Raw genomic sequence first — 144179 nt, 5'->3', positions numbered from 1 at the left:
CACCACAATTTACAACAAGACACGAACTTCTTGTCACCGATGTTTCATCCTCGTATTGTTTTGTTTCCCTTGTAAATGTAATCAAGAAACCATTTTCTATGGATGTATTTATACTGGCCAAGCGTTTTGACATTTTTTCCGTAGGCCTGTTAATTACCTGCACCGTTTTATCTCCTTCACCGAAGGGCTAGAGTTAAACTTTTAATTTTATATTTAAATGTAGACTTTGACACTTTTAAAAAAAGACAGAGAAAGATGAGACGTTTGATTATTTTCTCAGTGTATTTTTGTAAAAAATATAAAGGGGGTGTTAATCGGTGTTTATTGCTGTTTAGATTTTCTGATAATGAACAAAGAGGCCGATCCACTGCCTTGCCTCTTGTTTCTAATTCCACATGTTTACACTTCAATGTGCAGATTTTGTAATTTAAGGCTGCAGTTACCTTTACATTGGCTTCGGGGCTATATTTGAACAGATGTTTTTTAAAAAACCCACAACGTACCTTCCTGCCCACTGTAGCCTCTTACCACATGCCTACCTGATAGTATTTAAAAATGGAAACCCATTTGAACACTTTTTAACCCAGAAGCAAATGACCATTTGAGGCTTCCTTTTAAAATTGCTAACGGCTACAGTCATCTTCCACGTATATATATATATAAATATTAGCGAGATGCAAGGGGAGTAGGTGAAACTGATATTTGTAAGTGCTTCGAACCTTCTGAAGTTGAGCACCAAGGCAAAAAGGGATGCTGCAACTTTGCACCAATTACTTGGCGCTCCTTAAATTGTGCTCCACCACTGGACATAGAATATGATTTGAGTTCGCGCTGACACTCCGCTGCGCGCCTTATTCTGCAACGATGATAAAACCATTATTAATTCTTATAACTTGTCGGCTAAATATTTTGTTTTGGCATGAAGCTAGCCTTTGTAATTCCCAAATCAGATTTAGCTGTTGTGGGTATCTTTTTGATTGGGGGAGAGGGTTGGAGGAGAAGAGCGAACGCCTTTTTTTTGTATATTTAAATCTGTATTATATAAACCACAAGACTGTTCCTTGTATGTGTCCAGACTACCGTGACAGGCACTAAGGCAGCAACCGGGAATCAAAGAAAAAAATCTCGGTAGCTGCCCGATTGTTAAGTTTTTTTTAAAAAAAATCTTTTATTTTAACTATTTTTAAATTCTCATCCTGTGCAATATGCTGTGTATAGTCTGTCAGATGATCATGCCTCAACACAATTTTTTTTAAATGTCATGCCAGCTAATCGTGTCAAGTCACTGCCTGTCAGATTGTTGATATACTCTTGTAAATAGTTTCTTTTTTTCTGAGAGAGAAGGAAATAAAATCAGCTGGAACTGAACCCTAACCACTGAGTCCCTGCTTTACTGGAAAGGAGAGCGGGGGGGAAAGGAGGGGGGACAAAGCGTCGATCTGTTAAAAAAAAGTTTACGTACACTAAACGTGGACACGCAACAAGCGTGACTAAAACAACATTCAACAAATACTCCAAACAGGCTAGCAAAAAAAGTTCCAGGAATCCAAAAACAAAAGCACTGTCTATGTTTATATGTGTGTGAGGGGGGGAGAGGGAACAAAATAGTCAGTAAAAATGTTAATTTTCACTTTATTCTTGTCAATTTGAAATAAACAAGCCACGCATCTCTCTATGTTGTCTGGTGTCTTTAACTCTTGTGGCATAGAGAAGAGTTGTTTGAAATGGGATAGATTACAATCTTAACCAGCAGACCGACTCTCCGTCCAGAAAGATGCAAAACCTGGGCTGACACAGTTTTCCAGAACAAGCTTTTTCCAAAAAAATAAATATCCGCCACGTCTCGCACAATCTACCTTCCGCTTCCGAATCCAAAACGCAAATTCTCCTTTTCCTCTCCCTCGGAGCAGATGTGAAGCCAAGAAGTTTTTTTTATAAAAACATTCAGGACGGGAGTTCAGTTAGAGGCACTCGGGGTTAGTTTCCCATCCGGAGGTTTTCCCAATCCTGTAATTTAAATCCTCACTTGAGTGTGAACGCAGCCTGATTTTCCCAGGAAGTCCGCGATTAGACTGGCGGAGGAGGGGGTGGGGGAGGGGAAACGGTATCGTCTGGACCAGAAAGAGGTACTGCAGACTGAACAACGCGCGTTCTGTGCACTGCAATTGGATATAGGGCTATTCACAAAGCTTCATAATATAGTTAGGGCTACGGAGGCCGGAAGGGTTTCTGTGGCTGTGAAAGGCAATACACATATTCAGAATTTTAAAACTCTATATCCTATTTAATCATAATCATTGTCTGGCCAGACCCCCCTCCCAGAATTGTATTTTGAATTGAACATTAACACTAGCAGTTGTTATCTCCACTTTCTTAAACCCATAAGGGAAACATTTCAACCAACTCAATCACAGTTCTCTTGTAAACCCTCCCCCCACTCCGCATTGACAGGCAAAACCAACTCCTCTCCTCGCCTCCCTCCCCCCCCCAACCCCCCACATACAATCCATTACAAAGAGTCTGTGCGCCCCTTGACAATTGAGTGTTAGGGGGTCTTTTACGCGAATGCTAAAACCTTTTGAGCTAAAATCGTGCTAGCCCCAGCAAGCGACAGTTGGTGAATTAATGGTGTGTGTGTGTGTGAGAGAAGGAAGGTGTGGGGGAGGGGTACCAACCATCACGGCAAAACGGGATAGGGCAAGTTATTCCAGCTTGGGGAATAGCATGGGAGGGCAGGATTCCATTCTCCACCATCATAATGTTTAAAACCTATTCAGAAAATACGCCCCGCAATCCTAAGATTGCGGCGATGAAAGTTTTAAACAAGATGCAAAGTACCGCCGAGCCGGAACATATATCGTCATGGAGATAGTACGTTTTGACAAAGAGATTTCTTTTGACCTCAGAGGGTCAAAGCTATAGGTCAGCCCTTCAGTGGCATAGCACAGAGTCGAGTAGGCGGTATTCCTGAGCCAGACTGTGTGTGTGTAGATCAGCCCTCAAAGGGATCGTGTTAGCTCTGATTTTAACGTGTAAAATGAACAGATTTTGCTAGCAGACGGGCCCCTCCCCTCTTTTACAGGACTTGCGAGATTTCAAGGGGGAACCGGAGGAAACCTTCGGAGGAACATTTTCGTTAAAATAGCATTTGTGGGAAGCATCCATTACGAGAAAGGAGAAATAAATGGCAATAGCTTTAAAGTCATTGTACCCGTTCCTAAGTGAAGATGGCGACCACTTTTCAGTGCTGGTACCGTGTCTTCTGTTGCACTTAAGTGAATTCTGCGCATAGAGACTCGAACTATGTGGAGTGTGTGACTTACAATGGTAAATCCTACAGAAGGCCTGTAAATCATTCATATCGTACACGCACGCCAGAGGTTCAGCGAAAGAATGAGACTTTAATAATGTATATATGTGTGTGTTTGTGGGGGGTGGGTGGGGTATTGTCACGACTGCTGTTCTGTGGACACTTTCCTACTTAGGGAAACGTTAGCCGAAACTTCTACCTTAGGGGTTAGAAACGCCAACTGTGTCACGGTTGAAGTTAGTGGAAAGAATAGGCCAGTTTTGTTCAGTATGGTGGCAAACAAGAATCTCATAATGTTGGCAAATTCCAAAATAAATCGCCTGGTTGCCGAGCTGGGTGAGGTAAACTCAATTTCCCCTCACAAAAATATTTGTAAATTCGTCCTACTCAGTTTTATTCCCGCACCCCCCCCCCCCTAATTTTGTGCGGTGTAATTTCTTCATTTTATCTCCTTAAATTCGCTCGTCATTAGAGAAATTGACAGAATTTGGGGCCGAGGATTAGATACACCTTTTGTTTTCGTAAAAAAATGAGAATTAAGAGAAGGTGGGGCGCAATCAAATAATGAATCTTCCTCGTAGCTTTGTTTAATAGGAGTGATAGGGGAAAACACAATTTTCTTCCAAATTGACAGGCGCTAGCTTTGTTTTTACGTCGCCTTTCTTTGATAAGGTTGACAAATAAAACACAATTTTAATCCCGAATCAGGTCTCGATTGGGGTGAGGGGAAGCTGCAATATTGTCTATGGTTTGGAAAATATCTTCGTCAGGGTTGGTTGAAGCGGCTGGATTGTTTAAGTTTAAGGTTATCACTTGGTTAGAGCTGGTTGAAGCGGCCGGATTGTTTAGGTTTAGCGTTCTAATTTGGTCAGGGTTAGGTGAAGCTGTTGGCTTGTTTAGGTTTAGGGTTATAACTTGGTTAGGGGAGAGTTGAAACACTGGCTTGTTTAGGTTTAGGGTGATAACTTGGTCAGAGCTAGCTGTCGCCGCAGATTTCTTTAGGCCGAGGGATGGATTAAGGTGAAGATGGCGCCTACAGGCCTGTTTAGACATACGGTTAGGAGAAACTGCCGTCTTTGAGATTAAGGCTAGGTTTTGTTTAGATATGGGCTTCAATCTTGTTTAAATTTAGTTTTAGTTATATAGATTCATGATGAGTTGTTTAGGTTCCGTGTTAGGAGAATCTGTAGTCTTCATGTTTATTGTTAAAACTTGTTTAGGTTTCTGGCTAGAAGAAACTGGAATCTTTAGCTTGAGGTTAGGTTTTGTTTATGGTTAGAATTTGCTTAGATCACCGTTAGGAGAAGCTGACATCCTAAAGTTTAGGGTTAGGTCTTGTTTAGATTGATGATTAACTCTTGTTTAAGTTTAGGCTTAGGAAAAGCTGAAGTTTTTAGGTTTAGAGTTACATTTTGTTTAGTTTTAGGGTTCAGTATTGTTTAGGATTATGGTTGGATCTTGTTTAGTTTTGGAGTTAGGATAAACTGCAGTCTTTGGGCCTTGGGAGTAGCTCTTGTTTAGTTTTAGGTGTCAGGAGAGGCTACAGTTTTTTTAATGGGAGCTAAGGTTGACAGATGTGAGAGTGCTGTCTACAATGCTAGACTGCCAGAAAGGCAGATATTAAAACAGTCTCAACATTAAATGGAAGTGGGGGGGATCATGAATCAATGCACACTGTCTCCTCAGTATCTATATAGTCAAATACTGGCTATCGATTCGAGTTTAAAACAACCCGGCTTTTTAAGTAGCAGTCCATTATGTGGGAGCCTACTGAATTTTAAAGAAGCAACTATCTTATTTATTGTGACGTAAAGACAATAGTACTTGCACGAATTCTGCATTGATGGGCCTCATTTTAAGTTTTGCCCCGCAGTCACCTTTATTGTTTGCTGTGGACACAGCTTCAGCACAAAATTTGCTGGCGAGACCACTCATAAACGTGTGTCCAACACGCATGCAACTTTAAAGCAGAATCTCTCTTTTAAAATCGGATTCTTTCTTCACGGCGTCCAGCCATGTTGGTGAAATCACAGCTGGAACGCCTCTCTGGGTCTTTGGGGCCTGTCTTTGGAGACATCAGTCCATTGCTGCTCGCCTCGGAGTACGTCAGGAAACGGCTTTTAAAAGGAGTGTTTTTCTTGTACAATTTTCGCACTGGTTCGGCAAATGGGTCAATTTGTCTCACTTATACTGCTCTGCTTGCCATCAGAGATCATGGCGGACAAAAGTACAAACCTCCGTCCTCCAAAAAACCCAAACGCTTCTCAGCGATGTCTTTGCTGAGTTTGGCGACGGGGGCTGAAGTGTTTAATTTTCAAACTGCGAAGGTTCTGAATCCGAATGGTTTGTTTCGGATATAAACTCATATATTGAAATATAAGGCACATCTGTAGGGGCTATTGATGGACAGTTTTGGAAATACGTCTATGTTAATACGCAGGGATGTTCGATGTTTTTATTACATGTACTGGTAGAGACGCTTTTTTAAAATTAATTGTGTTCAGTCACATCAACTGTGCAAAGTTTACAAAAGCGTCCAATTTTAACGTATTTCAGCTAAGACTTATATGAAAACTGTGCTCAACTTTGCTATAATCTGTTTGAATCCCATCCAAACAGACTCCGATTCCTGAAACGCCATTGTCACTGTCACAAATTGCATCTGCTTTGAATGTCCCGTGTTAAGCTGTCCTTCTCCACTTGCCTGTGAGCTTGTGGACCAGCTGTCCTCTCCCAACGCCTTTCCTCTTTTGTGTAGATGAGTGGGACCGCCCTCACCCTGTTCCATTCCTATTTATCCAATAGTAAGCGAAAGAATCTCCAATGTTCTTCTTTCTCATCCGTATCGTTTTATTTGGAGCCCCCCCAGAGACCTTTCATTGCCCCCTACCATTTCTTATCCATGCTACCATTCGGCAGTATCATCCAAAACATGTCAAGCCATCTTTCTCCTCCTCCCCCCATTCCCACCTCCTTCCCTATTACCTTTGATTTGTCGCACTGCTTAGCTAATGTTGGACGGGCAGAAGTCCCCCCCCCCCAGTTAAGTATTGGGAAGACTATAACCTGTGGCTTTGATCCGCAGTATAAGTTCCATTCAATTGCCATTGACTCTGTTCTTTTCCCAATCATGATGTGGGTATGCCGGCGTTGGACTGGCGTAAACACAGTAAAAAGTCTGACAACACCAGGTTTTAGTCCAACCTATATATTATCAAATAAATAGGTTGGACTAAAACCTGGTGTTGTCAGACTTCTTGCTGGCTTTTCCCAATCCACAGTCTTGACTAAACCAGGTAATTTGTAACCATTGCCTTTTCCCACCGTGAACTAATCATTCAATTCCATCATCACGTTCATCTCCATATAATCACCCGTTTCAGCCCCTATCCCTCATCAATGACTGTTGTAGTTCTTTTATGTACCCAACGAGTAAACGAATTCAAATTAACTTAGAGACAAACTAAGAGGGGCAGCCCCCCAAAAAGGAAGGGGGGACGGCTCGAACAGAAACCAAAGTCCAAAGGAAACTTAAAACATTAAATCAAAATGTGATTGTAAGGGTCTATAACACCCCCCACTCCCTGTGGTCAACGACTGTTGTATCCCTGATTGACGTGTTTGATGCATACACATTCAATGCACTCCTCACTGACTTCCTACCTGACGCCCTGTATACATATAAATCCACCCAAGACACTGTTGTCTGTACTTTATTTTGTTCATAAAATCATAGAATGGTTACAGCATAGAAAGAGGGCAATCTGTGTAGCTTGTCCATGCTGGCTCTCTGTAAGTGATTCTAGTCCCATTCACCACCTCCCCCTGCCCCCTCCCCACACCCCCCCTCCTCCACAAGGCCATGTAATTCTCTTCTATTGCTGAAAAAAGGAATATGGTGTCAAACATTTTTTGTCTTGCACTCATCAGAATAGTTTGCAAGAATACTAATAGTAAATGGAACAATTATTTATACTGCATGAGAAGAGAATGCTTATTGGTTGTGGGGGTCTGACGGGTAAAGAAGTTGCCATGAAGAATGCACCAGGGAACAGTTAAGTGCCAAACTTTTGTTCAAATTCAAACTGCACAGATCGACTCTGGCTTGTCAAGGCATTGCCTTGGGGAATGAACCAGGAAATGGATGTCCCCTCACAAGCTTTTATTCAGTTGGAAAAGGACACACTCCTTCTGTCTGCAAATGACAGGATCCTGTTTGTGAATATATGTAGCTTCTAGCATGCCTAAGTGAACCACACTGTGGCCCCAACTGATAATCCTCAAAGAGTTTTCAGTGTAATTTAGAGCAGGATTGTTTAGCAAGTGCTGTCCAATTGCAGAATCACATATAATGTTCGACACTATGAATGGAGATTTTTAAACTTGGGCTGGTTGGGTAGTCTGGAAAAGTTCACCATTACTCTGCTTCTGTTATTCAGTCAGTCTGGTGTCTATACTTGCATAATCCTTTTCATTCCATTAAATTGAGCTTTGCTCACAAACTTTAAGTTTATTTATTAGTGTCACAAGTAGGCTTACGTCAACACTGCAATGAATTTACTGTATAAATCACCTACTCACCAGACTTCATTGCTTGTTCAGTTACATCAGAGCTGAGGAAAGCCATTCTGACACAGGGAGATTGTGCAGACTCCACGCAGACAGTGACCCAAGCCGGGAATTGAACCTATGTACCTGGCACTGTGAGGCAGTAGTGCTGACCACTGTGCCACCAAGGCTCATATGTGGCAGTCTATCAAAAACTTCTTTGAAAGTTCATGTACCTCAACCAACCACATTATCCTCATCAGCCTTTACTGTTACTTCATCAAATAACTCAAAATAGTAAAACAAGATTTGCCCTTCACAAATCCACGTGACACTCCTTAATTAATCCACTTTTGTCCAAGTAAGATAATTTTGTTCCAGATTATCATTTCTAAAAGCTTTGCCAACACAGTTGTTAAACTCTGACCTGTAATTGCTCAGATTATCTTTACTCCCTTGTTTGAAGAAGGTTGTGATGTTTGCAATGTTCCAGTCCTCTGGAGTCCCCTTATGTGAGGAAGATTGGAAGATCAAGGTTAGTAACTTCAATATCCACCCTCATTTCTGATTGGGTCCTGGTGACTTACAAACTTTTAAGTACAGCCAGTCTTTCTATATCTTTCGTTTATCATATTGGCTGCTCTAGTGTCTCCTGTTTCACTACAACTTGAGCAGCAGATTTGTTTTCCTTGGTAGAGACAAGTACAAAGCAGTACTTCGGCCGTGCTCCCTTCCTTCAGATGCATGACATCTGGTTCCTAATCCGCAATCTTTTTTTACACCCAAATTCTGTTCAACCAATAACCCTTTGCTCTTCTAAAAAGAAAGTCGCTCCATGTCTTTGCCCCTCCATGTTTTTGTAATCTAGCACTGCTCTACAAACCCCTGGGGTGTGCCTGCAGTTTCCTGCGGCTCAAATCTGGATCTCCCTCCTTAAATTCCCCACCTCCCACAGCCTTTCTTCTCCCCTGGGAGACTCCTTTAAAACTCATATTTCTGGCCAAGCAGCTGGCAATCTGCCCCGATATCTCTTTATGTGGTAGGCTGTCAAATATTCTTTGCTCATTGCTCCCATGAAGCATCTTAGATCATTTTACTATTTTAAAAGTGCTATATAAATGCAATTTTTTGCCGTTACTTAACGTAATCGTATATAAATGAGCAGGAGGGTTGGGGTGTTTAATCCGATTTGTTTCCAGACTAATATTCTAACCAAGCTTCCCATCTTTAAAATTAAAGTATAAATACAATGCAGCATACTTGTCCAAATGCTGCCCGCCGCCACGTTGTTTAAGTTGCTGTATTGCATTTGAATGCAGCGCGAAAATATGTTTTTTTCTAAAATCTGATAAATTTTGACGCATATTTCACCATCTGTTTTTTGTTTCGTGTATATTTTGGCGGGGAGGGGGAGGGGAGGGGAAGACAAGTGTCTTCTGGAACTGTCTGGAGGACTGATGGTCTTCCTGCTTCTGATCTCCTCCCCCCACAAAGGTCAAAGTGGGCTGTGGGGGGGCGGGGGGGAGGGGGCGGCCAGCCCACTCAGACTTGGGGAGTGAGCAGCACAGAGCTCGGATGTCCCAGACACCCTCCTCCCACGTTACCAAGTGGATGAGATTCCGAGACGTGTCAATCCCTGTGAATCGTTTCCAAAGGGCGGCCAGGCGCGCCCATATTCCATCGTCGCCAGAAACAACACTATCTCAGAATCTGAAGCTCCTGGTATCACGCGTTTTAACATTATCATAATAGTATTCTATCAAAGACAGCCTGGAGGTTCAAGGCGATGTGGAGGTTAGGGATAGGGGGAAATTACAATATTAAGCAGAACTGGAGAAAGATACAGCCACCGGGATGCTTCTAAACGCATTATTGCGCGTAGCCAGTGGAACATCCCATGCGATAAATGAAATAAAATCCTCTGTTTTTAAATGGTTAGATATTGTTGGAAGAAATAAAATGAAACATGCTATTTGCAATGAGTGTGTCTCTACATTGTGTGTCTGCTGCAGTGGATATATAAATATCACTCCATATGATATATGCGTGTCTGTGGGTATTTCTCGAATAGAAATTAAATTCTCTTGCTAGCGTTTCTTGGTCAATCTGAAACAGTGAACCCTTGTTAAATGCAGCATAATCAACCAGCCCCTCGCCTCTCCCCCACTCCCCATCCCTTCCAATCTACAAAGAGATGGGGGGAGAGGTCTGTTAAATCTCTAAAACGTCACACTGCAATTTAATTTGTACCACTGCCTGTTTCATGGGTCTTCAGCAGCAGTAGAAATCTGAATGGGACCCATTACACGGGTCACCTCTGTGTCCGCCCGAGCCACGAAATTCTCATGAATCGTGACGGCCGTGTCACAAAATCCCGGCGCGGAAATTGTTGAACTCTCCGGAAGGATTCCGGTCGAATTTCCTCGTCTTCTGCGAGAGGCACGAATTGTTACAGCCAGTTTGTATTCCCAAACGCTCACCGTCCCCTGCTGCATCAACGTTGAACAAAAACCAAAGTGCCTCCTCCCCCCACCCCTCATATTTCATCCAGAATGTCTTCGCCCTCTTAATGACGGTATTTCTTAACCTTTTCCGCCGTCATGTGCTTAATGCTACAATGGACAATTGCTTAATGGCTGCTGGATTCTCTGGACAATCACAGCGGTTACAAAGAGCAGGGGGTGTTAGGGATTTGACAGGATACATGGAAACCAATTGTTCACACGAGGGTGTAACCTTCATGTGAAACCGCGGCCGTTCAGCAGGGGTGATGTAAGGAAACATTTCTTCACACAAAGGGTTAAACACTCCTTCACACAAAGGGTTATGGAAATCTGGCTCGGGAGTCAATTGAAAACATTCAAAGCTGTGCCTGATAGATTTGGTGCGGCGATAGGTATTAGGGGATATGGAACCGTCGCAGGAGACATCGGATTTAGATACCGATCAGTTATTATTTCATTTATTTATTTTACCCCATCCTTAAAGTTACAAAGCCAATGTTCAGAGAGGACCGGGTAAACCCAAATCCATTCCTTGCTTGCTCCAAACACAAATCAAATTCAAATTGAATCCTATTCACCGTCCCCACAAGAGACAAACAAGATCCAAGCTGACAAGATAAAGGCATTGCACCCCATCTTGGACTTGATCCGACGCTTGGTCTTAGTCAAAAGGTCGAGAAGCGATTATCCAATTTAATGGCAGAGCTGGGCCCCAGGGGTTGAATGGACAACCTCACTGTTCCTCTGTTCCTTTACAATAAATAGAAACTGGTTCCACTTGAAGGAGGATCCTGCTAACCACAGAGCACAGGTTCAACACGGTTAACAAAATAACCAGAGTGGTGATTAGGATTTAACAATGCTCTGTCTGAGAGGGTGGTGGGAACAGTGGAATGCATGGTCACTTTCAAAGGGGAATTGGATACAAGCTTGAATTGATAGGAAGTGCCGGGCTATAGGGGAAGAATGAGAGAGGGGCGGGCCTAAGTGGATAGTTATTTCAAAGGGATGGCACAGGCACGATGGTTCAACGGCCTCCTGCGTTGTGATCTTCTGTGATTCCCTCGATGCTGGACAGGGGAGAGGGGAAGCATAATAAGACGGGCTTTTACTTTGAACACTGCCGCCCAGCCGCCTGTTCACAGCAGAGCAGCGGGCGTTCGATAAACCACTCACCAACCCACCATAGCAGGAAGGAGCGTAGAAAATGATAGCGGAGAAATAACCCCGCCTCTCCCCCCCAAACAAAAATCGATTTGGAGCTAAAAACGAAGAGGCATGTCAGTGCCTTGGGGGTAATTCCTTTACTGGAGAGGAAATCTGCTTTCTTTCTGGCAAGATTGTTAGCAGAATTTCACAAAACGTGTAAAGCGCGAATATTCTACTCAGTGCCCATAAACTTCCTAAACACACCAAGGACGAGCTGTTTTGCTGACTCTGGCCATTGGGTCGGCATTTTTACAAGGTTCTGATCACCCCCTAGCCTGACTCCAGACATGTGCATCTGCAGGGGATCTCCGACAGGGCGATACACTTAATAACGGATGAAACAAACGATTCGTTCCTCTGGCGTCCAACAGAGTAATGCTACAGTCGCCGGCGAACCAATGAATCTCTTTCAGAACCCAATGCCGCCACATCTGCTGTCTGACTAAATGAGTATTAGCTACGTCTGCAAAATTAATAGTTATCAAATGTAACTTGCAGAATGTGTAACGTTTTTAATCTTTCGAGGTGGCGTCGCATTTCTGCTTCGTGTAACCCTGACTTTGACCTTTGTGTGGAAGTTTACTGTAGGATGCCTGTTAACTAGAAAATGAGGAACTACCGAGCGCGCTTTAAAGTACGATTGCTTAAATTAGTGGTTATAGATTGGGTGGCAGGGTAGCACAGTGATTAGCACTGCTGCTTCTCAGCGCTGGGGACCTGGGTTCAATTCCAGACTTGGGTGACTGTCTATGTAGAGTCTGCACGTTCTCCCCGTGTCTGCGTGGATTTCCACCGGGTGACTCCCACAATCCAAAGTAGTGTGGGTTAGATTGGTTGGCCATGTTACATCTGGTGGACTAGCAGGGTAAATATGGGGTTTGTGCATCCACTGGGCCACTTTGAGTCAAACAACTTGGATTGGAGTGGTGCAATTGGCCTGCTTAAAACTGTCTTTACACTTGTGAACTCAAACTCCATCGGTAAGTGACTCCAGCATTTCACCCCACTTCCCCAAGTCCATCACCACCATTACCCCGACTCGACCAGACTCAACAGATATCAGCAGGAATCAGAACTACTGTGGATGGGTTTCAAACTCAATAACTGGCAGGAGTGTGAATTTGGGAGAGTATGCCTGGCTGATGGAGAGTTGGCAGTTCCTTACCGCCCATCAATCCTGATACAAAATTGTGAGCTGGAAGCGGCGCTCCTGCAAGGCACGGCCGATTAGTTCTTATCCTTTGATAACGGCTCAAAAAGACGACTGGGCCATAACGAGAATGAGCACACACTGTCATTGTTGACTGTGTGGAGTTTGCATGTTCTCCTGTAGGTATCTTCCAGTTGCTCTGGAAACACTCGAAAGACATGCGGGATAGGTTGATTGGCCATAATAAATTATATCTTAGTGTCAAGAGGATTAGCAAGGTAAATATGTGGGCTTACAGGGATAGGGCCTGGGTGGGATAATTGTTGATGCAAGCTCGATAGGCTGAATGGCCTCCTTCTGCACTATAGAGATTCTATGATTTTATATCCAGACAAGGAAACATGGAGTGTGCAGGATAGGTGAATTAGCCATGGCTGGTGCCCAATTGTGTGTTCCACTTAGTGGAGTCTCAGGAGAAGTTTGGCCGCTGGGGTGCTACCCAAAACAATCTCAGGTCTAAAAACTTACTTGAACGAGTATTACAGCTTTTTAAATTGAACATGCCAAATTCATTGCAGGTGGAAGAAGATATGCGGTATGAGGCAGAAAGATATAGAGGATGTTAGGAATTGATGAAGTGGGTGTGGCGGAAGCTCACGTGGAGCATGAAAACTGACATAATCATTTGGGAATATACATTCTCTGTACAACTACTTTGATTAGGATTGGATGCTCGCATTTAAATCTTCTAAATAAGGCTTGGGTTGCTAAATAACAAGTAATATTTACACCACACCAAGTGCCAGATAATGACCACCTCTAACAAAAGAGAATCTAACCAATTCCCCTTGACGTTCAACTGTACTTCCACCACTCAATCCGTCAGCGTGCTGCGGGTTGCCATTGACCAGCAAATTTACTAGCCCAGCCATATAAATATAGTGACTACAATAATAGTTATGCTGTGTTGAGTAGATCACCTCTTGGCTCCCCAGAGCCACCTACAAAGTATATGTCAAGGCTCCTCACTTTCTTGGATGAGTGCAGTTCCAAAACCAACATGCACCACCTTAAACATTCCCTCCCTCTATCATTGGCAGACAGCGACAGCAGTGTGCCCCATTTACAACATGCAATGCAGAAAAGTGCCAAGCTCTCTTTTGACAGGATCTTTCAAAACTGTGACCTATATCACTTGGAAATATAGCAGGCGCTTGGGATCACCGCCATCTGAAAGTTTCCTTTGAAGTGATACACCATCCTGACTTGGAGTTAACTCATCATGGTTGGGTAAAAATCCTGGAAATCCCTCTCTAATAACACTGTGGGTGTGTCTACATCCCATGGATCTTCCTGGAACTCCCTCCCCAACAGTTTTGGGGGTGTATCTACAGCCCATGTTCCTTCTAAATAACAATGATGATGAGCAATATGTCACATTGACAGCAATGCTCGTATCCTTTGTGGAATAAAAAGGAGAAAAGAAATGATAGACTTTTATAAATTACTGAATAAAACACATTGTGGGCAGAATTGTTTTATTTCTTCTGTATGTAGGGAGAGGAAAGAGAAAGAGAAAAGGTTCCAGGATTGTGATAAGGGATTTCTTGACTTGGGCGTGAATAAGGGAGTGAAGAATTGCATTTATATATAGCACCTATCACAACCTCAGGCCATCGCAAAGCATTTTATAATTAATAAATTACTTTTGGAATTGTACTGACCATTGTCATGCACAACATTAAAAAATAACAATCAGATGACAAAGCTAACAATGACTACTTTCAGATTTACATTTTGTAAGATGGATATATTTTGGAGGCCTTGTGGTGCAGTGGGTAAACTGCTCTGCCTCAGAACCAGAGGACCAGGGTTCAAATCCCACTCCAGGACTTGATGGACAAAGAAGGTGTGTACATAACACAACCTATCAGGCTAAGTATCATCTTGTAAACAGTGACAGGCGGTAAGAGTTGGAGAGATTCCATGTGAAAGAAATTGGAGCTTCTGTCATCACTACGCATAACTCTAGGTTACAACATGCATGTAAAAGTATCTGCTGCCACAACAACTTGGGGTGCTGGTTATTCAGACAGTTAGGTGGCCAGTGTGAATCAGAATGGTGCTAACAACCTAGGATCAAATCCCTGCTCCTTGCCCTACATTTGGTGGAGATTGCAGCGCTGTGGGTCAGAACTGCTTTTGGGCAGATACTTTGAGATGATTTAGGTTAGAACCCTTCCTAACAAAGCAAGTGTGAATTCTGCGTTGTGCATGCATTAATGTGTAATTTAGGGGCATCATTGATCTGGCCATTGAAGTTGATTCAAATTCTGCATTGTCTCCTATCTCGCCAACTAATACTGAGACAATTTTCATAAAAATGTGTGGGCAATTTTTTTTGAATGGGTTTGAAACATAAAACCTGACTCCCCTTCTGATGACTTGATTGGCCACCCTCTGAGCCTGTCTGCTCCCTGCTCCCTCCCAGCCATATGCAGGGGAGAGATGCGAAAGCCATTATTTCCAAATCTAAAATTTACTTTTCTTCCAACATGTTCTGAAGTTATTTGGGATACTTTAGCCCAATTCCTTTACAGAAAGTCTGCAGCAGTAACTTGCATTGATATATTGCCTTGAGTGTAACAGAAATGCCAGAGGAATATCATCAGGCACAATTTGACACCTAAAGAGATACCAACACAGAGGCCAAATGCTTGGTCAAGGAGAAGGTTAAATAAGTGATTTTAAGGGGTAGAGAGAGTCAGAGAGTCTAGAGAGGGAGTGCTAGTCTTTAGGACACCAACACCAATTGGGAAAGGGAATTGGTGATGGGCAAGAGGCTAGAATTGAAGGGACATTGAGATCTCCAACGGTTCCAGGGTAGCAGGAAGTTGCAGAAATAATGAGGGGCAAGACCATGGAGGGATTTGTTGTCAAATCAAGGAGGTGCTGGACTGATAACCAATGATAACGGGCTAGCACCAGGGGTGGCGGCTGAAAGACAAGGTGGGTTACAAACAGCAGAACATTGGGTGACTTGCAATTTACAGAGGATGCAGGGTGAGAGATCAGCATTACAATTACTCAGTGTGAATGTAACAGAGGCATGGATGAAGCTTTCAACTTGGTTGAAGTGGGTCAGGAGGGAGGTGGGTTGGGGGCAGGTGGTGGTGGGGGCGAGGCGCAGAGCCACGTGATGCTATGTGGGTGGAAGAGGCCTGTCTAGGGGCAGCGTGTACTGCCCTGGCTCTGTGAATTTGTTTCATTGGTGATTGTCATGCCTGAACATGATGCTTTCCATCTCCCCGCAGGCCTCGGTTATAATATGTGGTCTTACCCTTCATTCCTTAGCCACATGGTTAAACCAAGAACAACTTCCCTTCTGAGAGAAGTAAAGCATCGCATGGCACTATATTAATAAGAGCAGTGAAGTTCTCATGGTGCCCTGGTCAACATTTATCTCTTAACCAACATCTAGGTGGAACCTTGCTTTAAGGATGGTACGGTGGCACATAGCTCCGGGGACCTGAGTTCAATTCCCGCCTATGTGGAGTCTGCACGTTCTCTGTGTGGGTTCTCCCCGTATCTGTGTGGGTTGCCTCCGGGTGCTCCAGTTTCCTCCCACAGTCAGAAAGACGTGTAGGGTAGGTGCAATGGCCATACTAAATTCTCCCTTAGTGTACCGGAACAGACGAGGAGATTTTCACAGTAACTTCATTGCAGTGTTAATGTAAGCCTACTTGTGACTCTAATAAATAAACATTAAAACTTTAAATCTCTGTAAACAACTGGAGGTGTCAATGATTTCACTGCAGTCTGCTGGATCTTCTTCGTAAACTGAGAATGTGAAAGTCACTACATCAGCACACGCTTCCGTTTTGTATCTTAACCCTGTATGGAAAAGAATGCACCCGCAGTCAGCATCGACTTGCATTTATATAGCGCCTTCAATGTCAGCTTCACCAGGAGTTTAGCTAGGAGTCACTCAAATGCATTGGTTCAGAATGGCCAAAGGAGTTAGAGGAGGAGAGAGCTGGAGAGTAAAGTTTGAAACAGGAATTGCAAAGTCTGAGTGGCGGAGCGATGGAAACCGGGAAGCCATCAAAAAGGCAGAGAAACAGTTAACAAACACCAGTGTCACCACAACATGTGGTAAATCTCCATTCATCTCTCCCATTGTCTCATTAATACATCTCAGCCACAAAATAAAAACAATTTTTAAAGGGTAGAGGCGCGTAAAGCGAAAGGCAGAAGCTCAGAGGAATGAAAGCTTACAATCTGAAACGGGGGTTGGTGAGAATCAACGGAGATAGCATATATTCTACTCGATAATAATGGCGGGCAACCAAATAAACAGCACGCCCCAAAACACAAACAGGTATCGGTGATTGCTGTAAAAATACTCATTTGGAAACAATTAGTGGTGTTCCACTAATTAAAATAGCCACAAGGGTTTGTGACCCAGACTGCGCCGGTTGGCAAGCTCATTCTGTAATAGCTGCAGGGAATGTACAACAGGGCACCCTCCCTGCCTGGAGCGTTCTCTCTCACACATACACACTCACCCACCCGCTCCTCTCTTATACCAAATACACCCTCCCGCTTGCTGCTTTCAGCATTTTGGAAAGATTTCTCGAGTTACAAAAGATCTGCACGCTTCGGTTCGCGGTTATCAAGTGTGGAAGAGAGATTCGCATCTCCTGGACAGTGAGCGCATTCCTCAGTAACGCAGCACAACCCTGATTTACCAAACCCCATGTTGCAAAAAAGGGCAGCCAGTTTCTGATGCTCACACGGAGAGGGATTTCTGTGTAAGGTCTATGGAGCTCACCAGACTCCACTTAACTCATAATCTCAACACCATATCGAACGGTATCCACTTAAACCTTCAACTGTGAATGACCGCAAGATTTGATTTGATTTATTATTGTCACATGGATTGGCATACAGTGAAAAGTATTGTTGCTGCCGCTATATAGACAAGACATACCGTTCATAGAGTACAGAGGGGAGAAGAAAAGGAGAGAGTGCAGAATGTAGTGTTACAGTCATAGCTAGGGTGTAGAGAAAGATCAACTTAATATACGGTAGGTCCATTCAAAAGTCTGATGGCAGCAGGGGAGAAGCTGTTCTTGAGTCCCAAGATTTCAGGAGACACCAAGTAGTCCACAGGAGAAGAAGGAATGGAAGAAGGCATTGATAGCGTGTGGTGAATTCAGTTGAGTGGGATGAGGCTGGTGTGGAGCCGAATTGTCTACTTCGCTGCTGTAAATCCTGCTAACATGTTGACCTCCCCCCTCCACCTCGTTAAACGCAATTTAGTGCCGCCAACAGTCCCGAAATATTGATTTTAATGTTGGTTTTCTTTCAAATCAATCTGTGCCATTCCCAATGCAGCATGTAAAGTCTTCATTTGATGGTTATGGATTGCCCATTGGGGTTCAGGTAGCTAAGAGCACACACATGCACACTGGCAACATTACTGAGGCACTCATCTATACTCGCTCCCATCGCTTTCTCATATCCCACACTGGATGAAGCTCATTTGCGTCTGAGATACACCGATTGTGTTTGAAGGCAGAGTTTCAGTGAACGTTAACGTGCAAGAAATACAGGCAAGCCAAGTGTCACTCTGGATCAAGATTTCAGCTGAAGGTTTCACAAGCGAGTGAGATCATGCGAAGCACCGCAAGGAAATTACAAACTGCCATACTTGATTTGAAAGTGACGAGATACCAAGTCTCGAAAACTGACCGGAACGGCAAAACTTCACATCTGAACTAATCTCCTGATAATAAACGGTGTATAAAGCATGAAGGTGACACATCAAACAATTGCAATTCATTCCTCACGGCGGATAAGAGGCTATGCAGTCAAAGTGAAATTGTGCGACTTTCATGTTTGACCGCGGTTCTTGATCGGATCATCAGATAGCAACAGTTTCGAGAAGAGATTTCTGAGTGGAATTCCCAGTACCAAGTTATAGAGACAGACAATAGTAAAAGGACAATGGCTTCCAGCGACCATATTATTTGTTCGATCCCATGCTCTGCATTCCACATAAATGGAATACATAGGAATTAACAACCGGAGAAGGCCACTCGCCCTCTCGAGCCACTTCCACCATTCAATGAGATCATGGCTAATCTAATTGTAACCTCAATCCCTATAATCTTTCGGCCCCTTGTTAATCAAGGATTTATCTCACTTTGCCTTAAACATATTCAAAGACTGCTTCCGCTATCTTTTGAGAAAGACTCAATTTTTTCAGTTGCAACACTCTCGGTTCTATTTTTTGTTTCTGTTATGTCACTTCGGAATCATGTTCATTATCTTGCTCTGTGTTGAATGTAGCCTACTTCTGAAATCTGATCAACTCAGACTACGGTTAAACAACAACCGTAACACTTCCAGCGCGATCAGTATCCACCTCCCTCCATTTACTAACAGATTTTCTCACTCCTCGTCTTATCACTTTCCTTCAAGTCTGCCACGTTCTTCCTGATACCTTCGCATTCTCCCAGTGCATAATCCAATAATGGTCTCCTATTTGATAGTATCTGACACTATCCCCCAGTCAAGGTGGATGGTAAAGTGGTTAGCACCGCTGCCTCACAGTGCCAGGATGTGGGTATGCCGGCTTTGGACTGGCGTAAACACAGTGAAAAGTCTGACAACACCAGGTTTTAGTCCAACCTATTTATTTGATAATATACAGTGCCAGGACATGGGTTCAATTCCAGCTTTGGGTCACTGCATGGAATTTGCACATTCTCCCCATCTCTGTGTGGATTTCCTCTGGGTCCAAAGATGTGCGTGTTAGGTGGATTGACCATGCTAAATTACACCTTAGTCAAGGGGATACGTGGGGTCACAGGAATTGGTTCTGAGTGGGATTGTTGCAGATGTGGGGATGATGGGCCAAATGAACTTCTTCTGCACTGCAGGGACTCTATGCCTAACTGACTATTTTAGTTCTTCACAGAAGGTGGACACCGAGAGCATTTGGTGGTGTAAACTCATTGAACCAATCACTGAAATAGCATGTGCAATCCACACCACCATCCCAAACCCTGAAAATATATTTCTGTATATATTCAAATGTTAAATTTGCTCCCTAACAGGAAGCCTTTGAAAATCACTAGATACCCCCAGCATGCATGCAATGTGCTATTTTGAATAAATAAACCACAAAATAGAGGCTGATAGTTTTTAACCAACAGAACATTCTTGGTATGATCATAGTGTTATTCTCAGAATGTTGTTGGGTTTGATTTATCTGGCCAGGACAGCATAATAGTTTCAATATTGTAAGCCACTTCTCTCCCAATGTGTATTTTTATACAGGAGTAGAATCCAATGATGGTGTAGGGTTTTCTTTTTGAAAGCAAGTCTTTGTCCAATTATTGAGAAATGCAAGGGGAAAATCTCTTCTTTTCAGGCAGTTCCTTGAGATTGAGGGTGATTTGCTTTTACTCTGGTTCAATGGTTTCTGAGATGGCTGAAAAGTCTGATATGCCCTGCAGACTCTGCCATGTGTGGGATAGGTGATACTAGGAGGATCAGGTAGATGGGAGATTAGTGTATTCTCTCTAGTGTCTTGAATTCACCTCTGTGTATTTCTGATGAAGTCACAGCATGGTGGCACAGTGGTTAGCACTGCTGCCTCACAGTACCAGGGACCTGGGTTCGATTCCAGCCTTGGAAGACTGTCTGTCTGGAGCTTACACGTTCTCCCTATGCCTGCATAGTTTTCGTCCAAGTGTTCCTGTTTCCTCTCACAGTCCAAGGTTAGGTGGATAGGCCAGGCTAAATTGCCCCTTACATGTGCGGTTTAGGTGGATTAGCCATGGTCAATGCACGGAGTTACGGGTGGAGGGTGGTTAGGTGGGCCTGGGTGAGTTGCTCTTTTGGATACTCAATGGGCCAAATGGCCTTCTTCTGCACTGTAGGCATTCTATGGTAACTCCCTCAATGCATTCACTGCCTTCGTGAATTAACCTTTCTTTTAGTTGCTCATAGGTAAGAACTTGCATGAGTTAATTGAGATGTTTGATCTCTTCTGGGGTGCTTTGAGGACATTCCTAAAGCAATTCTGTTATCTTCTTGGGGGCCTCCTGCCACGACTGAATTCTGAGTGGAACATTGTTTCCAGAGTCTGGTGTCAGGTATATGAACAACACATCCTGCCCAGCAGAGTTGGTTTTGAGTGACTAGCATCTTTGATTTTGGGCAGGTTAGCTTGAGAGAAGATGCTGCTGTCAGATCACTTTTATTCTACTGTGCTTGGAGCACTTTGCAAAGATATGACTGGTGGTACTTCTCCAGTACTTTGAGGTACCTCTGCAGATTATCCAATTCTCCAAAGCATGTTGTAGCATTGGAGCACTGCTGCCTGGTAAACAACACTCTTAGTTCTGGCATTGAGATTTGGATCCTCAAATATGCTTTTCTTTACTTGACACTTCATTTTTTATGTCTGTCTTCATTGCGAAGAGGCTCTCAAGATATAAAAGAACAAAGAAAAATGAAAATTACAGCACAGGAACAGGCCTTTCAGCCCTCCAAGCCTACACCAACCAGATGGACCATATGGACAATGGTCCACAGTTTCCAGGATCTTGCTGCTGATCTGAATCAATGAGGGAAGGTACTGTGCTGTGGGGGCTGATCAAAAGGGAATTTTGTACATAGCAGGGCACATCAATTGACATAAAAATAGAAATATTGGGTGGAAGTCAGCAACAACTATGTCCCCTTCGGCATCTACCATCATGCTGGTGGAGCTGAAACCATGTAAAGCCATGCAAATTTAGTAAGCTTCCTGTTGCTTGTTCAGTTCATACGCAAAAAAAACACGGTAATAATCTCATAAAATTCCTAATCCAGATTAGTATGAGGTGTAAACCACTTGCGTAAATCACTTGTTTCTCAATGTGTATTGCCACATCTGAACATCACAACTTTAAAAGCACTTGCATGATACTGCCATTGTCAACAGAACTGTATAATTTCCACAAATTGGACACATTGTTTTCATGGTTCTCATGAGCTGCTATTAGATCTCTGCTATGCCCTCGAAACTGGATTCTCTCACTTCCAGCAGAGGTGTTATCAGACCTTAACTTGCAAAGAGCACTTGATTAGGAGTGACAAAGTTGAGGAGCAAAAGAATCAAAGATCCCCATTTTGAGCACTCTACCCAGGATGCCTTTTGAGATTATTAAAACTGTTTTACTATTTTACTATTATCAAGGACATTAAAGCACAAAAGGATTTGATTTTATTTGATTTATTTTTGTCACATGTATTTGTGAAAGGTATTGTTTCTTGCACTATACAAGCAAAGTATACAGAGGGAAGGAGTGCAGAATGTAATGTTACAGACTTAACTAGGGTGTAGAGAAAGATCAACTTAATGCAAGGTAAGTCCATTCAAAAACTTGATGGCAGCAGGGAAGAAGCTGTTTTTGAGTTAGTTGGTATGTGATCTCAGACTTCTGTATCTTTTTCCCGACAGAGGAGGAGAGTATGTCCGGGGTGTGTGGGGTCCTTGGTTATGCTGGCTGCTTTTTTGAGGCAGCGGGAAATGTAGATACAGTCAGTGGGTGGGAAGCTGGTTTGAGTGAAGGACTGGGCTCAATTCATGACCCTAAGTAGTTTCTTACAGTCTTGGACAGAGCAGGAGCCATACCAAGTTATGATACAATCAGAAAGAATGCTTTCTATGGTGCATCTGCAGAAGTTAAAGGGAAAGATCTCACGCTGCCAGCAGTCATGTATTGTATTTACTGGAAGTGACTCTATCCTCACAAGCCTCATAGTAACAAGGCATTAGTGCATTGATCAGGCAGGAGAAACAACAAAGAGATTATAGAATTCAGGAAAGCTCTGAAATACCATATTAATAAAGATTCTCGGCCTTTTGGCTAAGATCAAGTGTAGTATTGACATGCTGTGCTTGGTTGAAGTCATCAGGTTACATTTCAGCTTCATTTGAAGCAATTTTTAAAAGAGGCATCTCGGCCTTTTGGCTAAGATGCAAATGAGATCAAGCCTTGTAGGAGGAGCTATGCCTACTCCAATCAGCTTGGATCATGTAGATCAAGTCCAAGACAGGAGATGAGAACCCTGTCTTGTCAGCTTGGATTGGGAATGTCTCAACTTGTTGAGACTCTGAATTGGGCTTGATTGGATTGAATTAGAATAAAAACAAAAAAAACCCCAAAGATGTAGAACGTAAGTTTGGATAGGTAATCAGGATTTTTACTTTGTTTAATTTACAAGATTGAAACATAAAATGGGTTATGCTATTTTGAAATGTATGTGATAATATCTGAAATATGTATGAAGCAGATTTAACAGGCAAGATGATTGGTTTCAAATGTTCTTCACCTTCAATCCCTGGCTCCACTTTCTTCCATCCTATTTTGAAGGTGAGATTTATTTTGGGGCATTATTCTATTACAGCTTATCCAAAACTGGCATTTCACCTGATACCCCTTTTCATATTCCCAGCAAGTCGCAATGAATTGCAACTAGGTGGGAGAATACCAAGTGGCTTTTTTTCTTTTTCAACTTGTGGAGATATTATATACATTTGTAGTGTCTCAACTGCTGTTCATACTGAGGTAACTTGGAGTAGACTGCAAGAGGAATTTGGGACCTGTATTGTTGGTGGGAAAATCATCACCCTACAATCAGTAAACCTCCTAATTCCTTACAGCTAGATAGAGAAATGTAGACATGGCTAGGCTGCCCCTTGATGGCTCAGCTCAGCTAGTTTTGCCTCTGAAGCAGAAGGTTTGTGAAGAGAAGCCACCCCCCCAATCATAGTCACTGTCACCCCCCCACCCCCACCCCCAAGGGCTTTGGCATGAAACTTTGTGTTCTAGTGTGGAGCTGAGGGAGCATTGCATTGCTGGAGTTCAGTCATTCAGATGAATGATAAACTGAGATCCCGGCTGCCTATTCCTCTGGTGTGCAATTCAGTTGGGTGTTAACAATCCCATGATAAAACTCTTTGTTCAAAATGCAGCAGGAAGTCCTGCTAGTGCCCTAACCTTCCCCAGCCAAACCACAAAAAGCTCATTCATCTCATTGTTTCTTGAGGAATATTCTTGTGTCCAAGCTGTGGAATGTATCATTCCTTGAACTTCAAAATAATTCAGGGAATGCAAAAACTGTTTGAGATATGTGATGAGATAAATCCAAGCCTTTTCCCCCTGACAGAACTATGAATAAATAATATAGAGACTAGTCAACAACTGCTGAATGTGTTATTTTACTCCTCAATCACACTTAAGTTCTCAGTCCAGTACAACATTCTCCCCTAGAGATGAAGAGCCAAAGAATTAATTATATCATTGGAGGTGAGTGAAGCTAGTGATGATGCTTTATATATATAATGATGTAGATCCCATTTCTTGGTAATTTTGCAAATAGCATCGAAGTTGACACATAATTATAGCATTGGTAGATTCACAAAATACATTTTTTTAAATCAAGTAACACAGTATCATTGCAGTCCAATAGCAAAGTTGTAATAAAAATGACACTTCGAAGGAATTACAGATTTTCTGTAATAGTCATGATAACTCTATATTGTATAATATAAAAGGGTTTTCAAACTATAAGCTTCAAAAACAACAGTGCTATTTCAGTTAATGTTCTTGAATCCATTCTTTTGTTGAGGATTAATCATTTGCAGATCTCCAACCCATTACATTTTCAATGGAATTCATCATCATAGAATCCCTACACTGCCGAAGGCAGCCATTCGGCCCATCACTTCTGAACCAACTCTCCATCAGAGCATCTAACCCCTGCCCTACACCCATAATTCTTTATACTTATCCTGCTAATCCCCCTAGTCTGCACATCTTTGGATACTAATGGGCAATTTTAGCATCTGCACAGCTTTGGACTGTGGGAGAAACAGGAGCACCTGGACGAAACCCAAGCAGACACGGAGAGAATGTGCAAACTCCACACAGACAGTGACCCAAGGCCAGAATTGAACTTGGGTCCCAGATGCTGTGAGGCAGCAGTGCTAACCACTGTGTCACTGTATCAACTTTACAATCAAATATAATTTTGACTGCAGCTTCAGTTAGCAGCTGATATGTAAGAAATAGATGAAAAACTTTACCCATTTAAGATTTGGGCTTCTTTAATGATTTATAACTAATTCCTGGTGTGGTGCTGTGCTGTATGAGCAAGGAGGAATGGTTATGTTTCTGACTTGTGCTGAATTAGCTGATCTTATGTGAATGTTCTGCACATTGTATAATTCATCGCAATACTCTTGCTGAGCAGGAAGATTTCCAGTAGTATTTGCTGCCCACAGTCTCTTGCATGGAATCTAGTAGTTTTACAGATTAGTTTTCATAACTCCAATGACATTCAAAGTTTAAGCTCACAGCAAATGTGGCTACTTGATAATGTAGCAGTTCTCATGGAATCAAACCCCGTCAGAAAATGGAGGGAATGGTGTGGGGGCTGCTTGGGTGGGGGGGTGGGGTGGAGAGGGGGTAGTGAAAGAATTCAAAGTCAGCAGTAGGAGGAATATATGGTCATGTCAGTGTGTATATATGAGGGACGAGGTTGATTGTTGGGTTAGGGCTGGTGGGGCTGGATGAAAGCTTAGAGTACCTTATCTGGTATTCTTAATTCCTAATCATGGAAGGAAAAGAGAAAAGTTGAATTTACATAGCATTTTATAGGCATCAGAAGTACCTGGAACAGCTTCACACCCAATGGATTACATTGAAATGCAGCTACTGTTGTTATGTAAGGAAACAGGAGTGGCCATTTAATAAAACATGATCCCACAAATACCAATGAAATATTCAATCGATTATTATGTTCTTCATATTAACTGTTCATCAGGAATCGGTTCAGCCCAACCAGCATGATCCACTGTTACTTTAGTATTGGCAGCACATTATCATTTTAATCCCAGTTCTTTGCCCTATTTCTTAATATGCTTATTTCACAAATTGTTAAGGGAGGAATATTGACAGGAAAACTGAGAAAGCCCTTCCTCAAATAGCCTGAAAGAGATTTCCAATGTCTATCAAAGCCACATGATCAACACGTATGGGCAACTTGAATGTCCAATCAAATTATAGAATTTCCAACAGTGTAAGCGCCCAATATGATATGTTTAATTCATAATGCCTCTTGAGAGAAAATCTTCTATTCTAGGGAAGGTAATACCCCAGCTGCCAGAAAACTTCCTTTACCTCAAAAGGTGCATTGCCTGCACTGACTTATTGATTTAATTCATGTTGATTTGTGTTCTGACCCAAGATGGACAGCTTGGTGGCACAATAGTTAGCACTGCTGCTTCACAGCACCAGGGACCCAAGTTCAGTTCCTGGCTTGAATTTGTGTCTGGATGGAGTCTGTATGTTCTAATCACGTCTATGTGGGTTTCCACCTGGGATTCCTGTTTCCTTCCAAAGTCTGAAAGATGTGCTGGTAAGGTGCATTGACCATGCTAAATTCTCCCTCAATGTACATGAACCAGAGTGTGGTGACTAGGGGATTTTCACAGTAACTTCATTGCAGTGTTAATGTAGCCTGCTTCTGACACTAATAAATAAACATAAAACTTAAATCTTATATCAGAGGATTTACTTTTATACAAGTCTCCACTGATACAGGAGCTATTTATAGAACAGATGTAAATTTGGACATTCATGAATTGTCATTTGGACATCTGGAAATAATACTAATGCCAAATCCATGTTTATTTAATTGCTTACACTCATGTTTATGTGCCATGCATAATTTGTATAGAGGATATGGGGTTGGAAGCTCAGCTCAAGGTCAGGTAGTATGTCATTTCAGATCATATAGATACTTACACTCTTACTTGTGTATTTATCCTCAGTTTTCATGCTTCATCACATTTGCTTTATTGCATTGTGTTCAAAAGATCCTATTATTCTCCTTATTGTGATTATTGATGCTTGCGTTATGTTGATTATCTGTATTTGTGTTTGCTGTTTATACCTCTTGTGCGAAGAATTATTTATCCCTCTGTTCACTTGATTTATATCTGTGTTTCTATCATCATTTATGCTCATCTATCAGGCTTGTGAGACATTACCAGTAGTACCCGAGATTTATAGGGCTGTTTACTCCGCAGTCACGGTTGCTTATGAGTGTATTATTCTGAATACAAATGGGCGGTGGCACTGGGAATCTCACGGTCGATTGCTTTGTACGAGAAGCACATGTTGTTATTAGTGAAGTACTAAAAAAAAATTAACTTTATCAATCACAGTTCATGGGTGACTTCAGCAAGTTGGTGCAAATAACTAGTTATTTATGAACTCAGCGACGTGACAACAGTTAGTCTGAGAGATTGTTGACCTTTGACAATTGTTATTTGAGTACAGCTCCAATCCATGGCTAAGCAACACGACAATCTCCTGAGATCTGAATTTAAAAACTCAGTAAACCACCTGAGAACTGATTGTATGAGGTTAGCAATTGTAACATTAGCTTTGATACAAGCAAATTTATTTCAGTTCTTTTGTTATTAGATTGAGTCAGTATTTATTCCTTAATTAATTTCTATTGCCTCAGTCAAATGTTAGGGAAACTCCCTTTCCTAGCTATAGGATCTTCCCCCCTCCCTGGTAACTCTCTGTTGTTGATTCAGACCATGCAGAATCTTGGCATCCTACCTGACCCCGAGCTGAGCTTCTAACCCCATATCCTCACCGCCAACAAAGATTATTTACTTTCATCTAAGTATAGAATCATAGAATCCGACAATGCAGAAGGAGGCCATTTGGCCCATCACATCTGCACTGACTACAATCCCAAACAGGCCCTATCTCCGTAAGCCCATGTATGTACCCTAGCTAGTCCCCCTGTCACTAAGGGGCAATTTAGCATTCCAACACACTTAACCAGCTCATCTTTTGGGCTATGGGAGGAAACTGGAGCACTCTGAGGAAACTCATGCAAACATGGGGAGAACATGCAGACTCCATACAGACCCACAAAGTGACCCAAGCCTTGAATCAAATCCAGGTCCCTGGTACTGTGAGGCAGCAGTGCTAACCACTCTGCCACCTTGCCACTCTTAACATCATCCATATCTGCCTCTGCCTCAGAGCCTCTACTATTGGAATCTCCATCCATGCCACTGTTACCTCTGGAATCAACCATTCCAATGTTCCCCTGGCTGGCCTCTCCCCACTCCATACATTTGAGATCCAAAACTTTTGCCCATGACCTAACTGGCACCAAGTACCATTCGCACATTATCTTCGTAACTAATGGCTCCCAGTCCCACAGCACTAGGATTTTAAAAATCCCATCTTTCTTTTCAGATCCATTCATTCTCCCAATGCCATTGCTGAGTTTTCAATGCTTCACTGTTGGATATGTGCTTTCAGCTGCCTGAAAGCCCCTTCCTAAACTTCTCTATCTCTCTTCCTCCAAGAAGTTCATTCAAATTTATCTCCCTGGGTTTCGGTCATAAACTCTGTTCGGGGACTATTTCTAACGCTTGGAACCTACCCTCGTCACTCCATCCCTAAATCCATCTCACATGTTGTCGAATAATGTTCCCTCTGAAGCCTATTGAGATTTTACCGGGTAAAAAAGGCACTGCATCAATGCAAGACATTGAACAAACGGGGCTGGGTTAGATGAGTAAACGTGATCGGAATAGGCTTGGAGAGCCGAAGGATCTGCTGTACTATTCTTTGTTCTTTGCAAGTTGTTGTTGATGCGAGATCTGATTTGCGAACATCAGAGGTGGACATCACTGCTACGAAGTGCTTCTTCTCTCCTCCCAATGCAACACCCGAACAAGCCGTGTTCAATTGCAAATGGAAAACTCGGAACGATTGTTGGCACCTGCAGATCCGCTCAGTGTGATTGTCCAGGGAAGGTCTATTAGTCGAGCTGTCGCAGTCTGTCCGGAATGAAATGTTGACCAAAACTTTCAACATCCTTTTCTCTTGTTCAATTCCTATTTTAAAATTAGGCAGGCAGGGCTCAGTTAACCTGACGATGCCATAAATCCTGAAGAAAAAGGGGAAAGTTTCCGGGGGGGGGGGGGGTCCCGTTTCGGTCGACTTTGCGGGAAAATCACCCTGCCTGAGGACCTTTTAGACTGATGGCTAATTCTGCAATTTCTGGGAAATGCGGCATGACATACCTTGGGTATCTGTCAATGGTCCAGGCTGTTTGTCTTTGACCGGAGTGAGTTCAGACCCGTTACCTTTGTCAGTGCTGGAGTACATTGGCCGGCATTCTGAGTTCTTGTCTCACTCGGTAGAGGTGATGCAGAGATGTCCTTTACCGTTTGTTGATGGTTATACCTCCCCCCCCCCCCACCATGCCCCCCCCACCCCCCCACCATGCCCCCCCCACCCCACCCCCCCACCATGCCCCCCCACCCCCCCACCATGCCCCCCCCACCCCCCACCATGCCCCCCCACCATGCCCCCCCAACCCCCCCACCATGCTCCCCGCAACCCCCCCCACCATGCCCCCCCCCCACCCCAAGTCTTCAGGTTCTGATCTGAAGTTCACCCTTTGTTTTAAATGCCTCTCCATCTCTCCTGGGTGATGTCCCTCCCGGGGCGGCTACACAGCTGACAAAGGCGTGCCCTCCCTTCCAAATGAGGCCAAAAAGGCTAAATTGCTTCCAAGCTTTAAAGACAGACTAAGCTCCACTTAAATTTAAATGAAACTCCAGCATTACAAACCAAATCACAACGAATTCCAGTGAGAACGTCCTCCCCGTGTCTGCATGGATTTCCTTCGGGTGCTCCGGGTTCTTCCCACAGTCCAAAGATGAGCTGTTTAGGTGGATTAGCCATGGTAAATTGTTCCTTATACTGGATGGGCCGAATGGCCTCTTCTGCACTGTAGGGTCTCTATGATTCTGAGATGCGACAGAGTTGTTTCAGGGTATGTGCACAGATATGAGTTGTCTTAAGTGTGTGTATGGACAGTCTCAGGGCATGTGTACAATCTCAGAGTGTGTACAAATAGTCTTGGTGTGTGTATAGATAGTCTCAGGGTACAGATAATCTCAGGGTGTGTGTACAGAAAGCCTTTGGGTGTGTGTACAGATAGTCTCAGGGTGTGTGCACAGATAATCTCAGGGTGTGTGTATAGATAGTCTCAGAGTGTGTGTACAAATAGTGTCAGGATATGTGTACAGAATCTGAGGGCGTGTGTACAGACAGTCTCAAGGTGTGAACGATATTCTCAGGGTGTGTACAGATAGTCTCAGCATGTGGACAGATATGAGTTGTCTCAGGGTTTGTACAGATAGTTTTGGTGTGTGTACAGATATGAGTTGAATCAGGGTATGTGTATAGATAGTCACAGGATGTGTGTACAGGAAGTCTTGGCGTGTGTACAGATAGTCTCAGGGTGTGTACAAATAGTCTCAGTTTCTTTACAGATAGTGTCAGAGGGTGTGTACAGAGAATCTCAGGGTGTGTGTACAGACAGTCTCAGGGTGTGTGTACAGACAGCCTCAGGGTGTGTACACAGATAGTCTCATGGTGAGTGCACAAAAAGTCTCAGGGTGTGTGTACAGACAGTCTCAGGGTGTGTTTATACATTGTTTCAGGGTCTGTGTACAGTCTCTGCTTGTGTACAGCTAGTTTCATGGTGTGTGTACAGAGAGTCTGTGTGTGTGTGTACAGTTGGTCTCATGGTGTGTGTACAGATAGTCTTAGGATGTGTGTACAGACAGTGTCAAGGTGTGTGTACCAATAAGAGTTGTCTCACAATGTGTGTACAGATAAGCTCAGAGTATGTGCACAAGATACACGTTGATTCAGGGTGTGTGTACAGATATGAGCTGTCTCAGGGCGTACAGATAATCTCAGGTTCTGTACATAAATAGCCTCAGGGTGTGTGTACACATAGTCTCAGGTTGTGTGCACAGTTTCCGGGTGTGTACAGATAGTCTCAGAGTGTGTACAGATAATTTCAGTGTGTGTACATACAGTCTCATGGTGTGTGTACAGTCTCAGGATGTGTGTATGGGTAGTTTCCGGTTATATGTACAGATATGAGTTGTCTCAAAGTGTGTGTACAGATAGTCTCAGGATCTGTGTACGGATAATCTTGGTGTGTGCAGTCTCAGGGTGTGTATACAGATATGAGTTGTCTCAGGGTATTATAACATAGTTTCAGGATGTGTGTACCGACAGTCTCAGGGTGTGTGTACAGATAATCTCAGCGTGTGTGTAGAGATATGGGTTGACTCAAGGTGTGTGTACAGATGGTTTCAGGATGTGTGTACAGATATGAGTTGTTTCAGGATGTGTGTACACAGTCTCAGCATATGTGTGCAGAGAATGTCAGGGTGTGTGCACAGACAGTCTCAGGGTGTGTGTACAGATATGAGTTGTCTCAGGATGTGAGTACATATAGTCTCAAAGTGTGTGTAGAGATATGGGTTTTCTCAGGGTGTGTGTACAGATAGTTTCAGGATGTGTGTACAGATATGAGTTGTCTCAGGGTGTGTGTACAGAGAGTGTCAGGGTGTGTGCACAGATATTAGTTGTCGCAGGATGTGTGTACAGATAGTTTCAGGGTGTGTGTACAGTTATGGGTTGTCTCAGGGTGCGTGTACAGATAGTTTCAGGATGTGTGTACAGTTATGGGTTGTCTCAGGGTGTGTGCACAGATAGTCTCAGGGTGCGTGTAGAGATATGAGTTGTCTCAGGGTGTGTCTGTGTGTGTGTTGGGGTGGGGAGTGAACGCTACTTCGCTCACGGATGATGAGAAGTTGGGCTGTGAGCGCCTGTGAGAGGAAAGAGTGCGTGAGCGCGTCAGCACCAAAGTTAAATACAAAAGCCTTTTCCGCAGTGGCGAGAGGAGTTTCCTTTGTTCTAGTCGGAGAGGCTTGAAAGAGATCAGAGGGAATGAACCCTCAGACACGCACCGCCCTGCACATTGACGGAGGGCTTGCCATCTGAGGCTGCAGGTGATGTCCATCTCCATGCCTCTGGGGTAAGTTTAAACCTTTTTGTTTTAAGGAGCATTTTCCCCCTCTTCCCTTTCTTGACAGCGCTGCGTGAGGGTATAAAAGGGAAGATTTGAAAAACCGCGCTGGAGAGAGAGAGAGAGAAAGTTGATGGAATGGCCTCTTGTTGTTGTTGCAGGGACATGATCAGTTTAATGTCAAAGCGGCCCCTGATAAAAGTTTCCACGTTCTGACTTCGTCTTGGTTCCACGCTAGGCCGTTTGCGAAGACTGAGTGGAAATAGCAGGACACGTTGTCTGAAAATGCATACAGCAGGCGAGCAACAGGTAGGAAGTGAGTGGCGGGCTGCAGACTCCTTTGTAGCGGCTTGATATTGAACTCGGAAAGCCATGAGCAAGTCTTTTGTTCTCAGTTTGGGTTTAATCTCATCGAAACAAGCTCTCCACTGGCCTGAGGAGAGAGCCAAGGCTCTCAACAACTCCTCACGGGCATCGAGCAGGGGCTTGGCACTGTCTTGCTCTTGGGGATGAGTACTTGGTGATTTCTTCCTCTCCCCTTTGGGGTGGGGTGGCAATGTTACGAAACAAAAGATGAAATTGGCGGAAACATTGTGGAGGTTTTGTCCTGTCTTGGCGCTTTTTAATGAGTTTTTATTTAAGGAGTACAATTTTTTGTGCCTCTTTTGTTTTTCAGCTCGAAGATATCGGGACAATTTACTGGGAGAGAGAGAAAAAAATCTGACAATCAAACCCGAACTTGTTTCAACAAAGTATTTGATCAGGAGCGCTTGCGGGGTCGGTAGTCCCGTTTTCACAGCCGCCGCAATTTATTAAGGACCAAATATCACACCATTCCGGGGTTCTTCTCCCTCCCTTTTCCCCACCTCCTTCAGTGTGTGAGCACCAACATTCCCGCTATAATGTAGGGTTTGTGCAGGGTTTAGAAACTCTGGTGGGGGGGGGGGGGGGGAGGCTGGGGGAGCTGCAGAAGTTGCATTGTGTCCCTCTGAGCAACAGTTTCAGACTCCGGATTGCCAACACAGATTCATCCCCAAAACCTCCCAGCAGGAAACATTGGGGAAGGGAAGGTTGAAATGCTGGGTTAATATCAAGGATTCATGGAATTCGATACCATTCTTATCGATGATGGACCTCAAGTCGAGGTAAGAAAATCTTGTGTTATCACTTGGGGGGGTGGGGAGGGGTGGAGGGATGGGGGGGTGTAATATGAGGACATCTCTTTTGTCTGCGCTTTGAGTCCAGCGCTGGATATTTTAAGCGCAGGAATCATGCTAAATATGGCAAGTTCTTTGTTTAAGGTTGTAGGGGCGAACTGTTCCTTCTTGAACTCATCTCCCTGTCAGCCTTTGTCTTGTTACTCGCTTCCTCATTCTCTTTGTCCCCCTCCCGGGTGTGGGTTCTCTCCCTCTATTTGGACAAGGGGCAGTCTGAATAGTTTCACTGTTCGCACGAGAAGAATATTTGGCTTTTCATATGGACTACGCACCGAACTTCCAAACTTGCCCCAAATGGGTTATGACGCGACCTTAGGGAAGAGAAGGTTTGGCAACATGTTGATTTGCAGTCGCGCGAATTAACGAAAATAGTTTGCGATGCTTTGCGCTGCTCTTCGGATCACTGGAAGCAGGACAAGTGACTGCTCTTTTTCTCGCATTTTCGTTCAGGGATGCTTAATCTTGGTGTTTCAGATCAAAATCCAGTTGCAGTATGGAATACATTTTGTAAAACAGCCCAATGGTTACTGTACACTAGATTTCGAGTGCAGTTTACATTGCTGGAGTTCAAACAATAGATTATACTGACTCCGGCCAGATACATTGCATTATCCGACCAGAATTTCACAACACATTCTTAAGTAAGGACAAGTGAAAGTGAGTTGGAATTGGGGTAAGTCAGTTATCATGAATTTTCCGACTAAGATATGGAGATTCCTTACTTTCATCGATTTTAAACAGTGAGTTCAGCCACTCCCTGTTTCTTTTGTTAGTCGGGAACTCCTCGTGAGAGGGGGACCATTGTTTGGACCTGATTTCTCCAGTTAATAATTCGTAGATTATTTTTGTAGACTGGTCAAACATTGGATTTTTTAAAACCGATTCCTATTTGTCTCCTGTGTAACTCTATAATACCTTTTCCCCCAGAATTATTATTTAAAAAAGACAAAAACTTATTCCACAGCGAAAGTTTAATAAAAATAATCATTTCCTATGTGTCGAATGCATTCAACATTTGAATTCACACGAAATATATTCTGCCTTATTATTAACTCAAGGCAGGTATAACTAAGAAGTGTAATTGTGGAATATATTAAAACCATTCCAAAAAACAACTAGACTGATCACTGCGTGCATCAAACTACAATTCCATTGATTTTCTTTAATGCCAGCTTTACAGTCAAAGATTGATCACATTTTTAGCTGCTTTCCCGCCGCCGACGCGTTTTCCTTTCATAAATCGTGTGACATTTCAGTATTCGGCACAAAGAAATGGTTTGGAATGAAACGCAGTCCGGATCTGGTTACTTCAACCCACTGGCAACAGATAAAATCAGGACCTGGAAAGTGTATGTGACTACATTATTTTTGCATCCACATTGCACCTGCTGAAAGGCAGTAAACTGATTTTAAAAAGTTGCGAGGCAAAGTGAGATTCCATCCCTTTGTTTCAACTGACCAGGGTAAAAAAAATCCCTTTATCTTTAGGTAGCTTGGGTCAACATAAAAGTGCAAATTGTTTTCGTTCCTCCCGTTTTCTCTTTCGTTTCCCCCATTTCTTTCTAATTCTTTTCTGTTCTATTTTCTCTTTCTTTTCTCCCCCTTTTTTCTCTTGCCTTCAACCACAATTCAACGCAATGCTACCACTCTACTGACGGAATCTTCAATTGCTGGCTCTCACGGAGTCGCAGTAAGAAGTCTCACAACACCAGTTGGACTTAAACCTGGTGTTATGAGACTTCTTACTGTGTTTACCCCAGTCCAACGCCGGCATCTCTACATCATGACTCACCGAGTCACACAGAATATTGTTGAGATTTGGAGGAATATAAAATGAATGAATGCTTTGGAGGAATCAGGAGCGCAGGGGATCCACCAGGTAAATTCCCATATCTTAGAAAGAAAGGATTTAATAATTATTTCTTAGGAATTCTTGCAAGATCTGTAATGTGAAGTTTGACTTTTAACACGAAATGAGATTGCCAATTTAATGCTAACTTTACAAAAAGAATCATGGTAGATATGACTATTTAAATAAAGACACTCTTAAAAATCTATTTCAAGTTCCAGTTTTAATGGAATTAATCCCTTAGAGAGTCCATTTCAGTGATCAAGTAAAAGCTGTTTCTCAAATCAAAAATTAACTTATTGGAACAATTCTTTGGGAAGGTCATTGGAAAAGATTGTTTCGCTTTGATTAAAATTTCCCAATTCTTTGCAGAGTCTAATAGGAAGATGAACTGTAATTGGAAAAGTCATGCATTGCTTTCCCATCTAACTCATGAGTATCATATCAACATTGAATCTTCTTGTGACAACCATGTGGGGAGAGATAAAAATTGACTCCCCTAATTTACCATCTCCAGGTTTACCTGTAATAGGTCAAAAGCAAATTATTGTGGATGCTGGAATGTGAAACAAGAACAGAAAATGCTGGAAAATCTCAGCAGGTCTGGCAGCATTTGCAGAGAGAGAGAACAATATTTCAAGCCCGCTCTGACATAAAATCATCTAGGCTTGAAACACTGGCTCAATTCTCTCTCCACAGATGCTGTCAGACCTGCTGAGATTTTCCAGCATTTTATGTTTTTGTTAGTGTTAGCTGTAACAGGGTTTCGTTGTGAACATAATGAGGATTTGCCTGGATAAAACTGCATAGTCCCACTATCTCACTATTCAGATTATAAAGAATTATTCCGGCAGGTTTTCTGAGTTTAAATCAAAAAATAAAAGACATTTATTGGCCCAACTTCCTGAATTAAACAAGGTAAATTGTAACCCTCATTCATATGTCACATGCACTCCTTGTACCATCTCCACACATGTTATAAATACAAGACATAAAGATTTTTACAGATCCTGAAATAAATAAACAATCAAAGAAATGTGCGTTCAACTGTCCTTTGGCTGGTCTTGATGTAATGCTTCTACAGCTGTTTCATTCAGTTGTTTTCCTGGGTGTAGTTGTACAGAATGGATTTCCATATTTAATTCCCCAAAAATTCTTGGTTTGCCCTAGGTTTTCTCTTCTGCAATATCCATGCACAATATTTTCAAGACAGAATGAGACATTGTCCTTTGTAGCTTATCAGTATACTTTTCTGATCTCTGCCCTCTGACCTAGTAAACGGTTCTTAAAACACTATGTTGACTATATTTTTAGAGGAATTTGATTACATTGTCTGCTGTAGTCATTATATTTGATGTCTTATCTCAGAAACATTTGATGATTTTTAAGATAGCGTGAAAGCCTATAGGAGAAGAGGTCTTACATATTCCTCACAAAGGGGTAGAATGCCAATTCCCTTTGCATCCCGCTTGGGTGGAGTACAGTTTATTAAAATCCAGCCAGGATAAAAAGTCACTAGAAAATATATCTTTCTCTTCAAAAAAAATCCTTCTAACATTCTTTTGATCCATTCTAATTAACCCACCATGAGGAAATCCCTCTGTTCAGAGTATCTAACTGTTTTGTATCTATTTCCAGATCGTATGTTGAACTTTCACAATTAAGCTTAAGCAACAAACTTTTAAGTGGTGTTTTGTCTTAACAGCTTTCTGGAAGTCAAGGCACAGAACACCTTAATGCTCCCTAATGTCCATTTGAGATTTCACTTCTACTTTTTGGTCATATATTGGTTGCTTTCTTGGCGATTTGATTCTTGTTCAACAGAAAGTTAGCCATGGATGATTTTACAGGGCACAAAAGTGTTTACTTCATTGAGGATGCTTGATCTGATGTGAAATAAAAATGAAATTTGTCAAAATGTTGTCAAAAAGATATAATAATGAACTGACTGAAATGTTGTTTTCTTCTGCTAGGGAAGCACTCACTGGAACACGCCTGGATGAAAAACCTATGGATCTTTACAACTTTGAAGAGCCGAATGATAGTGGATTTATATGCTTAGGTGCAATTAAAGACCCGCAAGTTGATGGAGGAATTTACACGACATTTTTTGAAGGGTTCATCCTTTTATTGAATCATGAGAGGGCACGTGTAGGATATAATGAAGCTTGATTTCTCTGGCAATTATTTTTACAAATTGGATCTGGGAATTATTTGTTATGAAGATGATGACGTTTGGATAATTTAGTTGAATGGGATTCTTGATGACTTTCAGGTATGTCAAATTATTGCTCTGCATGTCTCAATATCTGCACATTGAAGTCAGCTAAAATGATCTAGTTTCTTAAAATCCTATATATTTTCACTATATAGTGATAAGGTAGAGAATTTAGGTGGAGAATAAGACTGCACAGATAAAAAGTAATAAAGTATTGTCTCTCTTTCAGGAATTTACAAAAAATCAGCAGCCAAAATTTTTTCATTTTTGTTCATGCTTTTCTTCAATTATCTCTAAATGGATTCAGCTACATGCTGGCTGCTATTTATATCTATAGTTCAACGACCATGGCTACAATATCTGTTCTGTTTGTGAAGCTTTTGGGCAAAATTTAGTTGAAAAGTAATTTGATACTGACATATTTCTCCAGTAAAGGTGGGGGGCGGTGCGGTGGATGGGAGAGGAAGTTAAAGTGAATTAAAATATTTTGGGTCAATTGCATTGGCCGACTATACATGCAGATAATGCATAGATCATCAAGAGACATGAGAGAAAATATCAATGTTATTGGCTTTCACTGCAGTGGAGCATCCTTGCTGTATGCAACACTGACATTACTTGAAATTTTTTGATGCACTATCAGAGAGGTGGGCAGATGTTAATCCTCCCACCTCCCCTCCCCCCGCTAGTGAGTTTGGTGATGATGGGTGGATGTTGGGTGCAGATCCTGCTTTTATCTTGACTAAGTCTGCAATGGGAAGATTTGTGAATGGAATTCCTGTCTGCTTAAGAGCCACATCTGCTACCTCTGATATTAACCCAGCAGTGGGTGCAGGGAGCTTCTTCATGTGGGTAGCCTGACCAGCGAATCCGTGTAGGGTTGCTGGCAGGTTCCCAAGGGAGGGTCCCTTGTGTAAAAGCACTCTGTGCTTGATTGAAGGACCCAGCATCAGGGAATGGAACCAACTGAAAGTCAGCTCCCTGTCCTTGTAGTTGACCACCACTGCCTCCTTGCCCATGACCTTCACCCTGTGGCTCTCCCTCCACTGTCACTTACCTGTGGCTTGAAATCCACTGACAATGCCAGGTCTTAGGTGTGTGCCCACTGTGTCTTCCCAAATAGAGGCGATGCAAGGCTCCAGCTGATGAAAATAATCTCTGTCTCCTGCATTAACTATTATCTGGTGGATGAGAGTAATGCAGTTGATGGACTTGTAAAAGGCATTTCAGAAATTGTTACATAGCAGGCTTGTGAACAAAATAGGAGTTCATGGAATGAAAGGGGCAGTGGCAGCATGGATACATAATTGATTGAGTGAATGGAAACAGAGGATAGTGGTGAATTTTTTTTTGACTGGATGGTCACTATTAGGAACTCTATTTTTCTTGGTATCAATTATATTAACCTAGATTTGGGGGTATGGGGCACAATTTCAAAATCAGATGACTCAAAATTTAGAAGTATTGTGAACTATGGATTGTGTTAAACTGCAAAAGGACATATTCAGGCTGGTTGAATGGATGGACAAGTGGCAGAAGGAATTTAATGCAGAGAAGTGCAAAGTGATATATTTTGTTAGGCAAAGTGAGAGAAGGAATCTGGTTATTTATCAGTGTCGCAAGCAGCCTTATATTAACATTGCAATGAAGTTACCTACAAAATCCCCTAGCCATCACACTCCAGTGCCTATTCTGGTATACTGAGGGAGAATTCAGCTTGGCTAATGCATCTAGCCAGCAAGCCATTTGGACTGTGGGAGGAAACACACAGACACAGAGAGAACGTGCTGACTCCACACAGACAGTGACCCAAGCTGTTGATAGAGTTCTAAAGACAGTTCAGGGCAGTGGCATCTTGGGCACATGTGCACAGATCACTGAAGGTGATGAAGAAGTTGGGGAACATGGCTAATATCACATGTAAGATCCTGAGCTTTATATATAGGGGCATGGAGTACAAAAGAACATTATCATAAACTTTTCTAAGACACTGGTTTGGTCTCAACTGGAGTAGTGTGTCCAATTCTGGGCATCACACTTTAGGAAGGAAGTGGAGGCATTAGTGAGGGTTCAGAAAAAAAATCATGAGGATCCTTCCAGGGATGAGGAACCTCAGGTATGTTGATTACTTGGAGAAGTTGGAGCAGGTCTCCTTAGATAACATCAAGAAACAATTTTATAGAGGTATTCACAATCATAAGGGGGTCTGAACAGTGTAAATAGGGAGAAGGTCTTTCCATTGACAGAGCGATTGTGAAGCAGTTGACACCAATTTAAAGGTGAATGCCAAAAGAAACAACAGCAGAATGAGCAAAATCTTTTTCACATAGTGAGTGATTAGGACCTGGAATGCACTGCTTGAGAGTGTGATGGAAGGAGACTCACTCAAAGCATTCAAGAAAGTATTACGTAATTAGCTGAAGAGAAAAATATCAAGGCTAAAGGGGAATAGGTCCAGATTAATTGCTCTTGCAGAGAACCGGCACAGACATGATGGGCTGAACAGCCTACTTTTATGTTGTAACTATTCAAGGATTGTATGATCCCATGATCCAGCACTCACAAGTTTTCAGAAATTGATCTGAAATTAACATGTGCTTAGTGTACGGGGAAGGGACAGTGATTGTGAAGTTCTAACTGAAAAACTGTTTAACCTGATAACAACATGAGAACATTTAAATAAGTTGATCTTTTCTTTGCTTCACAACATTCTGGTTTGTCATCTTTTTGTCAGATATTTTTTGTTATTTATACATCCTGTGGCTATCACACGCATAACATTGCTAGGTGATATATATATATTACTTGTAAGAAGGCAATGGTGTTGTTTGTGAAGAATCAGACAACGCAGTATTCTGTCTCTCGCTTGTAAAGCTCACATCTAATCATTGTGAAAGCCTCATATATCTCCCTCTTAAGTAAGTTTATTATTGAAAGGGTTTATCCAGTTCAAATTCCTTAACTGTTCAAAGTAACCTGTAGGTTGGGTGAATCAGTAATGGGCTGTGCTCCATTGACCATTGTGTCCTTGGCAAATAAAAAGTGGATGTGCTTACCATAAGACCATACGACGTAGGAGCAGAGGTAGGTCATTCGGCCCATCAATTCTGCTCTGCCAATCAATCAGACTTTGACTGATGTGATAATTCTCACCATCGCTTTCTCACTTTATTCTTACAGCCCTTGATTAGTTACTAATTAAAAATCTGTCTATCTCAGCATGAGATACTTACCTCAGGATAACACAATTTGTATGATGGTTGTGAAGTTTGGCATGCAATTGTAACATCATGCAATTCCAAGATTTCTAAAGTCCTGGAACTATCACATACTGTCATCAGCAACATATTTGTTTTCTATAATTGTGCCAGAAAGAAATTGCCTTCCATATTAAATTTATCAAGTTGAAGAGCCCTGACTGAATGGATCAGTTTATGCAAACAAAGTATTGATTACCTCAACCAAGATCCAAGTTTCAAACATTCATTTGCATCAGCCTTTAACAATGTGTTAGACGCATATGTCACACCTCTTCCATTGCTGAGTATTGCAGAGACAGTTGTGAAGAGGTCTGGATGTTTATGAAAGAAATGAAACCCAAGATTAGAGATGGCACAGTGGTTAGTACCACCAGGGAGTTGAGTTTGAATCCCAGACTGGGTCACTGTCTATGTGGAGTTTGCATGTTCTTCTCCTGTCTGTGTGAGTTTCCTCCGGGTGCTCTGGTTTCCTCCCACAGTCTGAAAAAATGAGGGTTAGGTACAATGGCATTGCAAACTTCTCCCTCAGTATGCCTGAACAGGCACCGGAGTGTGGCGGCTAGGTATTTTTCACAGTAACTTCATGGCGATGTTAATGTAAGCCTACTTGCAACACTAATAAATAAACTTAAACTTAAACTTAAGAAAGGCAAACTTGCAAGGCAAAGAAAGCAACAGAGAAGAATGCAGGGCTCCTGAGAAAGGGGAGGCTTCTGTGCCCAAGGCTTCATCGATTAACATGCTTATATTTCCAGCATGGGATGAAATTTAGTTTTGTTTTATATTTTAAGTTTTTATTTTTTACATTATAAATTTAGAATTGGCTATGATACCCTATCTAGTTGGAAGTTTTGTGTCTCATGTACGCCTGTTCCAGATACAAGTCTATTTGATATTTGATTGGCTTAGATATGATAACGGGTCAAGTTGCAATGTAGATAAATGCAAATTACTGTGGATGCTGGAATCTGAAACAAAAACAGAAAATGCTGGAAAATCTCAGCAGGTCTGACTGACAGCACCTGTGGGGAGAGAATAGAGCCAATGCTTTGAGTCAGTTTTTTTCTCTCAGAGTACCAACATGGCTGTTTTCAAAGTTATAAATAGAATTCCCTCCCCACACCTTGCTAGCTCATTTTCCTCCTTTATGACTTGAAACGTTGGCTCTATTCTCTCCCCAGAGATGCTGTCAGACCTGCTGGGATTTCCCAGCAAGTTGCAATGTAGAATGGTTAAGATAACAATCTGAGTTACTGAGAAAGCAAGATGGCAATGGAAAGCATTTTCAACAAGGCTTTCATGTCTTTGTGAGATATTGACTGGTGACAGTTTGTTTATGCATGATCCAATCTTTTACCTGCACAGTAACCTTATGGGAAGCCATTCTTTTCAGTTGCAGTTATTGTGATTTGCTGCTTACTTAATATTCATATTTGAGCCAATCAAGAAATGTGACATGGTGGATTTTATGTACATCAAAGTGTTAAAAGATGAGACCAGATGCTAAACCTCTGTTTGAATAGATTGAGTTAAAAAGTTTGTGTGGGACACGTTATAAATTTGTTATGGTTTCACTGAAAACGTGTTACAAGTTTGGGAATACATTGGCAATACAGCTTTCAAATAACCTGTCATTGAAGAGTAACAAAACTCATCGAATCCCTACAGTGCTGAAGGACACCACCTGGCCCATCGAGTCTGTACTGACCACAATCCGACCCAGGTCCCACTTCTGCAACCCCACATATTTATTCCACTAATCCTCTGACACTGGGGTCACTTTAGCATGGCCAACCCACCTAACCCCGCACACCTCTGGACTGAGGGCAGAAACTGGAGCACCTGGAGGACACCCACACAGACACGGGGAGAATGTACAAATTCCACGCAGGCAGTGACCCAAGGCTGGAATTGAACCCGGGTCCGTGGCGCTGTGAGGCAGCAGTGCTAACCGCTGTGCCAAAGTGCCACCCTTTTCATCTTGTTATTAAAATTTGCCTCTCAAGTTTATAAGACAACTCTCTTTTTTTTGGGCGAGATTCCCCAGCTGTGCATGAGCCAAGATCGGAAATTCTCATCCAAGCTCAACAGACCTTTAAATCATCTGCCAAATTTCCTGTCTCTCTTGTTATGATTCCTGTGGCCAGCGAGACGGGAGAATTTCGGCCTGAGTGTGGACATTCCTCTCTGCCTGCGGTATGTTCGGTGTTTCCAGTCAAACCCACCCCTTGCTACCAGGAAACCCTGGCGTGGTGCGTGCCGTTAGCTGGTCCATAAGATCTCACTGGTGTAAACGGCAGTAGGATTTTGGTGCTAATTTCCAGCCAATGTAAATGATTTATCTGTATAAATCCCTGAGGCACACGATAGACTCATTCAAAAGATTTATGCCACTATGTCCCTATTTCTTTCCGGATCTTACATAGTAGCAATAAGAATGCACAGTCAACTTGGAGAAGCTGAACATTGCTAAATCTATTTGTGTTAGCAAGGGAAACAGGCATTACACTCAAATTACATAGTGATATGTTTCTATGTGATTTACATCAATAGAACCTGGGCAGAAACAATAGGAAGAGGTTTGCATGATGACAGCATTTCTTTAAGACAAACACATAATGAAATGCTTCATGTAGTGATGTTCACCCATGGCTCATTCAGAGACAATTTTTTTAAAAATCCAAAGTCCCCATTACAGATTACTGATCACAAACTTCTAAGATTATTCACTGCTCCCAGAATGAATATACTGTTGCTGCAAAGAAAACACTGATTATTTAGAAATGAAATGAGTGGGCCATAATTTTTGCATGGCACTTTTGGATCCTCAAAGGTAATCTCTCAAATCCATGCCCACCTTTCCTGGAACTCCACGTTTGAACTCCAGTCAGGTTTCTGTTTCTCTCACAGCACTGAAATGGCTGTTATCAAAGCCACAACTTCAATTCACTCCCAAAACACTTCTCAATCTCGCTTTGGTCCTTGAAGATACTCCTTAAATCCTACCTGGTTTGTTATCTGACCTAATATCTTCTTACGCGCTAGGTGTCATGTTTTGCTTTATCATGCTCCTCTGAAGGGCCTTGGGATGTTTTATTCCGTTGTTGTAATTTTTTTTAAATGAGAAAAAAGAGGAATCTAGACTTTTCTTGAAAGCTATGAATTTTTTGCCATGCCTAGCTGGACTGTGGGTCTGGTTCGATTACTTCTCTGTGCTGGCAGAACTGATCTCAACATGGGTGATGACAGAGATTTGGATATTTACAGCTGCCTTCTATTCCCCGGATTAGGATTGCTATCCAGTGAAACCCCCAGATTGACGTGAGCTTGTGTGTGTGTGTGTGTGTGTGTGTGTGTGTGTGTCATACAGCCACACAACTGGAGCCTTGCTGTGGTGCTTCTGTGGTTGAACAACCTGCTGACCAGGCTTGAGGGCAGAAAGTAACGACTATGATAATGGCCATAATGGAAATGGTATGACTTCTCACCCCCGAGTAAAATGATATGCTAAGTATTTCTTTGGGAAGATAGTAAGTAACATTGTTGCTTAAGACAGTGGTATTACTGTAATTAATATGGATTTAATCCAGTTACTGAACTCAAAATAATCATGAATTTCCCTCACCTCTCCACACACACAAACACACACCCACTCGTTCCCCAGACAAAGAAAGCTCGGCATTAAGTATGAAGACTTTTTCAGTAAGAAGATCCTCTGCGCTCGTTTATGAAGGAATTGTAAAGGGCATGTTGCTTCAATGTTCATTGATGTCAAGTTGAAAAGGCTCATTTAAGTGAAGCTCAATTACCATCAATTTCTTGCTGAAAAATAGACTTTCTGAGTTAGGTGAGGATTGTGGAGTATTTGGGTTTTAAACTGTTCTTAATAAAAATGGGATCAAAATTTCACTTGTGTGTCACTGAAACTGGTCAATGCAAAGATTAATAGAAGAGCTATATTTTACATGTAATTTTTTAAAATTTAAGTATGAGAGATGAATCTTCCAGCAAAGGCTGAGTGAGCTTTCTGTCCCTCCATGCCCAGTGTAACAACTTGTAAATGAGATCAGTTTTTTCAACTCCCTTATTGTTGTCTCCAATCACTGCAATGGCAATAATAACTTTGCAATGAGGTTAATTACTGCTGTTTGAAAGCGATTGAGTCTAAAACTGATTGAGTCTAAAATGGCCGTGAACTAACTTGAATGGCTGAGGATGCTGTTGAGCCCTGACAGGGTGTTTCCTCCAAGTGTCAATTCTTCAGGTTGCCACCTCTCATTGGTTATCTATAAACAGATGCAAAGTTCACCATTGTCCTAATGGCCAATGGCTGCTCTGCCCTTTGACGCGGAGGGCTGAGTATTAGTGTTTTAACCTGAGGTTCACCACACTCTCAGACCAGGTTGAGAAGGCAGGTCCATCATGAATAACATCAGCCAGTATTGGAATTGAACCCACATTGTTCTGCATCACAGTGTAGCAGTCAGCTGCTTGTTTGTGTTTGTACAAGATTTGATGGAACTCAATCTTGCTAATGTGCCTGGGCTGAAGCCTTCATCATACCTATAGTTAAATGGCCAAAAGTCAGATCAGCTGCTTGTTACATGTCTTTTCATTTTAATTTCCACTTAAGTCAGTGTCCTACAACAATTCACCAAGACTCCTTCGACAGCACCTTCCAAATCCACAAGGTCTACCATCTAGAAAGTTAAGGGCAGTTGATGCCTGGGAACACAACTATCTGCAAGATCCCCTCCAACCCACACACCATCCTGATTTTGAACTATATCGCAATTTCTTCACTTCTTCCCTAACAGCGCTGTGGCTGTATCTACACCACATGGACTGCAGCACTTCAAGAAGTTGGCTCAGCACCGCCTCCTCAAGGGCAATTAGGAATGGGCAACAAATACTGGCCTAACCAGAGATGTCTATATTCTATGCAAGAATAAAAAAAGATGTTCGATGAGTGGTTGATCTGTTATTGCCCAAAGTCAAAATTATCCGCAGTAAGTTTTATTTAGATTCAAATCTGGACCCAGAGAGGAAGGCTGATAAACTGCATTACACTGTCCGTTTACAACTCTTTAAAGAAATGTTTCCCATGTCAGAGATCTCCTTTCCTCTCTTGGAGTCATTGATTCCTTGTTAGGATACAGATTTAAATACAGCCATCTCCTGGTAGCTTGTCCAAATGGCACTCAGTCATTTCTGTTGGGTTAGAGTTAATGGCACTTGGTTATTCAAGGTAATCCTACCGACAGTCTCCTCACCTAGTCCCATCTCTGCATACTTCAAACAGGAATTGCCAGATAGTGATTAGATCCTGAATCCTGGTCAATTTTCCTCTCATACCACCAAGGATGCTAAACTCAATTTTCCACCATGTTTGCAGAGCTCTGCTAATTTGGCACAGTAAAAAGTCTGACAACACCAGGTTTTAGTCCAACCTATTTATTTGATAATATTCTCACAAGCTTTCGAGGGGACAGCCTCTTCGTCAGGTGACTGGAGAGTTGAACTCTCCATTCACCTGACGAAGAGGCTGTCCCCTCGAAAGCTTGTGAGAATATTATCAAATAAATAGGTTGGACTAAAACCTGGTGTTGTCAGACTTTTTACTGTGTTTACGCCAGTCCAACGCCGGCATACCCACATCAATTCGGCACAGAGCAGATATCGGATTTGGACCCTTGATTCAGCCACACAAGCTTCAGTGAAGTATGTTTAGCCAAGTATTTTGCAACCCTGTTGACATTGTCCAGCCTGTTCAAATGTTTGCTAGAAACAAAGGCATTGGCTGGAATTTCACTGCCCACCCGCCATGGGAATCAGAGTGGGCAAGGGGCGGACAATGGGAAGGTCCATTGACTTGGGTGGGATTTCATGATTTTAGGACGAGCAAGGCCAGAAAATCCTGCCCATGAGCTCCATGTTCAATTCAGCAAAGGTGTATTCCTATGAAGAACAGAAGTTGCTCTACCATGGGAGGATTAAGCAATCTGCCTGTTGTGTTCAAATGTGTGAAGCATGTGGGGATATTACTTCCCAGTGAGTATTAATAAGCGTCTGCATAAAATTTGACAGAATTGAATACGTGTGATTAGATGGACTGTGTAGTGTTGTCAGATGTAGGTGCAGAACTAGTGCTCATCAGATATTGAACCTATATCAATTCTGCTTTAGTTTGCTAAATGTTTTAAAGCAATTAGGGTTGACACTATTTCTATAACTTGCATTCTGTTCAAATGGCTCCAAGCTACTTTCTTTTCAGGACTTGGTTCAGAATAGACAGACATTTGAATTTCGCTCATTTGTTCATTACTTATTTATTATGACCACTTAACTAGGGTGAAATTCTTGGGCTTTTGAAGCATGTGTTGAAGGAATCCCTGGGGCTACCAAAGCAAAACTTAACAGAGCAGACACCTCAACTGTATTACCCAGGAAGAAGAGACGGGCTATAATTGAGTCATCAAACATGGTGACTGCTATAGATGTTAACATTTTGAACAGTTTAGTGTGGATTCATCGGCTGAATCAGTACAGAATGATTTTGTGTAAAATTGCTTCAGTGATGTAATATACATATAGAAACAGCAGCTTTTTATTATTTAATATGAAGGATTTAACTTAATGGAATGAACAAGGAAGCTAACATGGCATGACCAATTTCACTCTGTGGAAAACATTTTTTTAGGACAGCTCTTTATTCTTTATTCTCATGGGGTGTGGAGATAAGCTCACAGCCAGTTCCTCAAAATCATTGACCTTTTTTTCACAAGTACCATTAAGTAATTTGATTACTGTAGGTAATACTGCAGGTAGATTGGCCATGCCAAATTTGCCCTTAGTGTCCCAAGATGTGTAGGTTAGATGGATTAGCCATGTTAAATGTGTAGGGATACAAGGACAGGGTGGGGAGGAGGCTTGGATAAGATAATCTGTCAGGGAGTTGGTGCAGACTCAATGGACTGGATGGCCTACTTCTGCACTACAGGGATTCTGTGATACTGTGTTGGACAATGGTTCAAGTTGATGTCAAATAGATTAATTGATTTCTGCATTACTTTTCTCAACTAGAGATAGCAAACCAATGCAAACATTTGAGCTATCCTAGAACACGTATGTGCAGCATACCAGTGGTGATTAGCTGAATGTAATAGTGGCATAGTATGGTCACTGTTAATGTTCTATTCTATATGGAGCTGGACGCTGAATTTGGGTTATTGGTCCATATGATTAGGTTGGGTTGTTCGGGAACCAGTCTACATGCTGCAGCTCCTGAGCTGCTACACAAACACTGCAATTTATGTTATAATGCAAACTCAGTTCAGAGAGCAATTGAAGAATATGCTGAAATATTCCTTTACTTGAATTGTTCAACGTATGCTCTGATTTCACATGTACTTAACATTTCTAAATACTCATCATCAATCCATACTATTGGAAACTGAAAAATGTTTATGAATGCATACAGTTGTGCTAGAGAGATCTGTGGAGCATTGTAATTTATCATATGCTTATCACAATAGGTTTCTGACTTAGCATTAAGGATTTATCCATTGTTAACTTCATGTGCAGCTATTTTGCATATAAAAACACAAAAACAAACTGAACTTCAAAAATGTAATTAATTGTGTTGTGTTTCTTAAGACATTTTTCTTGTCATGCTTTGAACAATCATAATGATATTGAATATTATCAACTGTTAAGATCATACTTTGTGAAAGTGGGCACAAAACCTGTTCATGATCATAGAGTCCTTACAGTGCAGAAGTAGGCCATTAGGCCCATCGAGCCTACACCAACATCAATTCCATCCAGGCCCCATCCCCGCAAACCCACACCTCGCCAATCCCTCTGACACCAGCTGGCGATTTAGCTTGGTCAATCAACCTAACTTGCACATCTTCGGACTGTGGGAGGAAGCTGGAGCACCTGGGCAAAACCCATGCAGACATGGAGAGAACTTACAAACTCCACATGGGCAATCACCTAAGGCCAGAATTAAACCCAGGTTCCTGGCGCTGTGAGGCAGCAGTGCTAATCACTGTGCCATCAAGCCACTCATGTTGACATGTTGCTGTGGGCATTTAAATTGTGGACATCTTTGACCAATAGTTAGTTCAACATGGACTTGAATAAGGGTACATTGCAACCACTTGTGAAGTTTGCATGTATCATTGTTTAAGAATGAATCAGCATCTGAGGTATTGGGGATCTCTAGACTGTTGTTCTCCAAGAGTCAATTTGAACAAAGGAGAATATTTGAGTCCAAATTGGGGCAGAGATGAGAAGGAACACCCATTGTCAACTGCCATTGTATCATGATGGTGTGGACCCCAGAAACCTGTGATCATGTGACTGTAATTAGCCTTCAGACACTAAGTTTAAAATATTGCAGTTTCCTAATTAAAGCAAATCCAGCAGAGAAACAGCTGAAACACCCAACACATCTAAAACCTCTGAATCATCTAAACCATCACAGCTAAAAATCTTCTAATGCATCCAAAGCACTGTACTTGTTCCAGCTTCGGAGTCTACCTGAGAACCAATCTACAACTGACATTGCAGTTTCATACGAATCCTGTTTCTAAAAGTCCTTTACTTCAACTAAAGGATTAACTTAACAAAGAAGATATTACGCCTGTAATGACATAGAGACTGAGTTAAATCCAATTTTTATAATTACGGCTTTGACTTCACAAAATCCCTATAGTACAGATGTAGGCCATTTGGCCCATTGAGTCTGTACTGACCACATCCTACCAAGGCCCTATTCCCGTAACCACATGTATTTACCCTGCTAATCCTCCTGACACAAGGATCAATTTAGCAAGGCACCTAACCCACACATCTGGAATGTGGGAGGAAACTGGAGCGCCTGGAGGAAACCCATGCAGACATGGGGAGAACATGCAAACTCCCACAGACAGTGGCCTGAGGCCGGAATTGAGCCTGGGTCCCTGGCGCTGTGAGGCAGCAGTGCTAACTGCTGTGACTCTGTGCCTTATATGTATTTAGCCTTTGTGTGAGTGATGGGATGGGATTTTATGGCCTCACATGAGTGAGATGGAAACTCCTGCCCAAGGTCAGCAGCCATTTCCATTGTCCTCCCCTCGCCCGCTCCGATTTCCTGGTGATGGTGTGAATGAGATGAGTGATTGAGGCATTGGGCAAGATTCTTTGGTCTCCTCTCAGCGTTTTTCTTGGCGGAGGGAGGTGGCATATTGTTTGCTGGTGGTGGAATCCTCTGATCCTGCCAAGACCAGCGGGAATTCCCATTGAAGCCACCTCATGTGGGAGAATTCTGGTCTTTCGTTTTAACCACCTGGGAAAAGTGTGTGATCATAGATTTCTTTATTTTTAAAATAACAAAAAAATCTGCTGCTGGAATTTATTTTAAATGAGTAAAACTCACTGAGGGAAAGAAAATACATGTTACGTACGCACACACATCCTGATTGCAGGCTGTTGGGAATGCATAACAGTCTGTAATCAGGATGTGGGTGTGTATGTTACATGTATTTTGGAACAGACCTGGGGACTTGCCTGGGATTTAAGTCTATGGCAAGCAAGCCAATGTATGCCTAATGTATGCAGCCCCTCTTTTGAATTTAGCTTAAATCCCATTAGTGGGCCCAGGACTGAAGTCTCTGGGCCCGCTAACATCCCCTCCCCCCACTGCTGCCCCCTGCCATCCCCCACCAGGAGTATTTCACTCCAGCAGAATTTACTATATCTCCCCACTTGTGGGTTGCTGGTAGCCCAATCCTTTTGGAGTGAAGGGGGGCAGTTGGAGCCCCCTAGAGGGTCAGGTAGCGGTGGCTGCCCCTTGGCATTGGCATCTCGGCAGTGTCAGCCTGTACCCCCGGCACTGCTGAAGGGGCAAAGTGGCAATGCCCAGGACACACATTGGCAATGCCAATGGAGCTGTGCCATGGAGGTGGGGCCTATTGGGGGTGGGGCCTGATGGGAGGGCCTCTGGGTTGCTAGAGGTCAGCTGGGGGTGGGGGAGGGGGGTCAACGATCGGGGGCTGGCCATCGGGGTGGGGGTGGCAACCTGCTGGAGGTCAGAGTTGCAGGGGTGTTAGCACTGTAGGAGGCATGGCTTGGGGCTCTCAATGGTGGGGGGGTGTTGGGGGTGGGGGAGGGTGGGATTAGGTACTCTGGGGGGGGTGGGGTGGGCATAAGGCTGGTCCAGACATGTCCGGGATATCAGTGATTGGGCCGTGTGGGGGCTTGGAAGATCAGCAATGAAGGGGTTGTGGGACTGGCCTGTGATCAAGCCGGCCAGCAATCGGACGGCTGGCAGTGTGGGCGACTGCGCTTGCACCGAACTTGGCACTGACAGATTGGTGCATGTGCAGTGGCCCGCTCAGCATTAGCTGCAGGCTGCTCCAGTGGGAATGGGCCTTGCCCACTGGTTTTTGGAATGAATCATGCAGGTGCACTCTATAGTGTACAGATTGTGGGAGATCCAATTTGGAAATTCCGCTGAAAAGAACAAGCGTGATTGATTCCAGTTTTTACGTGAATTCGACACTTAGAATTATTTTGTGAGAATCCCATTCATCATTCTTCCAGTGTGGACTGTAAAATTCAACAACACTACAGTTCGAATCCTTAAGGGGTCTTACAATCTAGCATAACATACCACAGAGGATTAAAACTCATTTGGAAGTTTTGCCTGTAAACATTGTATCGTGTGCCGCAGGCTGTTGCACAGTTCAAGGATGGAAGGCATTTTGTAAGGAACGTGATATTGGTAAACTGCTAGATTTCTATTTTTAGGGCTTTAAGTAACAATCTGTTGGATTGTAACTGCCACGCATTGTAGGCTAGCTAGCCTATATCCTCTCTTAAAATAATAAAGACAAGATGCATGTTTTTTCACTTTCTAACCTGACAATTCATTGAATGATCTTCCAAGCAGGTTTCACGCACACATCCTAACAGTGCGGCCCATGTGAAATCACTTTGCTTTCACTAATACTGAAAGACAATCTGATTCTGTACTGAGGAGCGAACTTAATATTGGAGCAAAGAAGAGTGTATCTTTTTGAGAGTGACTATCCCACCTCACTTCACTTGGTTTTGACCTTGACACTTTTTGCCCCAGATAAGAACATAAGAATGAGGAGCAGGAGTAGGAAATTCAGCCCCTCGACCTGCTCTGCCATTCAATATGATCATGGCTAATCTCATCTCATCTTCAACTTCACCTTCCTGCCCGCTCCTCATAACCCTTCATCCCTCTACTAATTAAAAACTTATCTACCTGCTCCTTAAACTTGTTTAGTGTTCCCACATTCACTGCACCCCCAGTTAGAGAATTCCACAGGTTCATGAACCTTTGAGTGAAGTAATTCCTCCTCATTCTGCCACCCCTTAGCCTAAAATTACGGCCTCCCATTCCAGAATGTTCAACAAGGGGTAACATCTGCCCTATGTCTATCCTGACAATCCTCTTTAGCATCTTATATACCTCAATTAGATTTCCTCTCATTCTTTTGAACTCCAGTGGGCATGGGCCTAAACTACTCAATAGATATTTGGCATAGTGGATGAAAACAAAACTTAGAAAATAAAACTTAGATATGGCATTTGATGATAAAAGATTGTAAAGTGATAGCACGTGGGGTTCGGTGAAAACAAAAATGGAGCTTTATTAATGAGCTGTTGCCTGTACCAAATTTTGATTTGACTTGGCAATAGCCCGTCAATGATGTCACAAACTATACATGTGACTAGAATTTTAAAGTGACAGTGCAACAACACAACAACAACCCCAAGTATTTAACAAGCATATTCCCCTTTACTTCTAAGGCCAAATAACAATAAATAACCATTGTATTCTACCTAGTTATCAAAACAGATTCACAAAAGCAAATAATGCATCATTACACAGTAATAATACAATTAATAGGAAGGTTGATCAAGTGGGCATCTATTCTGCACTGGTTTCTGCAGGGATTTGGTTGTTCTTAACATCAGAGGTACATCCTGGTTCTTCAGAAGATGTCTCTACCTTTAAGGGGGTCTTGCTGGCGGAAGGAAGACTAGCAGCAGAAAGGGATTTGTCAGCAGCCTCGGTCTCTGCTGATTGACTGAAAGTCACAGTCACAGTTTCTGATGGTAATCCAGAGGTTCATCCAGAGGTGGCTCTGGCACACACTGGAATATTGATGTGTGTTGTTAGCAATTGATCAGCATGTCATCTCCAAACCAGTTCATCTTCAGTTTGTACTGTATAGCAGAAAGGACCAGTTTGAGCCAATACAGTTAAAGGAACCCACTTTTTGCTGGTGGTTTGGTGCACTCCAAAACTTGCTCTCCTTGTCAAAAGAAGCATCTTTTGGAATTACCTCCTGTTCTTAAGATTTGTGATTGCTAAGTGCATTCTGTTCTCTTGGGTGTTCCCTGCGGAAAGAACAGATCAAAGGTAGTTCTCAGCTTTCTCTTCAGTAGTGGCAAAACTGGGGAACTCTGAGTGGTCACGTGCGTGGTGTTGAAATACCAAGAAACTGTTTAGGTGAATATTTAATGAATCTTGGTCTTTAAAGGCTTCAATGAATACTTCAAGGACTGGACAAACCTTTATGCCAATCCACTCGCTGATGGGTGTTAAGCTGCTGATTTTATGTGTTGGATACCATTCATCTTCAGATAATCTTCAAACACCTGAGCCATGAATTGCAGTCCATTGTTATTCATGATTTGTTCTGGTTTTCCAAATCTAGTGAAGGTTTCATCGAGCTTTTTGATGTTTTATTCTGCATTGCGCTAATGACTTCACTAGAACAACGTCCCAGCCATTTGAGATATGCATCTATGACAATCAGGAACATGTGCCCCTGGTATGGACCAGTAAAGTTGATGTGTAGATTTTGTAAAGGCCGTTCCCGCAGATGCAATAGTTACAAAGGTGGTCTGTTCCTTATCCACACACAAGATTGACTCAGTTGTGCTTTTTACTCGATCTGGGCATTTGTACTGGTCCTCTGAAGTAGCCCCTTGTAAGTTCTTTCATTTGAACTATGCCTGCATGTCCTTCATGACGTTCATTCCAATACTCTTTGTGGCAGGTTTGGAGGAATTATTACCCTCTTCCCCCACAACTGGCATCAGCCCTGTATTGTCAACTCTTGACTTCTGGAAACATATGATTTTAATTAGGGATGCATTCACATTATTCTCCCTCTTAATACAATTTCCAGTACCCTTTCCCATCATGGGATCACTTCTGCTTTGTTGTTGGACTTGATCTACAGTCACTGGGATGTGGTTAATCTGTGACAAATAAAACCTATTGGAAACACTACCAGTAGTCAAAGGCAGTAGTGACAATGCATTAGCATTGGCAAGGTTCTTGGAGTGACGGTACTTTATCTTGTAGGAATGTGTGGATAATATTAAAGACAGTCATTGAAGTTTGTTTGCGGAAAGCAATGGAATACCTTTATGCGGCCCAAAAACAGTTGTTAAGGGACGATGGTGTATTAGCGGTCTGAAGTGACAACCATTGAGGTATTGGTGAAATTTCTGCACTCCAGTGATAATGCTCAGTGCCACTTTCTCCAACTGAGTTTGATTTGATTCAGCACTTGGCAAGGTATGTGATGTGGAAACTATTGTTCTATCTTCCCCTGATGGTAGTAAATGTGACACCACCCGCTCCAACTGATGAGAGGCATCAGAGGCAAGTTGTAGTGGTAACTTTGGGTTGAAGTGCACCAACACTTTTGACTTCTTTAGCTGACCGATAAACTTCTGTGCACTCTGGTGTCCATTGCCATGCTTGTTTTGTGCACAACAAATTTTGCAATGGATTAAGTAGGGCTGCTGGATTTGAAACAGATTTGCTATAATAATTAATTAATCTGAGCAATGATCTTAATTGCGTTACATTTGTTGGTCATGGAGCATCCCTAATAGCCTTCATCTTCTTAGATGCCTTGTCTAAAAGCTTGCTATCAATCACGTGGCTTAGATATTGTATTGACGTTTGAAAGAAATCACATGTCTTTCCTGACATAAAGACCATGAGGGCGATTCTCCCTCCCAAAAATTTAAGTGCCCAACTGATGGGAAAATGGGAAAACAGGCCCCTTCTCCCAATTGTTGGCTTCCCAGTCCCCTCCCCGATTGCTGGCTTCCCTGATCCCACCACCCCTGCTCCCCTCTCACCTGATCACTGGCCTACCTGACTCCCCCACTCCTGGGCCAGCCTCTCAATCGCCAGTCCCATGTGGTCAGCCCTGATCTCATTGCCATTTGCAACTCCGATCGCCCTACCCGCTCCCTTACCCATAGTGCAGCAGGTTTCCCCCCCCCAACCATCACCACCAATCGGCCTTGCCCCCCTCCATCTGCCTCCGTTCCCTGGCACTGCCCGTACCCAGGAGGCACTGCCAAGAGGCACTCCACCCTTACACCCGACTGCCTGGAGAGTGATCATGACTGATCACCATTGATGCGGACCAGCATTAATCTCTGCTGGTAGGAAACTCTCCTAGTGGGGTGAGGTGCATAGGGAAACACTGGTGAGCCCAGGGAAATTTGTCCCAGGCTCGCTAATCATATGGAAATATGAATTACTAATTACCATATGGATATTCATATTTCCATATGATTATGATTCACTATGATTGGCTGGCCTTGAGTCCCGCTACAGGCCTTCCTGTTGATGTTTCCTTGCCTGTTGTGTTACTCGAGCCGAGCAGCGGGCCGGGAGAATCCCCCCTCCCATCCCCCACCATGTACGTTGAAGATGTTTCAATATGGCTTCCAGGTTTTGACGAGTTTCTGTTCATTGGTACCAGTGATCAATATGTCGTCAAGGTAACATTGGGTGGCATGTGGCATTGTGTTCAGCATTGGTGCCTCACTGTGCCAGGGATCCAGGTTCAATTCCAGTTTCAGATGACTATGTGGAGTTTGCATGTTTTCTTGGAATGGAGCTTGGAAGAAGGAACCACCCTTTCACTGACCCAGCAGCCCGCAGGATTAAACCTGTTGGGCTACACATTTGGTAGGTCTCTCTCTCTGTCCACGAAATCAGAGTGGCAGTGGGATAAAGCCCTAAATTAGGAATTCATTGCTCGCTTTAGGGCTAAAATTGGGCCATGGGCAGGAGGCTCACATGCACCTTTCTTGGGGCCATAAACTCATGATGGTTTTGGATAGTTCCATCACTGTTGGCACACCCCCCAATTTACCAATCCACCCACCTATTTTCCCACTCATGGGTAACCTATAAATTACATGAAAGCAATGAAGTATGAAAACAGCTCTAGTAAGCAGCCATTTGAGTTTTGAATTGAGCTTTGCACTAATGCGGAATATCTGCAGCTCCTAGTTGAGAAATGTCCTGATAGCTGGGCTTTGGTTGAAGAGGGCAGTATCCAGGACATGTGTGTGAATGGATGTGAGTGAGTTATCAGATGGGGAGCAACCTTCCTCTATTTGTTTCTGTGGAGTGTAAGGGTGATTTATTTAAGTGCACAGCCTGATGTGCCTCACAGAGCCAGGGACCCGGGTTCAACTCCCAGCTTGGGTCACAGTCTGTGTGGAGTTTGCATATTCTCCCCATGTCTGCGTGGGTTTCCTCCGGGTGTTCTCGTTTCCTTCCACACTCCAAAAATGTGCGGGTTAGTTTGATTGGCCATGCTGAATTGCCCATAATATTCTGAGACATGTAGTTAGTGAGGTAAATGTGTGGGGTTAGGGGGATAGACCCTGGGATGTGATTGTTGAGGGTGCAGATTTGATGGGCCGAATGGTCTCCTTTAGCACTGCAGGGGTTCTATGATAATTCTTCTCATGTGGCTGTGCATGTATGGTATTCTAAAGATACTGACTTGATTTGGTCTGTGCTACGACTTTGTTTAGTGGGAACATTGATATGGCGCCATCTTGAATGGTAGAAGTTAGAAAGAGCCGGAAATCATGGGCAGGATTTTCCAGCCATGCTTGTCCCAAGCTGGAAAATCCCGCCTGAGGTCAATGGACCTTTGCCTGGTCCATGTCCCGCTTCGATTCCCATGATGGGCGGGATGGGAAGATTCCGCCTCCTGAGTGTTATCAACTGCTGGGGGTCTTGGAACTTACTTGGTTTTTTTTGTGGGAATGGAAAGGAATTTGGCATTTTTTTTTCACAAACTTGGCCTTAAAGTCTTTCTACTTCTGGTAGGATATTGCATGACTGGGATTAATGATCAATTTAGCTTCCACCATGTCTATATGATGCAGGCTGGGTGGACTGGTTTGTTTTTTCCTGACCATTCCTTGCGTGTTCAGGGCCAAGCACCAAAGGTGGGGCTACTTTTCAGCAGTGTTCTTGTAGAACATTCCACAAGAATGGTTGGAAATTGACATGTCGGGGGGAATAAAATGTACTTTTCCTATTCCGGCTATAAAAATGACAAAATTAATGAGGTGAGATCTATTGGGAAGTTTTACCCTTAGAAACAGATGTGTTTGGGTGTGATAGGAAGTTAAAATGTTAGAATTTTCAAATCCAAAGGCAAGCTGCCTCAAATCCACCCACTCAGGAGGGGAAAGTAGCAGATGATTAAGCTGCTCTCAGGAGGTGACTGCAGGCTTTTCCAGCAGCCCACCATTTTTTAGTGCACTTTGACCAGATTTCCCAGGTCTTGGAAAATCTGGCAGCCATAAGGAGACAAGCAGACCGATTCCAAAGGAAGCTCCTTTACAGCACTCACTTGTGGATCAGGAGAAGTGGAAATGTATCCCTGCCAGCAACTTAACACGCCCCCCCCCTACTGTGACCTTTTTCACTGCTCCCTCTCATATCATAACATCTCTGGTATTTTCCAAACCTCGCTGGATTCCGGGGAAGTGCCGGAAGATTGGAAAACGGCTAATGTTACGCCGCTGTTTAAAAAAGGTAGCAGGCAAAAGGCAGGGAATTATAGGCCGGTTAGTTTAACGTCTGTTGTGGGAAAAATGCTTGAATCAAAGAAGAAATAGCGAGGCACCTTGAGAAGAATTGTTTGATAGAGAAGACGCAGCATGGATTCGTTAAGGGAAGTCGTGTCCGATGAATTTATTGGAATTCTATGAGGGTGTGACTAGTGCGGTAGACAGAGGGGAACCGGTGGATGTGGTGTTCCTCGGTTTTCAGAAGGCGTTTGATAAGGTGCCGCACAAAAGGTTGCTTCAGAAGGTTAGGGGGCATGGAGTTGGGGATAAGGTGTTAGCGTGGATAGAGGATTGGTGTCTAGTAGGAGGCAGAGAGTTGGTATCAATGGGTGCTATTCTGATTGGCGGTTGGTGACTAGTGGAGTGCCGCAGGGATCGGTGCTGGGGCCTCAACTATTTACCATTTATATAGATGATCTAGAGGAGGGGGCTGAGTGTAGGTGTCGAAATTTGCTGATGACACAAAGATAAGTGGAAAAGCAAATTGTGCGGAGGGCGTGGAAAGTCTGCAGAGGGATCTAGATAGGCTAAGCGAGTGGGCGAGGACCTGGCAGATGGAATACAATGTTAGCAAGTATGACGTTATCAACTTTGGCAGAAATAATAGTAGGAGGGATTATTATTTAAAAGGCGAAAAGCTGCAGCATGCTACGGTGCAGAGGGACCTGGGGGTCCTTGTGCATGAGTCACAAAAACCCAGTCTGCAGGTGCAGCAGGTGATCAGGAAGGCAAATGGGATGCTGGCCTTTATAGCAAGGGGGATAGAATATAAAAGCAGGGAGGTCTTGCTGCAACTGTACAGGGCACTGGTGAGGCCGCAGCTGGAGTACTGTGTGCAGTTTTGGTTGCCGCACTTGCGCAAGGATATTTTGGCCTTGGAAGGAGTGCAGAGGAGGTTCACTAGGCTGATACCGGAGATGAGGGGGTTGAACTATGAAGAGAGGCTGAATAGACTGGGTTTGTACTCGTTGGAGTTTAGAAGGATGAGGGGGGATCTTATAGAGACGTATAAGATAATGAAAGGGATGGATAGGATAGAGGTGGAGAGGTTCTTCCTGCTCAGAAAGGACAGCAGGACTAGAGGGCACAGCCTCAAGATAAGCGGGGGGCAGTTTAGAACGGAGTTGAGGAGGAACTTCTTCACTCAAAGGGTGGTGAATCTCTGGAATTCTCTGCCTGTTGAAGTGGTGGAGGCTACCTCGCTAAATATATTTAAGACACGGGTAGATAGGTTTTTGGTAGGCAAGGGAATTAAGGGTTATGGGGAGAAAGCGGGAAAGTGGAACTGATCCACTTCAGATCAGCGATGATCTTATTGAATGGCGGGGCAGGCTCGAAGGGCTAGATGGCCTACTCCTGCTCCTATTTCTTATGTTCTTATGTTCTCTGCTTTTCATTTCTTTCCCTCCAGTAAAGAACCCCAATGCTTGGATTGCAATGTTTTCCGACCGAATTAATTTGTATACAGTGAGTGTGTATCAGTACTGCTAGATCCCTGTGGCTTCACTACCCAACGTAGGCATCTATTTTCCAAGGACTATGTGACCACTTACATCTTTCTACTAAGAGGAACTATCGTTATTGAAATTCAATTACAAATTACATAGCCATTTAGCAAACATATTAATATCGCCTTTACATTTTGTCACTTTCTTCCTCAATTTTAACAATATTCCCTAAATTTGATTTGATTTTTGATTTGATTTATTATTATCACAAGGGATACAGTAAAAAGTATTGTTTCTTGTGCGCTATACAGACAAAACATATAATTCACAAGGCACACAGGGGAGTAGGAAAAGAGAAGGTGCAAAATATAGGGTGGAGTCCTCCCTAAAAAATTCTAAGTGCTGAATTCGCGTAACAACTGGAGTAAATCCCACTGCTTCTTTCAGCAGGATTTTCAAAATGAATGTCCTACATTTTATGCATCACAGAGAACCCTAGTGTGAATCTCGATGAGAATCTACGGGCAGGGCCTATTCCCACTGGAAAGGCTGGCAGCGTAGCATTGAGCGGATCACTGCACGTGCACCGATCTGTCAGAGATGAGATTGACGCATGCTCAATAGCCAGCCTCCCGATTGCTGGCCAGCCCTGTGGCTATGCATCACAGGCTGTACAACCACCCCCCCCTCCCCCAATTGTTGGCCTCCTGGACATGTCCGGGCCAGGCCTGACCCCTACCCCTCGGCCCACCTTGATCACCAGCCCCGCCTCCCCCCCCCCCTCCAAATCCTGATCTCCTGATTCTTTTCCCCACCCCGCCCCCCAATGACAGGCCAACTCCCCCACATCCTGATGGCCAGCTCCAATCAGCTCCTCCCTCCCTCTGCTCGTGATCCTAATTGCAGAGTTGTAGCGGGAACCATCACTCTCACCGTCTCCCCCCAGTGCTCCTGCCCCTATAGCCTGCCTCCCCTTGGCACTGCCCAATGTCTACTGGGCAGTGACAAGTTGCCCCTTGGGCATTGCCAATTTGCCCCTTAGGCAGTGCCAGGAGCCCAGGCTGTCAATGCCGTCGGGGCACCTCCCTCTCACTCCCAACCTCCGGTGGGGGGGACCTCAATGGTCACTCTTCACTCTAGCAGGATTGGGCCACCAGCTCCCCATTAGTGGGGGTTGTTGTAAACCCCGCTGGAGTGAACCATTCCTGGTGGGGTTGTTGGCGAGGAGAGAGGTTAGTGGGCTTGGCGACATCAGAGATTTAAATTCGCATTTAAATATTTTGATCAGCTCCATGCCGGAAATCGCAGATGATGCTGGAATCCCAGTGGCCGGAGACATGCGGAGGCTGTGACTCTCAGTGGGAATCCTACTACACAGCCTCTGCTTATGTCTTCCAGCCCACTGTGCTGAATCACCCCTATAGTGTTACAGTCATAGCTAGGGTATAAGGAAAGAACAACTTAATATAAGGTAGGTCCTTTCAAAAGTCTGATGGCAGCAGAGTTGTCTGCAAATGTACAGTTTATCTTCTTGCCTGTACCCCTCTTCCTCTGCATCATCACCAGATGTTGATCTTTAACTGAACCCCGATTTCTCTAGAATTCTCTCCAAAATCACTTTTTATTTCAGCTGCCTTCAAATTTCATGCCTTAATCTGTGCCCTCAGTCTCTTTAACTCTTGCACCCAATTTCCTTCTGGATGTCCATCTCTCCATCCTGTAAAGCAACCCTTTAGCTTATTCTGTATGATGAATGTAACAGAAAGTGGTGGTTCTCTTCTACTGTGACTTTATCTCATGTCAAAACAATTGTTTCATGAAATGTTGCAGCCACATTAATGCTAAATTGATCAGATAAGTTCCCAGAAGGTCTGGACCTTTGGATCATGATTAGCCATATAGTAAGATACTTTGGCAGTGTTCAACAGATTTGGGCAGCTTCACAAATAATTGTTGACATTTCTCAGATCTTGCTCCCTGCTCTTGCAAATCTGAGGCTAGCTGGGGATACTTTAATGCATGCTGTATCCAAAACAGAGTTGATGAGCTAACAGCACAATTAGTGGCAAATGTGGATGACCTGGTGGGGAGTACTAAAACATGGTTACAAGAGAATCAGGACTGGGAGTTGAATGTCGAAGGATATTCAGTATTCCAAAAGGTCAGATGACAAAGGGTACATAAAAACATAAGAACTAGGAGCAGGAGTAGGCTGTCTGATCCCTCGATCCTGCTCCACCATTTTGGTTGATTTTTTTGTGGACTCAGCTCCACTTATCCACCCGCTCACCTTAACCCTTAATTCCTTTATTGTTCAAAAATTTATCTATTCTTGCCTTAAAAACATTCAATGAGGTAGCTTCAACTGCTCCACTGGGCAGGGAATTCCACAGATTCACAACCTTTTGTGTGAAGAAGTTCCTCCTCAACTCAGTCCTAAATCTGCTTCCCCTTATTTTGAGGCTATGCCCCCTAGTTCTAGTTTCACCCGCCAGAGGAAACAACTTCCCTGCTTCTATTTTATCAATTCCCTTCATAATCTTATATGTTACTATCAGATCTCCCCTCATTCTTCTGAATTCCAATGAATATAGCCCCAGTGTACTCAGTCTCTCCTCATAAGCCAACCCTCTCCACTCTGGAATTGACTTAGTGAATCTCCTCTGCACCGCCTCCAGTGCCAGCATATCCTTTCTCAAGTAAGGAGACCAAAGCTGTACACAGCACTCCAGGTGTGGCCCCACCAGCACCTTATACAGCTGCAACATAACCTCGCTGTTCTTAAACTCCATCCCTCTAGCAAAGAAGGACAAAATTCCATTTGCCTTCTTAATTACCTGCTGCACCTGCAAACCAGCTCCTTGAGATTCCTGAACAAGGACACACAAGTCCCTCTGCACAGCAGCATGCTGCAATTTTTTACCATTTAAGTAGTAGTCCATTTTGCTGTTATTCCTACCAAAATGAATGACCTCATATTTACCAACATTGTACTCCATCTGCCAGACTCTCGCCCACTCACTTATATTATTTATATCCCTTTGCAGACTTTTAGCGTCCTCTGCACACTTTGGTCTTCCACTATCTTGGTGGAAGATACCGGTAACTGGAAACAAACCAATGTGATGCCCTTCTTCAAGAGAGAGGCAAAAAGTGGAAAACTATAGACCAGACAGCTTGACCTCTATGTGAGAAAGTTTCTGGAGTCAATCATTAAGGTGGAGGTGACTGAACATCTGGAAAAGTAAAGCTCAATCCACCAGCGTCAGCACAGTTTTGTGATGGGCAAGTCTTGTTTGACAGACCTGCTAGAGTTCTTTGAGGATGTAACCAGCAAGGTAGATAACGGGGTTCCTGTGGATGTGATCTATCTGGACTTCCAGAAGGCATTTGATAAGGTGCCACACAAAAGACTGATCCAGATGGTAAGATTCCGAGGGATTTGGGGTTGAGTAGTGGCTTGGATTGAGGATTGAGGAAAACAGAGGGTTGGGATAAATGTGTCCTTCTCCAGTTGTAACTAGTGGGATTCTCCAATCTGTAACTAGTGGGAACCCATAGGGTCCAGTCCTCGGACCACAATTATTTACAATCAATATCAATGATCTACAATCAGGGATAGAGTGTAACATAGCAAAATTTGCTGACAACATGAAACTAGGTGGTAAAGCAGGCTGTGATAAGAAGATAAAATTTTACAAATGGATATTGAAATGCTAGGTGAATAGGCTAGAATCTGGTAGATGGAGTTGAATCTGGATAAATGTGTGGTTATTCATTCTGGCTGGAAAAACAAAAGGGCAAATTGCTATTTAAGTGGGAAACAGATTCAACAGGTTTCTGTGCAGAGGGACCTGGGTGTCCTTGTGCATGTTGTCTCAGAAAATGGGTATGCAGGTGCAGAATGGTATAAGGAAGGCAAATGGAATCTTGGCATTTACTGCAAAGCGTCTTGAGTATAAAAGTGGAGATGTGTTGTAATAATTTTATAAGGCATTGGTGAGACCCACACTTGGAGTATTGTGTTCCGTTTGGTCACCTTCTTTGAGGAAGGATGTGGTGGCACTGGAGGTGGTTCAGAAGGGATTCACTAGATTGATTCCAGGTTTGAAGAGGCTGTCGTATGAGGAGCGATTAAATAGCTTGGGCTTGTACTCGCTGGAGTACAGAAGAATGAGGAGGGACTTGACTGAAGTACATAAAATACTCAACGGGATTGATAAAGTAAATGTAAGCCAAATGCTCCCCCTTGTAGAACAGTCTAGGACAAGAGGTCATAGTTGTAGAATGAGAGGAGGGAGGTTCAAGACAGAGATAAGGAGAAGCTATTTCTAATAGAGGGCTGTGAATCTATGGAACTTGCTGCTCTATAGTGCAGTGGATGCAGAATAAATCAATAGATTCAAGAAAGAGATAGATAAATATTTGATCAAAAGCGGGGTAAAAGCCACGAGGAAAAGGCAGGGAAGTGGAGTTAAGATGAGATGGAGATCAATCATAATCATATATAATGATGGAGCAGGCTGGAAGGGCTGAATTGTCTACTATCTCTCCTAATTCCTATGTTCCCCAAATGCTCAACTGTCTGGTCAAACAGGTCTTTGGTGTTTATTTTGTATGTTCACCTCCCTAGCTCAGAACTGTGTTGCTGAGCCACCACATTCACGTTTCCCCTTTTTAACTTTATTCCTGGAGTAACAGACATTTATCTATTGATGAATCTTTTAATGCCCAATGTATTACACTTGATGTGTTCACTGATCTCTCAACTGTGAAGAGTTGTAGCTCCCTCTGTGGTAAAAGTATTCTTCGATCTCTCAGACAAAGCAGCCCCTGCATTTTGAAAGCAATACGTTAGATTTCAGCTTTAAGAAAATTGTGAATTGTTTGAATTTTTAATACCACTAAACTTGCACTTTCAATCTTAAACATGGATGTATTTGTATAGTGACCCTGTTGATGCCATGATTTCTTTGTTGCTCGGTTTTGGTCTCTTTGATCACTATTTAAGATATGGGGATGCAGGGGATGGGAGCACGGTGGGTATGAGGGACAGTTTGAAGTCGGGGGGGGGTGGTAGGTGTGGGGAGCGTTGTGAGGGCAGGATGGGTGCACTAAGAATGGGGGACTGTGTGAGAGAAGGAGGTATGTGGGGGATGGTGTGAGGATGGGGGGGATCATTGGAAATGGGGGACTGTGTGAGGGTGGGGGGCGTATGGGGGATAGTGTGAGGGGGAGGGTCATTGGAAATGGGAGACTGTGCAAGGGCAGAGGGGTCAATGGATGTGGGGCACACTGTGAGGATGTGGGCATTAAGAATGGGGGGTTGTGTGAAGGTAGAAGGTGTATGGGGGATGGTGTGAAGATGAGGGGGCATTGGGAATGGGGGTTGTGTGAGGGGACGAGGTGAATGGGGGTGGTATGAGGGTGGGCCATTGGGAATGGAGGGCTGTGTGAAAGTAGGAGGTATATGGAGGATGGTGAGAGGGTGGGGGGACATTGGGAATAGTGGACTGTGCAAGAGCAGTGGATGTGGGGCACGGTGTGAGGGTGGGGAGCATTGGGAATGGGGGCCTATGTGAAGGTAGGAGCTGTATGGGGACAACGTGAGGGCACGGGAAGATGGTGGGGATGGGGAATGGTGTAAGGGCAGAGGGGTAGTGGGTATGGAGGATGGTGTTGAGGCAGGGGGCATGGTAGGTATGGGGGAATGAAGGGTATGGAAGATAGTGAGAGGGCAAGGGGCATTGGAAATGGGGGTGCTGTGGGTGGGTAGGAGGTCTATGGGGAACAATGTGAGGGCATGGAGGATAGTGGATTTGGGGACGATGTGAGGGCAGAGGGGGCAGTGGGTGTGGGAGATGGTGTTAGGGCAGGGATGGTGTAGGGGTGATGGTAATTGTAGGGAGTTCAGAGTGGTCCTTTGCCCTTTGGAGAGCATCAGGAACCCAGAAATTGAGCTGCACCAAAGATGTTTCAGTTAATTTTTTTTTAATACGTAACAGCCATCAGAATAGGAAATAAGCGATGAAATGAAATGCAGCATGTTGTTGATCAGAAAGGCAAGGAGGAAAATAACAATAATCTGTCACCTCGGTGATTAGCAGGTGTAGAATGAATTGGCGCAAAATCTGCTTACTTGAATAAATGTAAACTTGCTCAGATTTAATATTAGTTTCATATCTAGAAATACTAGCAGACGTAAAGGCCATGAAACAAAGTGTTTGCTGTATATGATAAAAGTTGATATATAATAGCAGACAGACAAAAAGCAATATGCTGTTCTGGAATCATATTCGCTATGGTAACACTTGCTGCTAATACAGATCATATCCTACTCTCAGAATCAGAAAAGAGAACAAACAAGGTACCGGCATAACCATTGTAATGGAGAAAACACCATCAGTCAACTCAAATATCACAGGATTCACAGGAGACTAAAACTGTCCCTGTTGGCAGCAATAACACTTTTTTATATTCTCGCACTATCCAGGATGTCAAAAAGCAGCAAGCGAGAAATTTCAAATTGCTTCACAGTGAGTTATCAGAACACAGCGCTGTTGGAGCTGCCTGTAATTTTCAACTTTACTCCTTGCCATCAATACACCTTCAAGCTGATAATAGCCAGAATCAAAGTGTAATGAAAGCATTTTCTTGCACTTCAAGGAAAACATTTGAAGGTAAATTGAATATGAAATTTATTACCCCTGTGCGAAGTTTGCACAGCTTGCTCCCTTCCAAGATTCTCTGGACCCCAACCTGGGATAAGTGCTGGATGTGGGTTACATAAATAATGCTCTCTGTATACTATAGTGCAGAAAATGATGTGTACCTTGTGTTTAAGGGTGTTGGTCTTCAAATAATTTGTAAAATTGAAATCGTTCTAGCTGTGCCTCCCATGCTATCTGGACAGCACCACAAGCCATGCTGGTATACGTTCATAGCAGGCTGTCATTCCCCATCAATTATATCGGATGCTGTTACCTGGACAGCATTACAGGTGACCATTGGTCTACCATTGCTTGGAGCAGTGCTTTGGTTATCAGTCACAATGAAAACATTCTAATTTACATTTTGATAATCACAGCAATAATCATACGAGACAGAGTTTGAAAGTAATTGGGTGAGAATTTCCAGCACCTAACTGCTGGTGGGATTTCTCAACTCTGCTGTGGCAGATTCTCTGGTGCTGGGGTGGGGTGAAACACCATAGACACTGGCGGAACTGGAAGATCCCGCTGGTGGCCAATGGCGTGATGCCTCCACAGTGTAACAACATGCCTTGTGGGGTGGTGGGATTGGGATGCAGGGTGCAGAAAATCCCAGCATTGTTCTTAGAAGCAGATCTTTTACAGAATATATTAAACAAATCCTGCTTGGAGACAGTGTTCACCATTTACTGGGGCACATTATATGCTTGTTGTTGCAGGTTAGAATGGACAGACATCCATTTTAATACAATAAAAATTTTGCTGCGTCCAATCATTTACTGTAATGCACTGAGATACAACATGATGAAATGTTGTATTAAAACACAACGTCAGCATTTTGGAATGACACCTTATATCAGAATCAAGTACTGGAACATATCAACTCATGTTGGAATAAAGTGCTGGAACACAATTCCTTACATTGGAATAATGTACTGAAACTCAACACCTCATGCTGCATAATGTTTTAGGGGAAAAAACAAAACATTTATGTAATGTCTTGAAACACAATGGAGGAATAAAGTGATAGAACAAAATTCTTCATATTGGGATAATATACTGGAAAATAATTCCTTGTAATAGAATAATGTACAGGAACATAACTCCTCATTTTAGGATAATGTGCTGGAACACAATTCCTCATGTTGGGACAATGTATTGGAACTGAATTCTGCATGTTGGACAATGTATTGGAACACAATTCCTCATTTCGGGATAATGTACTGGAGCACAATTCCTCATGTTAGGATAATGAACTGGAACACTATTCCTCATTTTGGGATAATGTATTGGAACATTATTCCTCAATTTGAGATAATGTGCTGGAACACAATTCATCATGTTGGGACAATGTGCTGGAACACAATTCCTTCTGTTGGGATAATGTACTGAAACACAATTCCTCATGTTGGGATATTGTGCTGGAACATAATTCCTCATTTCGGGATAATATACTGGAAGATAATTCCTCCTACTGGGATAATGTGCTGGAACACTATTCCTTTTGTTGGGATAAGGTGCTAGAATACAATTCCTCATTTTGGGATAATGTACTGGAACACAGTTCCCCGTGTTGGGATATTGAACTGGAATTCAATTCCCCCCGTTGGAAGAATGAACTGGAACTCAAATCCTTCTGTTGGTGTACTGAACTGGAACACAGTTCTTCATGTTGGGATATTGAACTAGGACATAATTCCTCCTGTTGGATAATGTACTGGAACACAATTCCTCATGTTAGGATAATGAACTGGAACACTATTCCTCATTTTGGGATAATGTGCTAGAACACAATTCCTTCTGTTGGGAAAATGTACTGGAATACAATTCCTCATTTCGGGATAATGTACTGGAACACAGTTCCTAGTGTTGGGATATTGAACTGGAATTCAATTCCTTCTGTTGGGAGAATGAACTGGAACACAATTCCTCATGTAGGGATATTGAATTAGAATGTAATTCCTCCTGTGAGGATAATGTATTGGAACACAATTTCTCCTGTTGGGATGATGTATTGGAACACAATTCCTCATTTCGGGATAATGTACTGGAACACAATTCCTCCTGTTGGGAGAATGAACTGGAAGACAATTCCTCATGCTGGGATAATGTATTGGAAGACAATTCCTCCTGTTGGGATAATGTACTGGAACACAATTCCTCCTGTTGGGAGACTGAACTGGAAGACAATTCCTCAGTTGGGATAACGTACTGGAACACAACTTCTCATGTTGGATTGATGCAATAGAACATAAAACATTTTTTTACGTTGAAATACTGGCAAACAACACCCTGGGCTGCAATGTTCCCTGTAACTTTTAGGCCCCCAAATCCTTTTGTGCAGTGACATATGCATGGTAACTTAAAGGGGCTGATTAGACCACAGCCTGTACCAGGACCTTTTGGTTTCTGTGTGACTGCCTAGCTGTGCCACATACAGGGAGCATTGCTGCGATGGTATATAGAGTGGATCACAACACCACATTTTGGATTCATATTCTGAAACACACAGCACACTGTGTTGAATTTTCCTTACAAAACCATCTGGCAGTGAAATTCCTGAGATTCACCAAAACAAACATTTCACTTAGTAATAAAATTATTGGCAGTAATAACGTTCGATGGCAGAATAACTTGACACTAGCATCTGGTCTGCTGGTCATTGCAAGACAAGATCAGTGTTGGACAAATTAGCTGTACTCTGAACGAGCTGCCCCAACTGTACAAGTTTACCTAATTTAAACAAAATAATTTGTTATTTAGTTTGATTTATCATCAGACTTTTGAATACGCCCACCTTGCATTAAGTTAATCTTTCTCTAAACACTAGCTATAACTGTAACACTATGTTCTGCTCATTTCCTTCCCTATGAAAAGTGTGTTTTGTCGGCTTCGCGCGCACGAAACAATACTTTTCATTGTAAGCTAATACATATGATAATAATAAATCAAAACAAATCAAATCGTTTAATCTATCATTTAGGGCTGAGATGAGGAGAATTCTTTATTTAAAGGATTGGAATTCTCTACGAGAGAATGCACCATGATTTAATATATTTTTAATGATGAAATAGACAGGTATTTGGTCTCTTAGGGAATTGAGGGATATGGGGAGAGGGCAGGAAAGTGGATTTGGAGTCAAAGGTCAGCCATAGTCATATTAAATGGGCCAGGAGGCTCAATGGGTTGTATGGTCTTCTCCTGCTCTTGTTTCTTATTTTTTATGTCCCAGTGAAGGGTGGGTTGGCAGTCTTGATACTTGAACACATAATCTAGCTAACACTGATTTACAGTAGTGAGGGAATGCTACACTGTCAGTGTTCCTGCCTTTCAAATGAGATGTTAAGTGAAAATGTTGTCAGCTTCTTCAGATAGATGTAAAAGATCGTATGACATTATTTGAAGAACAGCAAAAATGTTCTCCTGTTCTCCTTCCTCCCTCTTCCAGTGGCCTTGGTTGCTCTGACCTGAGGGCCCGATTTCACCATCGCTTTGCGCCCATTTTCGTGCATGAAGACCAGGTAAAGTCAGGCGTGAAGCAAATAGCGCAACCTGTGCCGGTTCCCCCTTTACCAAGGCCCAAAAATGGCCGTGATTGGGACTGTGCCTCAAATGGGCGCAATGGCCATTTAAATGCATTTGCATGCATTTAAATTGACTTAATGGGCTGCACGCCCAACTTCACCATCGCATTCGTCCATCCAGAAATGATGAGAAACAGACACGCTCCATAAAAGTGCGAGTCAATCACTCCAGTTAGTGAGGAGATAGATGCCTAGCATCCAACAGTTCTCTGCTTGAGATCAGTCGTGGGGGGGAAGTGGGGAAAGGTGGGTCCACTGCCACTCTGCCTGTGATCAGTAAGGGGGAAAGGGGGTGGGTCTGCTGCCACTCTGCCTGAGATTAGTGGAGGAGAAGAGAGGGTCTGCTGCTGCATTGCCTGAGATCAGTGGGGGTGAAGGAGAATCCACTGCCACATTGCCTGACATGAATCGGCAGGGGGGGGGGTCTGCTGCCATACTGCCTAAGATCAGTGGGGTGGGATGGGGGGGTAGGCTGCCACTCAGCCTGAGATCAGTGAGGGGGAAGGGGGTCTGCTGCCACTCTGCTTGTGATCAGTGTGGGAGGAAAGGAGGGGGAATGGGGCTTGCGATCAGTCTGGGTGGTGAGAGGGTAGGGGAATAAGGGGGTCAATAATGTTGGGGTGGGGCAATATCTGTGGGGGCCAGGAGGAGGCAATACCTGGCCCAGGAGGGATGTGGCAGTGGAGACTATTCTTTTTTTTCTGCGCAAGCACAGTTGGAGGTGCCGATCAGAGCTGCAGGTTTTCGGGCGCATTAAGCCCTGCCCACAGGCTTGTGCAGCACAATTCGGAATTGCTGATATTTTTTCAGGCAGTGTGCATATGGGGGCGCCTGAGAACGGGTCTAAAAGTCGGATCTGAAACACTCCCAACTTCAGGTCCGTACAGCACTGAGAACCAAAATGGTAAAATAGAGTCCAGAGACTCCAGTGTCTGTCCTTCTGTCAGCACAGTAAAAAGTCTCACAACACCAGGTTAAAGTCCAACCAGTTTATTTGATAGTAAATCCACAAGCTTTCAGGGTTTGCCCCTTCGTAAGGTAAGTGGAGAGTTCTGGTCTCGGACAGAGCACATAACAGCACACACAGTTTACAGAATACTGATTAGAGTGCGAGTCTTTACAGCTAATCTGCTATACAAGTCTTAAAGATGCAGACAATGTGAGTGGAGATAGGATTGGGCATAGGTTAAAGAGATGTGGATTGTCTCCAGACAGTACAGTAAGTGAGGTTTTGCAAACCCAGGCAAGTCATGGGGGGGAGTTACAGATAGTGTGACATGAATCCAAGATCCCGGTTGGATCTTACCAGGATCTTGGGTTCATGTCGCACTATCTGTAACCCCCATGACTTGCCTGGGTTTGCAAAACCTCACTTACTGTACTGTCTGGAGACTATACACATCTCTTTAACCTATGCCCAATCCTGTCTCCACTCACATTGTCTGCATCTTTAAGACTTGAATAGCAGGTTACCTGTAAAGACTCGCATTCTAATCAGTATTCAGTAAACTGTCTGTGCTGTTATATGCTCTGTCTGAGACCAGAACTCTCCACTCACCTGACGAAGGGCAAACCTCGAAAGCTTGTGGGATTGCTTTCAAATAAACTGGTTGGACTTTAACATGGTGTTGTGAGACTTCTTACTGTGTTAACTTCAGTCCAACCCTGGCATCTCCACATCACGATTTCTGTCAGCAGCCATCACCTCCCCAGTTGCACTGTTGAGCACAAGAGCTGTTTACCTCTGGTTGGCAGGCAGCTCCCTGTAGGTAAAGAATTCTGTTCTGAGGTCTTTGGTTCTGAGGAAGTCCTGCCAGTGTCTGATTGGGCAGGTCTTCCCAAAATAAGGAGGTGTGGGTCTCTCACCAGGCTGTCCAGCCAGCTGGCGGGACCCCCAATGCCCATGTAAGATTCCATCCCATGTACTATCGAAATGCAAGCTCTTTCCTTTCATTCTTCGTCCAATGTCACAGCAGCACTATGAGAGATCAGCTTCAAACATGATATTGTCTGGGGCACCGTTATGATAATTTTACTTGCTAAGAGTTTAACACTGCAATGAATAATGGACAGGAAAGTGGAAGAAAACATCTTTTATTAAACTACTTTTGGTTTGTTTTGACAGTCAGGTAAAATTTATCATACAGAGAAAAATATACCTCCTGTTGTATAAGAAATGAGACTGATTAATATTGTCAGGTCTCTCTGCTTTGGGAGAAATTGATGTGAAAATGAAATATGCGAATGCTTTAGTTAAAACCTGTGCACACTCACTTTGTACCATGAGTTTGTGTCAGATTTATTCTGATGCTGGCACCTTTGCACAGCAATTGGATATTTTTTATCTGAATAATGTCTGTGCACTGAATATAAAGCATATGAGTTTGCTAAACTTTGGGAACATTTCCAAATTTTCCAAATACTGCACTTTTTCAAGGAATTATAAAGATTTTCTTTACAGTACGGAGATGAGCCATTCAACCCAACAGGTCTATGTTGGTGCTGATGTTCCCCATGAGCTGCTCCTTATGTTATCTCATCTATCAATATATTCTTTACTCCCTCATACCCTTATACAACTTTGACCCTGAAACATATTTCTGCTAACTGCCTCAACCATTCCGTGTGGTCACATGTTCCACAATCTCACCATCTTTGCTGAAAAACACTCCTCCTGAATTCCTGGCTGGATTTGTCAGTGAGCATCTTAGTTTTAGTCTCCCCCACAAGTAGGAACATTGGCCGGAATTCTCTGACCTTGCCTGCGGCTGGGATTCTCCGGTCCTGCTGGCAGTGAACGGAGATTTGGCGGAGTGCCAAATTCCCTTTTTTTGCTGGCAGCAGTAGCAGGGCGTGCAAGACTGGAGAATTCCGGTCCTTATCCCTATGTCTACCCTATGGAATCCCTTCAGAATGGATTGAATGGGTCACCTCTTTGCCTTCTCTTTCTAGAGAAGAGAACTCTTCTTTACAAAGGACCCTGTGCACCCTGGACATTCTCTCTTCCACCTTCTTCTGTCGGGAAAATGATGCAAAAGTCTGAGGTCACGTACCAACAGCTTCTTCCCTGCTACCTTTTGAATGGACCTACCTCATATTAACCTGATCTTTTTCTACACCCTAGCTATTACTGTAGCGCTACAATCTGCACTTTCTCCTTTCCTTCTCTATGAAGGGTAAGCTTTGTCTGTATAGCACATAAAAAAACAATACTTTTCACTGTATACTAATACATGTGACAATAATAAATCGATTCAAATCAAATCAAATCAAATCTTCAGATGTTCCTATGGGATATAACCTCTCAATTCTACTCTCATTCTTGGAAATCATATTTTGCACCATCGATCCTTTTTATAGCATTGAGATGAAAAACAGGAGTGTGGTCTAACCAAGTTTCTGCATAAGTTTCACTTAGCTTGACATGGCTTTCAGTGCATGGAGAAAGCTCAAAGGAACTTCACAAAAGGCAGGTATAAATTAAACGGATGAAGACAAGAGATGCCAAATGATACGGGAGCATAAGAAGGGAGACTGACAAGTCGGGCAATATGAAAAGTTTTTAGGAGATTATCATGGGTCGGGGGGCAGGGAAGGAAATAGGATGAAGGGTTTAGAATGTTGCTCATGCATCTGGCAACAGGAGGTTTAGGCTCGGATTTTGTAGTCCCACTATGATGTGTCTCCCTGGCGGTTGTAGCTGGCCACTAAATTACTATTTATTTCAGCGAGATAGTAATATCTCACTGGGCAAGAAGCACTGTAAAATACTAGCCAAAATTTCCAAAGAATTTTTTGATTTGATTTATTATTGTCACATGTATTGGTAAACAGTTGAAAGTATTGTTTCTTGCACGCTATGCAGACAAAGAGTATCATTCATAGAATACATAGGGGAGAGGGAAAGGAGAGAATGCAGTCATAGCTAGTGTGTAGAGGAAGATCAACTTATATAAAGTAGATCCATTCAAAAGGCAGCAGGGAAGAAACTGCTCTTGAGTCAGTTGGTACGTGATGTCAGACTTTTGCATCTTTTGGGGCAGAGATCAGAAATGGAATACCGGGGAGCAGGATCCAAGGATCTGAAGGAGGTGAAGGGGGACAGGGTACTGCAGGGATCAGAAAGTGTGGATGAAGATCTTGGGTCTTATGTTGGAGGAGGAGCAAGTGCAGGTCAACAAGTGATGGGCAAGCAGGGCGCCACTTGATTCAGGACTCAATACAAATGATGGGTTTGGGATGAACTGGGGTTTACAGAGGGTGGATGATGGCATCTGCAAATGTAGGTTAGAGGTGGTGAAACTGGTGGATGAGAGAATTGGAGAAACTGAACTGTGATAGGAGCTGGCACAACATTGTGGGGGTTTAAATTAATGATGACAAAATGTAGGGTGTGAGAGCTGGAACAGCTTAGAGGGGGATTTCCAGATTCTAGGGCTTAGGATTGTATAGCTGTCAGGGCTAAGAGGATCAAGAGATATGGGGGGAAGGTGGGATCAGGATATTGAATTTGATGATCAGCTATGATTGAAATGAACCCATGTGGTGGCATTTTGGTTAGCATTGCTGCCTCACAGCACCAGGGTCCCAGGTTCAATTCTGTCCTTGGGTCACCATCTATGTGGAGTTTGCATGTTCTCCCTGGGTCTGCATGGGTTTCCTCTGGGTGCTCCAGTTTCCTCCCACAGTCCAAAAATGTGCAGGTTAGATTGAATGGCCATGCTAAGTTGACCCTAGTGTCAGGGGGATTAGCAGGGTAAATATGTGGGATTATGTGAATAGAGCCTGGATGGGATTGTGGTCAGTGTAGACTCGATGGGCTGAATGGCCTCCTGCTACACTGTAGGGAATCCTATGAGCTCTGAGAGGATTGTAAGGCTGAAAGACTTTTCAGAGATAGGGAGGATCGAGGCCACGAAGGCAGATTTTGCATGGTTTGGTTTGGTTTGACCTAACTGATATGGGGCAAATCCGCAGTCTGACAGCACAAGAAATGACTGTGAGGTTATGAGAAATGGTTTCAGTCAGGCTATTACATTTCGTTTACACTTTACATCTGACCAGTTTCTATCTCCAGTTGTTATCTTGTGTGCATTCCACAATGTCGTCTTTCAAATAAGCCAACTCGAGGTTATCTACAATGTGGACAGTTGGGTTTAAAAATATGCTGGCACAGCACCATGTCAATACTTTCCCAGATTGTGGACAGTGCACTCTTGTAATGCTTAGGATTGGTAGGATTTTCCATTAACTTCAGCGTGTACTGAACACATGAATTTTCACATCACTTTGCAAATACCGGAGTGATAGACGTAAAGTTTCCTGACTTCCTTCTGTTGTGGAGGGGCATTGCTGATCATGTTGTTTTACCATGTTTAGACAGTTACTGTGTTACTAAATGTGGGTTTCCTAGAAGCAGGATGTCTGTTGCTGAACAGAGCCAGTCACTCGCAAAACTCGAACCATTGAATTTCTTCAGTGTAAAGGCCCACATCTTTCTCCAGCAACAGTAGCAAAATTGTGCAGCTTTTTTTTATTTGAACAAATGAGCAGAGCTTCCATGCAGAGTCAAAAACAACAATTTGCATTTTTATAGAGCCTTTAATGTAGCAAAGTCCCAAAATTCTTCACAGGAGCATTATTGAGGCAAACGTGGCTTACATTAGCACCGCAATGAAGTTACTATGAAAATCCCTGCATCACCACACTCCGGAGCCTGTTTGGGTACACTGAGGGACAATTCAGCATGGCCAATGCACCTAACCAACACATCTTTTGGAATGTGGGAAGAAACTGGTGCACCCAGAGAAAACCCATGCAGACATGGGGGGTACATGCATTCTCCGCACAGACAGTGACCCAAGCCAGGAATCGAACTTGGTCCCCAGAGCTCTGAGGCAGCAGTGCTAACTACTGTACCAATGTGCCACCCTGATATAGATATAACAAAAGATGCAGGGTTCTGAGGAAATAGTTGTTGACAGGATGGGAAATTGCAAAATGTTTTTGGGGAGAATTTTGAGGCAACAGCTTCAGCCTACAAGAAAAGGAACTGATTTATCAGAGAATTTTAAATCAGCAAAGATGAAGATGACCACGAGCTGGCTTTATTTTCAGCACCGTTCTCAGAATTTACCTCTTCCCCATGACCTTCTGCACAGGCGTTACTGGGATTGATAGACTCCAGCCAGGGTGTCAAACAGCATTGGAGTGAGTGCAGCATGGTGGCACAGTAGTTAGCATTGCTGCCTCGCAGCACCGGGGACCCAGGTTTGATTCCCAGGTTGGGTCACTCTCTGTGTGGAGTCTGCACGTTCTTCCTGTGTCTGCGTGGGTTTCCTCTGGGTGCTGTGGCTCCCCCCCGCAGTCTGAAAGACGTGCTGGTTAAGTGCATTGGCAATGATAAATTCTCCCTCAGAACAGGTGCCGCAGTGTGGCGACTAGGAGATTTTCACAGTAACTTCATTGCAGTGTTAATGTAAGCCTACTTGTGACTAATAAATAAGTAAATAATAAACGAGTGGGGCAGTGTGACTCAGTGGGAGATGACAGAAAATGCTGGAAATACTCGGCAGGTCCAGCGGCACCCCTGGAAAAAGAATTAGATTCAAATGTTTCTTCTTGCCAAACTGTTTCCTCGGCATTGGGTGGGGATGCTTTTTTTTGCCCGTATACTTTGGAACAACCACAACATTGGGTGTGATGAATGACCACTGCAGTGCTGCAGAATCACGGTGAGAAGCTCTTCCCACACATGGCTGTTACCTCCGTGACTGCACCATGACAGATGAAGGCTAACTTACTAACATCTGCCTGCAGCAACACGCAAGCTTCGTGATGAAAGGCACTTACGCTGATCTTTTACATACCTTGCATGACGGATAGAATTGAGTGAATCATTCAAAAGTGAGATAAAGTTAATGTTTCCTTCAGTAACAGAGATCAACACATCAACACATTACTGGGACTGTTTTCCTCGGAGAAGAGAAGGCTGAGAGGAGATTTAACAGGGGTACTCAAAAGCATGAGGGGTCTGGACAGAGTAGACAGGGAGAAAATCCTGGAAAGATCAAGAACGAGAGGGCATGGGTTTAAAGTAATTGGAAAAAAGGAGCAAAGTTGACATGAGAAAAAAAACGTCTTTATGCAGTAGGCAGCTGGGATCTGGAATGCACAGCCTGAGAGCGTGGTAGAGGCAGGTTCAATTGAGGCATTTGAAAAAAAGTTATATTTTTATCCAAAAAGGAAGAATATGCAGGGTTATGGGGAGAAGGTGTTGGCATTATGGCATTAGGTGCATTGTTCATTTAGGAAGCTTCTGCAAACACAATGGACCAAATAGCCTTGCCTGTGTAGTAACAACTCTGGGATTCTATTAGAAGATAGACTTACATTTAAACAGCACCTCTCATAATGTCCCCAGGTACCTTACAGCTCATGAATCTTTTAATGTAGGCACTGTTGTAACAAAAAAAAGGAAGCCAATTCACACAGAACAAGGCCCCCAAAAACCAATGTGATAATGATCAGATAAACTATTCTTTAGGTGTTAGTTGAGGGGTAAATACAGGCACATATACAGGGGACGATCTCCCCTGGCAACCTTAATTGTGAAGCAGTTAACGACGGATTTTCACCGTCCGCCTGCCTTGTGAATTGGAGTGTGCAAGGGGGCCGGGCCATGGAAAGGTTGGTTGACTTAAGGTGGAATTTTATGGTTTAGGGATGAGTGAGGCCGTAAAATCCCGCCCAGTACGGCAGCTGCTGAACTTGGTGAAAGCTGGAATTATCTAGAGTGCCAGTGCTCCCATAATCTCCAATCACATGTTCAGCCACTCTTCAGGAAGCTCACATTGAGTTAAAGAGGCATAGATTTGAGAAGGATATCAGATTTGAGAGGTTCTAACAATCAGAGAGGACCAAACAGACTTTCCTGTCGAAAAGAGAAGGCTGAGGGTTAATCTGGTAGATGTCTTTGATATCTGTTTTGGATTTGTTAGTGACTGTCAGCAGTGTATAGATGCCAGAATACTACCTACAATTTCAAGCAGACAGGTAAACTCAACATGGACATTGGTATTTGAATGTGTGGGGTTGGGGGGGGAGCAGTGGAATGTGAGGGGATGTCCGAGAGAGAGAGTGTATGAAGGGGTGACAGAGAATAGAATAGAATCCCTACAGTGCAGAAGGACGCCAACCACAATCCCACCCAGGCCCTATTCAATAGCCCTACATATTTAAGCGGCTCAATCCCTGACGCTAGGGTCAATTTAGCACGGCCAATCAACATAACCTGCACATTTTCGGACTGTGGGAGGAAACTGGATCATCTGGAGGAAACCCACGCAGACATAGCGAGAACGTGCGACATCCACACAGACAGTGACCCAGGGCCAGAATTGAACCCGGGTCCCTGGCGCTGTGAGGCAGCAATGCTAACCATTGTGCGACTGTGCCGCATGTCAGAGAGAGAGAGAGACAGAGTGAGGGTGTGTCAGAGAGAGAGAGAATGAGAGAGAGAGAGAGAGTGAGGGAGGGAATGTGAGGAGGTGTCAGAGAGAGAGAAAGAAAGAGTGTGAGTGTCAGAGGGGGTGTCAGAGAGAGAGGACATGATTTTAACCTGCTCCCTCTACCTATGGTAATGGCAGTGTGTGCTCAAATCCAGAGATCACGATTTGTGCTGCTGTGTTTCTGAGACCTGATCTTGCTGTCTGCTCACTGGTGGAGTGGTGTGAAACAGGAAGCTCATTGTAATATATTAAAGTTTCATTAGCGAGTATTGTCTCTGGGACTTCCCCCCACCTCGCTGGATATTCAATGGGTGCGGATGTGATGTTACATTGACACTATTTACAACAGCTCTACATTAGGGTTAGGCTGGCGCTGTAACCTCTGAGGGGGATTCGGAGGTGAGCACTCAGGCAGTCAGCACACTGCAGTGTGCACAGCTCAGGGGCACCTGAGAGGAGTCGGGGACACGGGTATGTTCAACTCAGTGCGAGGGGTCTCGAAGTCACCATTCCAGGGATAGGAGTCAGGAGGCTTTACCTTCCCTTCATGTTGGGGAGCCCTTTGCTTTAAAGGGGTTGTGAAGGCTGGTATCCAGGCAGCACTTTCCATATCCTCCTTCCTGGGTTCCTGTCCATATCACAGCTGAGGAAGAGCCCTTCTTTTGCGGGGACTGGCAAGAGGGTGGGAAGGACGTAGCACGGCCATTCTCACACTCTGCATGGAGGAGGCGCAGGCTGAGCACGGTGATTCCCCCAAGCTGGATGGCATGAACAAACAGGATGGAGGCTCTGTGGGTGAATGGAGTGAAATTTATTGCCAAGCATTCAGAACAAAATGGTCACCAATCTACACTTGAGGGTCCAGGGTGGTTTGGTGGCACAATGGTTAGTACTGCTGCCTCACAGTGCCAGGGACAGGTTCGATTCTGGCATCGGGCCATTGTCTGTGCGGAGTTTGTACATTCTCCCCATGTCTGCGTGGATTTCCTCCGGGTGCTCTGGTTTCCTTCCTCAGTCCAAAGATGTGTGGGTTAGGTGCATTGAACTTGCTAAATTGACCCTTAGTGTCATGGGGATTAACATGGTTATTACATGGGGTTATGGGGTTAGGCCAAATGGCCTCCTTCGATGGGCCAAATGACCTCCTTCTGCTTTGTAGGGATTCCGTGATTTCTATGATTTCTAATGCCTATATTCACTGTGCCCAATAAATACCTATGGTTTCTTAATCTTCCTGACCCTCCCCCTACACCTGATGTACCCCCAAGATCCACAACTGAAGCTGAAGCGGCCTGCTGGCTTCCACGCCCTTTAGCCTGAGATGACCTTGATGGGTGTCCTCTGGGCGGCTGGGGTCTTGAGGATCCAGGACTGCTTTTGGGCAGCACGGATATTTGATTGCTTCCCTCCTTGGTGGCTGGGACTGGAGATGTGTCACTCACAGGAAGTGGGGTGTCAGATGGGCTGGAGACACCCAGGGTCCCCTGACTGGGGGAGGGGGGGGTGCCTGGTCTGTACTCCTGCTGATCCTTTTCCCTTTGGGTTCCTCAGGAGCCTCATGCAGCTTCTTAGGATGGAGGGGTAGCTGGAGTGAGATCCAGAAGCCCTGCCGTCCTCTGACACTAACACTCATGGATTCTCACCGGTGCCTGCACCATCTAGTTGAAGCTCTGTACCATGGTGTGAACATGCCCTGCCATGGAGTGCATTCCTGAGCCAAGGTCTCTACTGCGGACACCATCCTCGCAGTGTTGGCCTCAGTGCGCTGCAGTGACGGCACCATCTCCTCAGGTCGAAGATGATGGGACTTCTCTAATTGGCCTTGCACTCTGAGGAAGGCTGCTGTCACCCTTTCCTGATACTCAGGACTCTCCAGCAGCTGTGGGATGCTTGGGCCCAAGGACATATCATTGGCAAAGGGTTCAGCAGAATCCTGGGGCCTGGCATCCCTCTGACTGTCAGTTGTTGTGGTTGAGATTATCCTGCAATGGGACAGAGAGGAAGAGTGTAGATGGGATGGTTGACATTTAAGATGGTGATGAGGTGTGGCAGGCATGGGGCTTGGGTGGGAGCTGGAGTGTGAAGAGCATGGCAGCTACTGGGGGAAACATGGTGATTGTGGGAGGGACCTGGTGCCTGGTGTTGGCAAAGGCCAAGGGGATTGAGTGAGAGAAAGGGTTGGGGGTGTGAGGGGCATTGCACAGGGTTCCTGTGGCAGACTGGGGGTGGTTCACTCACCCTGGTTGAGTGAAGATCGTTCATCTTCTTCCAACACTGACACCCTGTCCTCTTCTGGAGTGCGCTGCATCTGTATCCCAAGCAGGGGCAGTGACCCTGCTGGAAGGCCGTCTCCTGGAGCGGGGGTAGAGTGTGCCCCACCTCTGCTCCACTCCACCCAGCATCCTGGTGAAGGCCATCTCTGAAAAGTGCAGTGCTGCCTTCTTGCCTGCCATCCCCTGTGGTCATTGTGGAACAAGTGCTGGGGAGCCACTTTATATGGAGCTCCCCAGTTCTTGCAGCTGTTAAGTTGTTGTGGAGTGGGAGAATCAGAGGGAACCTGCTGCTGGAGAAGTGTGAAACACATGGGCATAAAAATTATTGCTAATGAGGCATAAACATGCCAGCGCCATCGACAGACCTCTTCCTGCTGGTCGATAGGTGGGGCAAGCCGGTAAGATCATAAGAGAGGCAAAAAAATCGGATTCGCACTCGATTTTCACACCTATTGAGATCTTACCAGCACTGGATATCCAGCAAGATCAGCCTCATGCCTGGGAAGAACATAAGGCTGATTATAATATGTAAATCTATTTAAAAGTACATGGACAGGGTGGATAGGGAGCAGCTGTTCCCTTTAATTGAAGGGTCAGTTATGATGGGACACAAATTAAAAGTGAGGGATGGGAGATGTAGGGAGAATTTGAGGAAAATCTTTTTTTACCCAGGGGTGGTGACGGTCTGGAATGTGCTGCCTGCGAGGGTGGTGGAGATGGGATGCCTCACATCCTTTAAAAAGTATCTGGATGAGTACTTGGCAAGCCATAACGTTCAAGTCTATGGGTCAAGTGCTGGCAAGGGGGATTAGGTAGGCAGGTCAGGGCCTTTCATATATTGGTGCAGACTCGATGGGCCGAAGGGCCTCTTCTGTAGTTTTCTGTGATTCTGTGAAAGCTCGGGATGCTATCATCTGGGCTCATGTGCCTTAGTGGTCTCACCGATTACGGTCCTCACTGGTGGGGATAACATATGGTCCCCATCAAGCGGGACCTGACATGATGGCCTCGCCGGTAGGACAGGTGGCCATTGAATCCCCCTGGGGAATGGGGGGATTAGGGGCAGAATCCCTTGGGCAGTGCCAACCTGGCAGTACCAAGGGTAACCTTCAGCTTCTTTCTTCCTCATGTGTTTATTAACTTTCTTGTGTGAGTCTAGCCAGAACTATAGATAGTTTCAGCACATAGTGAGGTCTTTTGTTCTTTTGTTAATCGCCTTCGGATTCTCAACCTTCTGCCGATTGGAACAGTTGATCCTCATTTACATTCTCCAGACCTCTCATGGCTTTGAACGCGTCGAACAAATCTCTTCTCAACCTTTACGGTCAAGACATTTTCTTAAGGTCTTGCACCTCAAACTCTGCCACTGCACCACTGGTTCGGGTAAAAAGAAGATGTTTCCAGTTGTTAGAAAACAAGGAGGTAAAAATACAGGAGGGTGACTCATCAATCCATTCAAAAATTCAGGACAAACCTCTTTGCCAGGCAGTGGCAAACCCGGGTTCGAAACCTGGCAGGGCAGATGATGGAATTTGAATTCAGTAAAGAAATATTTGGAATTAAGGATCTACTGATGACCATGAAACCATTGTTGATTATTGGAAAAAAAAATCACTAATGTCCTTTAGGGCAGGAAATCTGCCGTCGTTACCTGGTTTGGTCTACTTGTGACTCCAGAGCCACAGCAATGTGCTTGACTCTCAATTGCCCTTGGGCAACTACGGATGGCACTAAATGCTGGCCAGTCAGTGACACCCATATCCCATAAATCAATAAGAAAAACCTGAAGATGTGGAGCTTGCTGCCACAGGCTAGGGGAAGGAACAATGCAGTTAAGGTGAAACAAAATAAGTGAGGGAGAAAGGGATTGAAGAATGTGCTGGGAAGTCGAGATAATGGGGAGAAACTTGAATGGAACAGAAACATCTCATATTCCTCCTGAGTTGTCTGACCTGCCTTTGTTCTGTGCTCAATGCAATACTTACAAAGCCACTCAGCCCACTTGTGCTACACTGAACACTGCAGGCATTTGAATGCTGAGAGTGGCTGTTATCCGCTACTCTTGGAGCTCAGTTGTACGCACTTAGCATCATACGTGGAGCATTGTTTGCTGTCTCTGCCAGAGACATTTGAAATAACCTAGCAAGCTATTGTGCTGGGTGTCTGTCTCCATTTGAGTGACACATCTCTCAAAAAGAAGTTTCAAATTTAATATGAGGCTGGCTGTGACAGTGCTTGTTACACTGCTGGTTTGCTGTCAGTGTAACAATTGCATTGAAACGAAGTCTGTGTGAATTCTGGGCAGCATCGTGGCACAGTGGTTAGCACTGCTGCCTCACGGTGCCATGGATCCAGGTTCAATTCTGATCTATGTGGAGTTTGCACATTCTCCCCATGTCTGCGTGGGTTTCCTCTGGGTGCTCCGGTTTCCACAGACCAAAGATGTGTGGGTTAGGTGCATTGGGCATGCTAAGTTGCCCCTTTGTGTCAAAGGGATTAGCAGGGTAAATATGTCAGGTTATGGGGATAGGGCCTAGGTGGGATTGTTGTCAGTGCGGGCTCAATGGGCCGAATGGCCTCCTGCACTGTACGGATTCTATTGTATTAAAAAACGGCAAGATTTACGCAGCACTTTTCATGACCTCAGGATGTCTCCAAGTCCTTTACAGCCGAAGAATTTCATTTTGAAACAGTTATTACACAGGAATTGCAGCAAGGTGCACGCAAAAAAGTCCCACAGTAATGAGGTAACAGTCAGATAATTTGTTTTGATGTTGGTTGATGGATAAATTTTCACCAGGAGAATGCCTCTGATCTTCAATAGTGCCATGGCTTTTCTTTCATAACAAACACTTTAAAAATTAAAGCAAAATACTGTGGCTGCTGAGCATTTGAAATAAAAATAGAACCTGCTGAAAACGTTCAACAGGTCTGAGAACTTTTGTGGAGAAGAAATAGAGTTAATATTTTGAGTGGAATATAATTCAGAACTGAAACAGAGCCATATTCATGTGGTTAGCACCACTGCGTCACAACACCGGTGACCTGGGTTCGACTCCCAGCTTGGGTCACAGTCTGTGTGGAGTCTGCATGTTCGCCCCGTGTCTGTAATTAGGGGATTTTCACAGTAACTTCATTGCAGTGTTAATGTAAGCTTACTCGTGACACTAATAAATAATATTTGAATTGCAACGTTAAGTCTGCTTCTGTCTCCGTAGATGCTGCCAGACCCCGCTGAGTATTTGCCGCATTCGCTGTTTTTATTGAACATTTGACCGTGTTTCATTATTTTTCCTGAATTTTAATGAAGCTCACCCAATATTGACTCTGTCAGTAAACTTGAAGAAGAAGGGCTTTCATTTCCACTTGTTGGATGAGTTGTGACAATCACACCACCTCCTTTGATGAGGAAGTATTGGTTTTCCTAGCACCATCGTTTGTTCCTGGTAGTGCGATAGATAAGATAGCTTCCTTGAAATCAAGCCGTGCAATAGCAGTTACAAACACATTAACAAATGTGTGCATGTGAAATGTGGATGTTATTTTAATGTAGGCGCCTTATGCTGGGTCCCCCCCCCTTTGGAAATAGTCGATAAAGAAATATTGTACAAATACATTAATGTGTTTATTATTAATAGCACGTCTTTACAAGGCAAATATTGCACCATCACTGGCCATGCAGCGTGAGTGTATTAACAAACTCTCAGATTACATCCACACATTCAAGCCTTTCCTTGTAAACAACGAGGTGGGTCGATGTTTGCATTTCCCACTCACACAGATTACGTAATTTGAATACCATTCCAGTGCTGGTGGGTGCAATCAATGGCAGTTTTCACATCTTAAATTAGATTCCGGAAGCTGTGCTTGAGAAATACATTTTGCTTTAATGTGTTGGGATAGGATAAACGTGAGGTTTTATTTAGCACATTTGGAGCTGAGAAGTAAGAGAGATTTTATTGAAATTTTATTGACAGTGTGGATACTGGAAGGACATTTTCTCTTGCAGGGGAGACTAGCACTCTGGGGCACAGTTTAAGAATAAGAGGCCTCTCTTTCAAAATGGAGATGAGGAACATTGTTTATTTCCCAGAAGGTTGTCAGTCCTTGGAATTCTCTTCCCTAGAAGGCAGAACATTGGATTTATTCAAGGCAGAGTTGATAGATTCTTGCTAGATAAGGGAGTCAGTCTTATGGGGAACAGATAGGTAGAGCTCTGGAGTGGTGACCACAACCAGATGAACTATGGCACAGTGGTTAGCACTGCCGCCTCTCAGTGCCAGGGACCTGGGTTTGATTCCCGCCTTGGGTCAATGTCTGTGCGGTGTCTGCATATTCTTCCTGTGTCTGTGTGGGTTTCCTCCGGGTGCTCCGGTTTCCTCCCACAGTCTGAAAAACATGCTGGTTAGGTGCATTGGCCATGCTAAATTCTCCCTCGGTGTACCCAAACAGGCACTAGAGTGTGGCGACTTGGGGATTTTCACAATAACTTCATTGCAGTGTTAATGCAGCCCTACTTGTGACACCAATAAATAAACTTTTAAGCTTTTAATAATCTTATTTAATGAAGGGGCAGATTCAATGGACCAAATGGCCTACTCCTGCTCCGAAGTTGTATATTTTCCCAAAGTGACCTTAACTTGCGTGGGACTACAATGACCTCCTGTATGGCACATCCTGCTTGTGGTCAATATTTGGCCTGTATATTTCACAAACCGTATATCAGGGTACATATGTTGATCTGACATATAAGATGACTCAAATCATGTTTTTGCAAATATTCATCTCAGTTTGTGCTGCCCACCCACTCCCCTCTTTCTCAGCTTTGATGTGCTACCGTTACATTACTACAATTTTTCACTGCAAAATGCAAGTCTCACTTACTTTGTAACTGAATGCAAAGGATCCTAATACAAAAATGCATGCGAGTTTAATACAAGCCCACACTGAACAGATCCTGCGCAATGAGCGATGAAGAGAAATGAGTCTTCCAACAAAAGAAATGAATTATGAAGTTGGTTTCAAGTTAAAAGTTGCAACACTTATGGACTCATCAAATAATTGTGCGGTGGGGGAGAATTCAGTCCTTGTGAAAAACTGATGTTAAAGAAGAAGGATATACGAGTGCGATCCCTGTAAATACCGTCCAATATTTCAGGCCTGTGACCTTTCATCAGAGCAGGAACGATATGTTAGCTGATTCACCAGATGGATAACAAGACTTAAAGCGTTACATTAAGGGGGCAGGTTTTGTAAACTTGGCTCACAGTTTGAAGAGTGATGTGAGTCCTAAGCAAGTTGATTAGAATGATTGGATAGAAACTTGCTTCTTCTGGTGTGGGAAGTAGACAGCATAATCTCAAAATGAGAGCCAGGTCATTCAAGAGGGAAATCAGGAAACACTTTTTCACCCAAGAGGAAGTTGTTATAATATTCTCAACTTCTCTTCCTCAAATGCTGTGGATCCTTTAGCTAACATTTAAAAGGTAGATAACACTTCTGCCCATCTCTCACTACCTTCAAAAGAAATAACAAATGGAACACTTGCCTTGTTTCTTCCCCCTTCCCATATTTGATTCACAGTGGGTAATCACCTCACACTTGCTGTTGGCAGTAACCGGCCAATAGTAATCTGTCTAGAGCAGTTAATAGCTGCTATTAGGTAAATGGAAAACATCCACTCTGAATCCTCTTTCATTGGGCTTGCAGTGTGATGAGATTAACTAGTGTTGGAAACCAGACGTTAAGGGAGTGTTTTCCGAATGTCCTTTTTGTATTAGGTCCTAGCTGGTTCAGAGATTGCAGTCATCTTTTATAGACAGTTATGTGGCACTTTTACAATTGAGCTTGGCATCCCAGGCAACAGTGCTCAAAAGGAAACTCACAGACTTCATTGTGCTGCCGTCATCGATGGAATTTTCATTTTTACCCTCAGGCCTGTTACAAACTGCAAACCGTGGATGGGAGGTAGCAGCAATTTTGTTTTGTGCACTTAGATTTAAATTGGGTGGCACGGTGGCACTGCTGCCTCACCGTGCCAGGACCCAGGTTCAATTTCTGGCTTGGGTCACTGTCTGTGCGGAGTCTACACGTTCTTCCTGTGTCTGCATGGGTTTCCTTCAGTGCTCAGATTTCCTCCCACAGTCCAAAAGACATGCTGGTTAGGCACATTGGCCATGTTAAATTCTCCCTCACTGTACCTGAACACAGTGTGGCGACAAGGGGATTTTCACAGTAACTTCATTTCAGTGTTAATGTAAGCTTACTTGTGACATTAATAAATAAACAGACTGGTACTTCTCCCCATAGAAAACTAGGAACTGGAGTTGACCATTCAGCCTGTCAAGCCAGTTCCACCATTTAGTTAGATCCTGGCTGACTTGTTTTGGAAATCCATCCACTTGCCTTGGTTCCATATCTTTTACCTGACAATAATTTATCCAATACACAGTTTCAAACTTTTCAACTAACCTTAACAACTTTCTGAAGGACAAAGTTCAAGATTTCAACTTCCCTTTGAGTGTTTTCTGCTTTCGCCTATGGACAACCTACCTCTATTTTTAAGTCTATGCCCATTGTGCAGGAAATATTTACTTTGAACCTACCTTATCACATCCTTTAATCATTTTCAGCACCTCAATTAGGTCACCTATAATTCCATACTCAAGTGAGTAGTTTGTGCAACCTGTCATAGGAATAAAGAAGAAACAGTGGGCCGTTTGAACCTGCTCTGCCATTCAAGCAAATCATGGCTGATGATTTCTTCTGCACTGTTTTCTCCATTATCCCCATGTCCTTTGACATTATTAGTATCTATCGATTTTTGTCTTAAACATGCTCAATCATTGAGCTTCCACAGTCCTCTGGGATAGCGAAGTTCAAAGATTCACCACCCCGTGAGTGAAGAAATTCCTCCTCACCTCAGTCTGAAATGGTTTGCCCTAATTCTGAGACTGTGTTGCCTGCTTCCAGACTCACCAGCTGGGGGAACATCTCATCTACATCTACCATGTCATACTGTATAAGAATTTTGTAAGTTCAATGAGATTACCACCTCTCATTCTTCGAAATTCTAGAGAATGCAGGCCCAGTTTCCTCTATCTGTCCTCATAAGCCAATCCCGCTAGGCCAGGGATTAGTCTGGTGAACCTCCATTGCACTCCTTGTTGGGTAAGTATATCCTTAGATAAGAAGACCGAAACTCATAGAGTATTTAAGGTGTGGTCTCACAAGGCTGCATATGAATACTGCAAGATATTTTTACTCCAATCCTCTTGTGATGAAGTCTAACACGCCATTTGCCTTCCTAATTGCTTGCTGCATCTGCAAGTTAGCTTTTAGTGCCTCATGAACAAGGATACCCAGGTCCCTTTGGACATCAACCAAGATGAAACCAAGCATGCCAAATGCCTTCTTCACTACTCTGTCTACCTGTGACTCCACTTTCAAGGAGCTATGAACATGTACCTCTAGATTTCTTTGTTCTGCAACTCTCCCCAATGCCCTCCCATTAATTGAGTAAGTCCTGCCCTGGTTCAATCTACCAAAAGGCGTCACCTCGCACTTGTCTAAATTAAACTCCATGTGCCATTTGTTAGCTCACTGACCCAATTGATCAAGATCCCATTGCAATCAGAGATAACTTCCTTCACTGTCCACTATGTCACTAATCTTGGTGTCATTTGCAAACTTACTAACCATGCCTCCTATACTCTCATTCAAATCATTAATATGAATGACAAATAACAGTGGACCCAGCACTGATCCCTGAGGCACACCGCTGGTCACAGGTCTTCAGTTTGAAAAACAACCCTCTATAACCACCCTCTGGCTTCTGTCAAGAAGGCAATTTTATATCCATTTAAATACCTCACTCTGGATCCCATGAGATTTAATCTCATACAGCAACCTATCATGCAGCACCTTGTCAAAGACCTTGCTAAAATCCATGTAGGCAACATCAGCTGCACTGCCCTCATCTTCCTTCTTGATTACCCCTTCAAAAAACTCAATCAAATTTGTGAGACATGATATTCCACTCACAAAGCCATGCTGACTGTCCCTAATCAGTCCTTGTATCTCTAAATGCCTGTAGATCCTGTCTCTCAAAATACCTTGCAACAACTTACCCACCACAGATGTGAGACTCACTGGCCTATAGTTCCCAGACTTTTCCCTGCAGCCCTTTTTAAACAAGGGCACAACATTTGCCACTCTCCAATCTCCAGACACCTCACCTGTGACTATCGATGATTCAAATATCTCGGCTAGCAGACCCGCAATTTCTTCCCTAGCCTCCCACATTGTCCTGGGATATACTTCATCGGGTCCCAGGGATTTATCTACCTTGATGCGCTTTAAGACTTCCAGGACTTCCTCCTCTGTAGTATATAGACTCCTCAAGACATCACTATTTATTTCCCCAAGTTCCCTAACATTCACGCTTTCCTCAATAGTAAATACTGATGAGAAGTATTCATTTAGGATCTCAGATACTGAAGTACTGTTATCCAAATGCAGGAAGACCTGGACAATATCCAGGCTTGACCATTGACCAGAAACAACTGGAGCAGCCATATAAATCCTGCGGCTACCAGAACAGGTCAAATGTTAGGGATCCTGCAGGGAGTAACTTACCACCTGACCACCCCCCCACCCCGCCCCCAAAGCCTGTCCACCATTTACAAAGCAGAAGTCAGGAGTGTGATGGAACAACCTCGTCTAGGACGAGTACAGCTCCAACAACACTCAAGAAGCTCAGCACCATCCAAGGCAAAGCAGCTCACCCGTTTGCTATCCCTTCCACAAACATTCACTCCCTCCACCACTAGCAAACAGTGGCAGCAGTGTGTACCTTCTACAAGAGGTACAAACAGGAATTCACTATGGTTCCTTAGGCAGCACCTTACAAACCCACAAATGCTACCATCTAGAAGGACAAGAGCAGCAGATACCTGGGAGCAGCATCACCTGGAAGTTCCCCTCCAAGTCACTCACCATCCTGGCTTGAAAATATATTGCGGTCCCTTCACTTTTGCTGGATCAAAATCCTGGAACTCTCTCCCTAAGCGCATACTGGGTGTACCTACATCTCAGGGAAGGTGGTTCAAGAAGGCAGTTTCCCACCACCGTCTGCAGGATGACTAGGAATGAGTAATAAATGCTGGCCAGCCAGCAACACACATTCTGTAAGTGAATTTTTAAAATCTTCCAGGAATACATTGAACCACAGTTGTCTGTCCCATCCGTCACATAAAAATAGATTTCAAATGAAGTTTGGGTGTGTTAAGATCTACACACCTCCAACGTGTGGGCATTGGCACACATACGCATTTCTGTCTGTCTCTCTTCTTCTGGGTCCTTGGGCAGTGCATGCAAAACCCACTCCAATCTTTTTGTTTGGTGGATCTGGGGGTTGTGTTGTGGTTGGGGATGGGGAGTTGACCTCTACAGCAAGCAGCAGCAGCTCCCTTGCTCTTGGCCTCATTGAAGCAGAATATAAAGCAGCATTGTTAGCTCGGTCACACATCGAGTGGCAATAGAGACAACTGTTCATCTCTTCAGGCTACAGCTCATCTGGAATATATGTTGGGAATTTGCTTTTCAAATAGTACAGTTACCAGGGAAAGACCAACCTCTCTTCCCCTCAGAAATTGGGAAGGCTTGAAGTGTGTTTAACCATTTACAACACAATGGAAATTCTGACCTCCAAGTCGAAAGACCAATTGAATCATGGAATCCTTAGAGTGCAGAAAGAGGCCATTGGGCCCATCGAGCCTGCAACAGTCTCACCCAGTCCCTATCCCCATAACCCTATGTATTTACCTGCTGATCTCCCTGACACTAAGTGTCAATCCACCTAACCTATATACCTTTGGAGTGTGGGAGGAAACTGGAGTACATGGAGGAAGTCCATGCAGACACAGGGAGAACATGCAAACTCCTCACAGGCAGCCACTCAAGACCAGAACTGAACTTCGGCCCTTGGTGCTGTGAGGCAGCAGTGCTAACCACTGTGCCACCGTGCCGCCCACAGATAGCCACAAATAATCACAGATACTGGTGACCTTGGTGTATATGTCAATCTTTGAAGCCTCTAAAAATTGTTGCAAAACGGGGGTGTTCACTTATATGCCGAGTGTGAGATCTGAACTGTCGGTGTGTGTGTGGGTGGCCATCATTTGAAAATGTGAGAAAAAACATAGACTGGTAACCCATCTGAAACTAATGTGGGATGGCTTATTGACTAAATGAAGTGTACAAAGATACCTTTAACCACAATGAAAATGTTTACAAACCCATCAAATTCTTCAGCATCTGATGCAAAGAGTTCATTGAATTCATTCTGAGTCTCTTTGACTACAGAATCATCATAAGAGTCCCACCATGGATCAGATTTGGCCCTTTTGGTTTCAGAATCACCTCACCACAGAAATAATCTTCCTCTCCATCCACTGAATTGGGTATCCTGTATGTCTGAATAGTCTGAGCACTAACAGCATCTATGATGTGATGATGAAACTGCACAAAACATCAAGTCAGGCAGCATGCATATTTCAATCTTCCATTAACCATTAACTCTCCACCTATTCCAATCAGTGCAAAATTGATCCTTGAATGGCTGTTTGGATGGCTGTTTAAAGATTGAACTGCAGGCATTAGACTGTTGGCATAACAAAAAAATTTGGTATATTATTAGTTAGCGGGGGCCCCTTCATCTCATTGGTTATATAGAATCTGAACATGTCCCGCCACCATATGTTGAATTCTTTGTGAAGGCCACTGGAATGCTTATTCCACACTTTATCGATAGAAAACTCCACTCCATTCTCATCTATTCCACCATTGTCGTAGACATGCACAAAAGTTCCTCAGGCGGAAATTTCGACATGGTTTCACATTTCAAACCATAGGCTTAAATTTTGTCCCATAGGCCTCGCCAGGACCCACATTAGTTTCAGATGGGTTACCAGTCTATGTTTTTTCTCTAAAGGTAAAAGAAAAATTCCAGTGGATGCCGGAATCTGAAGCAAAAACAGAAAATGCTGGAAAATCTCAGCAGGTCTGACAACATCTCTGAGGAGAGAATAGAGCCAATGTTTCGAGTCTAGATCACCCTTCTTCAGAGCTCTGACAGATGCTGTCAGACCTTCTGAGATTTTCCAGCATTTTCTGTTTTTGTTCTGTCTTGAACCTTGTCTTCTCATATTCTATGATTTTCACCATATTGTTTCTGAACCTCTGCACAGTTCAGGTACTGGAATTATCGAAGTTCATGGAAGTTTCTCCCATGCTGCCACTGTGACTTAATGGGAATTTGTGTTTTTGCTACCCTCTGATGATGAATTGCTGGAAACTGGTCTTTGATAATGTGTGAGCGATCTTGGTTTTCTGCTGCAGCACTAGAATCTTTATTCCATTCAGTGGCTGCACCAACTAGCTGTTCTTTGCTGGACTCAGGGTTTGTGGGCAGCACAGTGGTACAGTGACACAGCACTGCTGCCTCACAGCGCCAGGGACCTGGGTTCAATTCCCGGCTTGGGCCACTGTCTGGGTGGAGTTTGCATGTTGTCTGTGAGGGGTTTCCTCCGGGCGCTCCAGTTTCCTCCCACAGTCCAAAGATGTGCATGTTAGGTTGATAGGCCATGCTAAATTAAGTTTAGTTTTGGGGGGATTAGCAGGGTAAATATGTAGGGTTACGGGGATGGGGTGAGATTGTGGTCAGTGCAGACTGGATGGACCAAATGACCTCCTTCTGTTGTGTAGGGATTCAATGATTCCTACACTTAAGTATGTGTATATGCATTGCATTTCTGGTGACGATAAAACCATTCTGATTATTTTTGAGGATCTATTGCAATACAAATTTCTTAAGATCATGCAATGATCTTAAGATGCCATTTAGCCTTTAACCTTGGGCAACTTCTTCAGTGTGGACTCCTTCTTCTTCCATTCTCACACCAGGTTTTCATTACAAACAGGAAACAGAAATCAGAAAGTCAGCTCCTACTCTGGTTGCTGGTGCTAGTTTTGCCAAACTCTTGCATCATCACTGTGTATCCCAAATCCTCAATTGCCACATTCTCCCTTTTCTCTTGCCATTCTCTTCACTCCCCCTGTTGACCTCCCTATTCCACTCATTGTTCTGCTTACTACCCCACTGCTCTCCCATTCCCTTTGCCATTCTCCTCACTATCCTTGGTGTTCTTCTCACTCGCCAAACTGTATTCCTCATTTCCTCATCACTCTCTGTTGCACACTTTAAAACTTGGAGCTATGCAGAAATGTCACAGCATCTTACATGAGTATAATAAAAATTTATCCATAGTGATCCTGGCTTTTCTAGCTCATGCTTCCAACTCTTTGCTTCCAGCAACTTTTATCGTTTGTTTACTCTTCCTTGAATCCACACTCAGGCTTAACCGATCAAACACAGTGAGCTTCTGTGGTAAACAGACTCACATAAGCAAGCACAGTACAGGTAAACGTTACAATCCCTTTGCTGTTCTTTCCTCCACCTCTTCCCTCACTGAACTTTGTTCTGGAAGCAGGCTGGCAGCTGAAGGCTGTGTGGGGAAGCAGGAGGGAGCAGTGATAAGTGAGGAGAGTGGCGAGGGCAAAGCAGTAAGTGGAATACACAGAATAGTAGGGCAGAGCAGCGAGGGGAGCGAGGGAAGAGGTGAGGGGAGAAGTTGAAGTGAGGAGATTGGTGGGGAAGTGACGTGAAGGGAAGTGGCGAGGGGCTGCCAGTAGACGATTGCTAAAAGCTAATTGAATTCTTATGTTTCCAATTGTTTGCCTATTACCAGTTTGTAAAGCAGCACTGAGCTGGAACTCTCTCTTGGGTTATCTAAGTTAAAATTGGAGTAACGCTGTGTGATGCAAGCAATTGCCTGAGACCTCACTCTCGAATGACATCATGGACTCTGTCATGGCATCTGCCCATGTGCAGGCAGTGCTCCCCCTAGTGTTGTGACACTATAAATAAACACAGCCTTTACACCAACCAGGAGGACAATTCTCCCAAAAGTGCTGGATTGGCGGGAAAACTGTTCTAAATCCTGACTGTCCTGACAGTTCAGCTTCTCACCTGAATCTCTGCACTTTGTGCACTGCAGAGGCCCCAGTTGTGAATATCATTAAAACCTGGGGTGGGGGTGGGCCCGGAGTTTGAAAGTTCTGTAACTCTGCACGTGCACAGTGGCCCCAAACTGTCAACCTCCCGTTTGCTGGCCGGCTCTATCGCTGCGGGACCCCCGCAGTGCTGCCCCTCCAGCCTCCCCCACGGCCCGCTCGTGGCACCCAATTCCCAGCCCTGATTCCCACTCGCACCCCCCCAACCCCACTGTTGTCCTGGAGCACCCCAATACCCATGCCCCACCACCCCCCCCAGCAGTGGCAATCCCCCCAACACCCCCCCTCACCCAGCAGACAAATCTACATATTTAAATGGATTAAAAATAGATTTAAACGACTGACCTGCCTTCCTGCCAGTTTCCTGTGCGGTCTGACCGGTGACTGTTCACCGGCTCTGGGAGATGTGCATGCGTTCGTGGCACATGCACAAATCCAGGTTCAAGGCCTCACACGCGTGTTTCCTGGCCGGACCTGCCAGAAAAGTGGGGGGCTGCATTGGGAGAATCGTGGCCCAAATGTCCTTATTGCGGCATGAATATTTATTGGGTCAACAAATGTTACAACATTTAGCTTGAGCCAGTTTTATTCTCCACTTGTTTTGTTGGAAGACTCATTTTCCTCCACCATTTGTCAGGTGGGGTTTCATCTGTGTGGGCAGTGTCTTAAATTCCTGTGTATCTTTCCAAGCTAGCCTTGTGATCCCTTGTGTTCAGTTTGAAGGTAAGTAAAACATGGATTTATGGGTGGTGTAGTGGTTGACTACGAACGCAGATACTCCTTTTTATTCATTCATGGGACATGGTCATCGCTGGCTGGCCAACGTTTATTGCCCATCCCTAGTTGCCCTTGAGAAAGAGGTGGTGAGCTGCCTTCTTCAAACACTTCAGTCAACATGCTGTGGGTTGACCCACAATGCTGTTAGGCAGGGAATTCCAGGATTTTGACTCAGCGATGTGAAGGAATGGCAATATATTTCCAAGACAGGACAGTGAGTGGCTTGGAGAGGAACTTGCAAGTGGTGGTGTTCCCATGTATCTGCTGTTTTGTCCTTCTAGATGGAAGTGATCATGGGTGTGGAAGGTTCTGTCCAAGGATCTTTGGTGAATTGCTGCAGTACATCTTGTAGATACTACACACTGCTGCTATTGAGTGTTGGTAGTGGAAAGTTGAATGTTTGTAGATTTGGTGCCAGTCAAGTGGTCTGCTTTGTTCTGGATGGTGTCAATATTCTTGGGTGTTGTTGGAGCTGCATCCATCCAGTCGAGTGAGGAGTATTCCATCACAATTCTGACTTGTGCCTTGTAGATGGTAGACAGGTTTTGAGGAGTCAGGAGGTGAGTTACTTGTTGGAGTATTTCTAGTCTCTGACCTGCTCTTGTAGCCATTGTGTTTATGTAATGAGTCCAGTTAAGTTTCTGGCTAAGGTAATCCAACTGGAGGATTCAGTGATGTTAACACCATTGAATGTCAAGGGGCAGTGGTCAGAGTGTCACTTATTGGTGGTGGTCATTGCGTGGCATTTGTGTGGCATGAATGTTCCTGGCCACTTGTCAGCCCAAGTCTGGATATTATCCATATCATGCTATATTTGGACATGGACTGCTTCAGTCTCTGAGTAGTTGTGAAGGTTGCTGAACATTGTGCAATCATCGGCGAACATCCCCACTTCCGACCTTATGATGGAGGGAAGGTCATTGATGAAGCAGTTGAAGATGGTTGGGCCTAGGACACTACCCTGAGGGACCCCTGCAGAGATGTACTGGAGTTGAGATGACTGACCCTCCACAACCACAACCTGTTCCTGTGTTCCAGATATGATTCCTGATATCTACTGATTTCAGTTTTGCTAGGGCTCCTTGATGCCACCATCGGTCAAATGCTACCTTGATGTTAAGGGCTGCCACTTTCACCACACATCAGGAATTCAGCACTTTTGTCTGTGTTTGAACCAAGGCCATAATGTGGTCAGGAGCTGAATGAACCTGGCGAAACCCAAACTGGGTGTCACTGAGCAGGTATCTTTATCCTTCTGCTACTACATTACCCATCTTTGACCTTCTGGGTCATGGTTACGAAGAATAGAAAGCTCCAGTGCATTTTGGATGGGATTTTCCAGCCTTGTCTGGGGTGGGACCCAGTGCGAGCGGAAACGATAAATTTGGCGTTCCAGCCGAAACTCCAAACAGTTTCAGTGGCACCGGAAAATCCAAGCCGCGTATGAGGTCAGGAGATTTCATCCTTTATATCCATTGTGGCAGAGCTTCAATTTGTTGTTAGAACTGGCTGAATTAGCAGTACTTTCACCAATGAGTTAGAAAGTTGCAGGTTCAATTCCCACTCCTGGATATTTCTCTAGACTGATACTCTAGTGCTGCACTGTGACCTGAGCAGTCTTTCAGATCAAATGTTAAATTGTAGCCCCATTTGCCCTCTTGAGTGGACATAAGCGATTACGTGACACTATTTGGAAGAGCAGGGGAGTTGTTTTGGTCAATATTTATCCCACATTCAACATTATAGGTGCACAGTGGCCACAGTGGTTAGTACTGCTGCCTCACAGCGCCAGGGACCGCAGTTCAATTCCTGGTTTGGGTCACTGTCTGTGCGGGCTCTGTATATTCTCCCCTGTCTGCGCGCGTTTCTTCCGGGTGCCTCAGCTTCCTCCCACAGTCCGAAAGACGTGCTGGTTAGGTGCATTGGCCATGCTAAATTCTCCCTCAGTGTATCCGAACAGGTGCCAGAGTGTGGTGACCAGGGGATTTTTACAATAACGTAATTGTAAGCCTGCTTGTGACTAAAAAATAAACTTTAACTTTACAAAACTATACAATCTGGTCATTATTATGGAGATCTAATGAAGGGACATCCAGACTTGAAATGTTGGCTCGATTTTCAGATGCTGTCAGACCCGCTGAGGTTTTCCAGCGTTTTCTGATTTTGGTTCAGATTCCAGCATCCACAGTATTTTGTCTTTATATTATGGGTGTTATCATATGCTGGTATGGGTGCTTACTGTGTGTAAATTAGCTGCTGCGTTTCCCATATTACAACAGGGAGTACACTTCAAAAGTACTTAATGGTTATAAAGTGCTTTGGGTCATCCAGGGCTTGTGAAATACATTATATAAAATGAAAATCTTTCTTTTATCTAGTCTAATGCAAAATTCAGCAGGACAGCATGAACCCAGCTGAGATTAGATGAAATTCTTTGCTTGTTGATGTGCTAATTGTAACCTTCTGTAGTTGGTTGCCCTGCGAATGGTCAATTGTGCCCTGGCCTTTAATACATTTAAATTACAAAGTCATCAGCATTGATGCAAATGCTTCCTGATAACTTCCGCTTGGCTATCAGTCTAATGGTTGGTACTTGAAGAAACTTTTCTTCCTGATAGTTGCATTCAAATGGAAATGTGAATTGAATCTATTAATTAGGCTCTTCTTTCCTCAGATCAAAAGGACAAGTGGTTCTAACTGCAGTTTTTCTTGTATCTGTGTGCGTAAGATATGTGACATAGTTTTGTGGATCGTTATGGTTCATTATGAGTAGCAGTATACACGAGTTACAGAGCAGGCTCTGATCCAAAGTTAGCAACACCAATACTGTTGATTCTTTTGTCATATTTTGTGTACTTGAGGAGATGGCATTGTTGATCCTCCAGAAGGAACTCTTCGGGTGTAGGCAATAAAACATAACAAAACTTAATACCAATTTATAAATCAAAGAAAAATTGTTTACTAAAGAAACTTCATTACTCCAACACTTGAGGCCTCACCCTGAGCCAGTCCAAGCAATTTCACAATTCCCAACAGGTTCTTATTTATACTGAATCAGCTGGTCAGCTGATCATCACATCATTTTGTCATTGGTCACATAGGCCAGAACTCTACCACCTTGCCTGACATGAAATCGGCGCAGGCGAGGGTCTGACAACAGAAATCTCCATTGGCCTGAGGCAGAAATTTCCAGTCTTACCTGAGCGAGGCCGTAAAATCCCACCCACTGTTTATTGGGTCAGTTGACCCCTAACAGCTTATTACCATTGATCATACCACAGCAGAACCAGTGTAATCGTCAGTTACATTCTAACAGGCGATAACTTAAAGCTTCTGTATTAGATTTGAAAAGGTGCAAGCTGGTATACCACACTTTCATATCTGTTACTTCCAATAAATCTAACCTGTAGGTTATAGCCCCAATCTTGATCAGATGGAATTTTGTGTTCATTATCTGAAGTCCATGGAAATAACAGAAGTGTCCTGCTACATCCAGTAAGCTCAACACAAACAACTAGGAATAGGTGAGTGACCTGACGAAGGGGCAGACCTCGAAAGCTAGTGGGTTTACTATCAAATAAACTTGTTGGACTTTAACCTGGTGTTGTGAGCCTTCTTACTATGTTTACCCCAGTCCAACGCTGGCATCACCACATCATTTAAGTTATGAAGCCAGTTGGTGTAAACGGGCCTTGTATTCCCCGAGTGTAGGAGAATGAAGAATGATCTGATCAAGATGTTTAAATTGTTGAAAGTATTTGATAAACTATTTCTTCTGATGGTGAATCAAGAATCATTTTAAAATTGTAGCTAGGTCATGTAGGAGGGATATCAGGAAAGTGTTTTTGTGCATAGGTTGGTGACAATTGGCTCTTTCAAGACATGACTAAGATCAAGCATCAAATCAAACCAAGATCAGGTGCACTGCCTTATCTTGTCAGCTTGGATCTTGTTTGTCACTCTTGTGGGGATGATCAATTGGATTCAATTTCAATCCAATTGCTACTGTGTCACAGTGGCACAGGGGTGGCACAGTGGTTAATGCTGCTGCCCCACAGCACCAGGGACCCGGGTTCAATTCCAGCCTCAGGTTACTGTCTGTATGGAGTTTGCACTTTTTCCCCATGCCTGCGTGGGTTTCCTCTGGGTGCTCCAGTTTCCTCCCACAGTCCAAAGATCTGTGGGTTAAGTTGATTGGTTATGCTAAATTGACCCTAGTGTCAGGGAGATTAGCAGCATAAATGAGGCTTACACAAATAGGGCCTGTGTGGGATTGTGATCAGTATAGAACTGATGGGCTGAATGGCCTCCTTCTGTACAGTAGGGATTCTATGATTCTATGAATTTGATTTGGAGCAAGCAAGGAGATAGATTTGGCTTTGCTCGTTCTACTCTAAGCATTGGCTTTGCAATTTTAAGAATGGAGTAAAGATTTTAAAAATGACAGAGAAATCAATAGAGTTTTATTTGCTAAGAATTAAGGCATTAATGAAGTTAAGGTACAGAACTGTAATGAGCTAAAAAAACAGTGGTAGGACAGGGGCTGAATGGTCTTCTCCAGTTTCCGAAGTTGTTGTTAAACTATGTACAACTAGACCACTCATGAAGGACAAGAGTTCAGAGTTGTTGTTAAACTAGGTACAACTAGACCACTCATGAAGGACAAGAGTTCAGAGTTGTTGTTAAACTAGGTACAACTAGACCACTCATGAAGGACAAGAGTTCAGAGTTGTTAACATTGAGCACATGAGTTAATATGGAGAGAGGGTAGAAACTTGGTTTTAAACCACTGAGAGGTACTAGGTGAAGCTTCATGTTGCTTTTGCTAATCCTGTCTATCTGCAGGATGGATAAATTGTGGAGCTTGCTGACTCCATGCTGAGTTAGGTATCATACAGGATTACAGAGGCCTGTTTGTGTGCTGTAGACTCTACCTAATTCTATGTAATTAGTATGGGCGCAAAAAAATCCCAATTCACTCATTTCTCATTGGCCCAGGTTATTAGTTCCATAACTGTAATATGCCATTGGCCTAAATACAGAACTAATCCGTGCTGCAGAGTGCTCTGAGCTGTGGGTTTATCATTTTAAATCTGTAATTCTATATATGTGGGGATTAATTTAAGAGTGACTTTTGAGTTTATCTGGATTAACTCCCAGTGCTTTTTCCTGGAATGCAGATTTTTCTACATAAAAGGACGGGTTAAATGTGTTTCTTTGGAAAAGGTTCACATGCGAAATAACTTTAATACAGGAAAATTGCAACACCTTCCCATTCTTGACACATGGTCCCAGAATTTCCTTGCAATTCCTTGCGGTCCGCCACCAGAAGTACAACAAAGTTAAAACAATGGCACATAATAGCTCCCAGGAAGTTCTCAGCTCAAAGTGACACCGTGGATAAACTACTGCCTCACAGCACCTGGAACCTGGGTTCAATTCCAGCCTTGGGTGACTGTTGGTGTGGAGTTTCCAAGTTCTTCCTGTGTCTGTGCCTGGGTTTCACCGGATGCTCCGGTTTGCTTCTGCTCTCAAAAGGTGTGTGAATTAGGTAGATTGGCCATGCTAAATTGCCCTTTAGTGTCAGGGGGAATAGCAGGGTAAATACATGGGGTTACAGGGATAGGGTCTAGGTGGGATTATTGTTGGTGCAGGCTTGATGCTTCAAATGGTCTCCATCAAATTATAGGGATTCTTTGATTCTATTTTGTGAAATGTTAGTCAGAAATACTCTCCCCGTTGGGTTCAACAAGGTAAGAAAAATCACATTGCCTACTCCCACATGACTGTTGCAGAATTGGTTTTCTGTTTTACTTTTGACGCAGAGATTTGCATTTACAGTTTTCAGCCTCACTCAACTATTTATTTCATTCCTCATAATTCTTCATCTCCACTTCAAACTACCCCAACTCATTGCCCATTCCTACATTGTACAATGTGAACTTTCTATTTTCGCTACCTTCCAGCTTTGAGAGAATTCGCCCATTTGTACTGATTTTGTTTTTGCTGTCTTTTGCAACTTGATTGTTCAGCCTCAGACTGGCTGCCAAGTAAGGAAAGGCAGGAAGCTGTTACCAAGGAACCTTGGGGACAGCCCCTGACAGTTGTGTTGGCAGGCCAGGCATCACGTTGGAGGAGGGGCTGGGGGTGGCAATCACAGGTCATGAACAGTTGGGGGTGTTGGCAATTGCAGGCTAGGCTACACATCAGGGCTTTAGGTTGAGGAGGCCAAAAAACAAGAGTGGCTGCAATTGACCACCCAACAAACTCATGGAAATGGACCAGTCAGTTTGGGGCACACACGTCTTTTCTTAGGGTTTTGACCTCCTTCCTTCTTCCCCTACCCCCATCATTTATTACTGTTAGGCCCCTGTGCCAACAAGTTCCACCACTCTCCTTGCTGGTGTATATAAAAGGTGAAAAATAATAAGAACATTTAAAAGAAAAATTATAATTCATTTCTGATTTAGATTGAGCTCAATTTTCTTTAGGAAATGCTCAGGTTGAAACATGTCTGTTGCATGGCTATCTCTACAAATCTGGATGGTGGCACAATAGTTAGCACTGCTGCCTGTCAGTGCCGCGGACCCAGGTTTGATTTCGGTCTTGGGTGACCGTCTGTGTGGAGTTTGCATATCCTCTCCATGTCCGTGTAGATTTCCTCTGGGTGCTCTGATTTCCTCCCACAGTACAAAGATGTGCAGGTTAGGAAGATTGGTCATGCTGAATTATGACTTAGTGTCAGAAGATGTGCAGGTTAAAGAGAATAACCATGGTAAATGTGTGAGGTTATGGGGATAGGGCGGGGGAGAGGATCTAGGTAAGATATTCTGTCGGAGAGTCAGTGCAGACTTAGAGTCATAGGGTCATAGAGGACCTTCGGCGCAACTTGTCCATGCCACTCATTTTTTTAAAACCCCTAAGCTAATCCCAATTGCCCACATCTGGTCCATATCCCTCTATACCCATCGTACGCGCGTAAGTATCTAAATGCTTTTTAAAAGATAAAATTGTACCCACACTTGATGGACCAAATGGCCTCTTTCTGCATTATAGGGATACTATGAATCTCAGGCATTTTCAAATGCTGTAGTGTAACAGTGAATAAGTTCACGTTTACTGACAGACAGCTGGACAGTTCCGGCAGACTGTAATTGAATTTAAAGGAGTTCAGATGGCATCATAATCTTTGAAAAGAAAAGTTTGAGCTGGGTATTTGTCCCACTGCTGACATTGAATATCAAATAAGCTTGTACTGTAAAGAGGCAGAGGTAGTTTTGTACTGTTCGATATTAGAAATATGTATAGATTTAAGTGAGTTTAATTGATTCTTTCTGTGTAATAAAAGGTAAAACTCTAGTTACATTCATGTTAAACAAAAGCATTTATATGCTTCAGTTTTTGATGTGGGTTTGGTTTTGTTTTAAACTGTGTCTGTGTTGTGTTTCAAGAGTTTACAATGTGAAAGCAAAAAGGCTAAAAGAAAGACTGAGCTGTTGCTTAGCAACCAGGGGCCACCTTTTACATTGGAAAAGTCTTTTGAGTTTAACTTAAATTGGACCCAAATCAGTTGGAGCTATGTAGTGAACAAAAAGGCAGCTTTCATTGCCCTGTCAGGAGTATGCATTCACTGAGGGCACTATAGCAAAAGATATATTTTGTGGCCTGTGTTATTCTTAAAATCTACATACATTTGTGAAGATAGGGGGGAGTGAAGAAGTATTACATTACAGTCAAACTTTTCATATTTAATTTAAAATTTTTTTCTGTTGTTAAAACCTAATTGACAGTCGTGTAACTCTGTCCATCTAAGTTATCTAAAAAGAGTTAAAAGTATTGTTTCTTGAGCCAGGGTTCCACTCTGGTGCCTTCCCGTCCAGTAGCAACATCAACTGGGATCATAATAGCAGATGTACCATAATTTAGGGAGTGTGGATAATGGATACTGTTTCACCCTTTTCCAATGGTCATTTGGAATCCTTCCCTCATCTTCAGCTTAAAACCTCCATCTTCATTGAAACCTTTCTTGTCTCTCTCTGTTTTAATGACTGTACTGTAGTCATTGTTTTTCTTAACTTCTCTTTACTTCTCCTGCATTCCAGACATGCTAAGCTAACTGTTTTGCTTTTTTCTCCCTGCATCCTCACTGTGCCCAAAACAAAACACCATAGCCTAGTCTAAATCATGCTTTCCCATGACCTTGCTTTGAGGGGCTCCTTTGCGTTGGTCTTTATCTTGGAGCTTGCATGTTCTCCACTGCGTCTGCGTGGTGTACTGTGGTTTCATCCCACAGTCCAAAGACGTGCAGGTGTGTTGGCCGTGCCAAATTGCCCCTTAATGCCCCAGTATGTGTAAATTAGAGGGATTAGCAGGGTGAATATATGAGGTTATATATGGGGTCTGGGTGGGGATGTGCTCTGTTGGAGAGTCAGTGTAGACTTGACAGGCCGAATGGCCTCTTCTGCATTGTAGGGATTCTGTCATGTCATAGCTTCAGACTTTTAAAACCTAACTCACTGACATTTCATTGCCATTCTTTGGTTAACATAATGCCCTATTACCTGTTTCTAACCTTGAAGATATCTTGTACCAATGCGTCTTAATCTATCATCTTGACTTTCTGAAAAAATGCAACAAATGGCGGTTTCTACAGTTAAAAGAATTGTGGCTTTACTTACAACTCTGTAACTAATGACAACATGGCCTCATCGAAATTACGTGAAACTGTTGACAACTCTTTGCAATGATAAAAGGTCAACTGAAGGGTTTCAAAGGAAGTGTAAAAATGTTCTATGTTTTGGAAGAACAAGTACATTTTGAACTACTTGAAACTTGCTTCTCACTCATTTGTTATCGAAAAAGAATGTGATAAAGTGAATTAAATCACTGCTGATTTTCTTTTGAAAAAATTCTAAAATGGAAATGTCCAGTGAGTATCCTGTTTCGGTCAGATGTGTTTTAGAAATCATGTGCAACCAAAGATTGAAAAAAATGAACTGTTGCAGAATTGGTTTTCGGTTTTACTTTTGACATAGGGATTTGCGTTTACTGTTTGGATACTCACTCAGTTATTTCACGGAATCATAGAATCCCTGCAGTACAGAAGGAGGCCATTTGGCCCATCAAGTCTGAACCAACCACAATCCCACCTAAGCCCTATTCCCGGAACCCCCATTTACCCTGCTAATCCCTCTGACATTAGGCTCGATTTGTGGCCAATCAACCTAACCCGCACATCATTGGGCTATGGGAGGAAACCAGAGAAAGAAACACACGCAGACACGGGGAGAATGTGCAAACTCCCCACAGGCAGTGACCTGAGGCGGGAATTTGAACCCGTATCCCTAGCGTTGTGAGATTGCCCCATTTATTCCATTTTTTTTCATGTCCAGAGTGTGTGAAGTTTGTTTTGTTGACACATTTGCATCGACATGGCAGACATGAGCTAAACAAACCATCAATGTGCTTCTTTCATTAGGAGAGATGAAGCAGTTATCTCATTTATTAACGCAAGACAAAGAGAAAAATTAGCATTAGAAACCTGCCTGTTAAAATAGGGAAGGTTGACTCTGCCTGTGTTTGCACACTTTTTAAGTTACTTAATGATAGACAAACAATATATTGGCAACTTGCGTTGACACATGTATAATTTTTATTTACTTGTTGGGACAATGTTGAACTTCTATATTACATTTGAACTGTCCAAAATAAACATGCGGATTGTCAGTAACGGATGTACGAAAATAGTCCGGCAGAATTCTGGAAACAAGCCCTATCATTGGCCTTCACTCAGCGTATCCTAACAAGTCCATTGCTTAAGTCATTGCAGCTTTAGTGAACTGCCTCAGTTCCTTAATGCCCTTGATCTCCAGGTTAGGATTTTACCACTTCTCCCGTCCGGTGGGTTATTATGGTCTTGTCAAAGCAAATGGCAATTTAACCAGCCCGCCATACATACCAGGGGTGGGGAGACACATTGTGGCCCTGGCGTGGGATGTTGTAGAGAGGTGGTATTGGGACTCCTCTTTAATGCATTGGATGGCATCATGGCAGGATACTGCCCGAGGCAACTGTAACAATGATTGCTGCAAAATGTGTTGACAATTTCACAGCTTACTTCAACTGATGGCAGCAGGGCCCTGTAAGGGTAAATGCATGTTAGAGGCTATCGTGAAATGGTACAAGCAGGTGATTTAATTTGATTTATTTTTGGGATACAGTGAAAAGTGTTGTTGCTTGCGTGCTATACAGACAAATACACCATTCATAGAACACATAAGGGAGAAGGAGATGGAGCAGAATGTAGTGTTATAGTCATAGCTAGGGTGTAGGGAAGAATCAGCTTACTATAAGATAGGTGGTCCATTCAAATGTCTGATGGCAACAGGGAAGAAGCTGTTCTTGAATTGGTTGGTATGTGATCTCAGACTTTTGCATCTTTTTCCACCGATGGAAGAAGGTGGAAGAGGATATGTCCAGGGTGCGCTGGGTCCCTGATAATGCTGGCTGCTTTTCCAAGGCAGCAGGAAGTGTAGACAGAATCAATGGATGGGTGGTTTGTTTGTTTGATGGACTGGGCTATGTTCACAACCTTTTGTAGTTTCTCGTTGTCAGAGCAGGAGTCATACCAAACTGTGATACATCTGGAATGGATGCTTTCCACGCTGCATCTGTAAAAATTGGTGAGAGTTGTAGCGGCTTCTTGAAAGGCCCTGTGTTGCAGTTGAGCCATCTTCTTCTTTGGCCCAAGCATTCATGAGGCGACCAAATGCACAACAAAGTTTAGTGATGAGTATTGGGAAGTGAGCTGGTTATACCACCTTCTCTCAATTATTTTTGTGGGTGGATCTTGGTATATCCAATGTAATCGACATTTTCTATCCATTCAATAGCAAGTGTTACTAGTGGAGGGTAATGTAAAAGTTGTCAAATCTTGGTATAACAATGGAATTGCTACTAGATGTGTTTGCGTACACAAAATGTGTGAGAGAGTAGATAACCAAAAGAGAAAATGCTGGAAAATCTCAGCAGATCTGGCAGCATCTGTAAGAAGAGGAAAGAGCTGACATTTTGAGTCCAGATGACCCTTTGTCAAAGCTTTGCATCTTTTTTCCAATGGAAGAAGCTTTGACAAAGGGTCATTTGGACTTGAAACATCAGCTCTTTTCTCTCCTCACAGATGCTGCCAGACCTGCTGAGATTTTCCAGCATTTTCTCTTTTGGTTTCAGATTCCAGCATCCGCAGTAATTTACTTTTATCCAGTGAGGGAGTAGGTATTTGCTAGTGTAGGAACAGGATTCGACCTTCAATTTAGACTTAACTTCATAAAAGGACAATAACTTCTAACTGAAGCTCTGTCATCATGAGCAGTGGTTGAATCTTTCACTAGCAAATGCCAGTGTCCTTCCCGAAGCCAGCTGGAAGTCTCTGATGTTGTTTGTCCTACCACTGCTGCCAGCGCGAATAGGGAATTTGACATTCAGCTAAATCTCCATTCACAGCAGCGGGACTGGAGAATCCCAGCCGCAGACGAGGTTGGAGAATTCCGGCCCACCTCCATAAGCATTCGGGCAAAACCCCTGCAAAATCAATTTCGGACTACTGGTCACGTTACCCGGATGGCTGAAAAGCATTTCCCTCACCAGGTCTTGTTTTCTCAACTCTTAAATGTTCAGCATCCCAGCGGGGGACAAAGAAAATTCATCATCGACACTCTGAAACACACCTTGAAATGTGGCAACCTTGATCTAAATGATTGGGGAGATCTTGCTACCGATTGTTCAAAATGGGGACAACTTGTCCATCAAGCGGCTTTGTGCTTCGAGCCACAATATCTTAATGAGGAGACATGGTGACCAGACAGCACTGCAGCCTCATAATGCCAGGGTCCCAGGTTCAATTTCGGCCTCAGGCCACTGTCTGTGTGGAGTTTGCACTTCTCCCTGTGTCTGCGTGAGTTTCCTCCGGGTGTTCTGGTTTCCTCCCACAGTCCAAAGATGGGGCAGTTAGGTTGGTGGGCCATGATAAATTGACTCATGTGTCAGGGGGATTAGCAGGGCAAATATGTGGAGCTATCAGAATAAGGCCTGGATGGGATTGTGATCAGTACAGACTCGAAGGTCTGAATGGCCTCCTTTCGTACTGTAGGGATTCTATGAGAGAGAATGGAAGCCGAGAAGGAAAGAAAAGGAAGCAAATCCTGCATTCCGGATCCCATTAACTCACGCAACATCCTGCCCTATGTTCTCAAAAGATCTGCAGGTCCAGAATCAATGTGTTCAATGAACAGTGGCGCAAGGGTTAGCATTGCTTCCTCATAACACCAGAGATCCGGATTATATTCCAGCCTTGCGTCACTGTCTGCATGGAGTTTGCACGTTCTCACTGTGTCTGCATGGGTTTCCTCTGAGTGCTCCGGTTTCCTCCCACACTCCAAGGATATGCAAGTTAGGTGGATTGACGATGCTAAATTGCCCCTTGGCATCTCAAAATGTGCAGGTTATGGGATTGTGGGGTAAATACTTGGGGTTATGGGTTTAGGGCCTGGATGGGATGCTTTGTTGGAGAGCCAGTGCAGACTCAATGGGCTGAATGGCCTCCATCTGGACGGTATTGTTTTTATGAAGACCATGGCAAATATTAGTGACCCTGAGGAGATGATTTCCTCAAATTGAGAGATAGACAATGACCATGTCAAATCTCTGGGTTCCCACCCTAATCTACTGGGCACCAGGTAACCCACTTTTCACATTCTCATTCTGGCCATTGTTCAAATGTTTCATGATAGTGGGAAAATCTTACTACTGGGTGAAAAGAAGCTCAGAACTGGCTATTTCACTTCAGTCAAGCACAAAACAATATTAAAAATGAACTGATGAGTGACACTTCAGAGTTGTATTGTCACAGTGCAATGTAAGGATTGACAAAGCAAATAGGGGGGGATTCTCTGGCCGTAGCCGGAAAATCCCACCAGAGGTCAACACACCTTTCCGTGGCCTGCCCCTCCTGCGGTGGGCGGAACAGAAAAATCTGACCCAGGCTGTGTGGAGAGTTTTTCGAAGCTCATGGGTGTGATCTTACCGGCCGTTCATGCCATGCTCCCACTGCAATGAGGTCGGAGAATGTGGTGCCCAGCCAAACCTCCGTTCGCTGCAGTGGATGTAATATTCCAACCCATATATTGATAGAATATTACAAAACTACAACAACAACTTGCACTTATAGGGCACATTTAACAAAGTTAATCTTTCCAAGTTCCTTCATGGGAACACTATTGCACAAAATTTGACACAAAGCCAAATAAGAAGATTTTAGGATAAGTTTGGCTAATTAGGAAGTTTTTAAGGAGTAGCTTAAAGGAAAGAGGGGCAAAGAAGTTTGGGGAGGTGGTGAGGGGGGCACGGTAATTAAAGAAATGAACACGACTCTGAGGTAGATTCTTTACTCAGAGAGTGGTTGGGTTGTGGAATGGACTGCCTGCTGTGATAGTGGAGTTGGACACTTTAGGAAGTTTCAAGCAGTTATTGGATAGGCACATGGAGCGCAGCAGAATGATAGGGAGTGGGATAGCTCGGCACAACATTGAGGGCCGAAGGGTCTGTACTGTGCTGTACTGTTCTATGTTCTATGGCCACGCGTTGGAGAATTGCATCTTAGCCTGGCGTGCCTGCAACAGATGAGAAAAACATCAAGAATAAATGGTTTGCCTTGTCGAGCTGCGAGGAGAGGATCAGAGAATTTAATTCTTTCCGATGCTAGTGAAAAGAAAATTGACCGGAGATATCAGTCAGCTGATCAAAATGAGGAAGGCGGCTGCTAATGTGCGAGGTGGGGATTGCTGTGCTTGAAACCAGTAGCATTATATTCGAATCACTTCATGAGTATCTTTTTCATCCATCACAGGTTCAATGACCCATCCTACAGCACATTCCGAGAGGCAGCCCTTAATGACAGAATTAGACAATCAACACCCACTGAGTTCATTAACTCTGTAACAATCGTAATCATGCCAAATTTTTCTTAGCTTTGCAGCGGCGAGTGAGTGCTTTGGCTGGTAATGTTCCTAGCACATGTTTTTTCTTCTGTCTCATTTATGATTACCAGCTGTACAGAGGCATGAAAGCACAGAGCGATTGGAATGGAAAGCAGTCTCAGGCTAATTTAAAGGCAAAAGCAGCCTGTTAACAAGTTTAATCGACATAATCATTTTTCCATCGTCTTCATGGTGCGTGGAAAAAAAAACCTCATTATATTAAATTGGTCACATCCAAACGATCCTGCAGAATTGCACTTTTGGCACCTTACATAAGGTTCGCAGTTCTCTGCGATTGTGTCATGTTGACTGTGGTTGTCAGACACGGCTCAGTGCTAGTTACTCTCAATTCTGCGCCAGAAGACAGTGGGTTCAAATCCCAGACTCACACCCCCAAGCTGTACTGTGGGAAGTGTAGAACTGTCGAGAGATGCCGTCTTTCAGATAAGATATGAGCTGAGGCCCCTCCTGCCATCCCAGATGGATTTCAAGGAACTCTGGCACTACTTAAAGCTTCTCAATAATTGGTGGAATTGAAAGTAATTTATAAACTAAAACCTGGAAATTTTTTGTGCGCAATCTTATGACCTCGTCCTGCCTGACTTTTGGCAAGGCGAGGTGGCAAGATTGGTTGAGAGGTGAAAAATGAGGAATGAGCTCGTATCTGCACTGTTTGCCAGCAAAATTGGGCATGGAACTGGTTTAAATATTAATGACATACTTAGCAGTCCTAGACACTATCATCAGAGACTTATCTGAACCACCTCACCAGTCGAGGTTCTTCCCAGTAAGAAACACAGATGGTCTCCACCAGCAGAGACCAGATGTGATGGCCTCAGTGGGGTGTTTGGGGGCATGGCCAGGCTGTGCCAGGTGGGTACCCTGGCACTGCCCACTGGACACCCTGACACTGCCCACCAGGCACCATAGCTCTGCCAGTGCAGTGCCAGGGTTTTGAGCAGGGGTGGAAACTCTGAGGATGGAACAGTAACAGAGGGGGGAGGGAAGGGGAACTCCTCAGGGATGGGAAAGTGGGAACTCTGTAGTGGTGAGGGGAAAGAGAGAACTCAGCAAGGGTGGGAGGAAAGGCGAGAACTCTGCTGGGGTGGTGACCAGGTGGGAGGGAGAGAACTCTGCAGACAAAGGTGATTGGCAGGGGTAAGAGAGGATCTCTGCAGACCGGGTGACCTGTGGGGGGGGAGGGGGTTTGATGTCCTTGGGGCAAATGGAGGAGATATGGGATTCTGGCACAGGAGGCGATCACATGCAAAGGAGGTCTGATGTCCATGGGGTGGGTGGGGCAGACCGGCACAGAAGGCAATCTGCCTTCGGGGGTGTGGGATCCCAATGTCTGTGGAGCAGGTGAGGAGGGGGCAATAGAGATCTTTGGGAAATTGGAACTGACATCCCAAGAGCTCAGCAGACAGCTTCCCTGGCAAACACAGGTTTCACTCCCTGCCCATCCACCACCCCACCCCCTCCCCCCACACCCTCTCCCTCCAGTCACATAACCTGCAAGAATCACATCCTGGCACTGTCTTTGAACTAAGTGCCATAAGATTGTGATGCATAATTCACCCAAAAAAAAGGCACCATTTGCTCCTGTTTTCTCGCTCGTTTGGCACCTTCCTTCAAAGGGTCATGACCTTTATGTCTATCCTTAGCCTCCTCTTTGGAAAGTATTAATGGATCCGTAAGTGTCAGTTTTCATAACCTTGCTTAAGCGACTATGCTTCAGATTTGAATCCAGATGCTAAATGGGGGGAGAGGGATGGGTGGAGGCAGAGTTTTAACCTGGGTGGGCACATGGCTGCTGCCATGGGGTGAAATTGGGAAAAATTCAAAGCACATCATAAAGTCAGCCCCAACAGCTAACTTCAGGGTTTTATGGAGGCTGGACAAAGGCCAAGTCAACCAATTCACCCCCAGGGGTTAGTATTAATGAGACTAATAGCCTCTACAGTGCTGACTTTCATAGGCATTGGGGAACTCAACAGCTGAAGGGAGATGAAGACATCTTTGGGGTGAAGGCGAGTGCTTTCCCAGCGCTATCTGTGAGCCAGAAGGAATGACATTGCACCCCCCCCACCCACCCCAACTTGCCCACCAGCCCCTAGAGCTCCCTCAAATAAAGCACACCTGAATTTCCTGTTCAAGTCTCTGCCCCCACTTTACATAACTTGCCCATGTTACTGTCAGGCCTGGAGAGTCAACAGGCAAAAGAAAGGAAGAATTTGCATTGGATTATCAGCCTGCATTTTGTGGTTGAGTCTTTGTTGTCCTGTGGCTTAAATCCATAACCTTCTTACTCAGTGAGAGTGCTAGCACTGGCCTGTGACTAACACTGACTGTATGACTGGGCTACATGTTACAGGGGAACAGACGGTTTGCCCTTCTCTCTCTGTCATAATCGCTGCAGGGCAGGTTAAATTGACAAACAATGGAACTTTCACCCATCACTGGGATGGAAGGAAGTCCCATCCTCAGGAAGTGCCAGCAGGACTGTCAGTGCCAAGAGCTCAGTGCTGTCGGCACTGTAACCAATCCCAACAAGAAAGATTGGTAGCTCTTGGAGTGAGGCAAGTCCAGCATATTTGGGAGGATGATTTTGACTACTTAGGGAGGGGGTAATGGGTGGTTTGGGGGTGGAATTGGTGATGGGACTTGGAGAACAGGAGGGTGGAAGAAACGAAGGGTAAGGGCGAGGAGTGGATGGCATGTCCTTGGGAGGGTTGCACCCAGTGTGCAAGGGGCACTCCCTGAAACTCATACCATCCTCTCCTTCCTGTCCTTTGAAAAGCCTTTTTGCAAAAATGATGTGCCTGCTCATGCCCCACTATCCATATCAACTATATTATGGCGTGGGCAGTGCATTATTGGCATCAGCTGGCTTGGTAACAGGAGGAATGAGAGGGCTGGCATGGCAGCACAGTGGTTAGCACTGCTGCTTCACAGCTCCAGGGACCTGGGTTTGATTCCTGGCTCGGGTCACTGTCTGCATGGAGTTTGCACATTCTCCTCGTGTCTGCGTGAGTTCCTCCGGGTGTTCCAGTTTCCTCCCACAGTCCAAAGATGTGCGGGTTAGAGGGATTTAGCAGGTAAAATATGTAGGGATATGGGGGTAGGGCCTGGGTGGGATTGTGGTTGGTGCAGATTTGATGGGCCGAAGGCCCTCTTTCTGCACCGTACGGTTCTATGATTTAAACAAACTCAATTGACCCTGCATTGTTTATTTACATTTGGTTGATTTTGGAGTCCACCCACTGACCCTGCAATGGAGGAGAGCTTGCAGGTGGCTGTGAAGGTGATGGGTAGGCACCAATTCCATTTTATATGTCCCCTCACCCTTCACCAAATACAGGCCTGGAAGCAGGATATAAAATCCAGCACGTGGTTTGGAATCCAAGGCCAATTGTCCACAAACCTGTAGTTTTTGGCAGGGGCACTGAACAATGGTCAGGAGTGAGAGCCTTGGCAGGTTGGTTTTTGCCTTCCTATCCCTTGGTACTGCAAAAGTTAATTGTATTGTCGCTCTCACTACCGTTGAGATCAGTGAACGTATCACAGACTGAAGGCTTAACTTGGATCTATCCCGTCTTTTATTCAGTATCGCTCCGACTGAGTAGATTTAGCCACTCTACCAAGAGGGGAGGTCAGCATGCATTTGGCACCGGAGGCTCAACCATGATGCTTTGCTTTTGCACAGTTGATTGCAAGAATATGGATATAGATTGAGTTACATTATATTTTATGACAGCTCTCCATTACAAGGTAGCGAGAGGGAGAAGGACTAGGTTGCAGACAGAACTGTTTTGGCATAAGGTGGGAAAGTAATATCAGATGAGTCATGATCTCATTGAATGGCGGAGCAGACTCGATGGGCCAAATGGCCTACTTCTGCTCCTATGTTTTCTGGTCTTATGATCTTACAGCCTTTAACATGTAACATGGTGCTGCAGAGGTGTTTCTTTCTCACAGTAGAATCCCTACAGTGCAGAAAGAGATCATTCAACCCATTGAGCCTGCATCAACTCTCTGAAAGAGCATCCCACCCAGGCCCACATCCCTGCCCCATCCCTGCAACCTTGCACATCTAGCAGGGTCAATCCACCTAACCAGGACTGTGGGAGGAAACTGGACTCAGACTCAGGGGGAATGTGCAAACTCCGCCAGAATTGAACCCAGGTCCCTGACACTGTGAGGCTCAGTACAAACCACTGTGCCACCGTGCCAGATGGTTACCATTTCTCCAGCACTTTGAATTGAGATGATCATCCCTTGGGTGGAGAGACTCTCCCTTCACACATATTGGAGCTGCTAGGTTGCCAGGAAGGAAGACTTGGTGTTTAGCAACTGTAGATAAAATCTCTGTGCTGATCAAGCTGCAAAATGCCCCACACAGTCCCTATGTCAGCACAGTGGTAATGCATCCTTTATTATTGGTGACCCCAGTTGAGGAAGTAACTAACCCTTGGGAGCTGAATGTCTTGCTTTCAGTTTGTGCCAAGTCTATGCATTTTAACGACATTGTGGTTTAGGCTTCCTGGTTCTGACAGATCTGGGCTGGGCCTGTTCAAATTCCGTGCAAATAGGGTAATGTTAGTTTTTGCTGTGTTTTCTGTAGTTTGGCTGGATTAAATGTTGGGCACGGAAGGCAACAACCAGAAACGGTGTTGGCATTTTAAGTTATCAGGGGACAGGAGCTTTAATGGGACAGGACGACTTGTGAAAATAGTTAGAGGAATACACATATCATTAGAAACAACATATAAATAAGCCAAATATTTTCCATCAGGCAGCTCAGCAGCTATCTCTTTCTCCTATAAGCAAGGTCTGGTATGGCATGCTTCCGTCCCCAACTTCTTTTCATACTTTTCTGTCAACTCTCCAATTCTAAATGTCCATACCCACATTTAGGATGGAAACAAGCTACATAAACATGTCACGTCATAACTAGACTTTTGATTTGATTTGATTTGATCTATTATTATCACCTGTATTAACATACAGTGAAAAGTATTGTTTCTTGCAGTATTATACAGACAAAGCATACCATACATAGAGAAGGAAAGCAGAGGGTGCAGAATGTAGTGTTACAGTCATAGCTAGGGTTTAGAAAAAGATCAACTTAATATGAGCTGAGTCCATTCAAAAGTCTGACAGCAGCAGGGAATAAGCTGTTCTTGAGCAGATTGGTACGTGACCTCAGGCTTTTGTATCTTTTTCCTGACGGAAGAAGGTGGAAGAGAGAATGTCTGGGGTGGGTGGGGTCCTTAAATATGCTTTGCCGAGGCAGCGGGAAGTACAGACAGAGTCGGTGGATGGGAGGCTGGTTTGTGTAATGGATTGGGCTACATTCATGACTTTTTGTAGTTCTTTGCAGTCTGGGGCAGAGCAGGAGCCATACCAAGCTATGATACAACCAAAAAGAATGCTTTCTATGATGCATCTGTAAAAGTTGGTGAGAGTTGTAATGGACATGCCAAATTTCCTTAGACTTCTGAGAAAGTAGCGGCGTTGGTGGACTTTCTTAACTATAGTGTTGACATGGGGGGACCAGAACAGATTGCTGGTAATCTGGACACCTAAAAACTTGAAGCACTCAACCATTTCCATTTCCTCCCTATTGATATAGACAGAGGCATGTTCTCTACTATGCACCTATTCATACCTCTTTAAGTTTATATATATTTATTAGAGTCACAAGTAAGCTTACATTAACACTGCAATGAAGTTACTATGAAAATCCCCTCGTTGCCACACCCTGGCACCTGTTGGGATACACTGAGGGAGAACTTAGTACGGCCAAAGCAACTAGCCAGCAAATCTTTCAAACTGTGGGAGGAAACCGGAGCACCCGGAGGAAACCCATGCAGACACGATGAAAACAGGCAAACTCCACACAGTCAGTGATCCAAGCCAAGAACCGAACCCGGACCCCTGGTGCTATGAGGCAGCAGTACTAACCACCATGGTAAGCCAAATATTTTCCATCAGACAGCTCAGCAGCTTTCTCTTTCTCTTATAAGCAAGATCTGCTGGCATGTCTCCGTCCCCAACTTTTTCTTACATTTTTCTATCAACTTTCCAATTTTAAATGTCCATGCCCACATTTAGAATGGAAACATTTGGCATGGGCTGCACAGTGGCGCAGTGGTTTTAGCATTGCTGAAGCACAGCGCTAGGGACCCAGGTTCAATTCTGGTCTCGGGTCGCTGTCTGGGTGGAGTTTGCACATTCTCTCTGTGCCTGTGTTTGGTTTCCTCCGGGTGCTCTGGTTTCCTCCACAGTCCAAAAATGTGCGGGTTAGGTGGTATGGCCGTGCTAAATTGCCTCTTATTGTCAGGGGGTCTAGCTAGGCCAAATGCATGGAGTTATGGGGAGCGGGCCTGGTTGGGATTGTGGTTTGTGCAGACTTGATGGGCCGAATGGCCTCCTTCTGTTCTGTAGGATTCTATGATCCCATGATTCTATGAACCTATGTAAACATGTGACATTGTAATTACACTTCCCAACTAATTCTAGTTTTACCTCTGTTTTGCATCCGACATTAAAGAGAAACTTCCAAATTTCAACTAATTTTATTTCTCCATTTCTCAAGTTGCTGTACATTTTTGCTATTTAATTATAAATAATAATTATAATGTCAAAGTACTATACTAAAGCAACTAATGCATGACTTGGTCTAATTGGGATTGAATTACATCCGCATGACCTGGTCTAATTACCTCTTCATCTTCTAACCTCACTTACAGACTTGATTCCCCATGTAGGCAATTGACTGACAATATATTCAAAGAGTAGTGTGTACATTCTGTACTTTATAAATGTAATGTGTTGCTCTCTAGTTATGCCTTTGCATTTAGTCTGCTTGCTATATATATTTATCCCACAAACCTTGCTCCCAATCTCCTTACAAAGTGCTGCTGTTGAATGATCCATATCTACCATGTTCCTGATCTTAGTTTTTAATTGTGACTTGAATCTTATTTGCTTCTCAATATCAGCTATCAGCACTGGCTGCATACCCCGAGGCGGCATGGTGGCACAGTGTTAGCACTGCTACCTCATAGCACCAGGGACCGGGTTCAATTCCCAGCTTGGGTCACTGTCTGTGCAAAGTCTACACATTCTCCCCGTGTCTGCATGGGTTTCCTCCAGGTGCTCCGGTTTCCTCCCACAGTCCGAAAGATGTGCTGGTTAGGTGTATTGGCCGTCTAAATTCTCCCTCAGTATACCTGAACAGGTGCGGAGTGTGGCGACTAAGGGATTTTTAACAGTATCTTCATCGCTATGTTAATGTAAGCATACTTGTGACACTAATAGATAAACTTAAACTAAGCTACTAGTGACCTGAAAACTGCTCTGTGTTCGTGCCCTGATCTGTTGCACCTGCAGGATTCCACTTCCATCTGTGATATATGGAAGTCAAAACAGATACAAGGGAATACTCCGGGAGATAAGGGGAAGTGCAGTGTAAACAAAGGTAGAAAGGACCAACATAAATAAAAGAGTAGAGCAAATTAGAAATGGCATAAGTGCCTCATAACACCAGGGTTATGGGTTCAATATCAGCCTTGAGCGACTAAGTGGAGTTTGCACATTCTCCCTATGTCTGCGTGGGTTTCCTCCGGGTGTTCCGGTTTCCTCCCACCAGTGTAAACATGTAGATGTTAGGCGGATTGGCCATGCTAAATTGCCTCTTGATGTCTCAAGATTTGTAGGTTAGAGGGATTAGTCATGGAAAACGTCTGGAGTTACGGGCATAGAGCAGTAGAGAAGTCCTGGATAAGATACTCTGTTAGCAGTCAGTGCCAAATGGCCTCCTTCTCTACTGTAGGGATTCTATGATTCTATGAAATGACAAAAGGAATAGAAAAATATAAGCAGGGATAAAGAGAGAGAGGCAAAACAACACATATGCAGAAAAAGAATGAAGTCTATAATCTTCCCTCAATGACATTTGAGTTTAGATGTTGTCAGGATTACACACCAACATTTCTTGAGATACCAGTCTATATGCATTTATTTCTAGGCTGGAGGCGGATGATGTTTGGGAATCTGTGCTGTGTTATTATCAATACACTGATAAAAACAATGAATATAAACAATGAGATACGCTTTAAGCTGAATGTTTCCTTTGTGTCAGTACCAAGGAGAGGTTGCACTTTGAAATAAGACTCGACTATACTTCATTTTACCTGATGAGCTAAATTCTACCTGACAAGTTCCTCTTTACTGTCAAGAGTGTTCTTCAGAAATCTACACATAAGTATTAATTTATCCCAACCGCCTTTTCATTTACTTAATCTTGTACTGAGCTGGAGGTTGGTGGTGGTGGTGGTGGTGGTGGTGGTGGGGGGGGGGGGGGGGGGGGGGGTGTTGTTGGGAGGGGGGGGTGTTGGCGAGGTGGTTAAAGGATTGCAGTTTCTCTCTTAATGTTTGTTAAGCTCTGCACACTGACACTTTTTGAACAAATCATGCAATGGTCGGGCTGGTTGAAGGTATTGTATCAAAGCTCGGGTAACAGTGCTTTTCAGGAATATGGACTGATGATGTTTGAGAATGTAGGCTGGGGAAAGGGATCAGTTTGGGAATATGGAATGGGGGAATGGTGCTGTCTGACCATCTGGATTGGAGTGACGATAGCATTTGGTCTGGCGAACCGTGGGCTTTGGGAATTGGGATGAGAAATTTTGTGGAAATCTGGCTTGTGGGTTTAATCCTTGTTTTGAATTTGGTTTTTTGCATTTAATACTGAGACACTGTACTTCATTGTTCCTATTGAGTGGTGGGCAACTTGCGGCCCAGGGGCCACATGTGGCCTACCAGGGTTTGGACTGTGGCCTGTGAGACATTTTGTTGATTGTTGCCAATGCGCAGGGTTGCCACATTCAGCTGATTTCCATCTGCGTAGTTCCTTTCCTACTAGTATGACTAAAGCAATATACATGTGAAGCAAGGGTGCATGAAGTGAGGTATATGCATATTGCACAAAAAATTTGACTGCTAGAGCCATGAGCTCCCTCTGTGTCCAAAATCTCAATGTTTCTTTTGTTTTTACCATTTGAAGTTGATGCCAGTTCTATTAATGGATAAATGATTCCGCATTTTTTAGAAATCGTTATGAAATGGTCAGCATATATTAATTGTATTTAATTTTATTTGTGGGGTTATAGTTGGTGAACAAGGCTGATTTCAATCCCAATGAGATAAAGGAGGGCCATTCATGTGGCTCACTCACTAGCCAAGTCTCCCTATCACTGCTCAAACCTGAATTCACTTTATTTGGCTAAGTCATATTAAAATAACAGTTTTCCTTGACTAAAGGTATGTTCACACCGTCTACAAACAATGCACAGCACGTTTGAGTAATTATTCTTCTAGATGTTCATAATTTATTGCCTGCTCATATTAAAATGGAATCCCTGGCTTGACTTTCTTCAGCTTTTAAGATGAGCTAGTGAAAATGTGTGCAGAAGATCCTGTGGCATTGTTGTGAAGAAGAGCAGGGGAGCTCCCCTAGCTGTCTTGGCCAGTATCCGTCCCTCAAACGACACAACTAAAAGCAGGTTATCTAATCATTGCTGCCTCACTATTTCTGGAGGTCTTGTTGTGTACACTTTGGTCACCATGTTTCTCTACAGCGTTGATACTTAATTGGTTGTAAAGCGATCGAGATAGTCCGAGGTTGTGAAAAAACCTCCATAAATGCATGTCTCCCATCCTTCTTGTCCACCGGTCTCCCACCCCCACCCCGTCCCCACCCCCACCTGCTGCCAGACACCATGATCCCATCCTGCAGTTACTGACTGGAGAACCCTGGCTGAGATTCACAAATGTGTCACAGATCAGAGCTAAATTTTAAGCACCTGCTTGCAAGGCCTAGTTCCACACATTAACACATTGGGAATGGTGCTCAGGAGTGAAGAATTTGGTGTAATCGGGGTGGCAGTGGGAAGGGTGGGAGGGGGAACTGGGGAACATTTAAAAGCTGGGAGATTAAACATTCCACACATAAGCTGAACAGTCATTCATTTTGTAGTACTTTCACTTGACAGCATTATTATTCATCTGTGATTACCCAGTGAACTCCCAATGAAATTCTATTGATCCAGCTGCATTTTAAGGAATATAAATATGTCAGGCAACTATTTGTGCATAATTTGTCTTCGACAGATCACTGTAAACATGACAGCTTGACGCCTTCGAGGGGCCAATAAATTCCAAGACGACAGGGCAGTGAGGGCATAAAGTAGAAACATATATTAGTGTGAAGCAATGGTACTGGCACAGGGTAACTGAAGTGGCTTCAGGAGCTATTGTTACTGGTGAAGCAAGTTAGAAATTATTGTTTTTCTTCAGGGGAACGTTAGTAGAATTTTTATCTTTGGGATCTTTGGAACCAATAGGGAGGAGTGGTATAAAAATCTGTGGAACACAGCGATTAAAAGAACTATTTGTGTACAAGTCAACAGGAGGTCATGACCTCAACAGCCAGCATAATCAAGGGTCCCATGCACCCCGGACATACTCTCTTCCACCTTCTTCCGTCAGGAAGAAGATACAAAAATCTGAGGTCACGTACCAAACGGCTCAAGAGCAGCTTCTTCCCTGCTGCTATCAAACTTTGGAATGGACCTACCTTATATTAAGTTGAACTTTCTCTATATCCTAGCGATGACTGTAACATTTCATTCTGCACCCCCTGCTTTCCTTCTACCCTATGTAATCTATGAACTGTATGCTTTGTCTGTAAGCACACCAGAAACAATACTTTTCACTGCATAGCAATACATGTGACAATAATAAATTGAATCAAAAATCAAAATGGGTGCACTATCCCAAGAAATGGATCATATCTTGTTGCTGCTGGAGGGTGTCAATAAAATGGCACAACAGTTGTCATCTGATCGTATTTTAAATTGTTGGTGCTAATCAGCAATTAGTGAATGCTTTGACTTTGATTTTTTTATTTTAAACACCAGTTCATGGCAACTGCAGCTAAATTTAAGAAAGCAAAGTTAAGTATAAGAGGGAGGCTACTTAACACATATAGGTCATCCTTATATCGAGAGAAATCTTTGGTTCCCCAGCATCATGACATCGTCCATCGTTAATGTATCCAAAGATTTTCTCTTCACTAGGTTACCCGGAAGATCCTTTCTGGTGCCAATCATGCTTCGTGTCAATAACTGCTTTCTGATACCTGTCCTGAATTTGCCTTCTCCAGGTTTGCGCTGTACCAATATTTTGCCTTATCAACTTCCTGCAACTGATTGCATATATGTTTAAAAGGAAAAGCATAAAACAAGAGCATATCCTTTTCATTATGAAGGTTCCTAACCAAAGTGACAGCACCACTGCCCCTCCCCCCCACATCCCCCGCAGTAGTAAAAACAATTACCCTAAACAACCCAATGCAATTCAAATAAAAAAATGGACATACAGTGTGCTACTGGATTCCTCCTATTCCTCCCGACCCTTCTCTATTTTGTCTTTTTCCATCCCTCCCTCTTTCGTTGCCATCCTATTCTCCCCTTTTTCTCTTTTCCCCTCCTCTTTCTCTCCTCCCTCACACCTCTGACCACTTCACCTCCTCTTTCCCCCCCTTGTCTCTCCCTTCCTCTTCTCCAGAGGAAACCCACACAGACATGAGGAGAATGTGCTAACTCCATAGACAGTCACCCAAGGCTGGCTTTGAACCCAGGTCCTTGGCACTGTGAGGCAGAGTGCTAACCATTGTGCCGCCATGCTTGCCTCGGTTTCTGAAGTGAAGTTTGCAGCAGTGTCCAGCCAACACAATGTTAATGCAGCGAGATTCTCTCTTCTCCCTCCTGAATCTCTGTCCCTCTACCTTATCCAAAGCAAGAGATATGGTTTACAAACAATGTTGAAAATGATTGAACAGAATCATCCGATTTTGGACGTGCAATGTGGTTAGTTTGTGTGGGCTACAATGATTTAAAAAAAGTTAGAAGCGAAGGAGAAAGAAATAATCATTTCCAACTTTGAGTCATTGATTGATCATTTTCCAAGAACTGTTCATTAATCTTGTAAAACACAACAATTAAAAACTTTTGAGTTTGTGTTTAAACAAAGCCTGGCACTATTTGAGAAAGCACATCTTGTAATTCTTATGTAAATTCTTAGGTACAGCATGTACAGATCCTTCGTCCTCGCCAGGAATGTTTGGTGTGTGTAAAACATCTTCATGTGGCAGTCAGGCCCTGCATTCACATTTGCTTTTGGAGAAGAATGTGAATGCACTATGGTCATATTTATGGGATTTAACTCCCACCTACTCAGAAGCTTCATTTAAAGCAGTGTTACACAGTAACCTTTTTAGTCAAAGGCCATAACGCAGACTATCCCATCGTACTGTATGCCTGGCTTGTCTAATCTTCTGGCGTGGGGGAGGGCATTCTCATCTTTTTCTTACTCAAGGGTCCAATGAGGAAATTTCAGATCAATGAATTTCAATAAAAGGTTAAGCATGAATAGAAGAAACAGCTTGCTGAGTAAAAATAAAGCAATCTCAAAGCAATAAATTGACAATTAAAAAAATAATGAAAATGACCATTAGAGTCTGAAAGAGTTGGAATGTGTGTGTGTCCTGTTCACTCCTGTACACATGCTTCCTGTTCATGCATGTATGTGAGTGGGTCTGAGTATCTGTTGCTGTGTGGGGATGAGGGTGCATGTGAATTCCAAGACTGGGGGGGAGGTGGGACTTTCCAGTCATGCCTGCCACTGGGATTGTCTGGTCCTGCCACACAAACACACAGACACATTTTCTCACATGCAAAGGAAAAAAGCATGTTTAAGGCCCAGAAATGTAGTATATATTCCTGTTGTCAAATGGAAGGCAGGATATTTATAGAATCTATTATAGAATTCTGCACTGTAAGATTCTGTAATAGAATTCCATTGTCTTGTGTTGCTGGAGAGGAAGGTTATTGTCGTATATTATCTAATCATCTGAATAAGTTGCAAGTTCATGCAGCTTAGCATCAATACAAATCAAAAGCTTTCACCTTGAACTCCTACCAGACCTAAATATCTTTCATTCTGACTGCATCAACATTTCCAGGTGTTGACCTGATAGCATGCAACAATTGGGTTCTGTTCATTCCTGAGCTGACTGGTTTACTCTCCATCTCATCTTTTAAAATGACTTCACCTTCAAAATACAGAGCAGATTCAGGCCGTTCCTCAATAGTGTTTATGCTTCACTTGAGACTTCCCATCAGTCCGGTCCTTGCTAAGCTATATTGGCTCTCGTGCTCTGGATGTTGGTGTCAACGTCTTCTCGCTTTTTATCTTCATCTTGTCTCTTGGGAATCTGAATCTCACCAGTTTGTTTTATCCAAGTTACTAGATCTAGGTCAAGTACCTTGTCTGATTTCTTCCCTGCCTCCCCCATCCCCTGCCCCCAGTCTCCCAGCAGAAAAAAAAAACTGAGGCCAATTGTTGGAGAACTCCTGTCATGCTAATGGAGATCAGTACTGAAGACTTGTGCTTGAAAACTTGCCACTCCCTCAGCCAAGCTCTTCCAGTAGTTACAAGACCACAATGTAGAAAATTGCCCAGAAATATCCTGTACACAAAAAGCAGGACAATCCAACGTGGCCAATTACCGCCTCATCAATCTACTCCCGATTGTCAGTAGAGTGATCGACAGTGCTATCAAGCAGTATCTACTCAGCAATAACCTGCTCAGTGACACCCAGTTTGGGTTTTGCCAGGGTCACTCACCTCATTACAGTCTAAGTTCAAGCATGGACAAAACCGTGGAATTTCAGAGGTGAGGTAGAGAGTAGCAGCCCTTGACATCAAGACTGCATTCAACTAAATGTGGCATCAAGGAGCCCTAGCAAGTCAATGGGTGTCAGAGGACAAACTCTCTGCTGGTTGGAGTCATACCTGATACATAGGTTGTTGTTGTGGGGGCATCAGTCATCTCAGCTCCAGGACATTTCTGCAGGAGTCTCTCAGGGTAATGTCCTAGGCCAAACCATCTTCAGCTGCTTCATCAACGACCTTCCCTTTATCATAAGTTCAGAAGTGGGGATGTTCGCCGACGATTGCGCAATGTTCAGCACCATTCATGATTCCTCAGATACTGAAGCAACCCATGTTCAAATGCAACAAGATCTAGACAATATCCAGGCTTGCGCTGACAAGTGGCAAATAACATTGGCAGCACACAAATGCCAGACAATGACCATCACCAATAAATGACATTCTAACCACTGCCCCTTGACATTCAATGGAATTAATATCACTGAATCCCCCATTGTCAACATCCTTGGTGTTATCATTGACCAGAAAGTCAACTGGATTTACCACATAAACCCAGTAGCTACGAGAGCAGGTCAGAGACTGATCTGTGGTGCATAACTCACCTCCAAATTCCCCGAAATCTATCCACTATCTATAAGGCACAAGTCAGGAGTCTGATGGAAAATTCCACACTTGCCTGGATGGGTGCAGCTCCAACAACATTCAAAAAGCATGACGCGATCCAGGACAAAGCAGCCTGCTTGATTGGCATCGCATCCACAAACATCCACTCCCTACAAGATGCACTGCGGACAGTCATCAAAGACCCTTAGACAGCACCTTCCAAACCCACGACCACTTCCATCCGGAAGGGCAAGAGCAGCAGCTACATGGGAACAACACTACTCTCCAAGCTCCCCTCCAAGACATTACCATCTTGACTTGGAAATATATTGCCATTCCTTCGTAGTCAATAGGTCAAAACCCTGGAATTTCCTCCCTAATGGCATTGTGGGTCAACCCATAGCATGCGGATTGCGGTGATCAATAAGGCAGCTCAACACCATCTTTGCAAGGGCAACTAGGGATGGGCAATAAATGCTGGCCAGTCAGCGAAATCCTGGCCATCCTGGGGGGAGGGGATGTGGTGGGAGGTGGACGGGGCACCTTTAAGGGTGCAACCCTGAGGAGGACAGACAGGCAGAGAGGCTGCAAGGTTGAGAGAGGGAATTCCAAAATGTGAGACCGAGTAGGTGAAAACATGGCTGCCAGAGGTGGAGTGATTAACAAGAGGCCAGCACTACAGTAGCACCGAGATCTCAGAGCTGAGGGACTAGAGAAGATGACAGAGACTTGAGAGGGGCTGTTCGATGATGATTTAAAAACAAGAGTAAGGATGTTAAAACTGAGGAGGCGCCAGATCAGTAGCCGGCGTAGATCAACAGACATGGACGATGAGTGAATGGGACTTGGTGCAAGTTTGGGTGTGCGCAGTCGAAGTTTGGATGACCTCAAGTTTAGGTGCAAAGTGGGAGGTCAGTGAGGATGCGATTGGAATAATCGAGTCGGGAAGTAACAATTAATACAACCACAAATTGCATCTAATTTTGGTTTAAGTGAAGATCCTTGTGAAGCTGAAGGGAGTGAACTCCTTTAAATCTCTTTCCATATCCACTTTGTGGTACAGTTCCCCAGGGAAAGGAATGGGAAATGTAGCCTCCCACTGTCCTATGAATAAAAAACAGCTGGCTTTTAGCTGAGTTCAGTAATGTCAGTGAACATTACTGACCTCTGAATTAAATTCCATGTTTATCAGTATTGTGCAGCTGCATTTGAACATACTGTCAGTGTTTTGTGTGGCTCTCATATTCACTCATACTGATGTCTCTCTCTCCGGAGATATTGTTCCCCCTTCTTTAAATTTGCTGCCTTTGTCCCTCTCCTGAAAAAAGTAACTTTTGAGCCACTCAGTCCCTGCAAGCTACAGCCCTCTCTAACCCCCTTTTCCTCTCCAAAATCCTGGATTGTGTTCTTGTCCTCTAAACCCATACTCTAGGATTGAATCCTCTCGTCAGGTCTCTGTCCCTGTCATTGCATTGAAGCAGATCTTATTGTACTCACCATTGACATCCAATGTGACTGTGACAATGGTAATGATTTTGCTTCATCCTTCTTGACCTGTCTTTTTATTACGTTTAAATTTTTAAAAATAGTTCCACAAGTATTAACACTGTGATGAAGTTACTGTGAAAATCCGCCAGTCACCACATTCCAGCGCCCTTGGGTACACTGAGGGAGAATTTAGCATGGCCAATTCACTTAACCAGCATATCTTTTGGACTGCAGGAGGAAATCGGAGCACCCGGAGGAAACCCACGCAGACACAATGAGAATATGCAGACTCCACACAGGCAGTGACCCAAGCTGGGAATCGAACACAGATCCCTGGTGCTGTGAGGCAGTAGAGCTAACCACTGTGCCACCTACTGTGCCTGCAACCTTTGATACCATTGATCTCCCCACGACCCAAACCCACTGTTGTCCAGCTGGTTGGAACTGCAGTTGCCTGGTTCCACTCTTGTTTTGTAGCTGTAGGCAGATAAACATTAACTATGGTTTCTCTTCCTGTTTGGACTCTATCCGAGGAGGGAGTTTGCTGCTCCAAATAGTATTCTGGCTGTCCAAATGAATCCACCAAGTTCTGACCTCTACGTACCTGGTCTAACCCGTACACTCCCATAATCCCATCATTTACCCTAGCTAGTCCCCTGACACTAAAGGACTATGGGAGAAAACTGGAGCATCCGGTGGAAACCCACACAGACACGTGGAGAATGTGCAAACTCCACACAGACAGTGACCCAAGCAGGGAATCGAACCCAGGTCCCTGGTGCTGTGAGGCAGCAGAGCTGACCACTCTGCCACCATGCCACCCCTTGTTGATGTGCCCAGCCAATCAACAACATGGATTGGGTTAGCGGAAAGTTGAATTCATTCAAATGAGCATGCTCTGTGTGGTTGCCATGTAGCGGGTGCAGGATAATCAAGCAAATTGTAATTCCTGCGTCGGGTTTTTTTGTGCTTGTCAGTTTAGTTCCCTTTCTGTCCTCTTACACGCTAACCCAGATTTTCGCCACAACAAAGAGGTTGTCCATTATGGAAAAAAATTTAGAAATGGCCGTAACTTCTAAGTTCTATCTCTGACCAGGGCTTTTCCCATCTTCACAGGGCAGGACTGGGGTTAGGCCGGGATTTGCACATACTCGATTCACAGAGATAGTTGGCCATTGAAATCACCAGCTGCCTTCACTGAAGTAGGATTCTGATAGGCCAGAAGTGTGAACCTGAGAGTGTGCAGGTTAGACCAGGTAAGTAGAGGTCAGAACTTGGTGGATTCATTTGGACAGCCAGAATACTATTTGAAGCAGCAAAGTACTTCCTTGGATAGAGTCCTGGGACACATTGGGAGAATTAGGGGATCCTTTGGGAGAGGTAAGGCACACTTTGGGATTGTTAAAAGTGAACATGATTATACAATCTTTATGCAAATACCCATTGGAACTGTCAAGCTGTCAAAGAACTGTCAAACACTTGACAAAGAACCATTTGTCAAAGCTGTCAAGGAACTACCAAATGATACTTGATGAGTTGGAATGGAGGCACTAAGGGAAAAGGGTGTTGTGTGTACTGGGGGGTGGGAATGGGCAGCTATCAAGTTGGCATAGATGGTCTGAGGGACCATGCAGAATGAAGAGGGACATGGGTTGCAAAGGAATATGAGGGCATTGGGGCTGGGTAGAGTAACATGGGTTGGTATAGGAGGTGTGCAGAACCATGGGGGTGGGTAGAAGGGAATGGGTTAGCATGAGGGCATAAAGGGCCATGGAGATTAGTGGTAGGCATGGATTGGCATGATTGGACACGGGGAATGTCCTGTGGGGGAAGGGGGTGAGGACTGGAGGGTTCTTTTAAAAAATTACTTCAACACAGTCATTCCTGTCCAGTCCCACTCTGCACCCAGCAGGCTGTGTACCTCTTCTTAAGGTGGTGGGCCTGAATTCTAATCTAGCTTACCCGTTGAAACAAGAATCCAACCTGTGGGTAGCTATAGTTAAAGTCAGGTTCACAGCATCAGGAAATCTCCCATCTCAGCGCACCCTACCCAGGGGCAAAAATCTGGGCCTTTATCTCTCTTTTACACCTTTTCACTTGACTCTGCCTCATTCCCTGGTTGTGCGCTTCTCCATCTTTGCTTCTGTGTGCCATACGCTTTTGCCCCCTGTCTACATATTTTCTCTTTGTGTCTCTCTCTCTCCCATGTGTGCTCGTTCTCTCTCATTGTCTGTTTCTCTTTTGCCATGCTGTTAGTCGGTCTTTTATCATTTGCTGAAATTCTCAGCTTTGCATTGTCCACGTATCTTCTGAATTACTGAAACCACTGTCACATTGTTGTCCTTCATTCTGCCAACATGGGACAGTGCTGGAATATAGAAATAGAATCACAGAATTACAGAATTGTTACAGCACGGATAGAGGCCATTTAATCCATTGTGCATGCTCCAGCTTTCTGAATGTGCCATTCCCCTGTCTTCTCCCTGCAATCCTGCAGATTGTTTCTTTTCAAATAATCATCTAATTGCTTTTTCAATTGAACCTGCCTTAGCCACACTCTCAGGCAGTGCATTCTGGACCCTAACCACTCACTGTGTGAAAAAGTTTCTGCTTTCATATCACTTTTGCCTTTTTCACCAATTACCTTAAATTTGTGCCTTCTCGTTTTCAACCCTTTCACTGTAGGGAACAGCTTTTTCACTTATCTCCTCTGCCCACGCCCATCAGGATTTTGAATACTTCAATCAAATCTCTTCTCTTTCTCCGAAGAATCCTAACTTCTCCAACCTATCTTCATAATCTCAGAACTATTCTCGTAAACCTCTCCTGCAGTCTCTCCAAAGCCTGGAGGAGAACCAGGGACCCACGCACAACTTTAGGAAGATCCCTGAACACAAAAACAGACCAGCAGTTGTACAGTCAGTAATTAATCTAATTTTGCTTTAGCAGAGCGTATGTGACACTCTACCGACTCTTTGGGTAAGGTCCTGGAGCTCATCCCTGAGGGATGGGGTCCCTTGGATCTTATGTTGTAAGGTGCAGGCATGTGGGAAAACCCCTGCATATATGTTGGGGGTGACATAGATGTGGGTAAATCGCTGGATATATGTTTTAAACCGCAGGCATGTGGATAAACCCCTGTATATATTTTGGGGGTGACAGGGATGTGGGTAAACTGTTGGATATATGCTGCAAGGTGCAGGCATGTGGGTAAACCTTTGTATATATACTGGGGGCAACAGGGATGTAGGTAAACCCGTGTATATATATTGGGGGTAACAGGGATGTGGGTAAACCTCTGTATATATGTTGGGGGTAACTTGGATGTAGGTAAACCCATATTTATATATATAGGGAGTGTCAGGGATATGGGTAAACCCCTGCATATATATGGGGGATGTGGTTATATGAAACAAACACTGCTCACTTTGCTCTGCAAATCAGTTCAGAATTAAAACAAAATCTCACGGGTATAAAAACTCCTTCTTCCTGGGGATTGGGTGTAGAATCAGACACAGAAGTGACCTGTGCAGGCTGAAGAGAAATTTCTAAAGTTTTCTGAATGAACTGCAGGAACAAAGTCATGGGAGAGTGCTGCAAATTGCCATGTGTTCTACCTCTACCTCATGGAAGCTTGATTGAAATTATTGTGGAACTTGTTTTCCATATTCATTCCAAAACAACCCGCATTTAACCTCAATGTAGAACAAGATAATAAATTGAGTGCACTATACTGCCACTTTCAGCTGAATAGGCTAATTGTTGAGCACAGATAATTATCCTGACCTTGTGTTGTCACTGAACAGTATATATGTTGGCATGTGGGCTGCGAATTTAACTCTTATTTTCCAGAATGTGTTTGTTTTTTAACAATGAGAAATGAGGAAAATAGAAAGCAAGTCTTACATTTATGTCAGGCTCTTCACAACCTCAGGATATCCGGAGCATTTTACGAGACAAGAAGGTATGTTTGCAGTGTAATGGCTGTTTAATGTAGAAAAAGTGGCACTCAGTTGGTGGACAGCAAGGTCACACAAAGAGCATTGATGAGAGAATCAATTTGCTTTTCGTGATGTTGGTGATGGGGTAACCCAGATGCTGGGATGAACCCTCCTGCTCTCTTTTGAAATAACCCCACGGGAACTTCTGTGTCTACCTGAGATGTCAGCTTATCATCAAAAGAAAGCCTGCATTTACATAACGCATTCCATGATCATCGCACATTTAAAAGTGCTTTATTAGCAACAAAGTATAGCAAACTCCCACTAAGTGATATGACAATGACTAGATTTATGGGCCGCACAGTGGCACAGTGGTTAGCACTGCTGCCTCACAGCACCAGGGACCGGAGTTAGATTCTCAGCTTAGGGCACTGTCTGTGCGGGGTCTGCACGTTCTCCTCATGTCTGGTGGGTTTCCTCCCGGTGCTCCGGTTTCCTCACGTAGACTGTAAGATGTGCTGGTTAGGTGCAATGCTAAATTCTTCCTCAGAGTACCTGAATGGGCACCAAAGCGTTGTGACTAGGGGATTCTCACAGTGCTAATGTAAGCCTGCTTGTGACACTGATAAATAAACTTTAATTAATTTTTGTCCTGGTTTTGAGGGACTCTGAGGATAACTTCCCCTATACTTTCTTTGAAATAATGCCGTGGGATCCTTTACACCCACACAAGCAGGTAGATGAAACCTCAGCTTAACGTGCCACCTGAAAGACAGCACCTACAACAGTGCAGCACATCCTCAGTATTGCATGCGAGCACACTGAAGCTTTGAAGTGCAACTTGAACTCAGAACTTTATGGCTGGAATGTTGTGGTTGTTCATGCCAGCAGGATTTTCCCATCCCACTGCAGTGAACGGAAATTTGGCTGGGCACCAAATTCTCCAAACTCGCTGCAGTGGGAGCATGGTGCGAATGGCAGGTAAGATTGCACCCTAGAAATCAGCAGCAAGAGTGCTACTAAGTGAGCCACAACTCATACCAACTACAATAGTAGATAAAAGTCTTATTCAAAAGGCAGCAACTCTTAGTATTGCATTTGAACGTTGGTGTAAATGCTGTGTTGACTTCTCTGGAGGAGGGTTTGAACCCACCTTCTAATTCGAGAAGCTCAAGTATTGCCAGCTGAGTCGTGGCTGACAACCTATCGAACCCAATGAGTGAAGTTAAAAGCCGCGAGAAATTTGGAAAAGTGAACACGAGAATACTTGTGTATCTTGACACTTTAGCTGAATGAAATTTGCAAAAGAAAACCTGCTTTATTGGATTTTTAATTTTAAAACTGTCTTCTAATGTGATTTGCTGTAATAAGGGGCCAATTGAACTCTGACTCAATTGACTGGGTAATAGGGTGGCACGGTAACACAGTGGTTAGCACTGCTGCTTCACAGCTCCAAGGTCCAGGGTTCGATTCCCAGCTCAGGTCACTATCTGTGTGGAGTTTGCACATTCTCCTCGTGTCTGCGTGGGTTTCCTCCGGGTGCTCCGGTTTCCTCCCACAGTCCAAAGATGTGCGGGTTAGGTTGATTGGCCACGCTAAGAAATTGCCCCTTAGTGTCTAGAGATGCGCAGCTTAGAGAGATTAGTAGGTATAATATGTAGGGATATGGGGGTAGGGCCTGTGTGGGATTATGTTCGGTGCAGACTCGATGGGCCGAAGGGCCTCTTTCTGCACTGTAGGGTTCTATGATAATCTATGACTGGGAGCAGACTGGACTTCCGTCTGCCCTTGGAATCTGATTGGCTCACAGCTCTCCAGCCTGCCAGGCCTGGAGCTGCAGTGGCCCAGAGGAGGTACTGCAGTGGCCTGCCCGGAACTAGGTCCTGGGACCCCAACTGAGTTAAATGCCAGGGGTGCCAGGAGCAGGAGGGTAGGGGATGCTCCTGGAGGGGTTGGGAAGGGGATGGTTTCATCTTTGGGATGTAGTCCATGGGAGAGGTAGGGATGGGGCAACAAGGTCCTGGAGGGGAGGGTGCCTCATATCTTAAATGGACTTCAGATTGAGGCACCCCCCCACCCCATGACCCCTTCCTGCCTGAGATGGAGGTTCATTCATTGCTTAGTTTTTCATCTTGTTCTGTTGCATGCTTGCCAACCTAAAAATTGAGGTTAGGTGGGAAAGGGGCCATAAAAGGTCTTAACAGAGGAAAGGATGGGTCTTCCACACAAGGCCCTGCCCATCCTGTCGTGAAATTGTATCTGGGTCAAAGCAGGCGGGAGCACGGAGGGAATCTGTCCATGCAATTTTACGCTCCCTCCTGCTGCCTCAGAACCTAACTGCGGGGAGTGCAAAAGCTCTGCCCAAGATTCTCCTCACTTCTATCAATGTGCAGACACGTGTGCTGATGGAATCTGATATGTTCAGGGTTAAGAAAGACAGACTTTCGGCACTACTGAAGAATCTTGGCAGGTGACTCACAATTATCTGGTGGTGGCCCAGGGAGCCTGGCTTCTCGCTCTGTTTTCTGCATGGGTGGTCATGGATAAGAAGAGTCTTTTTTTTAAAAGTAGAGGGCGGAGAGGAGAAAATAGCGTGTGTGATTGTTCTGGGTGAAGGTGAGGCCTTGTTGTGCCTTATGCAGGTATGCAGGTTTTTTGTGAATGAAGCTGTGGTAATGAGACGAACTGAATCCCACGGAAATTATCGCTCGGGGTATGTTTATACACCTTATGCCAGAAATGCAGCGCTTTGAAGCATTTGTACTGCGGGGCACTTCCTTTTGATTTGTAAGCCGCAAGTTCCAATTTTTTAACATTCAGATGTGTCTAGAAAGAAAATTCTCCACGACGGTATTACTGCTGACAGGGGATGTCTGTGTAATGAAAGAGAAAACATTAGTGGTAGGTGTTCAGGCTAGGGCTTGCAAGAGAGTAGGATGGGGGAGGAGTGGAAAAGGGATCACGCTACATGATGGTGGGTGGCAGGGTGAAACCTCCCCGAGGGTGGCAGGGAGTGCACTTATGGGTGGATCGGAAATGCGAGCTTAGTGGGCAGGAAGTGGCTGGTGTTCACAGTCAATTACATTTTCCCAGCCATTTAGTATTATCAATTGTTATTATTATTCAAAGCCGCTTATTATTCTTGTAGCATCCTGTGGTTTTTTTTACATCAATGAGTGTAAAGTGCTTTAGTCTCGCACATGATGCTCGAGGGCTGCTTGTCTCCAGAGTTGCTGAAAATCTTCATCTTAACTTTTCACCTGGAACCTGATTTAAATAACATTGTAAGTGATATATGTAAAACAACATGTATATATATATAACATGTATGAAATTAATATGACTGGGATGCGATGGGCTGAATTGCCCTAGCTAAACAAAAAAGTCAGGAGCAGGAGTGGGCCACCCGGCGCAGATAAGATGGGCCAACGGGGCCCCTTTCTGTGCTGCATCATTTTCTATGGAGATTGTAAAAAAAACAAGCATAGCTACTGCTGTCTAGTCATCATTGGTGTCTGGCGGCAGGGGGTGGGGGAGTGTGGCATGTGCGGGACGGGGTGCGGGCACACGCAGGAGAGGGAGGGTGGTGGGGTGCTGCTCCATAGGATAGCCTGTGGCTATGGACATGGCCCTCTGGTCCACGTGGTCCCAGAAAGGGAGGATTTAAAGGCGGCGTTAATGGGTCATGAGGAAGCTGCCTTGGCAATGGCTGGGATTCAGCCTCAGCGGTCTGTTATTGGGACGATCCTGCCAGTGTTATCACTTCAAGGGGGCACTTAATTCAGCCTAATTAGTTACACGGCTCTGCCGGGCAGGTAGCTGTCGCCAGTTGGACATTGCCTGCGGCAGGATCTATTGGAGATGGGAAAATGTGGGGGAATTTTCTCAATGATAGAAGCTGTAGCTTTACTCCCAGTTCTATCTCCAAATCCAGCTCTGTGAGATGAAATCAGCCCTGCTAACCTGTTAGTGTTTGTTCATTTGGGAACGAAAAAGCAACTTGCTTTTTTATAGTATTTATATCACAATCGTCAGAACCTCTGACTGTCCCGAAGCACGTTACAGCCAATGAATATTTCTGAATGCAACAGCCAACTTTTACACAGCAAGGTCCCACAAGTAATAATGCGATAATGACCAAACAGTGTTTCCATAATGTTGCTTTGTGATAAATATTGACCAGGACAGCAGGGCTCAGTGCTCATCTCTGAGTTAAAAGGTCAAGTTGCACGACAGGTTTGAGCGCTTAACACAGGATGATGCCTTCAGTGCAGCACTGAGTGAGTGCTGTGCAGGCAGCAGTGCCCTCTAACAGATGAAACACTATCCATTCACTGAGTGGCACGGTGGCATAGTGGTTAGCACTGCTTCCTCGCAGCATTAGGGACCTGGGTTCAATTCCGGCCTCAGGTCATTGTCTGTGTGGAGTTTGCACACTCTCCCCATGTCTGTGTGGGCTTCCTCCGGATGGTCTGGTTTCCTCCCAAACTCCAAAGATATGCAGGTGAGGCTGATTGGCTAAATCGACCCTAGCGTTAGGAGAATTAGCAGGGTAAATGTGTAGGGTTACAGGGATGGGGCCTGGGTGGGATTGTGGTCGGTGCAGACTTGATGGGCCAAATGACCTCCTACTGCACTGTAGGGATTCTATGACCCTGTCTCATTAGCCTTCTAGACAGAAAGTAGATTACCTTCTCAATTCATTGTTCAAGTGACCAAATCATTGGTGAAATTGTTAAGTAATGGTCAAAGCCATTAGTCTAGTTATGCAGAGGGCTAAACTGTGGGAAATTCAATGGAGCAATACATTTTAAAAATTGTACAAATAGGGCCACCATGGGAATGCAGATTCCATCTGTCCTGCTGAAATGGACTGATTCATTTGGAGATGCAGGGCTATTGATTTTTGGTAAACAGCCATTGGTAAACAACATGCCACAATGCTTTCTCCCAAATAAATCAAGTCTTGCTAAGGGTACAAACAGAAGAGCAGCGAGCTGCATCCAGTGACATTGTCGTAGCATTGTTGCAAAGAACTGAAAAGATACACAGATCACTGAAACTACTGATGGAGGTTAATAAGACTGTTATAAAGCAAAACAATTTATTTCGCAAGGATAAAATTCAAAAGCAAAAAGTCATAGAATCCCTACAGTGCAGAAGGACGCCGTTCGGCCCATCAGGTCTGCACCAACCACAATCCCCCCGATTCCCGTAACCCCACATATTTACTCTGCTAATCCCCCTCCCACTGCCCAAAGATGGTTAGATGGATTGGTCATGCTAAATTGCCGTTAGTGTCCCAGTATGTGTATGTTGGGGGATTAGCGGGGTAAATAAGTGGGATTAAGAGTGAGCCTGGGGAATATAGTCTGTCAGAGATTTGGTGCAGGCCCGTTGGTCTGAACGGCCTCCTTCTGCACAGTAGGGATTCTGTGACAATAAATAGTTGAGGTGAATTGAATAGGGGCATTTGAGGAGGGGCCAGATAGATGTGGGAGAAAGGAATGTTATACTGATAAGGTGAGATGATGTAGGGTGGGGGAAGATTTACTGGAGCGTAAGCCTGTTGGGCTGGATAGCTTTGCTAATTTTATTTAATGTTTTGATTTTGGGATATGGGTGATGTTGGCAAAGCTACATTTATTACCCATCCTTGCAATACTGGGAATCCCCATTGAATTCTTGCTGGTTTTATGGTGGTCCCCACAATAATGTCAGAATACTGAACAAGTGAGAATGAAGGAACCCTGATGTACATTCATGTCAGAATGGTGTGTGTCTTGGAGAGAAGACAATGTTCATATAATCCCTACAGTACAAAAGGAGGCCATTTGGCCCATCAAGTTTGCACCCACAACAATCCCACCTAGGCCCATGTAATTCCCCTGACGCTAAGGGGCAATCCTACCCAGACCTGTTCCCCATAGCCCCAAGTAATTACCCCACTAATTGCCCTAACCTACACATTTTGGGACACTAAGGGACAATTTAGCATTGCCGATCCACCTAACCAGCACATCTTTGGAATGTGGGAGGAAACCTGGGCACCCGGAGTAAACCCACGCAGACACAGGGAAAATGTACAAACTCCACACAGTCACCTGGAGCCAGAATTGAACCTGGACCCCCAGCACCATGAGGCAGCAGTGCTAACCACTGCCCTAAAACACTGCTACTCTTCCTTTTTATCGTGAGATGTAGAGAGAAAGTCTTGCGTTTATATTGCCCTCTTCTTGACTTCTTAATATTTCAAAGTACTTTGCAGCCAATTACATCCAATTGATGTTGTAATCAGAGGATCACAGAAGGCAGTCACATGGCCCCTCAATTCAATGCCAGCTCTCTGTAAAAGGAACTCTCCTGGTCCCACTCCCCCTGTCTTTCCCTCATAACTATGCAAATTATATCACTTCAAACAACTGTTCAATTCTCCAATATGTACTCATACAGGCACAGGAGTGTGGCAACAAAGGGGTTATCACAGTAACTTTATTGCAATGTTAATGTAAACCTACTTGTGATAACAGTAAATAAACTTTAAACTCAAACACATTAGTGGAAGGATCAAAAAGCAGAGGACACCAGTTCAAGATGATTGGCAAATGATGCAACATCAAAATGGGAATATATTGTGGTACAAGAAATGTTCCTCCGTTTTGTGTGGCTTCTGTTTGTTTTGCAATGTAGGCTGTGAGATCACATGGCCCATCAGACACTGTGTCATGGTTGAGTCTGTTTTCATGGAGTTGGCCAGCACCTGAAAACTGGAAGTGGTGGTTCCTAATCTTTGCATTAAGTCTTGTGCCAAATTAGTGCCAGGCTCCTCCATGCTGCTTGATATTGACCACATACTTTCTGGTGAGTCAACCAATGCTCCGAGCATCTCACTGTGCGTAAGTCTTTTCTATAATTCTCAGCTGAGGACTCTGCAAGTGCAACCTCACCCCTGGCAAATTGGTACCTGCACTATCCTTGTCCCCTGACCTGGCTCTAGGCCACTTGTGTCTGGTGTCTCACCAAATGCAGATCTCTCTTTCAAGCCATCTGACCCAATTGTATTTGTAAAAGGAGAAAGACACACGGATAGAGTTGTGAGGAGAGGGTGCAGACTTACACCATCTGCAGCTTGTAAATGAGAAGAGATGGTGGGATATGAGGGAAGTGGGAGGTAAGAAGGAGGAGTGTAAGGCCATCATCAGTGACTTTAGTTCCATCACTGGCCGTGGCCTCAATCACGGCTGCCCTAATGGTGGCTAACAAGGTCTCTCCCACCAAAGGATGGATGTGCAACCATGCCTGCCCTCTGCCGATTAGTTGCTGTGGCCTGAAGTTATTAACTACCTTGTCTTGCAAGAGACAGGGGGAAGTGTGCCAGTGGATGTGGTGCCATGCATTAGGTTGATGTAGTTATCAAGGTTGGCTTGCCACCTTTGTGCTTGCCACAAGAAAAATATCCTACTGCAAACTCTGTGATGTGGTGGTGAGGTTTGCAGCAGTTCTATGTATATGGAGGTGAGGTGAATTTAATTATGAGTTGTAACTGATAGGCATCTTTGGTAGGTGACTGAGGGGGTTATGATGCACTAAGCTAGTGAAGCTGTTGGTGGCATATGGCATTTGAACTTAAGAACAGAAGAACTAGGAACAGGAGTAGATAATTCAGTCTCTCGAGCCTGCTCCACCATTCAATACAATCATAGCTGATCTTGTCTTGGCCTCAGTTCCGAATTACTAACTAAAATTACTAATTAAAAATCTGTCTATCTCCTCCTTAAATTTACTCAATGTCCCGGCATCCACTGCACTCTGGGGTAATGAATTCCACAGATTCACCACCCCTTGAGAGAAGTAATTTCTCCTCATCTCAGTTTTAAATCTGCTACCCATTATCCTAAAACAATGACCTCAACTATTGTCCCACAAGAGGAAACATCCTCTCTCCATGTCTACTTTGTCAATCCCCTTTAGCATCTTATATACCATGATTAGATCTCCTCCTCATTCTTCTAAACTCTAGGGTATAGACCTAAACTGTTCAATCTCTCTTCAAAAGACAAACCCCTCACCTCTGGAATCTATCTGGTGAACCTCCTCTGAACTGCCTCCAACGTTAAAGTTGAAGTTAAAGTTAAAGTTAATTTATTAGTCACAAGTAGGCTTACATTAACACTGCAATGAAGTTACTGTGAAGATCCCCAAGTTCTTGGAATGTTTGGGTACACTGTGGGGGAATTTGGCATGGCCATCGCACCTAACCAGCACATATTTGGAGTGTGGGAGGAAACCCACGCAGACATGGGAAGAATGTGCAAACTCCACACAGATAGTGACCCAAGCAGGGAATCAAACCAGGGTCCCTGCTGCTGTGAGGCAGAGGTGTGAAGCACTGTGCCACCCAGTGCAAGCACATTACCTCAAGTAAGGGGAAAATGCATTTATTGACCTTAATCACATGTGTGGTATGAATGAGTTTCTTGTGGCACTGCGTTCAGGTCCTTGGCTCTGGACTCCTAGCATTAATTATCACATCAATCTTTTCCCACTGCCTTGCGAGAGTTTGTTTGGAGGGCCTCCTGCAGATAAATAACTTCTCTTCTTCCTCTTGACTGCAGAGTAGAGTTGGAATATCTCAGAGCCTGCTTTCTTCCATGTTGTGCATCACTCTTTTCATTCAAGCTCTCTTCTGCAACCAGAGTCAGCACCTATTCCAGCCAGAATGCCTTTAAGAATCACGGGTTGGCGCGAATCTGCGCTAACCTCTCACAGTTTTTCACCCACTGCTGAAGCACGTAGTCGCTCAATATAGTATTTGGTATGATTTGCACACTACAGTCATTCAATTGTGCACATAGCGCAAAGTTTGTGTACTGCCTGCTCAGGTTCATCTCATGTTGCAACGCTTCTGCCACTTTCAGGTCTTTGCGAGTTTTGCAGCAGAATATTTTTCTTGGGACCAGCACAAAGAAGACATCTGTAGCCAAGTCCCTGTCAACAGAAACACAACTTTATGTGCAAAGTAATTTGAAACTACTTTACCAGAGGGGGTGTAATTAAGGCTATTCTATATTTTAAGGTCAGGAGTGGAGTTTGGGGTATGAGCCTCACAGTTGCAGCAGATGGAAATACAGTGCCCTGGGAGGAAAGCAAGGTCTTGGGATTAGCTTTCAATTGTTCTGCAAAAGATCCAGCACAGATACATTGACTAACTGGCCTTCTTCCACACTATGGATGGTGGTGTGATCTGGGAGAATAAGAGGTCCACTCTGTGCCAGGGTGAACATGAGCGATACTGACCATATTCGAATGGTGCGGGAGTGACACTATGCTCAAAATTACAAATAATTCCTTCTTAGAAGTAACATTAAACAGAAAGAAGAGCAAACAAAGTTGGTGCCACTGGATTGGAATAAAAGGGTGCTTGAGGTTTCACAAGGACAACCCTGTTACAGAACAATAAACATTAAAAAACTTCAATAGTCCTTCAAATTTGGCACACACAAGAAATGTTCTAGTGTAAAATTGGATGTTGATGGAGTGTTACCAGCAGCCTCGGCTCATTTAATTACCTGAAGAAGAGTGTGATTCACTAAAGAAACATCGCGGCAAGGCAAAACATATACTTGCCCGTCTCAGTCTCAACCGAGGTGAGGGAGGAGGAAAACGTTACCACAGAACCCCTACATTGCAGAAGGAGGCCATTTGGCCCATTAAGTCTGCACCGACTCTCTGACAGAGTATCTTACCAGGCTCACCCCACCCCCTTCACCATACTATCCCCATAACCCCATGCATTTACCCTGCTAATCCCCCTAAGCTACTCATCTTGGGGCAGTAAGGGGCAATTTACCTTGGCCAATCCACCTAATCTACCACCCATGATCATAGAATTATCGAATCCCTGCAGTGCAGAAGGAGGCCATTTGGCCCATTGAGTCTGCACTGACCACAATCCCACCCAGGCCCTATTCCCGCCACTCCACATATTTACCCTGCCAATCCCCCTGACACTAGGATCAATTTAGCATGACCAATCAACTGAACCTGGACATCTTTGGACTGTGGGGGGAAACCGGAGAACCCAGAGAAAACCCACGCAGACACGGGGAGAACACACAAACTCCACACGGGCAGTGACCTGAGGTCAGAATTGAATCCAGGTCCCTGGTGCTGTGAGGCAGCAATGCTCCACAAAAAAAAGCGGGGTGGCATGGTGGCACAGTGCTTAGCACTGCTGCCTCACAACACCTGGGTTCAATTCCTGGTTTTGGTCACTGTCCGTGTGGAGTTTGCGTGTTTTCCCCTTTTCTGCTTGGGTTTCCTCTGGGTGGTCTGGTTTCCCCTCACATTCCAAAGATGTGCAGGTTAGGTGGATTGGCCACGCTAAATTGCCCCTTAGTGTCAGGGAGACTGGCTAGAGTAAACGCGTGGGGTTGTGGGTATAGGGCCTTGGTGGAATTGTGTTGGTGCGGATCTAATGGGCCGAATGGCCTCCTTTTGCACTGTAGGATTCCATGATCCTCTGTCATCTATGCTAACCACTGTGTCACTGTGCTGCCCTAATGTTATGTTAAATGAAAATTGTCAGACAAATAGCATTCAAAGATATGGAACAGTAAACACCAATAGCCAAAGACTAATTACAAAAATCCTGGAAAAAAAATGAATCAATATTCAACATTATTGAGACTTGGGTGAATTTTGTGCCTTAATAAATGTTAAGAAACCTACCTAGATTAAGGTGACCACCCCCCTCTTTGGTAGTGTGTGAGTTGCAGTTAGTCCTTCTCCAAGATACAGTAAATGTTACAACAATTGTTACATGACAAATAAGGCCAGATTCAAGTGGAACACATTCGATTAGACGCATCTTACTTGCATTGGGTTTCATACCTTGTACAGCCTTTGTGGCTCAGAAAGGTACTTTATATTATATCATACGAGGAGGCATACCAAATACTTCCACAATCACAAACTTCTCACTCTCTATCACAGAATTGTGATCTCATGCCTCCCAGTAAACCTCTTGCTGGGGTAGGAGAGGATGTATTTACAGACTCTGTGGAAGACCTGTGGTATAACTGAAGGAGGAGTACTTATCGTTCAGTTTTGTATCCTGTATTATGACTCTCAGCAGTCCCTGCATAGCTCCAAGTATAGTATGGAGAAGCCATATCAAGTACAATGTATCATTATCAAGTACAATGAGCATAACAGGAAAAATTAGAACAGTAACAAACTATATTCTCCACTGCCCCTGCAAGTACTTAGTTAGAATGTAAGGAATTCATTTGGTAAAATGGCATGTTAGTGGTTTCCCAAATCACAGCCAGTTTGAGTGATAATCAATGCCAGTGTAACTACCATGGGAGCAGGAGTTGATAGCTATTAATACTTCTATGTAAGAGTGGTCTGTCTTCCAGATGTAGGAACAAACTGTTGAGGAAATTACTGTTCTCCTGAAGTGAAAATTGTAGTAAAGTTTATAGCCCTTGGCGCACAACAAGATAATTTCCTGTGACGTGCTAGTGAAGTTCATCCATTGTCTTTATTCATGCGCCATAATAAAACAATATTCTGGTAAGAGGGGCTTCACCCAGCCCATGTCTTCCTCTAGCCTGAAAGCTGATAGACTATCCCTTAGGGAATGAGACTGGATGCACATTTCTCCACATTCAGGGAGGGTAGTGTGGTGGAGAAAACGCATCGACAGATTTGGTTACAGGGGCAAGGGGAATGTGAATGTGCTTGGTGAGAAAGGATGGGGAAATGTAAGTTTTATACTACACCCAATGCCAGACTAACTTTAATACTTGAGTGGTAGATGTACTTGTCATATGTATATATCACATGTAGTCACCAATACTATCAATCACACTGGTAACACTCCTGCCTCTTTTTTGTATTCATTCATGGGACGTGGGGGTTGCTGGCTGACAACACCTTACTGTGTTTACCCCAGTCCAACGCTGGCATCTCCACGTCATGGTTGCTGGCTGGCCAGCATTTATTGCCCATCCTTAGTCGCCCTTGAACTGAATGGCTTGCTAGGACATTTCAGAGGACAGTTGAAAGCCGACCACATTGCTGTGGCTCTGGAGTCACATGTAGGCCAGACCAGATAAGGATGGCAGATTTCCTTCCCTAAAGGACATTTGTGAATGAGATGGGTTTTCCTGACAATCAACAATGGTCATCAGTAGACTCTTAATTCCAGATTTTTTAAAATTGAATTCAAATTCCATCATCTGTCATGGGGGGATCTGGACCCAGGTCCCTGGAACATTAGCTGAGCTTCTGGATTAGTAGTGTACGAGGCCATCACCTTCCCTAGGCTGTGGATTCAAATGACACTCGAGCACATTGAGCACAAAACCTGGGCTCGGAAGTGTAGTAGCGTACTAAGGGAATGCTGCATTTTCAAAGGAGTCTTCATTAGATGAGATGCCTGCCTTTTCAGATTAACATTAAAATACCATAATATCATTTTGAAGAAGGGAAGGGGCATTCTCCTGGTATCTGTGGCCAATATTTATCTCTCAGTCCATAGCAAAAATAAATGTACTGGATGTTTATTTCATTGCTGTTTATTGGACTTTGCTGTTTGCAAATTGGCTACAGCATTTCCCTCATTATAACAGTGACTATACTTCAAAGGTACTTTCATTGGTTGTAAAGTGCTTTGGGACATTCTAAGCTCATGAAAAGCACAAAATAAAAGCAAGTGTCTCTTTTTTTCCTTAGGTGCGTCTGAGTCACTCCAACAGTGACTGAAGAAAACTAATGACCTTGTGAAGTCACCTCGGTAATGTAGGAAAAAGAATTTGAATCAGAACACTGACACGTGCTCCCATCCAACTTGTCGACAAGTGCTGTCGGTGATCTCGACTCTTAATATTTCGCCAGGAGACAAGATCGTGGAGATTACAGGAAATGACCGAAAATCACACACAGGGGATTCATCCGACTTTATTAGCCTTGCCTAAGGTGCAAGCTGGAAGTAGGTAGATCCAGATGGGAGTCTGAAAACTGAGCTGTCTCCACATTAATTCCAGTAGGAAACCAACTCCAGAGCATGCCAGAATTGTGCAGAAAAGGGACAAAGAAAAGAGAACAGAATTGGAGTTGATGTGTGAAACATGTCTTGAAGCCAATTTTAGGCAACAATATTTGTATCAAATATTCAGTCTTCAGTGTAAAATAAATTGACTGAGGTTTTGAACTGAATGTATTAATGCATTAACCAACAACCCCTCCGAGTGCTCTGTGGGTCTTTGATATATTTGTTGTTACACAACCTGTGTGCCAAACATTAATGGCGCCTTGAGTGCTTAGAATTGATGGAGTCATTTTGTTCTTGTAGCCAGCAATTCAAATGGCAAGCAATCATGAATGAAAATATATTTCAGATATATACATATATATTAAAGAGAAATATAAACAGTCTGTTGGCAATAGCCCATGGAAATGTGGCATGTCAATCATGTAGCATGTTAGCCCATGCAGGCATGAACTTTGCAAAAAAGTACAATGTGTTTGGAATGAGATTAAAGTCAAGTCAGTACTTCCTCTGAGAGTTCAGTAGCTTTTCCTTTGTAGTCAGACTTAAAACGACACTCGATTGATTACTGGTTTAAACTAAACAAATTCCTCCACAAACGGATATGATTCCATAAAGAAAATCTATCTGCTTCAGGTTTTTACCAATTAAACGGAATAATACATGGCTTTAATCTAATAAAATATCTTTCAAGTTAAGATGAAGCGCACTTCTTCTTTTAATAATCATGCTGTCGTATTGCAGATTACAAATCAAAGAGAGGTTCAGCAAGGTGTTGGGAATTGCCAGTTTAAAATCAACGTTGTTTCCTTTAAGTAGATCTAGTCCATGGTACCAAATTAATATCATACAAAGAATTTATGCCAGGAAACAGTAATATTTATCCCCAAACAGTCACTGGATAGTCTAAAAACAAACAGCTTGTTCCGGGTGAGCACTTGTGCAAGTCGAGATTTTACATTTTGTTTGGTTCCCAGAATATGAACAGTTCAAATTCAAAGGCTGCTGATAAGCAAGTAAAAACAAGGCCGTTTGGCCCATCAAGTCTGCACCGACCACAATCCCACCCAGGCCCTATTCCCACAACCCCATATATTTACCCTGCCAATTCCCCTGAAACTAGGGTCAATTCAGCCAATCAACCTAACCCACACATCTTTGGACTGATGGAGGAAACCGGAGCACCCGGAGGAAACCCATGCAGACACAGGGAGAATGTGCAAACTCCACACAGGCAGTGACCCATGCCGAGAATCAAACCTAGGTTCCTGGCACTGTGAGGCAGCAATGCTAACCACTGTGCCACCGCGCCACCCATTTCTATGAGATAAATCCATAATATGGAAACAAAGGACAGCCAACTCCTTTAGAGTGAATTAATGCAAGGATTAAAGAAATTGTTGCAGTGCAATATTTATCCATTGAGGTACTTTGCAAACCTATCAAGTAGATTTTAACTTTAATCTAGAATACCTGTATTAGTGAATTATTATCCATGTCGCCCAATCTTTCAGAATGCACTAGCAAATGCTGAGTGGTGCCAATGGGAGGCTGGGTCCATCTGAAGGCTAGAAGTTGCATTTTACATGTCATTGCCAGGTGTGCGCCCACAACACCATCTCCTCACCCACTCCCGAGCTCACATTCGTAATACAGGGGTGCTGAAGTTGGCAGCCTGCCCGCCATATTTAAATAGGTGAACAGGTAAGCGAGGGTCAGTTAGTCTTGTTGCCAGGTCAATTGACACTGACAATGTGCAACCCTAATTCCCCCATAGCCTTAAACTCACCCACCTACCTCCTCCTTGACTAGCTGAAACCTTTCCTACCCAAGACCCCAGACATATTGGCTTTGGGGGTGCATGCCTTCTTCCTCCTCACCTTGCTGTCCCGGCAGTGCCCACTAATGGGCTTTTGGTGCTATTGGGGCTGGCAGATTGGCAGCAACCCCGGAGGGCACTACCTCCTCTCCAGTGAGGGGCGAAAACCCCACTTGGCTGTAGATAAAATTACCCGCAATGCTTTATGGCTACAGGGTGGTGCCAACTTCCCTTGCATGGGATGAGCTGACTGCCCCCCCACCCTCTGTATTTTCCTGTCCTAACCTCTGAATTCCCCCTCCCCTCCATCTGAAGAGTAGGCAGGGGACACATCCACACCGACTCCAGCAACCCTGATACCATTTCACACTCAAACAAGCATTGATTGGCATAGAGTGGGCCTTCCACACCTCCACCTGGGGGAAGTCTTGCCTTCAGGAGCTGCTACCGACTCTCCAGGTACAGTGCTACAGTGGCTGGAAGAGGCATTGCAGGGGGATGCCTGGCACCATGTCCTGAGGCCAGGAGGACAGGTAAGTGGCAAGGGCACAGGATGGGGAGGATAGGGAATGTTTGGAGGGGTTGCGAGGGAGGATGATTGGGATCTTGGGGATGGACCGGAGGGAGGGAGGTCAGGTCATTTGATCTTAAGGGGAGGGTTCCCCCAATCAGATGGCTGCTTCTGATGGAAGTGCCTTCCCCCCTTGCTCCCCACGCCCCCCCCCCACCCCCCCCCCCCCAACCTATTCCTGTCAGAGATTGAACTTACTGTATTTTTGTATTCTCCCCCCTGGGCTCAGATCCGTCTGGAAGCCTAAAAATTTAGGCTGAGCAGAAAAAGTCCCTCAGGTGGCTACTCAAGAGCCTGAATAGAGACAAGGGCAGATCTTTCACCTGAGGCCTGGTCACCCCAGCATAAAATCACTATCAAGTCGGAGTGAGTGGAAACCCTAAAGGAACTCCCTCCATGCAATTTCATGCTTCCCCCCACTGCAGAATCTGCTGGTGAGTGTGTGGGGGGACGGGGGGTGGTGCAGGGGAAGGGGAGAGCTTAAAATTCTGCCTTAAATCTTTTTGCCATGTCATTGGCAGGTTGTGGTTCCCAGCTGCAACTTGGTAATTTTGGGCCAGTGCAAATTTGGAAGGCCCTGGAACTGGCTGAACAACAGCTAGGTCGAGTCATAGCGGGTCATCTTACTTGCTCGTCACACCGGTTGATGGCTGGGGTGAATCGGTAAAATTGTGCAAAAGGCAAAAAAAGGTCAGATTCGTGCCCAGTTTCTAGACTCGCAATCTCACCAGGCCTGGATTTCAAGTGAGATCAGCCTTGCATCCAGGGAGGGCACAAGGCTGATTTCAGCATTTAAATTAAAGTCAATATTAATGTAACCATTGTTAGTGAACCTGGGATGCTATTGTCTGGACTCACTTGCCTTAGTGGCCTCAGCGGTGAAGGTCTTCACTGGCAAGGATCATGTATGGTCCTCATCCACGGGAACTTGATGTGGAGGCCTCCCATTAAGGCCCTCTAGGAGGCTGGAGGCATGGAGGCAGTGCCAGCCTGAGACCCTGGCACTATCCATTGGGCACCAGACACTACTAGGGCCAGAAAGGAACATAAGGGGAGGCAGCAGGACTAAGGGGAGGCATGCGGGGGGAGCTGTGCAGTCTGCACCCTGTGATCAGCTGGGCAGAATGGGGGAGCTGCATACTTGGCAAGTAACGATCAGCCGGGTCGGTGATCAGCTGGGCTGGAGTTGGTGTGCT

At 44.0% G+C, this 144179-nt stretch overlaps 1 protein-coding gene, 2 long non-coding RNA genes and 1 other non-coding gene across 4 annotated transcripts in view; all 4 read left to right on the top strand.

Annotated features, from left to right (window-relative positions):
• LOC145353310 (transcription factor SOX-4-like) overlaps positions 1–2128 on the top strand; it is a 4190-nt gene extending 2062 nt beyond the window's left edge. Inside the window, exon 1 of the mRNA XM_080203952.1 lies at positions 1–2128. This exon is cut by the window's left edge and continues 2062 nt beyond it. The gene's annotated coding sequence lies outside the window, so the exon portion shown is untranslated.
• A 20505-nt stretch (positions 2129–22633) lies between these two features.
• On the top strand, positions 22634–22832 carry LOC145361945 (U2 spliceosomal RNA). The gene has a single exon (XR_013889895.1). It is a non-coding gene; the product is annotated as a U2 spliceosomal RNA (small nuclear RNA).
• An 8788-nt stretch (positions 22833–31620) lies between these two features.
• Positions 31621–32645, top strand: LOC145360456 (uncharacterized). Its single transcript, XR_013889718.1, has 3 exons — positions 31621–31741; positions 31894–32041; positions 32409–32645. It is a non-coding gene; the product is annotated as an uncharacterized LOC145360456 (long non-coding RNA).
• Positions 32646–32710: 65 nt separating this feature from the next.
• Positions 32711–141253, top strand: LOC145360449 (uncharacterized). The gene is made up of 3 exons (XR_013889717.1): positions 32711–32877; positions 36772–37073; positions 140278–141253. It is a non-coding gene; the product is annotated as an uncharacterized LOC145360449 (long non-coding RNA).
• The last annotated feature ends 2926 nt before the right edge of the window (positions 141254–144179 follow it).

The sequence above is a fragment of the Carcharhinus amblyrhynchos genome, chromosome 2 (genome assembly GCF_965287045.1).
Source record: "Carcharhinus amblyrhynchos chromosome 2, sCarAmb.v2.hapA, whole genome shotgun sequence".
In the NCBI taxonomy this organism is placed as follows: Eukaryota; Metazoa; Chordata; class Chondrichthyes; order Carcharhiniformes; family Carcharhinidae; genus Carcharhinus; species Carcharhinus amblyrhynchos.
The sequence above is the reverse complement of the archived record's forward strand: the minus strand, read 5'-3'. Positions and strand labels throughout refer to the sequence as shown.